A 129665-nucleotide genomic window follows, 5' to 3' on the forward strand; every position below is an offset into this window, starting at 1 on the left:
GGGAAGGGAAATATGCACAGATGAAGAATGCTTCTGGATATTGACATTAAAAGGGTAAGACAGGATGAAAGTGCATCTCCATACTTTCTACGGCAAGGTGGCGCACCTGTCTAGAACAGGAGATGTGTGACTGAGCAACCTTTTGGGAAGGACAGCTTATACAGATCTCCACTGGCCTGCACTTTAACAGCTTTCAATGTGTTTAATGTCAAATTAAAAAGCTATTGCATCATGTTGAAGGGCCATCCATTTTCAAGGTTTTGTGCTTATTCTTGTAGCTAGAGGAGGGGGATCTGGAAGACAGCCCTAGGAATGGCACATGAGGGGCAATTATCTGATTTTAAAGAAGCCCCACCGGCAAGCATAGCCAAGTGTATTCAGGTATAATACAGAGCAGGAGAAACACTTGGCACACAGGCACGGGGGATCAGCACAAGGCCACCTCCTGGCAGCAGCTGACAATTTACCGTACCTTTTAGTTCACATCTTATATTCCTGTTTTGGTCCTGAAGAGAAATTCAGAAAACACTAACTGACATCTCTGTCAGGAAATAGGAAATGTAAATAAAACCCAACAGCCTCTTGGGAAATCCAAATTCAAAGGCTTTCAGACTCAATCTCCACAGAGCTCTGAACTCCTCAAGATTGTGGGAGTCTGTTCTTGTATGAGAAATCCAGTATCAATTGTTTTACCATTGATGTTGTGTTGTAAGGGGAAAGATACCACAAGAAGGTGATGAAAACCTAAGTCAGGAAATAGGATGAAATCAATACTTGGGGGACAGAAAGGAAAGAAAGTGATATGATCCAGGATTCCAACATTGTCCAATGAAGGTCTGGTGAGCCATTATGGTAGGGACTCATTTTGATTGTTTCTAGTTACATTTATTGTAAGTAGAGAAAAAACTAGTGATTTAGGTATCACAGGAATGCAAATATATATTTTTATGTATATCAGTTGGGAGGGAAACCCAGTCATTGTATAGGAACCTGAGGAATTAAAGCCTTGGTAAAACTGGTAAAGTTAGCTCCATGAAGATAACCTCCCTTTTTATTTTTGGTTTGTTTATTTGTTTTTCCTACCTCCCTTCCATAATCTTTAGAACTTTTATTTGTTGAAGAAATTAAGATGAATTATGCCAGACTAAGTGAACCCAAGCTAGACAGTCAACCAAAGAAACTATTTTCTGTCCTGGCATTTTTCTACACCAGAAATCAATACCACCTGCCAAATGATATCTTGTAAAATACCTCTTCCCAGGGTGACACAGTGGAAGGTGGTGCTGGAGCACACAGCAGGTAAAAGGAAAGGGCCTGAACTGCAGCACCTGTACCTCCAAAGATTCATTATGGTCTTTGGTAAGACTCTTCACATCTCTTTCCACACCACCATTGTGGATTTAATTCAGACTCTTCCCTAGCTTTGTTAGGAGGACTATTTTAAAGACTAAAAGTATTACAGAAATATTATTACCAGTGCTGGAAAGGAATTTTTTTTCCTAGGCCGTCGTATCCCAAAACCTTATCCCAAAGCACAGCAAAACAGCTGGGGGTTTGGGATGGCTTTTGGTTTTTTTGCTTGTTTGTTTTTTGGGGTTTTTTTATATGCACATATCCATTTAGCCTTTCTTGCACACATCCTTCCCAGTTTTGGTTTGCGTTAATAACCATATCGAACATTAACAGAATAGTATCTTTTCCAGCAACTGTTTTCGAGAGTTATATAATTTAAAATTCTTTTTGTAATAGTTTCATATTGGCATTTTCAGGAAATAAAACCACTTCATAAAAATTACTTCCCAGACAGTGCTTACAAATTAATGCATACTTGCAACTACCAAAACCACCCCCACTTTTTCAGGATAATAAATAGCAGGGAACATTTTTAGAAGGGATTTTGTCCTTTAGAAATAATAGCATATGAAACTGGAAATTTACCACTTTGTTCTATGGGTGAAAATATGTTTGGTGATTTGTAAGGATAAGCCCAGTTTGAGCATTCTCTCAAGTGACAGCTTAAGCATACAGCCTGGATTCAATTGAGGGGGAATACGCCTTGGGGGAAGCTGGAGATCCTCTTCTGACTGCGGCACTGAATTAGGACCCAGTTGAGATAGGTGTAGTTCCTAGCTGGACCTCAGATACCCTGAGCCATTTTGAACAAATTGTTCCCCACCTCCTTCCTGTTTCTGTGATGGATGGGTAACAATGCATCTGTCTCTACTTTATCTTCTCTAATGGAATTAGGTCCTTAGAGATTCTTGGTCTCTGGGGTACATATGGTACTCGACATAAGAAGTTATGCTTAGATTAAACTTGGGGCAAGTCTGACAGGTAATGCTGCAGACTGAATGTGGGATCTGTAAATTCTGAAAGAAGTCAGAAGGACAGTGAGGTTTTTTTAACCTCAGCAATTTTGCCCCAGAAAGTGCGTTGCTCAAGTGTAGTTACAGCCTGAGCTGCTTCTGCAATGGCAGAATCAAATCAGTGGACTCTGAGGGAAGAACCTGTAGATCAAAATCTTCAGGTGACATGCAGCCACTGAGGGAACGGACAAGCCTGGTAGTGAGAATGCAATAAACCGCAGAGATTCACCTAGGTAAAATAGAACAGAGGCATATTTACAGCCAGACATGAGGTCTTCCCCCTTGTGGCTCTCCTTGTACTGTTTCAAGGACCTGAAAATCAACATCAGAGCCAAAGACAGCACTGAGATGCTCTCTGGCTCTGCAGCCTGGCAAACATGCAGGCAAGCCCCTTAGGGATGTTTAGATAATTTAATGGTGGAGGGTAATGCAAATGGTGTGTTCAGAGCATTTACAAAGTAAACTGATTCTCTCTTACTGTTTTGCTACTGGAAGGAGACTTTTTTCAGTTAGTTACAGTTCATTAACTGCTACCATTGAATGGTTCTTATTTTAATTTCTTTGATCTAATTCAGACAGGTTTTTTCTTTTTCAGCATTCATCCAGAGTGTAAGTTTTGGCTTAGTTAATTAAATATATAGCTGATTTACATTAATGACTACTACAGGACATCCAAAACATTCAGACAGACCAATCACTCAACAAGCTGAACATTTTAATCTCATCTCTTTGAAGAAAAATGCTGCCTCATGCAATGGGAAAGCTAACAGCCCACTTCTTTGGAAAGAGCTTTGAAACACCCGAATCAAAAACCACAAATACATGGTTTTGGAAGAGCAACTATGGGGACAATTAACAACCAGGCAGTGGTTCAGCAGAGCCATGTAAAGGGAGACTCTACAGTGGTCTGAGATAGGAAAGGCATTTCCAGTCTGGCCTCAGGTCCTGTGAGAGCTTCCAGTAGCCGGGACGTAAAGGCCCATATCTGGAAATCTCAGTGAAGGGACGCAAGTGTTTCCAAGTCTGAGATCTGTGGTACTTGAATCTATTAGGCTGAAGTGAAGACAACTTTGGAAAGAGACCAAGTCCTTCCCTAACTTAGATATAATTCAGTGTTTTATCACAAAGGTATTACCTATACAGTGTATGTTCTCACAGGATCCAGAGAGATCTTGTATCATTTTCCTGTCTTCTTCAGATTTGAACAGTCTGCAGGAAAAGTCAGCTGCATTACCAGAGAATGCAGACTCCAAAGTGGAATAAAATGTGCAAGCATTCAAGGAACAAATACATTAGTGATACTCATTCTCATACCACACTACATACCAAGTACGGCCCTACACGGAGCTGAATGATGGATGGAAGTCAGACTGTGACACTGATTATTGTGTAAGAAAGAGGTAGGAATCACAGCCATGCCCACATTTTTCTTCTTTATTACTTGAAGGGTCCAAATCTCTGAACCACACTTAGACCAGTGGTGCCATGAGTCAGATGTTAATAAACTGAGGGCTTCTATTAACTAAACAGAAGTTAGCTGCACAAGGAGTAACTAACAGCTCTTTTTATCTTTAGTGTCTCTTGATGTTTCCTCATGATTGAACGGCAACTTTAAAAACTTTGTATTAGAAAACATGGAGAAGGTAGTACTCGTAGTTCTCCTGATTCAGGAGGACGACTCAGGTTAGTACAGGGAAATGAACTCACAGAAAACCCCAGGAATCCCAAGGCAAACTTGTTGCTTTCCCACTGTTCATCGCAGGAGGGTCACAACAGAACAAAGCCAAAATAAACAAGCAAAACTGACCAGGGAAAAACACATGCCCTTGCAAAGACTGAAAAAAGCCAACATTCCTATTCAAGTTTGATGGCATAAACCTGACACTACTTTGGTTCAATTTCCTATAATAAAGGCAGAGGGTCTCTGAAAGGGCAACACTAATAAATATTGACAGACAAAATCTGTCCATTGAAACTTCTTCCTAACAAGATCTCAGATCTTGGCAGTAGGCACAATTCCAGGGTGAGGGATCATGCTGCAGGGTAGAGCATTATACCACATGCTGATACAGCCACAATAAAAAAAAAACTACCAGGAGTATGAAAAGCCTTTGGGGTCCAAATTTTTAGGGGGACAGTTTATTTATAAAGCCACAAATGCTTCCAGTCAAATTCCTGTTGGTTTATATATGAATAGGGGAAGTGAAATAATTGTGGGAAAGGTGGAGACTAACGCAGAACAATTGTTTTGATTATTTCAACTGCAACCACCCCAAACTAGTTTACTGCTAATTTCATTGCAACTAAGCACCCGGGATTTTACTGTCATCATTTTTAGTAGTCAAAACCTCTTTTTCTATCCCATTGAAGCTTCTCATCTGCCTCTTGATCTCCCAGAGCATTGTAAATATGGGACAATGTAACATAAGCCTCAAAATAGGCCATTACTTAAACAAACGGATGGGGTCATTTTCATTTATTTCATGGCAGCCATCCTCCACCCTTTGCTTTCCTTTGAGGTTGTTTTTTGATTGTCTTGTTTTGAAGCCAGGCAATTTGTCCCACACTCACTGCTGTTCATGGGCTAATTAGAATTTTAAAAGTAATTTAAACACCCTTTGCAGTGTGTTGTTAATTCCCTCCAGATTGCTAGGAACATTAGCTTCAGTGTTTGTTTTTTTTAACTGACTCTAAAGTATCAAACACATTAGAGGTTGTACCCGATTTAGGATAATTCACCTTTAACAATAAATTCATTACAAAAGTAAGCATCCTACTTAATTAGCATTGGCTTGTGCTCATGGAAAGCTCCACCTCCAAGAAGACTGTGTGGCTGAATCTCACGGTGGCAGATCTCAGTGCAGTAAGAGGCCAATTTGGGGAGGCATGGCCTCCGCACCCTATAGTGCCGAGGCAGCGTTGCAAAGGGCATCTGCAGAGTTCACCTCTTCATCACTAGCACAGGCTGGAGACCCAGCTTCTGGGACACCCCTGCTGCTGTCAACTGTGTTGGCTGGCATGCGTGGGCCACCTCAGACACCAGGCACACCTTGGTCTTTCTTCTTATTGCTTCAGACCCAAGCAGCTGGAACTAGGTGCTGGTTTTGTATGAGAACCTTCCCTGGCAGCAGTCAAACCCTGACCTGAGCCCACAGACAAGCCCAGAAGAACCACAGCCCCCAGCAGGTCAAGCCTAAGCTACATTTGTTCTTCTGCGCTGTGACTCGGTGGGGATTCCAGAAGGGCTGTTCCCTTCCCTGTGCCATCCCTCTGGGCTGCTGCGGTGCCAGCTCCTCCAGGCTCCAGTGAGGATGCTACTGAGCATCACCGCTCAGTCAGCCTCTGCCTGTCACAGCAGCACTAACAGGGACAGCATAAAATGGTACAGGAAACCCTGAATCAGATCAAACATGGAAATGTTCTACCCACCTTTATATTGATACGTTTAACTGAAAACTATGTGTGAGTTGTGCAAACAGAATTAATTGTATAAGAAATAATTACAACATGGCAGGAGCCAGCACCAGGAATTTGGGAAAGAATTAAGTGGAAAAAAATTAGCAGCAGTTTACAGAAAAGAATTAATACTATAATGCCTTCACAGTCTGCAGATTCATTTCATTTATCTCCTTCTACATATCTCTCTGAAAAGAGAAACAATTTTATGAAAAAGAAAAAAAAAATCACTACCACACTGTCCTGCACTTTGCAAATACCCTATTATTTGTGCAAACAAAAAGTTAGTGTCTAATTCCCAATAAAGATTTGACACCACTTTCCACAATGAGCATTACTATAAGCAATTAAAACTGAACTACACTTGTCAGAGAAGTGCCTACAGTATACAGCGGTGAGCAGTAACAACCACTTCTATTTGGCATGTTTGCTTATGCATTAATACTCTGATTAAGCCAGCTAAAAACAGGAAACCAGCTGTACCTGGGTTCATCCAGCTAAGTACCCTCTCCAACAAGGGCCCTAAGTTGACACCTAGAGATGAGCAAGAACTGTGCAAACACGTATGGCACTTCCCAAGTACTCTCACAGCCTCTGACCATTTTCAACTCAAGGAATTCTTTGAATCTAACACTATTTGTCTATGTAGTAACACTCATAGATGTCTTCTCCAAATGCTGTGCAGTCTCTCTGTCCCACCTACTCTTTTTGCAAATACAACAGTCTTTGGCAAGGAATTTCACAGACCGGTTTGTCTTGAACACAGTTGCTTCAATTTTTAATGATATAATTTTATTTTCCATCTATTGCTTTCCTAAAAAACTCTTTTTTGTTTGTTTATTATTTGCTTTTGCAGTAACTATAGAGTATTGAGCTGATATTTTCATGAAATTCAAGTGTGTTCTGAATTATGGCACACACTTTTTGTACAGCTATACCACTTCACAAATGAACAGTTTGATTTCCTAATGTTGTTACTGGTACACCATTGTAGCTTTAAAGAGACCAAAAACTTTTATACCAGTGTAACCATATCTGTACTTGAGGCTGCTCTAACTGAATCGCATGTTAATATACCAGTTTTAAACTGAAATACTTAGCAAGGCACAAGTCAGTACAGAGACCAGCTGAAACCAAACTATCATTTTACTGCCTAAGAAGCACTGACTTGGAGCAGCAGCGCGAGTCAATCAGCACTGCTTCATCACAGCCAGCACGTCCTGCTCTGCTGACATAAAAACCACTCCCTTACTTCTCCTCTATTATTAATAGTCTGTGCTTTTGTTTACCCCCAAAAGAGCTTGTATACAGTGCTCAGACTCTAACACATCAAAGTATTAATGAAGAGTTTTTAAACCATCAGGCTGGCATTGAAAGTTGAGAAACGGTTTCTCCTTTAGGTTTCCATGGTTACTGCATCTCCGAAGTGCAATTCAAGTCACTTATGTCATAATTTGCTCCAGGTAGCTTACCAAGCTGTGGCTGCAGTATTGTTCCCCTTTGGCTTAGTAACTGTACGGCAGGGACAGCCACTGTAACCCTGATTCTTCTCACTGGTGTTCCCAGGCAGCATCCCAGGGGTGGCTGAGAGGTGGACTGAGCATGTCTTACGGTGGGGTGAGCTGCCACCTTCTGGGGTACGGCCAGTGATGGCTCTAGCTCTTGAGTTCAACAAGACCCATGTAGGCTTTTGCACATTTTAGGTCAGGTGTTTAAACCTGGCCTGGTGGGAGGCAAAGAGATAGTGTCTGTGGCTCAATGAGCTTTTAACTAAGGCATATTTACTGATGGCTTTTATAAATCTGGCATTTTACAAGAGAAAGCACAAGGCAGTGGATAGCACTGCAGGCCTAGGTTGGTGACCTCCCAGGGCTGTATTTGACATGCTCAAAGTCATCATTGTACTTCTAAAAATCCAATGCTAAACCTCCAGAGAGCCTGACAGACTAAAGCCAATGAGAACCCACTTAAAACGCAGCATAAAGAAACATGAGAAACACACAGCAGCTTGTAAAATGCATGTTTGTAAGTGTAGCTGGCAGATAACAGAATAATTAGTGAAGACAACAATAAACATGTATAAAAAAAAGTCCTTAGAACAGCTGAGATTACAGGTCTAACGTATTTTCCAGCTACCCAGTCCCACAGATGATCCTGCAGTAATAGAAATCACCAAGGAGGCAATTCAGGACCACAGGATAGGAGCCTGTGTTGCAGAGATGCAGAAGGCAGTGCATTACAGACTAAAGCTTATAGGAACCAGTTAATTTAAATAACATGCAGGCAGCAGGGCACCACATGCAACACATCTGGGGCTCAACCATGAAATGTAAAGCAAGAGCTTCAGCAGATCAGTCTACAAGAAATAGATCTAAACACTGATGCTCAAGAAGGTGAAAATTCTGATACATATTCAGGGCTACAGCGTGCCATCCCATTCCTCCCAGAATAGGGTGCCCTGTCCCAGAAATGGAAGGCTACTATCCAAAGCAGATGATCTCCTTATGAAGAACAAACATGCACAATCAAGCCAGACATCCCTTAAGTGAGATGTAATTTCAACTTTCCTAGATTCAGGTATCTTGAAAGGCTAATTGCTAAGCTGCTGTCAGCTGAAAGCAGGCCCTGCTCAAGCATCTGAAAGTGTAGAGGCTGAGGCAGAATTTATTCATTTTTAAGGATCATGTCTTAAGGAATTAATTCAGACCAAAGAAGAAATACAGGGACATGAAAACCACCATGATTAATAAACACAGAAAATAATGTGAAATTTACTTCTTCCAAGTACTTTACTACACTCAGTTAAAAATGTTTTAATTTCTGATCAGTCTAACTATGTTTATCTACAAACATACAAAATGACATTATATGTCCCTTCTTGTGGATAAAATGGCAAATAGCTAACAGCATGCAAAAGTAATCAGGGCAGCAGGCGGAAAAAAAGCTCTTTTCTACTAGAATTTACACAGGGAACCTAGAAAGAGAGACTAATTGCTCCCTGGGACCCTCTGATTAGCTAAATCTGACTTGTAAACAGCTGCAAGATCATGATATCAAGGAGTGGGTACCTCTGTTTTCTGTCTCACTGGCTGCTTGTGACACATTTTTCCCCTGATTTGAGCTGATTGGGCCTCTCATTTACCAATTAGGGGATGAGACTGAACAGGGAGGAACGGAGGATGATTAAAAATCTGCTCTTTGCTATTTCTGCAACAACTGTGGACCATTCTCTTCCAAATTAAATCTGGCTTCTGGCTGGCAAGCTAACTGGCAAATGCAATCTCATTCCCCGAGTGCCAGAGTGCATCAGCTGTACATGTGCCATTTGTGGTCCATCTGCAGGAAACATGACAAGCCAATTGCTTTCGGGTGGGCTGGAGGGGGATGCAGCACTGTGAAGAAGCATATCACTGAGCCTTCCTACTCTTCCCACCCAAATGGATAAGGTTTCATTATCTTGTGAGACTGTGCTTTAAAACAACTTTGGCAATTCACGCTGTTTCCAATTACCTGCTTTCATCAACAGGTCTGGTTACTAAACTATCATTCTTTAAATGGCAAAAGAGTGGCAATGAAATCTTTTCATTGTTTAAAGATAATTATGATGTGATCTAGGAGTTCTGACAGGTGATGTTGTGGGAAGTGTTTGCTTTCTGTTTGTCCACTCTACCTCTTGAGGGTGCAAATGAGCTGAACGCACACTCAGGAAAAAAGTTCAAACATATCTATTTAAAATTCACTCTGAGCCAGATGAGAAGGAAAACACACATCCCTAGGAAACCCATATTCTCCATAAGGTAATTCGTGGACACAGGCCTCCCGCAGGAAGGCTTTAGGCCAGTTTCATAACCTTTATAATTTTATAAACTCTGTCTTGGGAGAGAAGCAACAATCTGAAGAGAGGTCTCTTCAGAATAACGCAGTGTTTTTTTTCTGAATAATGGTGTCTTTTTTTTTTTAAATTATTTTCCAGAGAGAGAAATGTCATATTATGCTTTGTGATGTCACAGATTTTTTCATCGTAAGAAAATACTTTACATGAATAACAATGCAGAGGTAGTAATGACAACCAGAATTACAGCTCACTTCTCCAGCTCCAATTCAGTGAACAGGTGAAGTGAGCTGAACAGCCTTACTGCAGTAACTGAGGCCCATTTGTCCCTCTCTAATTTGTCCTAAATAATTTGTTCCAACAACTGTCATAACTGGAAAATTCGGTTCAGGAGAGCTTTAGGAGGAAAGCTGTTCATAGTTACCAGTTCAGATTAAAGTGAGCTGCCAGAGTTGCAAGGGGAAGCTAACAAGGCACCTGACTGTATTATGCTTGGAGCAAGCCAGAGCTGTCAGTCTTCCACTCTTGAGTACTCTCATTTGAGAAAAGCACAAGATCTTGAGTGCCTCTTGTCCCCTGTGATTGCATCTGCACTCTGGTGCTGCCATCCTCTTGGAGTTTGACTAAGCCCCATGATCACTGAGAGCTTGTTTGCTGTTTCCTCAGCATACATGAGGTTGATCCATTTCTTTCTTTTTTTTTTTTAAGCCCTTGTTTGTCTTGCCACAGCTGAAAGCAGATGTACACAGAAACTGCCTGACATTGTCAACCGGGAAATTATGTCAAACACTGGTAGCCATAATGTTGACTGCAGCTTAAGCCAAAAACTGCAGCAAGCGGCCTGACTGCACAGCACTGAATTAAAATGTTGCGCTTATTCATAAGCTTCCTTGACATTAATATGAATAAAATGGCAATAAGCCTATATTTTATATTCTGTCATTTCACTCTGCATGACTAGTACTGTAACTTTGTATGCTCCCACTACACTCATATAGATTACACTTACAAATTGCCCCTCTGAATAAAGAGCACTGCGCAGGGATGACAAGTATTGATTTTCAATCTCCTTCCAAAATGACTCTATCATTGCAAGTAAGTCAGGCAATTTGCCTCACTTTACACTTCAGGCTGTAGGCCTCAGATCACATTGACAGGCCTGATCCTTCAGGAGATGTTTAATTAGAAAAGAAATGAAAGGAATTACTGTAAATCAGCACTTAGTCAGCAGTGCTACCGAATTTGTAAAGCTCCTTCCTCCTCCCTCTCCCGTACAAACTGACTAATTTATTCTCTTATCCTCACCAGGAAGTTTGAGGTGGTTGTTCCACATAATTAGAATCGCTGTTTTTTCCCTAGGAAAGGCCTCAGCAGGGCCTAGCCTGTGGTCTGCCATGAGGCAGGGGCACACCAGCACCCACCAGGGCCCACCTTCCCAACAGACAGACAGACTGCTCAGCTCTTTTGATTTCAGAGCTATCTTTGAACCTAATTATGACTAACATGCAGTAAAAGTACATCTTACCAGAGAGGAACCATAGCACCATGCACACTGAGAAAGCTGCTGCGTACTCCTGTGGTATCCACACCCCAAGGCCCCCACAGTGCTGCTGTGGGATGAAGGCTGCCTCCAGACCCAGGAACCAGCCATCGGTTGACTAAATTTCTCCCACAAACTGGAGGTTTTAACACTTTATATCATCGTGCTTTTGAGTTGCTGTGAGGTGGGAGCTTCTTTTTTTATCTTTTTTTAAGCAAACACAGGGTTTACCACTGTCCTTCCTCTGCCCCCTGCTCACTTCTTTCTCCGTTAAGCACAGACTGGCGGGTTTGCCCGCTGGGGAAGGCAGCGCTCCGGCTGCCCGCCGTTCTCCTCACGCCCCTCTCCGGGCCGCAGAGCGGGACGCCCGCCATTATCCTGATAGGACGCCGACCCGGCCCTTCCCGCCCGCCGCCGGCACGGACGATGCCCTGAGGACAGCAGGTTCCCACCCGAGCCCTCTCCGCAGCTGGCCTTGAGCGAGGACCCTCTTAGCGACCGAGGGAAGAAGGCGTTAAAGGCGCCGAATACCCACTGCGGGGGAAGGAGAGGGGAACGGCGAACTGCGGGTGCCTCTGAGGGAAGAGCGGAACGCGCCCGGGCTCCGCCGCGCTCCTGAGGGGAGAGCCCGGCCACGCAAGAGACGCGCTCACCTCCTGCCCTGGCCTTCCCGAGGCCCGGCGGCCGTCGAAGCCTTCCTGCGGTGGTGAGGGGATGGACGGACGGACGCGCTGCTGCCCTGCCCTGCCCGGCCCGGCCCCTGAGGAGAACGGTGAGGCGCCGTGCCCTCAGGCGGATGAGGGGAGCTGTGGGGCGGCTGGGTTCGGCGCCGGGTTAACCCGCTCTGGGAGGTCTTTAAGGCCCCTCTGCACAGGGAAAAGAGCGCTTTAACACAGCACACTTAACCCCTGAGTGGTACACACCTGTGTATATTGAGATAATAATTAATAATAATAAATATCTACTGAGATAATTTAATAGCGTGAACCGAGTTGTGGGGCTGCCTCACATCCTAACACTGCCCCGGTACAGGTGAATGCAATTTATATATTGATTTGAATATGTGAATATATAAATCAATATATGAATGAAGCGTAAATGACGAGTGGCATTCCTCAGGGGTTGGTACTAGGATCAGTGCTGTTTGACATTTTTGTTGGCAACATGGATGTTGGGATTCAGAGCACCCTCAGCAAGTTTTAACAATGGCACCAGGCTGTGTGGCACAGTTGACATGCTGGAGGGAAGGGATGCCATCCAGAGGGACCTGCACAGGTTGGAGAAGTGGGCCCATGTGAACCTCATGAAGTTCAATAACACCGAGTTCAATCCCAAGCACACATCCCAAGCTGCTTGGGATTGTTATTGCTGCAGCAGCTCTGGTAGCATCAAGCTTGCATCTGATGGAAGGAATGTTTCTAGCTGTTGTTTTAGCTGTTTTGGAAAAGTAGCTGCAGCCTAAAAAGCTTGGACAATCCCAAGCACAGCTCCAGGCTGGGCAGAGAATGGTTGGAGAGCAGCCCTGAGGAGAAGGACTTGGGGCGGTTCGTTGATGAGAAGCTCAACATGAGCTGGCAGCCCAGAAAGCCAACTGCATCCTGCGCCGCATCCCCAGTAGCGTGGCCAGCAGGGTGAGCGGGGGGGATTTCTCTGCTCCGCTCTGTGAGACCCCCCTGCAGTGCTGCCTCCAGCTCTGGGGCACCAACAGCAGAAGGACACAGAGCTGTTGGAGCGGGGCCAGAGGAGGCCCCAGAGATGCTGGGAGGGCTGGAGCCCCTCTGCTGTGAGGACAGGCTGAGAGAGCTGGGGGGGGTTCAGCGTGGAGAAGAGAAGGCTCCGGGGAGACCTTAGAGCCCTTTCCAGTCCCTAAAGGGGCTCCAGCAAAGCTGGGGAGGGACTCTTGATCAGGAGTGGAGCCATGGGACGAGGGGGAATGGTTTTAAACTGAAAGAGGGAAGATTTAGATGAGATATTAGGAAGAAAGTCTTTGCTGTGATGGTGGTGAGCCCCTGGCCCAGGTTGCCCAGAGAAGCTGTGGCTGCCCCATCCCTGGAGATATTCAAGGCCAGGTTGGACTGAGCTTTGAGCAACCTGGTCTGGTGGGTGGTGTCCCTGCCTATGGCAGGGGGGTTGGAATGAGATGATCCTTAAGGTCCCTTCCAACACAGATCATTCTACGTGTAGCTCTGGTTCCCCACAGCTAGAATTCCTTCCTGCACATCCATCCCAGGCAGCTCAGGCAAACGTGTGCAGATGCCCTGGTTGTGCATCCACCAGGGAGCAGGTACCTCCTGGAAACCATAATCCTCCCACACGGCAATGTGCAAGGTGTGCACTTGGTCCTGGGATTGCAGGGCTTGTGTCCGCCGCTCCACTGCAGTCCAGCTGCACATCAGGCTCTCACCAAAAAAAAAAGACAAAAAGGCAGCCTCAAGTCCAAAATTCCCCCAAAGCACAGTGCAAGTTCTTGAAACGTGCGCATGCAGATCTCTGCAGGGCAACAGATGGCACAGTATGGGAAATGCTGGATGTGTGGTAGGTTCTCTTATGTTTTTCATAGCAAGTCAGTTCGTAGTTGTGTGAATGACATTATCAACCTTACCATCTGAAAGGACTACAGGAATAACCTCTGTGCCTTTTAAGTACTTGTTAAAAAAGGAATATGTCTAAGCTAAAGAGAAGGATGTAATATCTGTGACTCTGAAAGAGCTTTTAAAAAATTACCTACTGTTGGAATGTGGTAGGGAGGAAAAACCCTCCTACAAATTTATTAAAACTTGTAACAAGTGGTGAGTGCAATCATCCATCACCTTGTATAGATTACTTTTTCTTCAGTGTGAGAAATGAAACTACTTGTTTACTGTAGCAGTAATACATGGAGAACTACTTTCAAAGCTCCCAGCTGTGCCCCGTCTACCACTCACTATGGAAGGGACCAAAAAAAATCGCCAAAAAAAATCCAGCCAACAGGTTCAGATGCCAGCGGTCTGATAGTGGGCTGTGCATGACTGGTCTTGCTTGTGCAGTATAGAAATACTTCAGTGAGGGGAGTTTTGTGTGAGCAGTTTTCAGCCTCGCTGACATGGGTTCGTCAGCTGTCTTGGGCTGGATGGGGCAGTGGAGGTCCATGGGGCTCCTCCCTGAGTAGTGTCAGAGAGTGTTGTGTGACATGAAGAACGCTTCTCTTTGAGTCAAGGACAGCAAAACCCTGCAAAACACTTCAGAATAATTTCTGTATTTTCTGCAAGAAGTCAGGAAAAGGTCATTTTATTTTTATAAAGGCATAGAAAAATTGAAACATCTGGAATCTTCAGTATTTCTTTGAACAGAGTGTCGTTAATGTAAACTCAGTTGAGCCTGTGAACTTTAACTAGTGCTTTGCTGTTAATTGGGGTCACCAAGGTCACACAGATGACTTGGACTTCTTCCTTTGGTGTTGTGAGGAATTCTGGCTGCAGAACAGCCTACTTGCTACTGATGGACATGGCTTACCAGCTGACTATGTACAAAGGCTTTTAATAAATAGACTGAGTCTCGTACTAAAGCATGTGCTAGTTCAGCCCTGACTTGTTGGAGTCAGCGGAGGAAATAATGGGTGGAATTTTTTTTTTCCTGAATGATTCAGGAGTTTAGAGAAGAGGAATCATTGTACTAAATAGTAATAAAAATACAACATTATGAACTACTTTAGAAATACTTCATGATTAAAATATACTTTTCTGCTCAGAATCATTAGAATAAGAACCAAACACACAGAGTAAACCTTCTGCGCTTTATTACTACCACCATTAAAGTTTTCAGAAATTTCCAACTGCTTCAACCATTTCTTCTGGCACCAAAAAGGAAAGCTTTGATTTCTAGTCATCTCAGCTAAAAACACCAAGTTGTTCTGTGAACAACAGAGCTAATGGAGTCAAGCTTCCTATGAAGTTGAGCTTTTTGTTCCTTTTTTTCTTTCTCTTTCCACACAGAGTAACTGCAGTCTCCTTATGTGTCCTTTGTGAGGGCCACAGTGTGCAAGACAGGCCAGACAGTGACCCCCAAGCAGAATAGCTAACAACTGAGATCCACTTGCCTTTTCCCTGGCAGAGGTGCTCAATTTGGGTCCCTACTCTATCTAGATACTAATTGCCATAAAATTTGTAGGAATGTAATTATCTTTGAATTGCCTATTCCAATGTAAAATTTTGTTAAAATAGGCTATCAGGTTCATAAGTTTCTGGGGGGTTGTTTTAGTTTAGTTTGGTTGTTTTGGAGGTAGAATGGGGTCACAAAGGCCTATTTTCTTCAGGAGATTAGGTCACTGGATTTACACGGCTCAAGTTTCTAGTCATTATCCTGGGAACTTCAATTATATTTTCAGGACATTCAGGAATGAATAATGCTTCCTCACTATCAAACAGCCACTTTACACATGGGGCTTAAAGAAGCGTAATGCACTGGAGGGAGCCCACAGTGTAGCATAACCGAATGATCAAGCATACGCAAGAATTTTACAGCCTGGGGTAAGAGGACAATGTACTTGATCTAAGTCTCTTTTCGCAGCTGTGGACGGCTGCTGAGGTAGCTAGTAGTGAACGCCTACTTCTGAAGGGATTTGAAGTCTCTAGGACTGCACTGTCTCTCCCACAGGTAGTCGTGACTTTGTGCTGGGTAGGCAGCCCCTGCACTCAGCGTCATCCTCAGCCCCAGCGTGCTGGGGATTGTTATTGCTGCAGAAGCTATGGTAGCATCAAGCTTGCATCTGATGGAAGGGATGTTTCTAGCTGTAGCTTCTGATGTTGTTTTAGCTGTTTTGGAAAAATAGCAGCGGCCTAAAAGTTCCTTCGTAAGTCCCCATAACCAAAACAGACTAGTATTCTATGGGTCTCTTTCACAGTATGCTGGCAGTTTGCTGTCTCTGACAGAAAAGCCATGCTAACCAGGTAATATAAACTTAGTTCTCCTGTCCAGACGTTCCCAAGCACCAGTGCAAATAGTATTTTAAAGTTGCAGAGAACATATAATTTCAATAAAAATATGACAAGCTTCTTTCATGCAGATGAGACCTGAGTAGTCGAGCCAAGTGCCGTTCCTCACTTGCACTCCATTCTTACTGGGCTGCTACCATGGGACGATTCTCCTCCCTATGCTCTGGCAAGTATCACAGAGCTCCCTGTTCCCTGAGCTCTTCTGCTCCCTGTTCTCAGGGCTTTGGCTTTCCAACATTACAAGAACATGCAAGGAATAAAAGAATAATAAAATCTTGGCACCTCCTTAGAATTGTTTTTCAACAGATCTCTGCGGCATTATGTGCAGCCTGCCATTGTAAAGTCATTTTGCACTTAAAATATTTTCTGTTAGGAAACAGAATACTTTAGCCACTCACTTATTTTCAAGTGTTCAGTAATTTTTTGATTTATTTTTTTTTAAAAACCTATTCATCTAAATATGCCAGAATACAAGGCTGAATTTTCAGTGCAGAAGTTATTTATATATACTGCAAAAGAGATTAGAATCATGCTTAATATAAATCCCTTTTTCCTTTTAAAGCTCTTATGATGTAGGTACAAGCTGTACTATACAAATGGGGAAAATGAGGACATGGGGAAAGTAAATTACTGAAGACTATGCAAAATTAGCAATGGTACTGATTATCACTAAGTATTCTGTTGCTGTTATCTTGGGAAGGAGGGGAAAATAGAAAGTATATATTCATTTCAAAAGCTTCAGATCACTGAAGAACAAAACTGCTTTCTCATTGCCTGGCAGGAATGACTGTTGGAGGGCATTGCTGCAACTCCTTTGTTATGCGACAGTTCTTAAATTCCATTACTCATGCTGCTATTTCGGTTGTTTCTTGCCTAAATGCGGGCCCTAGCCCTTGATTCACTTTGGTGGATCACTAATACATGGGGTGTTGTGGGGCACTGTCTGCCCAGGGGCGTCCTGACTACACAGTATGGCTTTTGGGGCAGAGCCACTTGGAGCAAGGACAGCCTATTTGATTTCCCTGCACAGTCTTGCACAGTCCTGCACCCATCAGCCAGCACCTTCGCTCTCTCAGCTCTGAGCTGGGAGGAATGAAAAAATGGCCCAACCTTCTTTTTTTTCCCCCTTATTCTCCATCTCTGTCCCTTCTGTACTGAAATGACTAATAATCCTCAGCCCCATTTCAAAGGGATATACACCTCCTTGTGCTACTGCCTTACTTACTGAGATAACTTCTGAAGGAAACCTTTTCATTAAACCAATTTCAGCATGCTCTATTTAGTTTTTCAGAGATTCTGTGAAAGAGAGGGAGATAAGTGACACAGGCTATTTATTCAACCAGTCCAAAATACTACACTTTACTTAGAATTAAGTACTGAAAATGTTAACTTAATTGAAAGGATTAATTAGGTCTTTGTAACTCTGCTCCTACTGAATAATGCACATGACGTGAGGGGAAAGAGGCAAGTATTTAGACGATGGAAGAATAGCTGGTTATAGTTGCTCACCATCTGGTCAGAGTAAGTGCTGACCTTGCTAGGACCAGCTCTCTTCCCCCAGAAAGACTCTTCTTCATATTTTCAGTTGTTTTCCTCCTTAATTTTGCAGTTTACCTTTACACTTCTTCGCCGTTTAGAGCAGTTTCAACTGATATTTTTCTCAAAGTACATCAGCTCTCTCCCACCATTCCAATATGTTTCTAAAGAGAAGGAGGAGGATAATTTTTCTTGAGGGGACTCTTCAGTCACAGGTTGTACTGGAGATCCCTTTTCCCTTCAGTAGCTTACTGCTCTGCTGCTTTGTCCCACATTCCTGCTCACCTTAGCCTGTATATTTGGGATTCTCCCTCCTGTCTGGAGAAAAGGCTTGCTATCGTTCCAGCTGCACTTGAGCCTGTATGGTCTGAAGCAATCATTTTGTTTAAGCTGCAGTTTAAAAATAAAATCCTCTCCACAATAATTATAGTGTTGCATTAGAAAATACTGGATGACTACATATTGCATACACGGACTGTACTCTCTGCACTGAGATAGCTGCACCATCTGCTCTCCTGCTCCCTGTTCTTACTCCTGCAGACATTAGATAAACATGTTGAGAGAGCAGCAGGCTGTTTTCAATCATGACATATCTGAGCTGTGTTTAAAGTCAAAAGCCTTTATTTACAGCTCAGTGAAGAGAGAGGACTCATAATCAAGGGCAATAAACTAGATCCATAGCAGTTTAATAGTTCAAAGGGATAGGAGCCACATATGTCAAACCTGTCACTTCTTTAAAATGGAGACGGCTCCAAAAAGAGAAGAGGGGATGCAATGCTTCCTAGTTACCATGAGATGGCCTTCAGTGCTGTGGGTTGGGTTTAGAGGTACAGCAGTGGGGCAAGTGTGCGCTGCTTCTCATGGATGTCATGTCCTGAACAGAAATTCACTGGCTTTTACCCAATGCATAGTGTGGAAGCAGCATGAGTTGTTGGCAGGAATACTTGAAGGAGAACATCCCTCCCTGGGATAAGTTGCCACAGGTGCTGTTAGTAGAAAAATGGATGTTAGGTCTTCCTCCATGCTTGGAGAGGAAGGAGAGCAATGAAAGGGAAGGAGTATTGGTGGGATGGCCCTGAAAAGTCAATCAGTCTGTCTCATGCCTCACTACAGAAACCCACAGAATTCAGCGTCCACCTGTGAACATGAAGCCAGTCTTTATCAACTGACTTAGTCAGTCCAGTACCAGCTCAGAATACTTACAATAACATTGACTACCAATCTAAACTAACAATCTAAATCCTATCTGAACCTGGGCACTCACTGGGCATCCACAACGTTAAGATGTAATGGTGTTCAGTTAACTCCTCAGTGCTGTGAATGCAGTTAACAGAAGTTCTAAATGTGTTGGATTGGTTCATTCGGCTTTGCAGGAATTGTAATGGCTCTGGGGTTCAGCCTCCTCGTTTAGAGCTAGTGCTTATACCAAGGTAATTGAGTGGCCAAACTGATCTAGGAAAGGAGTCCTACAGCACAGGCATGCAAAAAATCCTAAAGCCAGGTTTTTCAAGCTGAGGTTCTCTAGTAACGTGTGCGCATTTTCCCCCGCTCATTCCATCAACCTTTCTAATTTTACTTGTTTTCTCTCTGATCCTTGGAATTCAATTGTACTGATTTCCTGAGCATTAAACATACATGAATGTTCCCCTACTCTGCTTAATGGCCCTAGCAAAAAGTGTTTCGACTCATTGGCAATGCAATTGGAGCAATCACTGAACACAATCTACTCTTTCAGGATTGGATGTTGGAAACAGCTATTTTTTTTTACAGTGAGTGAGCGTGCAAAGTTATGATATTAGAAATGGCTCCTGAGAAGTGACAAATGGGCTTCAAAATGCAGCATAATGATCATTACATGATGGGGTTGTGCTTTGTTCTTGAACTGCTATACACATTTTATTGAGATGGGAGTAAAGATCCTAGAGTGTGAGGCTTCAGTAGCCAACCTGAACCTGGCTTGGGCTTTGGCAATGAGGCATTCATTAAGTCCCATATTTTTAGGATGGTGCTAAAAAACGATGGTGTGGCTGAGGTGGATTGGTGAAAAATGTTTTGGAAAAGCTAAAGATGCAGAAATCTCCAAGCCTGAAGCATATCCCAGCTACAGCCTTGCAGTTCCTTGTGGTCTAGTGGCTGTCATCTTGCAAAATCTCAGGAGTCTGAATTCAAGTTAATGTTGGGCTGACAGTCAATTTCTGCATTCTCTCTCAGTTTCTGCTGACCAAAGCTGTTCTTGCACCAAACACTATATACTATTTACACTTTTCTGCCGGAGATTAATAAAATGGTTCTAGTAACTGAATCACAACCTAAAGTGCCAAAGACATTGGTACGTTAGGTTGAACCGGTTATTCAGTCAAGCTGAGCAGAGTTTCTTTGCTCTGCTTCAGGAACATATCCAAAGCTATTCCCAGCTGATTCCTGCTCTCTGCAGGTCTACTGGCAGCTCTGTCTGTAGGAATTTTCTACTCTCTTGAGCTTCATCCAGGGAGCCTGTCTGCCACTAGCAGGTTCTCTGCAATCCCATAGTCCATATCTGATCATTAAAGCAGGCAGGGGGGAGGCTACAAAAAGCCTGTCATTGCAGTTTCAGAATGGCACAGGTATTTTTCTTCCTAAATTCAGTGTACTAGCTCTATTATTATATGGTGATGCTTTGCCTGCTCAGGCCAGGCAGTGTCAGGATCTGCCAGGAGGTCCTGCATCGTAGCACCATGTGGATGCAGACTCCTGCCCTGGGTTCATTTGTAGCCAATGCACAGAACGGAATAAAGGAAAACTTTCCCCTTCATCCATCAGTAGACTGATCATTCCCGCTCCTGGTGCAACTAGCTGAGAAGGTGGGACTCGCCCAAAGTCATGCTCATCTAATGCAGTCTGAGCTCTGGAGGGAGCTGTGGGTTAGATGGCACATTCATGACATGCACCATGCCCCCCCAGACTTAAAGGCTTGGTTGTCCGTATTAGTCCTCTGAGAGAGGAGAAATCATCTTCGCCTGCAGAGGAAGAAGTGTAATGCCCTGTGTCCAATTTTCTTTTCATTGCTGTTTTTATTATGGAAACAAAATGTTCACTGATTCTAAAATGAAAATGGAGAAAGCTAATTTTTGTAGTTCTTGCTAATAAAATTCTTAATGTGCTCTTCTCCCATTATCATAAAGATTGTTATCGTTTACTTTATCTCTGGAATCTTATTATTTTCCCCAGAATTCATGGGCATTCCTTGTCTTCAAAACTATTTTCAGCTATTGAGATATTCCTCCTTTATCTTATCTTTATCCTCATACTTAGTATGAACATATCTTTATTATGCTACTTCTGTTTTCATAAACAATAAGCGGCTATTGATCACAAAAGCTTCAGGGTCTTTAAGAAGATGAGGCAGCAAAACTGCTGAAAGCACTGGTAAGAGTCTAAAGAAGAAATTCTGGGTTTACAAGCAGCCAAATATCTGATAGATAGCAAGGTAATACAAAGCCATTTAAAAATGAGTAATTCCAGTAGGATTGAGAAGTGTCAGCTTAATTTTGCTGTATTGTAAATGCTGCGGATAATACACTGAGCTGAGGCCCTGTTCATACTGGTAAAATGCAGGTCAAGTGTGTACATCAAATGTTATATGGTTCAGGGACAGGTAAAGTATAATCTGGCTGTACTGGAACCAGTCTGCACTGCCTCATGCCTGAACATGCTTAAAAATGGGTTTCAGTGAGGGTTTAAAAGGCCTGCTCTCCATTCATAAGCTGCTTTTCTCTCTGGAAATATTTTGTACCTTGTAAGTACCTAAGCAAAACTAAAACGATGCAATTGCAAAGATTTGTTGGGAAAGCACCCCTGAGCTGGTCTGCACAAACATCCGCGGTTTACAAGCACAAGAATTGTTCTGAGGGCAGGAAAGGTGAGTGTGGCCTACAGCTCAGCTCCTGGTAAAGGGCAATGCCGCACAGTGGTGGGACACAAAGCCACTGATATTCTGAAAATGGGAGAGTAGGGCCTCTTGGCTTTACGATTATTTTCATCCCCAGAAAAACAAGAAAGAACAGGAATCCAGAATGATTTTTACCTTGTATTGCACTTCCAGAATGCAAGAAGACTGAAGCATGTGGGCCAACCCTTGCACATGTACAGTGGTCCCACTAACCACCTGCAGAGCCAAGGTGTGCACAGAAACTGTTAAACTCGTCACAAGGCATACCACCACTCGGTCACACCTTCATTCATGGGTTTCTGCCACTGCCTTTGTTTGAGCTGGTCTAATATTCCTGGCTGGTAACTAAAGGAGACAATAGATTTCATCTTAAGGCACTGAAGCCTCTTTGACTGTATCTAGGTAGCAATTTAAAAATAGGAGACAATCAGAATTGTCAAGAAATTCTGTGAAATTTGACTTTTGAAATCCTAAAACTTTTACCTGTCCTTTCCTGGGATGGCAGCAGGAGTCTAGTAGTAAGCACGTCATGAAGAAAGCCTGAAGCACCTCTAAGCTGTGCACCCCTACACCAGAATTTACCGTGTGTTTCTTTTTGACATCGGCCAAATTAGTTGCCTTCTCCTGGAATAACCTGAAAGCTGGTGGCTAGGTGGGAGCCAAAGCAGTGATGGATTGCCCAGGCAGCCACAGCGACTCCAGTGTCAGCAGGTAACGAGGCAGCTGGAATCCTTTGTTTTCAAAATGTCCCCTCCATCTCCTCTGAGCCATCAGGACACGCAAAGCGCATGAAGTACAGCATGAATCAGGCCAGCTTTGCTGACAGCACATGCTGACAGCAGGCTCTCTGGTTCAGACCCTCACTCCTGCCGTTAATCCTTCCTGCACTGAGCCAAATGCTCACAGTGGCTTTTCCTCACCCTCTCTCTGTTGAAGCAAACTGTTAACAACTGCTGCGGAGGTGCGGAGGAGAGGACAGGGCAGCCTGTGCATCAGAGGATCAATCGCCACCAGAAGGGAGAAAATGCAGCCCCTGTCCTGCTTGAGCAAGGCTGGCCTCCGTGCACATTGCTATGGCAACCCTCAAGCTCTTGGGTGACTTGATACCACCATTGAAACCTGTAGGTTGTACTGGCTGTGAGGAAAGTGTTTGGAGGTCCTCGTCACAATTGCTTTTCCCCACACCACTGAACTCAGACAACCATTGAACTTGCCAGCTGCTGGGGAGCACAGGCTGCAAGATTCCTGGAGACATAAGCTTTTCTGTTTGGTTTTTTTTTCATTATAGGAGTTTCTACTATAATGTCCACACATTGCTAGTACAAAAAAGACAACAGAAGGATAAAAGCTAATTATAGTTGTTGGCAAAAAATGGTGGAGGCTCTCTCCATGCTGGCAGTAGCTCACTTGACATGTGATTAATGGTGGTTAGTCTGGGCACAGCCAAAGCTTGTACAACCCTAGATAAATAATAATGAAGTTTAAAAAGATACATGCTCCTTGAGTTAATAATTTTAACAGGCTATGAGAAATGTTGCTGTTCTCATGGAAACAGGAAAGCTGTAATTTTATCTCTAATTTGAGAATGCTTGTATAACGTTGTGCAGATAGCTTTCTGATGGGAACTTTCTTCTCTCTTCTTTAATTGAAGCCTTCTTAATGAAGTGATATTATTGTGTAGTTTGGGCAAACAATTCAAAATGGACTAATTAGCACTAAATACACCATTAAAAAGTGTAGTCAGAATTATTTGGAACTAAACTGGTATTGCTGCTTGCAACCCCTGGTTTCTATATGGATAGGTGCCTGATACTGATATGTATGGGCATCTCTCAGGGCTTTTCAGGAGATACTGAATGCATTTGCATCTCACTGGAGGTTGCATTTGTACAGTTATATTCATTAGACAAGAAAGAAATGCATCCACTGGTCGTCATCTCTCTACTACAAACACATGTGGTCACTATTTGAATAAATACCTCAAGAACAAAGACTCTGATAATCCAAGGATTTGGACAATCAGTTTTTTCTGTCATGGCTTTGACCCAGACATCGAGATACACAAAGATACCGAAAGTCTCATCCATTCCATAGTAATCCTGAAAAAATAGGAATAAGGCACCAAAGTATGTGCCACAAGTGCAAGACTGAGAATAAGACTTTCTTGGAAAACGAGCAAGAATTAGGCCTGTGATTCTTTAGCACTTTTGAAAGTATTATCCATGGTCCTTTTCAGTTTATTACAATGGCTTAGTCATGGAAACCAAATGACAGCATATATAATGAAAGCATTTCTGCTACCTGTACAAAAGCGTCTCCATTGACTACTAATCTTAAACCACCTCCACTCCTCATTTTTCCTATTAAAGCTCTACATTCAGGTTTATTATTCTGTATCTGTTCAAGAACATCTAACTGCCTCGTACGGGGACAGTTCCAAAGCAGATTTAGAGTACTTAGAAATATGAATTAGTGCTTTGCTTATAGGAAAACAAAATGGGACCTTGCCCCTGAATGGATGCATCTGGGGACTGAGCTGGGACCTCCGATGCCCAGGGGGTAGGAGTGTGCATAGGTGGATTGATGAGCCTCACTCACCAGAGGGAGCTGGAGCTGAGCATGGAGGAGGAAATGGCCATTTTCAGCTTCTTGTTTTTATCTTTCAGCACAGACAGATTGACATGTGATGAAACATACGCATTTCACAGTTAGCTTTTCAAAGGCTGTGTTACTTCAGAATCATTAACCTGGCTGAGATCTTTGCATTCTTATCTGCTTTGTTGAATATTTTCATAGCAGCAATTGGTGGTGGCTTGCATATCCTTAAAGCTGCAAAGCTAGCATTTTAATTTATCCTAATTCAGAACCTAATTGTCTTGCACTGTTGGCTAATTAAATGTTCAAAGAAGTGATAAATTAAGCAGGTTGATCATTACAACACAAGTAATTAGTCAGTCCTGCTGAATCTGAGCCTTGAAATCCACATTCCCTGAGATGACAAGAATTTTGGGGGAGTGCAAGAAAGCAAAGTCTGTCAAGGTTCAGGAGGAAAAAAACTTCCTTGAATATTTCACATCAGTTTGGGGATTTTCAGGCTGTTTATTTTGTGCACAAGGAATTCTTTTTCTGTTACCACTAAGAGAAGATAAAGTTCCAAGATAGCACCTTGAGATGCTGAAATTTGCAACTGGTTTCCTACAGCATCTGACATATTCCTGTGTTAAACACACTGAGTGTATGTACTTTGTGAAAATGTGTATGTGTGGTTGTTTTTTTAAAAAAACAAACAGAAAAAAGCACAAAAACTCCAACCCTCTCAACATTAGTTAAATACCTAACTAGGCAGTTATAAGTGCAATATTCCCTGGTAGGGAGCTTCCATTCACAAAGGTTTTCATACAGCGTTTTACTAAAAATTCTCCCTGGGGTCAAATTAGTAAGATCTAAAGACCAAAATAGATGTTCTGAAAATCTCAGTCTATCTGTGCATCTGCTCAAATTCTCAAGACAACTTTCTGCCAGAAAAAAAATAATCTGTACAATGCATCATCGTAGCAGCTCGATACTCTTCCTGCTAACATATCCAAGTGCTGTTTAGTCCTCCCATACGGCGCACCCCGTCTGAAGGTGTGTGTCCTGGGCAGGGGCACATTGGTCCAGTGGCACCACATCACTGGGACTAGCTGGAAGGAGAACCTGGGGGTAGCATGCCTGGGACGGGATATCCCATCTTGCAGCTGAAAACAGGGATGAAAAATAGTCAGCAGAGGTGCTGAGATTGTTTAATTAAAGCATGTGGGGGATCCTATCTGGGAGTCTGTCTCATTAGTTAGGCAAGCGTGGTGGAATTACTGGCTGCAAGAGAGAGGGATGCCTCAGAAGCAAGCCTTGGTGTGATCCTGTGGAGTGCTGCAGCCTTCCCAGCCCCTCTCCACCCTACATCGCATCTGGCTGTCACAAGTCAAACTCCTCCACCCTGCCTTGCTTCCATACTGCTCATCCTCTCTGTGGGTTCAAGTCTCAGTATGTTTTTTACCAAAACCAAATTAAGCAACTGTTTGCACCATCTCCACACACAGCTGTCTCACTTTATTTGCAGTCATATCACTCACTATTTGGTTCATTAGTAGAGTTTTCTTCTCCCTTCCTTTGCATTTAGGACAGTGAGATTTGAGATTTTCAGTCTTCTGTGGTGGAAATAACAAATAATAAATGCTAGCAGTGTTTCTCAAGGGTAAATTTCAAGCGCAGGCTTCCCACAGGCGGTGTTTTTCTCACCTATCCACAGTGCCTGTGGTGTGGGACCAGCATTTAGATCATTCTCTCGGTAATGCTGCAACAGCTAGACTACCCTGGCTGCTTCTGCCTGCCTCTTCTAGAGGTGATAATAAGTTTGAAAGGTTTTCTGCTTGTCTTCTCACTGCCACGAAGAAAATGTCTTGTCATGGCTTTTCTGTTTATCTACTATTTCCTTGTGTAGTGGGTTATAACTTATTTCCTAAACTCCTGCTTCCTTTGCTGAATCAGCTCGTATTTCATATTGCAAATGGTACTCTTAAAATTAAAGCTCCTAAAATGTTCTAATTTTTTTTTCTGTGCTCTAATTGGTCTAGCTGGATTATGTTAATTATTTCTGATCAAAACTGCTTAATTAGCATGTCAGGTCCATTAGTGAGGGCCTTTGGGGTTTAAGACAGTTATTTTATTTTTATTTTTAGTTATAGTGTAGGCAATCCATTGTTACACGTTTCTAGAACTATCCCTGAATTAATGAAAAGTTAACAGACTGGGATATAAGAAAATGCTTCATAAGCATCCACAAATATCTCGCACTGGGGATCCCTGGTACCTAAAATGCTTCTTTAATGCTTCATCACTGAAATCAGTCTTGAAAGCAGAGTTCACGGCCTCGCAGCTGGCCCACAAGGGGACAGGCACCAGGAGAGCCATGTACTACCCTGAGCCTGAGGGACAAGCGTTAGAACGAGGAAAGCTGCAACCACAAGTGTTCTCCCTTCCTGTCCATAAAATGCAGGGATAACAGTAATTTCCCATCTGTGGAATCCATTTGAGGAGCTCCTTGTAAAATACTGAAAGGCTGCTAAATGTTGTTATGTGTATTTCTTGCAGATGACTTCTTGTAGTACCCATTCATAATCAGAGAAGCCTTTAGATTGCATTGGCATAGAGGATGTCAAAGAAAAGCTGTCCGTAGATTTAAGTCTCCCTTTTAAAAAAAAGATATTCTAAATACGTGATTTATTTCTGTGAGTGTAGGTTTCCATCAAGCCATCTTTCTCCTTAATTGAGCTAATAACTTTACTCCTGTCCTCCTCTTTGTTCAGTCTGGCAAGCAATTTCCCAGCCTCATCTCCCATCTCATATATCCACTTTTGATCTGATTATTAGCATTTAATCTTCTACAACATTCAGTGTGTGATATTCAAACCCAGCCTTATTTAAGGAAGTAATACCTTTTGGTGTGCTGGGTGTCACACGTTTCCTTTGTAAGGTAACAATTTTATCTTGCATTATTGCAAGTTATTTGCTCTCCATTTTAATTTCCCCCCTCCCCTTTTTTAACTGGCATATGACTTCTCATAAGAAGATATAAATGGCAATGCAACTGCAGGATGAAAACTGAGGTAGGCATAGATTTATGTATGAAAAATGCTCAGTGAGCAAGCATTGGAGGATTTAACTCAGAAATAGCCAATTTACCTGCTTCTGAGGAAGCTTTTAACCTCTAGGTAGCTAGTGGATCCTTCTAGAAAGACTGGATACCAACCCACCCCCAAGACTTTCCTTACTCCATGTGCAATTCACTGAAATGATTCCCAGAGGCCAACTGTTCAAACCGAGATCTGGACGGAAATTGTGTGATGCCGTTGCTGTGTGTCTGGATTCATCCGTCAGACAGACCAGTCTTCATGCTTATCAGTCCAGATCACCTTGCGTACCTAACCTGCTAGTTATGCTAGTTACTCAGGTGGGTGATCAACTGTCTGGGTAAGCCATATGCATGCACGAAAGTCAGGTGGGGGTAGTTAAGCAGCTTCTGTGCTAATTGCTTTTTATTCTGTTCCATGGCTGGCCCTTCAGCTTGAAGCACAGCGCATGCGCTCAGCAGGAGAGGAGAGCTGGAGAGCAGAGGTATTGCTGTCAGAAGCAATCAGAGCAAACTGCAAATATGTGATTTCTGGGCCAGCACAGACGAAACCTTTGGTGCACGTGTACATGTACAAATCACGTTTTGCTCAGAAGCCTAACTGGGAGTACAGATCACTGAGGTAGACCATTCAGAGTTCAAGAACATTTAAAAGTGGAAAAAAATACAATCAAGAAATGGCAAGTGATCTTACAGCTAAAAAGCTGTCTCTAGTGGAGGAGTACAGTGTGCGCTGTTAGCGGTGGGCTGGTCTACTGATCAAGTACGGTTACCACAGCATGCTCACCGTAGTGCTGCTCCTTCGCTTATGCATGTCTTTCCTTTAGCTATTTCCAGCTAAATTCCTAGGGATCTGTTCTAAGCTTTTTCCCAGATGAATATGGCATTATATTTGCTTGCAGCTATAAAAAAACATGAGAAATGGTGATGAACAATACGTGCACAGTCATATTGTAATGGCTGCTGCACTACTCACCCTTTCTCAGGCAATGGCCTTCCTGCTGTCACGCTTGCACATCTGCAGCTATCAGAAGAGATCAAAGAACTTTTTAGCAAAAAAAAAAAAAAAAGAAAATATTTGGTACAAATACAGAACAAAAAGCAGTAAAATAAATGGCCTTCCTGCACCTCTAATTTAGTTGCCTTTCCGTAGGTCTTCTCAGCAGTCTGCCTCCCAGCCTTCATCCAAGACATATCCATTCCCCACTTCAGGAATCAAGGAACCAGAGTATCAGGAACACCACCCCCTTATAAACAGTTAACAGCCTGGAGTGAGCATTCCTCATTTTGATAAATCAAAGTTTAAAACTTGCTAGAAAACAATTCTCAAAGTTAATGATTTGCTGCTGTGCCTTTCAAACACATGCCAAGTGTCCTTATCTGTGAAGTCACTGAATGGTCTTTCTTTTTGTTTCTAACTACAATCCTATCCCTATCCTATGTTGACACAGTCTGTTTCAAATACTGAATTATTTATCATTAATCCTAGCTGCTTCATGTATGTCACATAATTAACCTCCCAAATTAATAGGGAAGAGGAACTGGAAAAAACATGACATTCTGAGCTCAAAGTCTTCTCTAAATAGCATGAAAATGGAACACGATTGAATTTACCATTTAGGTCATCTTAGTTCAAACCTTTCCTGCATTAAATTACATTAAGAAAAGATGGTTCCTTTGGGTCTCATTTATGACAATATTTTAAATACAAGATTTTTTTTTTGTTCTATGCAGATATATTTAAGGGACATCATTGATCAAACTCTGAAACACAGAGTACTGTTATGTGCTTCAGGGACCAGTTTAGCATGGCTAGAAATTCAATAATTATGCAACAAATTACAACTTCTTTTGTTGTTTTTTTTTTTCATTTGTTAAATTCATTCGTATTACAGTCCTCTCCTAATATGCAAAGACATACAACAATAAAAATCGGCCATTCACCAACAATGATCTACACATCAGACAAGCCACTGGCATTCCTTAGAAAACTGTAGCAACAAGCACTGCTGCTCTACTTACTATTTTCACTCTGGATGAGTTGGGAGAGCATGCTGCAGGGTGATTTTGTTAGTTTTCTGGCAAGTAGTGTTTTTAGTCTTGCTTCTGAAGGATGGGATTTGGGGGAGTTGTTTAATTTCAGAACTGATTAAGATTGTGAATTGGTAATTTTGGGACTTGACTGCCAACAGTTGAGACATTGTGGGACATTCTGCACTGGAACATTTGAAATGGCTGAGGGAAAACTAAACCTAGTGATTAATAACACCTTTGCTCTACACTTCCTCCAGGCAACAGGCTCTGAAAATAGTGTGTGGGAGACTTGGGCTAGGCAACCAGGCTCAGCTGAGAGCAAGGGGTTTGTGTGCTTTTCACACACCTACAGAATAAGGAGGAAATTCTTTGCCAAAGGTGCAGGAGATGCATGTTTCTTTTCTAACCAGGAAGGACCATGTGAATGACGGTTCTGGTTTGTTCTAGTAACTGTAACATAAATGCTTCCACTCTGGCTGTCTAATCACACTGTAAGATGCTCAAGGCATAGCCTCTTACTCCAGAAATGAGCAATCAACATAGTAAGGTTGCGGCTTTACATCTTGCATACCACTGTAGCACTTATTCTTGCACTCGCAAATTCCAATCATTCAGTTGCAAGTGGCCTCCCCTGGGTGACCAGCTCCACAGCAGAACTTAGAGATGACCACGTACATGTGAGTACTTTTTAATTATTTTTTTTACATGCAAGGAACTAAACTAGGTCTTTTTCCAACATAGCTCCAGTGTTTACTCCTTCAGTTATTCTGAGGGAAATGCAGGTGAATGCGTTCAGAAAGCTGGATGCATTTGGTTCTTACACCTGGTAATGCAGGTGTGGCGGCTGGGCTTTCTCTTATTTAAGATGCTGACAGATCACAGTGTCACAGTGTGTGTTTCAGTGTGATTCCAGCACCCTGTGGACGGTGATGAAAGAAAGGTAGCTCGTCTTTATCCTCTAGCAAATCCTGGTGCTATACTTCCCCACCACATATCAATGCAGCCCAGACAGCGATTTAGTTTATCATCAGTCTACCTACATGCATATGCACAAAAGTGTCCTGAAAATGCTTTTGAAGTTTCTTTCTAATGGTCCTCGCACTCTAGTCTGACTACAAGCAGCTGTATCAAAAATAGCAGACTTATTCCAGAAATAAGTGAATCTGTAACTGATAAGAGAACTGCCAGTATTAATTACTCACTGTGAAAATATCCTGCCGCTGTGCTGGTCTCCTTGTGATCCCACACTGCTGATACACACTGGAAACAGGCTCTTTCCACATAAAAACGTACCCTTCAACTAGCAGGAAGTCCAGACCTGCTTGTGTGAGGGATGAGAGCTTTAATGGCATGCACATGTTGTTGTTGTTGTCCTATGTTCATTAGTGTTAATTGCAAGGAATTGGTGAAGCACAAGTGATGGCAACCAGTGAGGAAATCACCAAACGATCCTAGAAAGGCTAGTTCTGTCCTCAGTTAAAATGATGTAGACCAAAGCCCAGCCCTTCCTACTAGCAAGGAAGAATTTTCTGTAGTCAAAAACTTAAACAGAACCAGGACCAACACATACCTGGACATGTGGACCAGCAAAAGTCTAGGCAATTCATTAGGAAATGGAGATCCTTCTAATTACAGAACTCAGTATAACCATCTGCTTAGTACAGCAGGGAGGGAATAGTTCAAAAAGGCAAAAGTATTAAGCTCCAAAAATTTAAGAATCTGACAGGCATGAGATGGCTCACCACTTCTAGGTTTTTGCACACTAACAAAGCTGTATTCAAGCATAATGAAAACGTCTTTTTTCTTCTTCTTGAAAAAACCTAATGAGAACGCAGCACTGTGGATTTTTGTTTGGGGTTTTATTTTGGTTTTGGTGGTTTTTTTCCTCTAAGTGTGTTTGTATAAAGTTTCAGGCACAGATCTCTAACTTTTTATTGAAGTCTTCACAAGTACTCTCTCTTCAACAATGTATCTAAAGACATTTTGATGTATAAAAGCTCATGAAGAGTGGTTAATGTGATAAAAGCAGAAGCTTGAAGCAATGACATCTAAAGAGAGTCTGTCTGAAGATCTTGAAATCAGATAGAATAAAGAGAAGGCTAAAATGACAAACATGTTTGATCTTATGTACTTAAACAGAAAATCATTTCTGAGCCCTGTCTTATCCTATAAAAGAGCTGATGAATGTCTTGGATTTAGATACATGTAGCTATATTTGCTACTGAGAAAATTACATACTTACCCCTTTGCACTAGTACGGTATTTTGGGAGTTGAGTTTATTGATTTAAAAACCCAAATCAACCACTTCATTCCTCCTCCCTTCTCTGCCTAAAAAAGTATTCAAGTGGAAAACAGAAGTCGGCTTTCTTGTACAAGGAAGGAATTAATTTCTTTAAGGAAAAGCAATGAAATGCCTCCAAAAATGAAGTACTGAGATGATTTGGGGGTCAAGTAGGGGAGAGCAATGCACACAGAAGTAGCTGTTGAGTCAAGTACAGTCCCTGCAACACAACTACGCCATTTACAGGGGGAAAGCAGGTAATTAGGGTGAGAGGAGAAAATTTCTATGGCATTAAACCTGTAAATGAAGGGAGAATATGAAGGAAATAATATGTCTTGAGCCCTAAACTTGTCATTTCTGTATTCGAGTCTGGAGCTCACAGGTCAAGACCAGCAGAGTGCTTGGTAACAAGGAGGTAATGATGATCATCCAACTGGCCTTAAATTTATCAATGGACTTGTACAGGCACGGACAAGCTTAGACCTAGAGCCTTTCCTTTAAAAACATAGGCTCTGTGCTTGCAGAAATAAACAAAACTTGCTTGTATTTTGAAATTTGCTGGTATTTTAAAATACTCTTCCCCCAAGCCTATAAAGCACGTAAAGCCTTTAAAAATGATTTTTACACAAGAAAACTAATATTTCTTGTCTGCATTCAGAAGTTGCTAGTTCAACTCTTCCAACTACAGAAAGCTTTTAGTATAGCATGGCCCTGATTCAGTAAAGTATTTAAGTACTTGCTTTATTGTAAGTGCAGCATTACACATACAACTCTGAGCTCCACATTCAGGGGCAAGAAGGCCTTGAAACTAAATAATGGTGCACTAGAAAAATTAATCAATGTTAAATGCTGCCCTGTTCCTTTATCTTGCCACTAGGTGCAAAGAGAAACACAGATGACTGAGACTGCAATTTCTAGTTACAGATCTGCCTGGCCAAAAAAGCAGCCTCACTTGTGCTTGCTAGCACACTCCCTTTTCTCACAGATCTGCTTTTCTTCCCCCCGCTGCTCTCTAAAGGACCAAGATGTTATCTTTGGTTAGTTACTGCTGTTTCTGTCCAAAGCCAAGACGTGTCAACCTCCTCGTGTTCTTGTGAGCAAATCACTGTCCCAAATGCCAAGTATCTGCATAAACAAAACCTCTAATTTCATGCAATAAAAACTGCTAAAGACAAGTAAGGCTCTAGATCAGTGGAGGCTGGGGCCACCTAAGCCACTGTGCATGGGCTCCAGTGAGCAGAGAGCAGCAGGTTTAGTATTACTTTAGAGACTCTCCAATTCCTTATGCACCCACATCTCTGGTATTACGCTGACGTTACACTTGAGTGTACAGTATTTGCATTCGACTTGCTAATTCATGTTGCATGTTCTCTCTAATCTCAACATCACAGCACAAATCCTTTTCATGCTCTATTTCCTACGCAGTGCAGCTTCCTGGTTTTCTAAGCAACATTATTCTTCCCATTGAAGTTATTTTCTATAGTAGACTACAGTCGGGCTCTAACTTTCTCTCACCTTCCCCACTTTTCATGAGAAGATATACGCAAACAAAAGTCAAAGGAACTTTTTCTATTACCTTTTTAATCACCTTACAGGCTACTGAAAAGGTGCTGTTAACTTCTGTTCTTCCTCTTCTAAGGCCCATTTCAAAACCAATGAGAGCTGTTACATTCACAGGGTTGTGGATAAAACTACTTCTGACCAGTAGACAATCAAAGCAGACATAAGGCATCACTGTGAACATATCAAGGAGTCAGGTGAGGAAGACGAGAGAGAGAGTCTGCTGAAGGCAGCCTTACACCTTCATGGATACAATCAATGCAGAGGAGGTAAACGTGAATCCTGAGGGTGGCAGGGGAAAAGGGGAGAAAGGTCCATGTGAAAACAGAATGAATCTGTGGAAGGCCAGGAAGGGTGGCACAGATTTTGCAAGGTACTTTTCAATATATATGTTGTCCCAAAAAAAAGCCTTTCAACTCCTTGGCTTTGCTGGCTAGGTGACACTTTCTGCAGCTGCCATGCAGGCCCATTTTTTCCAAAACAAAGCCACAGCTAAATGTACCTAACCTAAATCAGCACATCTGTCTATGTAAGAAGTTGTCAGCTGACCCTGATGGACACGGACTAAAATATCCATTCATTCCATTTTTATTTGTTTTCTGTGATGTCTGCAATGTCACATCAGAACTGGTAGATCTCATCCTGTCCTGGTTTAAGGTCTGATTTGGCACCCGGAGAAAGTCATGTTGAGTCAAGGCTCATTTATTAGTTTTATATCTGCTGACTTTACACTAAGAAATGATTTCAGGATCCATTTCCTAGTTCTATAGCAGGGAATATAGGATTTCTTACATACACAACCTGCAAAATGCTGTATGAGAAAACACAGTCGGTGCTGTGCAGTATAATTTAGACCATCTGTAATGACAAATCTTTCCAAGTTGTATTTTTGCTGGAGCTCTGTGACATTTCTCTGTGCTGGAGTATGAGCTATATAACAGCGATTCTCAACAGACGTCAACAAAAGTGTCCCCGGCTTCAGCAACACCACAGCTCTTTAAATTATGCCTTGTCCATGTGCATGGTCACACGCAATGCAAGTTCTGATATATCCACTTTTATTTCCTCAATGTTTGCTTTCCACTCATACCGGGAACGCTATGGTTTTTCCTTTTGGCTGTGGGGCAACAAGTTTTATTTCTCTTTCATTTCCATATGAAGGTATCCTTCCTAAGTACATCAGCAGACAGCAGCAACACATTTTTGCGTGGCTCATAATTAAAAACTCTTCACGAACTTTTTGTGGCATGCAGGGACAAGGGAATATCCAGTGTAACTGTTCAAGTCCACTTTATACTGTACGCTTAATAGTAGCTGCGTGGGTGAAGCGGAGTCAGTGAGCATTGACAGCAGCACATGCTTTAACCGGCTGCTCATTTATTCTGCCTTCTCTCCTGCGTGCTCAGAAATGACTCAAACTATGGCACAATAGAAACCAGCTCTGTTTCATGCCTAGACTCCTGCGGATTTTTGCTGCATTCAGTGAAGGTGCAGAACAATTGTATTAGTCCTCCAGGAGCAGAGTTTGCATCTGTAACTTGTCAACACGTGAAGTCGGTTTTGAAAGTATCGCCCTGTCGCTGTCCATCTGTCAAGGGAAAAGTAAAAGGCCAAGATGAAAGGCTGGCACCCAGCTCACAAGTGTCACTCTAGATGCACCTCCAGTTGCCACTTCAGATCAGCGTAGTTCTTTTGCAAGTCCTGTGCTGCATCCACTCGCCTGTTCTGGATGTCTCTGGTTTATAGGCAATTGAAGTCCAAATTTTAGGCTTTTAGATTTGAGTTTCTCATTCTGCAACAAGTTCATCTCAGACTTAAAGCAAATCTCTTGATTCCTCTACAAGACACAGATAACGATCCTTTCTATTTAAACAGTAGGAGGCTCAGAGAAGAACAGTAGTTACGACATGTATGTGTAGATCCTAACACAGCAGGACCTCAATCTTTGCTGATCCTCCCGCATTAGACGACTGATATTTGTTTCATCTCTCTCTCCAAGCTGTTGGCATACTCTGGACAAGAGAACAGCCTAGAGGCATTTCAGGCTGGATATTTTAAAATGTTATTTCTGCTTTAGGGTAAGAAACTTAACCGTTCTGGGAGAAGTTATTTGCTGCTACTGTGCTGCGATCATTGCCATTCCATGGCAGGAAGGCTGGATTCATTCATTGCTTATACAGATGTTGTACTTGAAATTGCTGACCCTTCCACTTGTTCATCACCTGTTCTCTCAAGTACCACCATCTGCATACTAAGTGGTATATAGCACAGAGCCATATTTTTATTCTCTTCTGGAAAAAAAAAAAAAAGAAAGATGGGCTTAATTGTTCTGTCCCTTAGACTAAAATGTTTTCTACACAACGATGTGCCGCATGTGTTTTTGCCTTACCTGAATATTAACACAATACCTGTTTCTGCCTCTAAATTAAAAGCTAGGTCAAATCTCATCAGTGCCCTTAAAAGAAAACTATAGTAATTTTCCCTTTTTACCTTTCTGTCACTAATTCAGAATTATAAAATACATCATTATACTGCACAAATTTTCATTCTCTCTTGTACAGCATTTAAAATGTTTTGTTCACTTACCGAATGTTTTGTTTCAATATTTAAGGTCTGGATGCTTTTCATGTGTCTTGAACTACTGTAGATTCTCCAAAAACTCCTTTCAAAAGTCCTTATTTCTGAAACCACCTTCGTATGTTTTTTCTTTTCAAACTGCTCTCCAGAGTACATCTTCACAAAGTCACCTGCATTCTTTTTTTGTTTTTGTTTTTCAAATAAACAACCATGCTTGGAGTTTAAAAATAACGGATTATATTTTACTTACGAGCACATACTATGAGCTTCAACTAAACCATTAGAACAGTTTGGACAAACTGCCTTTTCTTTGACAGACATTTTTCCAGACTTCTTGGGTGGGGAGGAGAATGAGGACAACGCAAGCGTGTAGAGCTGGGGCAAGGAGGGCACTCTGGGGGCTGAGCCTGCAGGACGTGGAATTTTGTGCTTCACAAATTGTTGAGCTGTCGCCAACGCAGGACAGGAGATCTTTGCTGCAGCCTGATCTTTTAGGGAGCACTCCATTTAAAACCTGAACTGCAAAAATATGGTCTACTCTAAGGTTAAACTGTTCTATTGAAAATGGACAAACCAAACCTCATTGGCCAGGTTTGGCTGGCAATAGTGAGCAGTATGCCAGGGATGCGAATGCCTTTTCTACACGCAAAAAAGACAGTTTAACGCATGGAGGCTTTTAGTGTTGTAATGGTTGAGCAGAGAAAAACAGAGGGTTATTCTCTACTGCTCTTTCCTGACAAAAAAAAACAACCAAGGTGGGAGAGGAATCTTCTCCTTAATCTCGTTGCCATGGACAAATTCCAGTTCAGGAAACCAGTCTCTTCCCTCAGAGAGGAGGAGGTTGCTGGGCTGCTCCTACCAGCCTGGCTGTGAGCTGTGGTTCTCCCATGGAGGATGAAGAACCAGACTGTGGTTTAGTGCTATACAAACGCGATTGCTTGGTTGATCAGCAAGAAAGATGACGTGTCATTCACAAGTGGCATGCTGGAAAAGAGACTTTTTCATGGGATCATTTATAGTTTACAATTTAACATGAAACTGTTAAAGCACAAAAGCAGTCTGTTATAGTCCAGAAACACTGTGCACAGCAACTTTTGGTGTTTATTTATGAAAACAATACAGTGTGGTTCCAGTGGGAACTGATCAAGTTACAGAAAAGATTTAAGAGTCCACTCTGTAGCTGTAATAATGCTTTTAGCACTTTCTCAGATCCTTCTCTCTATTCCAGCATAGTGGCTTGTGCTAGTTTATCTTTTGGACCATAAACCATTTTATGCCTTCAGTATTTTGGAAGTGGTATCATGATAAAACAGATTTAAGCCACAAAATAATACACACATTTTCTTCTTGGAAATGTGTTAAATTTGTTTTTGAGAAACTAACTGCATGTGAAACTATTAGTACAGTATTTGTAATACCCTAGAATATCACTCTAAAAGGGATGGCAGGTTCTTGTTAACGAGTAATCCTGTTTTAATACAACTCTGTTGAAAAATTCATCACTGAAACATCACGTTCAAGAAAAAAAAAGGTTCCTCTCTGAGACCTTCAGCAATTTATTTTGTTTTTAATAATTTAATCAAAAGAGTTCTTGAAGCTTTTTATGAAACAAAAACTAAGGGGTTTGGGGTGAGGTTTTTTTAGTTTGTCTTTAAAACTATAACAGATTTTTGAGCCATACCCAGGGCTTTTTCAAGTGTTCAGCAGGTAAATATGCTAAAATTAACAATTCTGATTCAACATTTAAAGTAATAACAATGCAGGCAGGGTGATACTGTCCTGAGTGAACGTTAGCAGTTTGCATCACAAGGGAGCACGGCCTCAGACAGGGCAATTTTGATGTATTATTCCCGTGAAGAGAATTCAGGTATTGTACCCGGAGTGAAGCATTAGCATCGATAGCCGTGCTTTAATAGGTACATGAGAAATAACTCCCTCTGCAGTGCTTAGGAGAAAGTAATTCCATTTAGGACTACATAAATTTTCAGTTTGTTAATTAGGTTAAGAGAGGAAAAATAACATTAGGAACTTTCACTGGAATTGTATTAGCTTCAAAATTGCAAAGAAATTGAAAGAGAATTTATGTTATCCAGTAACTTTGGCAATCAGCTCTACTTCCAAACCAGAGCCCCAAAACACTAAAATCATCACTTAGACGTGTGTTCCCATTTCATTTCAGCACCATTAACCTCTTTCTTTTTTCTCATTTTTTTCATCATTTGCTTTTCATTATCATTTCTTAAAGACAAACAGTTTGTGAAGTAGTTATCCAAATATATAACACAGAATTATTCTGAAATCTGTCACTTTAGGAAGCATTAACCGGAGTAGATGTACTCAGCCCAGGTATGCCAAGTCACACATAGGAATTACCCCAGAGAAATGGCAAGTAGCTAAAGTGTCTTTTGAAAATGTCAGGTCCCCCTTCAAAAATGATTTGTCACACTGAGATCATGACCTGTCATCACGTTGGGACCCTGGGAACTGCTGTTAACAGGATCACCAATTGCCAATAACCGGTGAGATTCACTGAATCTCACTGAAAGGCTTAAGGAACGTGGAGGAATGGTCAGGAATATTTTTCATAATGCAGACGGGAGTTGAGTCTGAATCAGAAATCAGCTTTCTATCAGAAAAGTTTTGTGAGGTTCAATAGAGGGAGATTCATCCGCTCCAAAAACTCAAACTGGTGCTTTAGACAGACAGGTGAGAGGAAAGCCTTGAAAAGTGCCCAAAGTGCCCCTGGCATTCTCAGCTGAGGATCCTGATGAAGAGAGAGTGTGAGTGTATGTGTGTGCAGCTGAAGGGCCACCTTTTAGCCTCTAACTGCTCACAGGTGAAAACACTTCTGTTCATCTGTTCCTACACGGGATATGATGGACTTGGATCACTTCTGAAAGTAGCCATGAATTTCTAGCTCAATATCTATGTTGGGGAAAAAAGGACCCTACTCTTTAATTCTAATCCGCTGAAGTAACACAGCTGGCAAGTGGCTCAGACTATCCCTTGCTTATGAATAGTTACGCTGGCTCGTAAAAATGTTACTTTCAGACCTAGGTAGTTGAGCTTGTCCAATGTATTCAGCACATGCCAGTTAGATAGAAGTCTGGATGAGGCACCAATGGCCTCATACATGACTCTGATCAGTCCTAGAGACAACAGCTAGATTTCATCTCTCAGCATGTTTCTGTAAGCACTGGCCCGCTTTCTGAGGTTTCTGCTTCCAGAAACCCAACTTTAGGGGTTTAAGTGTTTGCAGTAGATGAACAAAGCAATAGTTTGTCTCAGGTGTAGGCCAATACATGAGAAATAACATCAGTTGTGGTGTAATCCCTGTCCAGTCTCCCTTTGCTGGCAGCTTTTAGATTTGCTACTGATCACAGGCAGGTCTCGGAGCTTTTGAACAAAGCCCAGTGTAATACGGACAATCTCAAACCAGAGCAAGTAGGATTTATTTGGGGGCAGGCCTGAGCAGTAGTCCCCTTCAGGAGGGCCTCCATCAGGCTCTTTGTGGCCAAGGGTCCTTGTGGGCTGGGCATGATAACCCATAAGGACCATCATGCAGAAAAGTGGTCCTGGTGCAATTGTACTTGCCACCTTCCTTAGGGGAGCAGAAGGCAGAAGAGGAGGAAATTCGGGGAAAACTTTAAGAACTGCTGCTCTAATCTCAGGATACGACATCCTTTTCTGCAGCTTGTCAGAGCGGGTGCTGAGCCATATAACGGGGGTTCACTGGTGCAAAGAGTATCCTGGCAGGAATAAACAGCCTCCCATAGAAGGCAGTCCCAATTGCAGGATGTGCAAGATAAGTGCAAGGTACATTCCTCAGCACACTGCAGGAGTCAGCGCAATGGTGGGCACAATAGCCTCCAGCTACACTTAGGTTTTCCTTTTGGTTTTTGGTCCCTGCTTGTCATCTGCAGCATACAGAAGGGAACAGCGTGCGCCTCATTATTTAGATTTACCGTTCTGTTTGTAGCACGTCTGAGCAAAGCAGAAGGGTTTAATAATCCTTCCCCCACCAGCTAAGGGCTGGGGAAATCAGTGGGAAGCCACAGCCCCACTGTTTGCTTCCCCTGGCGGCAGGGGCTTGTTTTAGCTGCTGCCTGCCTGATACCGCTTTGTGTTCTGAGAGATGTTTGCTGCAGTCACTTGACGATTTTGCATGTAGAGCAGGCATCTGATCAAACTTTTAACCTGGGGGAGGGAAGCAAAGCAAAATTCTGGTGAGTTAAATTACCTTCTGCTGCATACAATCATCCAGCATAACACAGCTCGGCAATAACGTTCATGTTGCCATTAATAGAAAACACTTTGCATTGCACTCCAGAGATTTATATTTTTTTTCTTTTGGTATGGAAGTGATCCGTTCAGATTGAAGCTGCCTGAACAAAGCCTAGGGGCTCAGACATCACCAGCAGCATCTCTCTAAATATCTCTGTCTTATTGTGTAATCTCTACATTGACTTGAAGGAAATGTGCCAATTGCTGCAGCTATAGGGCTCTGTGTATATAAAACACACACTTAGCTGAGTAGCCCTATGGGGCAACAAGAGTTATTTGCTGATTTACCTCAAGTAAATCATGATAATACTTCAACAGAATTGTCTTGGCTTCAACAAAATGTGTCAAAGTGTTTTTAAAACGAACACTTAACTGTGCCTCATTCCCTCGTGTCATGAAGTGAAGATGAAAAAAATGTGACTATGCACTATGCTGGTAAAAGCCTGAAAATTCTCATGAAACACCTGCAGGAGGAGGAGGAAAGTGGGGCATTTTCACACATGCTTAAAGATATCTTAAGTTTTCTAAATAGAGAAATAAAAACTTTTCTTGGAAACTTTTGGTCATCTTGAAAAATAAATATAAATAATGATGATAATAATGACATCAGAAGACCAGAATCAACACTTCATCCTATATCTATATATGAATTGCTTCCATCAAGCTGACAGGTGCCCCCGAATACCTCAGAGGTGAAGATGGCCGAAGTGCTGACAGCAGAATAGTGAGACCCGACTGAAAGACAACCGAGTTGTCAGGCAGCCTGGATCCGGCTGGAGAAGTGAGCGGGGCTCACAGAGGCTGGAGACTGGTGGATGTGGAATTACATTACCTGAGGTGTTCCACTATTTTATGTCCTTGGTCCCTAAAATGTTCAAGAGAGAGTTATACTCCTGGCTAAAGCACACAACCCCTCGAGTCATTTTATTAATGATTCTTTGTTGTTTAATCATGGCTTGCATAGCTTAAGGCTGTCTACTCTGTTAAAATTAGCAACCATGCTTTATATTAGAAAAAAATCATCCTGTTTTTTCATTCACAAACTAAGAAGGGATGCTGCAGCCAGCCCTTAATTGAATTTTGTGGCATTCTGAATGATAATGCATGAGTCTCCTCTCCAAATCAGGAATGAGGAATTATTACACAGAAGGATAAACAGGATAAAAATGAAAATTAATGCTCCTAGAAAACAAATCAAATATTTCTGCAAATCTGTTTACTGGCATTTCTGCTCGTAGACTCGTAAGTTAAAAGTCTCTGTTACTGAACCCAGACCCATCAAAGATGATCGTTCCCCAATTCCATGCCTTTTTACTCCTGGTAAAAGACCATGAAGTTGCATAGAGCATTAAAAACATTACTTTAAGTAGTACAGTAAATAGACTGAGCTTATTAACCTCTATATAAACAAGTAAGATAGGAGTTGGATTATGGAGGGGAAGGCTCATGTTGACACACATTTATCTAACATAATTAGACATCCGGGGTGGGGTGTAAACCACAAATACAGGAGAAGAAAATTGATTTATCCCCTGAAATTGTCTGCCTTTTACAGTAAGATCTAAAAGCAGATCCTATCAAGTAATAATTTGCTATGTCATTTACGTTTGAAAATGGAAGTGGCAATTACCAGCCCTCTTTATATGTCAAAGGTTTCTGGACAAGGTTGGCTCAGCATTTTCACAGCAAAGAGCATTCAGGTCTTTCAAATTCAGATCTCAGTCTTAATTTGGCATCGGAGGAGTCCATTGTAAAATAAGTAGAAACAACACAGGCCACCTAGTTTATGGACAGCTCTTTTTGTGGCAACATTATGCAAGATTAAGGCTAGGAGACTTGATATTTCTCATTGCAGAAATCTTTCCTAAGGTTGTTATCAATTTGGAAAGCTTACTCCATTTTGGTTTTACTGGGAAGAGAAATAAAGAAATAACTTTAATGCAGAAAAATTCTCATGTAGGTCTACTCCACTACATGCTTAACATTCTCTATGTTACGATGAGTTAATATTAGCTCACTAGCACTACTGAAGAGATTGCATGAGATACCACAAGCTATTCAGGATTTAATTTAGTCCATTTTTCAGAATATCTTGTTCTTAAAAATAGAATTTTTTTTTTTGTTGAGTAGTTGTCTACTCTACTAAGATCAGGAAATGTATTATTTTTTTAAATATAATTCACAGGGTTTGTGCTACGGAAGGAGTAGGGCAGGGAGTTCCAGGTGATCTGAGGTAGTATTCTCTTTTTGCTTAGTCTCACTGTCTCTTGCCACATCAACTCTCCTCTCTGAGGTTGAGCTAACAAACCAATAACTTGAAAACTGAAGCTTGTAGTCTCTTGTAAAAGTAAATTTTACCTGGGTTTAGCAGACTTCCCAAGTACTTTTTCTCCTATCTGGAAACAAACACAAGCAAAACTACAATTAACACTAAAAAAAAAGGACAATAAGAAGGCAATTTAATGTCTGTAAATTTAAAAAAAAAAAATCACCTCAATAAAACACATTACAAAATAGTTGAAGCATAGAGGATTACCCTGGCTAGGAGGGTACATATGTCTGTGAAACAAAAAAAAAAAAAAAAAAAAAAGGTTGGCAAGGCTTTTGCTTTTCCTGTGAAAGATATTTTTTGCACACATCTGAGCCTTTGGGAACCTGTTTGTGGGAACGCAGGGGCAGCTGATTCCTTCCGGGGTGCCAAAGATCATGTCTGTGGGGTGATGGTTTTTTTAATCATTTCCAGTCCTTCAAATGTGTCTAGCTTCATCATGTCTGACACCGCTTATATAGAAGTGTTGTTTTACCTTACTCCATAGTCTACTTTACATATGAGAGCCTGGCATGTTTGCATAACTGAAGGCGATGTCAAAATATGAGTTTCTCCCATGCAACGTAGAATTTGAAGCCAAATAGTTAGGTAGATAGCAACAGTACAATTTCATCTAATAGGAGACTTCTCCTGACTGGGGTTTAGGTCTTTCCGGGCGTTTGTTAACCATCTGTGTGTTTTTTCATTAGCAAACCACACCACTTAAAACCTTGTATTTTGTCCAAGGTTATTAGGAATTAATTCAAGACACTGTTCATAGTGGTAAGCATCTTCTGTAATAAGCATATCTGAAAACCAGGCTGTGAACTAAATTGAATAACCTTAAAAGTGCTGGGACTGGTGAGTGCCTCCTGCTCTAAGAAACGAGACCACTTTCATTGAAGAGGGTCCATGAGGCCACAGAAATCCAAGCCTGCCGGTCTTTACTGCAGCAGTGGGGAGGTCCCTTCCCTTTATACTGGGGAATGTGGGGGATTGCTTCTAGTCTGGTTCGAGGATGAAGGAACTGGTTTGAAGGCTAAGCAGTCAGCCTGAATCTCTCATCATGACTCTTGACATTCAGGAAGTTCAGAGCACTTTCCTTCCCATTCTTATCATCATGTACAGCTCTAACCTATAGGATAAAGCAGGGTCAGAAAAAGGATTTCTGAATTCCCAAGAACTTACAAGAAATCCTCTTGTCAGGTTCCTCTTTGATGTAGATTTCTCTTCCCTTCATCTACACAGATTCCTGCTGAATTTCACCTTTTCAAGATTAATAAGCCAAAGTTTGTTCAGACCCTAAGAAGGGCAACTACCATTTGCTCACCACTTGCTGTCTCTATGTTCTTGAGAATCAGTAATGATTGTGGGTAAAAGGCCTTTCTTAGGTATGGTCCAGTGGCCAGATGATTTGCTGCATCAGTCCTTTTTACTTGAGAGCTTTTAAAATTGAGACCTGAATCCGAGTCTTCAATATCCCTACTTCATGCCTAGTCTGCCAGACTGCCGCCTGCGTGACGGGAGCGATTTCAGCATAGCTGGGGATCAGGGCAGCTCCTCTGTAAATAGCGTGTGAGGGTTTCCCAGGTTGGTCACCAACTCGTGTGTCAGAAAGGTCCATAAACCAGCGTCAGGGACTGTTTGTAACGGTGCTTCCCCTGCGTGAGCATGTACAGGAAACCTCTGGTTCAGGACATGTTTGCGCCTATTTCATAGATATTTTTTTTCCTCCCTCTGTTGTCAGCTTATTCTTAGGCATGATAAAATGAGGATGAGAGTGGTGGTATAATTAATTTCATTATAAAAACATTTGAAAGTTCACTAGAGAGTTTACCTTTCTTTTTCCTCTTTTAAAAAAACACTACCAAGAGCTCACTCCACATAAAGATGTTTGACCCTCTTCAGGCAAATAGGGAAAAATCACTTTTGCCAATCAGCAGAGTATCAGCTTTGCATTAGCAAGTTGGTTGAACACAAAATGACCTTTCGTATGTATCTGTCTCTCTAAAATAAATCATCCATTCAGCTGGTAGTTTATTTAAACATAAACACACAAAAAAGGTGCAGTAAGAGTGTTTTCAGAATCCAAATATTTGCTTGCTACTTCTTTAACCACCTACCCACCACAAGGGTGAAAGCTGCCAAGTGGCAGCTGAAAACAACATTTTGTCTTCGATTAGTCATATTTGAATTTCTTTTTTTTTTTTTTTTTGCCTGTGAAATAGTGCCGCGGGGACAAATGTATAACAACAGAGGGCAAACTAGGTCACTTGAAAACCAACTCCTGGGGCATGTCTGGATTGTGAATGAGTTCATGACTTTTGTTAGGAGCTCCCATTCTCCCATTGAGATTATATTTCCTGCCTTAGACAGATCACGTTCACTGAGCCAACAACTGCCTCTAGGCAACAAGGATATAACGCTGTGCCCTGAGCACCACAGCACTTAACCTTGTGGGATATTGTACACAGGGTTTGTGTATGTGTGTGGGGAGGAGGGGGAGTCCTCTTACTATTACTTACTAACACTGACGCCACAGAGCGCTTTTGCAGTAGCGCGTGCTCTCAGTTGTCTCCTCCAAGGGAAAGGATTGTGTGAAATGTTTCATCTCCCTCACGGCATGAGAAATGTATTTTACGGCTATTAATGTTAATCGCTTGTGTTGGGGCTGGGCCAAGGATGCCCAGTGATAGACCAGGATCACATTAGGTAGTGTACAGACACCAAAAGAAAAGATTGCTCATTGAGATAGAGGCCAATTTATTCACTAAGTATTTATGCTACAGCTCTCTGTAAGCTCCAGGAGCGGGTAACGGTCCAATATGGGAACTGCCAAAGAAACATGCAGACATGTGCCAATCCTGTTTTGGGAGCTGGGGGCTGGTGGGTTTACGTGTGGCAGAGCATGAGGCTCGTTCCCAGCTGGGCCTGCTGAGCCTTCATTTCACATTTGTCTTCATGAATTCTGGAAAGCTTACCTGGAAAGATTCCCAGTGAGAGGAGCTGGAGGTGACCAAGTTCCCCAGCTTATTTTTCAAGGTGGCAAGTTCTCATGGGGCTATGTTATAAAAATGGCCTGACCAAGGGAGGAGAGCACATACCCTCCACAGGCATGCTTAAAATTAACAAGAACTTTGAGTGTTAGAGTTGTGATTGATTCTCCTAGCACTCAGGTGATTTCTATAACTAAATAAAAACATTTCTAAATTAGGGGCTTTTTCTGAAAGCAGGAAAACAAGATGAAGTGTCCTCAAATGCCTGCTTTAGGTCTGCTTTCTGTGTTATAGCAGTGGCTTACATTTGATGTAGGATTAAACAACTAGAAGGCTTTATACTGTGCTGTGGCTGGTGTTTCAGTGTGGCCTTTTTTTTAAGCCCAGAATGACTTAGAAGTGTAGCAGATTAACTAATTTATAACTAACACATTATTTGGAAAGCTTCCTTGAACGCTCAGAACCGAATCTGAAAGGTAAGAGTTGCTCAGAATTACTTAGCATAGGCCTGCCCAGATTTGTGAACCATTTATTGTCACTTCATCTGACAACAAAGTAAAAGTGGTCACAAACCCAACTTTCTTTATGTCCTCAGAGTTAAAACAAGTCAATCGGCACAAAATCCACAGGTATTTCTGCTGGGGTTACTTTCAGGACTATCCTGAAAGCCTGCAATGCTATTCATATTCTTTGGCAAATGAAAAAGGACTATTGCCCTAAAACGGAAGGCTTTACTACTGGGTACAAGAGCTTCCTATTCGTGGTCACAGGCCAGGACAGCGAGGAGGAGGCGAGTTAGACACAACTGGCCACTGGCAGATAAGCCATGGACACACAAAAGCTGTAGGTTAGACATCACAGCTTAATTAGCACCCTAATTAACACCATTAGCACAATTAGAAATGGTTATCATAGAAATTTATTTATCTTTGGGCCCAAATCTGCCAAATCTAAGTCTACTCAAAGCCAAGTTTTCTTTTCTTGAGGTCTTTGCATAAGCTTGTGTTAGACTGATGTGTGCATAACTGACAATTCTAGAAAATGTTGCAAACTCCTAAAACAGTACTACTGTACAAAAAGAAAACAGAGTAGAATAGAATAGAATTAAAAGAGAATACTATAGTTCCAGTCGGAAGAGACCTACAATGATCATGTAGTCCAAATGCCCGACTGCTTCAGGGCTGACCAAAGCTAAAGCATATTGACCAAAAGTTAAAGCATATAGAAGACAAACCTCTTGCCTTTCCATGGCCTGCACACCCGAGAGCTCCCACTCTCTGCAGCACCGGCTCCTGTCCCTTCTCAAGGGGCTGCAGGGGTAACCTCAGGCCTGTGGGGGCCGCCTGGGTGACCTCCTCCGAGAACTTGGCTGCCCCAAGCTGGCTCATCTCAATAGCAGCAGCAGAGGTACAGCAGCTTCTGTAGGAGAAATGGAATTAATTTTAATTCCTCTTTCCAGGCCTCCCCTCCACCCTCAGTTTTGAGAGCTCAAACAATGAGATATATTCAGCTTTTAGTTCTCAGTTCATGCACACTACTAAATACTCAGATAGTTTCTCTGATGAAAGCTTAAGAAAGCTCTAGAACAACTCAAATAGTCTTATTCATTGCGGAGTCCCCAAAGGATGTCAAATTTAAACTGAAGTCCTGCTTGGAGAGGAAATGAAAACAGAGAGGAAGGGGTTTGGGAGAATCAGAGGTTTTTTAATTAGTTTGTGGTTGAGGCAGTGGAATTATGTGCTGTAATACCCCAGTGCCTGTACGCACATCGTTCTCTCCAGGGTCAGCTCCGTGAATTTGCTGAGTGACAAAAGGAAAAGGTAACCTTATTACTTCCTCCTCCCACATTCTAGTCTCAAATCAGCAGAGCGCTGTTAAATTCTGCTTTTACCTCTACCTCTCCTTGGCTTTACAAGAGTTATCCCAATGCAGAAGTGAAGAGAAATGACAGTTAGGTCATGTACATATCTCACTTCTGGACCCTTCAGTCAGTATTGCGGCTGCAAGGCCAGGTTGCTTTGTTTTGTTAAGTATTTAATTCAGCGATGACCTACTCTATCTGATGTATAAGAGAAGCCACCTAGATCATAACGTATTTTTTGTATTATGCCCCTGACAGGCAGCTGAACGTCACTCACGCAGCACTGGCTACATGGATGAACAAAGCAGCTGCTGATGCTCTAATTTTCCCCAAAATGAAATACGCCATAAATAGTTCTCAGCACTTGCTCTCCAGACACTGCTCTTTCATAGAGAATGGGCCAAAGAAACATATAGTGATGGCAAACTTTCCATCAGCATAATGCCAGGCATTTAGACAACTGACTTGACCTACTTTTTGATTTGTAGAACCAAGAGACATGCCGTTCATGTGCAAAAAAAAAAAAAAAAAAAAAACCCACAAACCAAAAGACAACCACACTTAATAATAAAAATTACGTAGCACACATACTCCTTCCTTGCAATCTAACATTTCTATCTTGCTGTGCATGCTGCTAATTCAAAAGGCTGATATGGTCACAGACAGCCCAGCTTCTAGGATTTACCATTCAAACATACTTGAACTGGCATGAAAAATGCAATAAAATAATTCTTTCAGACAAGTTTAGAGAGAGGTATTCCCAAAAGACAGAATTCTGGCTTCCAGTCACATAAAGCTTACACTTTGTCAATAACACAGTGAAGGAAGGCATGAATGAATTTTATTTCATTGGACAAGTGACTTGGAATACAGATAAGGCAGGGTGAGCATATAAACCTTTAAATAAATGTTTTAGCACTATCTGGAAGGGAGGAATGCAATTGATTCCAATCTTTTCTGACAGAAAATCAGTTCCTCTAAAGCTCTTGGGGCAACGAACACTAACTAAAAGCGTCTGTTACTAATAAAATCTTTAAGTACAACAAAACAAAATGTTGTCATTTGCAACTAATAGGCTACAATTAATGCAAATTATTACTCTGTAGTTTAATTGAAATATTAAACTGTGATATGAAGTCTTTGTTTTACTATGACTTTAAGAGCCATGTAACTTTGAAGAGGGATCTTAAAGAGATCAAGAAAAACCCAGCAGAGAAATAGCTGACAAAGCCCCAGACAAAATAGAGTCTAAACAGCAGCATTAGGAATACGAAATACTCTGTCGCTCAAATGCCAGGGTTTTCTCTAATGAGCATAGCTGTGGGACCTTGAATTGCTACAAACAGTTAATAGAAAACACAGATCTATGACTACGCCCAACAATATTCTTTGTTCTGCTTTGTGGGTATTACTTTATACAAAGTTGTTTTGTGGGAAATCTTGACCTTTTCTTCCCTCTCTGCCTGTTTAACATGAGACTTGTGTTACTCTCTGCAGTGATACTACACGCTGGAGCAGTAAAAACTGCTATTGGAATTCTGGTTTTGGTTCCCAAACACACGGTATGCTTCAGAATGAAGGGGCGCATTTAGTGTTTTAGGAGAGCCATGTTTGGAACTTCTACAAGAGAAATCCACTGAAAGTGGCAATTCCGTTTACATTATAAATCTAACTCAAACCAGTATATTGAGTTGCAGTTTTATTTGCAAAACCACAGGTTGTTAAAATTTGCAAATCAAAGTCAACATTATTATCTTGGGGGCCCGAGGATGAATGGTATTGCTAGAAAAAGGGACTGCGCTCAGTCACAACCTGAATTTCAAATAAAATGGTACTTCATTCACACTGTCTCTCTCACACCAGTTCAAAGGAGTCACTATTTTTTTAGTATTAAGTGCTTTTATCCAAATGCCTTCCATAATGGAAGCAAAAATTGTGGAACAGAAAAAAAATAGCCTGGTGTTTGCACACAGTACATTAAGTGGTTGCATTAATGCTTTTAGCCTAAAATATGTAGTATTAGTAGTACTGCTACAGTAGTAATCTGTTTATTAGTTGGTAGAAAACACTGTGGATTGGATTTGCTTTCAGGTTACTACTTATTGAAATGGACACTTTCAGATTAAGTTAGGTATTATAGCTAACATGTTTATAAAAGAAAAAAAAAAATCACACAACTTTCAGGTACAGGTACTTGCAATTGTCATTACCTAAAAAAGAGCACTCATGGTCTGTTTCTACACCTCTCCAGTCCATAAAAATCACAGAATTTCAGGATCCTATCTTCTGCCTTCCCACCTTAATTGTTCTCTTTATTTTTACAGATAACTATTCAACCCCTAGACTTCAGTGTGAACAGGCTTTGGCACCATACAAATGAAAAATACAAGTGGTAAGCTCGATACTTAGAAACAGAAAAGGGTATTTCTATTTTCATATTTCTGCAGTGAGAGAGGCAACAGAATCTATTTCACTATCTTGTTACAAAACCAAACTTCCAGCACACCGGGTAGCTATTTCTTAAGGGGCTGTTTTTCAGTTTTGCCAAAGAAAGCATTCAGCAACTGCACAGAAAAAAAAAAAATAATCGAGTATTAAACAATGGCCAACATTTTACTTACAGCTTATGGATGAGTCTATATGGTAATCTATACTTCTGCACTGTTGAACCCAAAATAATTGCGTAAAATCTCCAGGGCTCAAGACTCATCTCAGAAACCTCAAAGAAATACATCCTAGAACTCTTAACACCAGGAAGGGGTGGAATAAGACCCTTCTGCAATCTCCTCTCTGAATTGCTCATTTCTGGCAACAGGCACCACATGTAGATATGTTTTAAATAAATTCCTGGGTTTGAATGACAATAAAAAGTGCAAGTTTACATTCTGCAGTGAGATGCCCTGATAGTTAAATCTATGAAAGAAACAATTTTGTACTTAGGGAGCATTTTTAATCATTAATTTTAACATTCCATCAACATGAACAGAATTTCCTGCCCTGTGACAGAGTACTTCAAATTTGAAGTTTTGAGAATGTTTCTAGAGAACTTCTTTCCTGGTTTCTGCTTTTATGGAAACCTTTCAAAAGATCCTCTTGATTTCAGATAGAGAAAGGTGTACCAAACTTTGGTAACTCTAGTTTTCATCCAGCTCTAATGACTACAAATCTTGTCAGCGAGGGGTGGGGGGGAGCTCTTTGTTTTATACAAAAGCTGCTCAACTAACTAATGATTCTATAGGGAGTGCTGACACTGTACATCTTGAAAATCTCTTACCTTCTAGTAAATTGCTTAATTAATGAGAACTTACTGAAGCTGACTGACATGCCATGGAAAACATTCAATGGAGTAATTTGCCAAATATTTCCATCTTCGGCTGAAGGATACTTTTCTTTCATTAAATATATTTTTTAAATAAAGTTTTCCTTAACGCTGGAGAGAGCTAGTTGTGCTTCTGTAAAGGGCTGGCTATGGCAAATAATTGGATGAAGCAGTAATCTAAAAGATGACTTGGATAAAAGCTTAATTAAATAAATAAGGTAAGAAATACTGTAGATTACAAAACCAGAAAACTGGTCTGACTTTATCCATATTTCAGACCATATAACTCTACATAAACCTCTTTTAAAGCACCCCCTGTTCAGGAGGAAAACATGCAACTTGGAACTCCAAGCGAGGGGAGGCATGTTTGGAAATTTAAATCAGCTCCTGTGTACTGCCCTTCCCAGCTGCGCCGGGGAGAAAACATGGGCCCCACATCTAAATGGCCCAGAACAGCCTTAGAAAAGGCTGGCCACATCCCCACTGCACAGCATTTGGCCTTTGTGCTAAGGTCCTTATAGCCATGAAACTTGCCTTTCCTTTTTGCTTTTGGTTCAAAATAATGGTGACTACCAGCACGGTATGTTTACAGCATGACAAGAGGGCCCACACTCGTGACAGCATGTGGTGACATTGCAGTGCTCAACTGCAGAGTGAACAACTACCCGGTGGTACTATCAACAAACTCTCCTGGGTGGAGGAGCCGGATTAGTGTTGGGTATGTCCATAATGTCTGGGCACAGTCCATAACGAACTAACCTTACAAACAGGTTTATGTTTTCCTCCCAGACTAGCTGGGGCTCACTCCAGAAGGCAGTATGGAAGTGAACTCGTGCGCTCGCATATGGAAAACTGCCCTACAGCAAAGCAGGGAGATAAGGAAGACTTTGCCTTCTGTTCTTCTGCTGGAAGCATCTTCCTTAACTAGCTGTACCGTCTCTTTCATTTCACAGCCCTGCAGTGTTTCCCCTGATTCCCTGTCCTCCTCCTGTTCTGCTGAGCTCCTTTACCAGCAAGGAAGCTTGTGATAATGGTATTTCCAAATATAGCTAGTTGAAAATATTAAATGAATGCAAATCAATCATTTGTGTATACACAGTGGGAAGAATCTGGTTTTGATCAACTAAAGCTTTTTTCAGGATGTTAGGTCTAAAGATATTTCTGCTGACTTCATAAAATAATTAAAGCTTGTGGTGAGGAGTTTTTATTGTTTGGGATTTTTTTACTAGCTGTATCAAATAGTAAAGAGAAGCACCATTAAGATTTCAACATATCCAATTGTGCATGCTCTCCTAACAACTAACCCAAACTGTTAAATTTCTTGTCAACAGCAGGCAATGATTTACGTGGATGACCCTGACTTCCTGCACCTGTAAGTCTTTAAATGGTTACACTTTCAGCTGCAACAGCTTCCAGAAGTAAGTAATCAATCTTGAACATGCTGTTTCACAAAAATAACTAGGTGATTTTAAAGCTGCGTTTTCCCCATAGTGAAAATACCAGGCTACTGCCAAATCACACTAGCTGTCATTCCCATCTGCCTTCATGAAGCCAGTGGGATGCACAACTCAAGTCAGCAAGGAAATCACTTCGTGTCCCTGTAAGTTGGGGACCTGCGCTGAATCAGAAGGCCCAGTGGCACTAGAAGGAAGGATTCCCAGAACATAAGCCTGAAAACAATACTGTTACCAGGGAGATCAGTGGTGATGGTTTTGCTGTGTAATCCACACTGACATCCCTCTAGTGCGTAAAATACCAGGCTCATACCAGCGTCACACAGAGCACTAGCAGCACACTTTGCTCCTGCTGCTCTCACTCCCCGCAGAGCAGGTGAGGCTCAGGCTGAACTCCCCCCTCTTTAGGAGGGCAGCAGCACTCTGAATTCATTCTTCTTCAATTTACTCCAACACAGAGAGTGAAGGAAAATCCACGTGCGATTTCACCACGTACAGAACTACACTTTGTGTCCCTCTAACACAGCCTTGGCAGATAAATGGTGTTATACAAACTGTAGTGTTCCCAGCACGGTGTAAATCAGTTGTACCTTGGAGGGACAGTTCTCTTCCTCCTAGGTCCACAGAGCAGCCATGGCTGGCACACACATCTAGTCTGCCTGTGCTGGCCTCTTCTGTCTGCTGCCAAGGATCTTCCATTCCTGCTCTCCAAGGCAGGTGGACCCATTTACTGTGATTCTGCACATTCAAAAAAGAAAAAGGCAAACTGACATGAAATAAAGATGGAAAAGCAAGGAAAAGAAAGTTTGCTGAGTGATCTTAAGAAAACTGGTTGCTGTGCTGTCCACTCTCTTCCTTCTCTGCAGCACCGCTAGGAGTGGGTGCTTGCCTCTGGTGTGGTTCATCTCGAAGGATGCTGGGGGAGGCTGTCACCCTAGAAAAATACTACCCACTCCGTGGCTGGATATGAGTCAGGGGTTTTAGCATCTGGAATGAGCAAGGGAAGCCAATTTCTATTCCTGACTCTGGCACTGACCCACTGTTTGACGACTCAGCTCATTTTTCTGTGTTCCCAAAGTATAATAACAGAAGTTCCTACACATCCTATTTCTTAACAGTATCAGCTCTTAGTAGGTAGCAGTTACTGTAATTGTATTCTCCATTTGAAATGTTGTTAATAGTATGAAAAACAAGGTATGAAACATACAGCATTACATTATGGGCCAAATACAGCTTTAGTTAAAATATTTGTTGTAATTTGCTTGGCTTGGCTTTTCTTTCACATATAAGAAATTGAAACAATCCACCAGAACCAAAGCAATGAATACAGCATAACTTTAAATCCTGATTAGATTTTCTTTTATGGAGGGTGTGTGTGAGGACAGAAACACATAAATCACACTAACTGGTTAACACATTTGAGGCACTATATGCTAAACCAGCGAGGCCTCATTTAGTTCTAGGCTTAATTCCAGCATCCGCCCAAGCACCAAATAAATGTAAAACCTGGCTTTGCCGCAGTAACTTATCCTACTTGTTGCAAATTCTTACACCAGAGTTCAGTGGGATTCTGAATTTCCCATTACTGATACTGAAAAAGAAAACTAATTATATACATTAAGAATGAAAATTTCCCGTGCCTTGGAGGCGTTTCTTTTTGACTTGTATTTGTCTTCTCACAAGTAACTCTAACAACTGAGGGAGGAGCTTAAATTGATATTAAATATAGCTTCATGTATAGCAAGGGCAGCATGTCAAATCCATTTAAAAAAACCCCAAAACTGACAAAAGCCTATCAGCAGATTGAACCAGGGGTTGAGCCATCCCAAGTGAAAGCAAAACATTAATAAAAGGCATTACTGACTAACAGAAATTCATCTAAAGAAATGAGGATACAGACAAGAAATTTGTGATGGTTTCCACACCGTGGGGGTTTTTTTATTTTTTTTCTGGTCAGCCGAACTATTTGAATAGGCTACCGATTTTAACCCCTCACCACCTCAATAACATAAACTAAGAAATACAATGAGATCTTGTTTTCAAAGCCTTGCTCACTGGCTGATACTAGAATATTTTATTTTTTAGAAGTAATAGTTTTACAGTAAAGACTAAGCTATTAGCATACAGCTACTTTCATTTGGAGAAGAAACTTGAAAGGATGCTGGCACAACATTTGACAGGGCTTTCGGGACATCACTCTGCATCTGCAACGCTGCTGTGGCCAAGGACGGGATACGGTGTGATTAAAATTAAAGCCTCAAAACACAGAACCCGTATCTGTTACCACAGGAACAAAATGCTAGCAAGTTGAGGGTGTTTTGTAAGAAGTCATAATTTTTGTTTACTGTATCTGTTAAATTATTTAGGAAACCTCTGCATAATTTATTTCTCTCAACAAGATATTTCCATGCCTTGATGTTGTTATTCTTTTGCAAAACAACCTGTATTCAAAGCTAAAATCTGAGCATCGGTAGCTTTAAATATGAGTGTGTGGATTTGGGGATTTTGTTTGTTTGTTTGTTTTTTTAAAAGAAAAACTTCCAATATTTTTGAACAGGTAATTTTGCAGAAACCAATACTAAGCAGTAACAATACTCTAAGCAAAGAAAGTTGCTTGTTTTTCAAAAGGGTTTTTTCAGAACCTGAATATTGTTATTGTAACTACTTGCCTTTTAACAATCAGATCTGGTAGCTCCCAAGTCTTCAGAGTCCTTTGTGACAGACAGCAGAGAGCATACACAATTTCCCCAAATCCACTTCTGCATTTTTTTCTAGGTAGCATTAATGTACAGGTATTAGACACAGGCATCAGTCCTAGAATCAAACTGCTGACCAGGCCTGAGCTCAGGTGAACAGAGTTTTTCTCCTTCCCTGATTTCATCATAGAAACCCACGCAATTACTTTAAAATAGAATCTATTCCTTGTTACCTCAAATTAAGGATGGTAATATGTTCTTCATCATAAATCGACGGCTTTACCACATAGCCAACAATTAGAGTTGGTTATAACTCACCATCAGTTTACCTAGAATGAAATGAAATTCTCATTAAACTGCAAGACGAAGGCAACCAGCCAACTTCTGAGTGGATTTTTTAAACTGAGCAGATCTAATTTCAGATTTCTTCGAAGTTCAATCCTTAATATTCTCTCCACAGGAGTAAACTATTGTCCCTCCTAAAGACACTCTTCTCCTTCATAACTCCTGTATTAAGCGACTTCTCTGTCCCTATTACTTGCCACTGACACAGTGATCAGAGTTTAAAACTGAATTCTACTCATTGGAGTAAAGTGCAGCCCTTATTCCTGGTTCCCATTTGGGCATCACTATCACATACACAAATACTCCCTAAGCCAGTTCCGGGACCTAATTCAGCTGAAACTGAATATAGCAGAAACTGTTTTAACTTCAGCCATGCAGAGCAGCGCCAGAGCATGCAGGAAGGTACAGCAGGACAACAGCAGCCTGGATTTAAATCAGCTTAACCGGTAACAGGATTATATCCTAGAGTCAAAAGGCACAAACTGGTAGGACTTAAAAGAGGATGACACTTATTGTGTGCAATTCTGGGAATGACTTTACCTTGCCCCTTTTCTTTTTTGCATGAGGGGACTCTCATCTGTGTCATTCCTTGTCAGGGCTTGGAAATCAATGCCTTATGGAGAAGCAAGTCAGTGGCAATCAGCTAAATCAGCACACCCTACTCTAATTCAGGTGCAGGGCACCAGCCCTGTGTCTTACTGTTAATGTGCAGAAAAACAAATGCCTGAGGATTGTGGGCTAGAGCCTGACCCTCCTTTCTCCATCCCTTAGTTGATATAGTGCCATCTTTTTACCTAATAACCTGGGCTCTCCGTATCTTCCAGCTCTGCCTAGATAACCTCACTGACAGCCATGCTCAGGAAACACCTCCCCAGTTCAAATTACTTTGCTATTGTACCTGCGTGACAGGAGATCCTCTGAGCCGTTTGGATCAATCAAGACAAGAATATTTTTGGTTGCGGTTGGACTTGAAAGTTGCTAGAGAACTTTGTCCAAAGAAGTGAAGAAATGTATCTGAAAGGCAAACGCACCCAAGTTAGGCAGCAGCTGGGAGGGGCTGAAGATGTCAGTTCTGAACGAGCCATGCATATAGGTCCCAGCCTCAGCTCAGTTCTGATTTGGATCTAGCCCGAGCGCTTTAGCTGATATACCTCTGTTTGAACAAGCAAGTATCAGAAGAGACGGGATTCAACACAAGTTCACATCCTTTCAACTCAATCAGACTCATGTCTGTGTGACACATCATCAACTGCACACGCAAGGAAATAAGATCCACAGAGCAGGGCAGATGTAATGAGAATTAAGCGTGAGCAGCTATAACCAAAGATCAATGAAGTTCCAAACACTGACCACAACCCTTCAAGAGAAAATACTTAAACCATGCAGCAATTTACGGCTAAACACATGCAGTTTTAAAGCTGTATTTTCATTGTCAAATTACTTCAGATCTCCCATTTTCGTTAGTTACTGATCTTTCCTCTTTATGTATAAAACTTGGACAAATGACAGTAGAATAAAATGAGTTCTCTTTAAAAAGAGCAATTTTGAGCGCTGAATTTGCAATTGCCTTTTCCCAAGTTGCCACTAAAACTTTTTAATCCTCTGCCACCGTAGCTTACCCTCTTCTGTGAGCAGAGCTGATGGAAGGAAAGGCAACACCCCTTCTCTGGCGATGTGCTGCTCCAGTCAGCTACTGAAAATTCATTAACGCACAGGTTACACAACATCCCTCTCCCACTCGCAGGTACGCTCAGCGCTCTCATTTATGAAGTTAATTTAGTGAGGTTAAATGATACAGTATATTTGACTGCATTTTCTCACCTCCCGCTCGAGCCCTGTCAGGCTTCCTAGGTAAGAAAAGAAGCGCTCTCCCTGCCTTGTTTTCATACACACTACAAAAGGGATTGCGTTACCCTCCCCCCAACCCCAATTACCAGGCTGTGGAAAGAACTCCAATTAAGTGGTTAGCCATAATAGCATGGCAGCCCTTTAGGAAACTGCTTATCTAAATAGAGATGTACAGAAGGCACTTTTCTCTCTAATAGTGATGCATTTTCAATTTATGCAATACAAAGTGCATTGGTCTGCAGTGTCCCTGGCTACTGATGATTAATAGCCCATACACTGCAAGGGTCTACAAAGAAAAGTGCCAAGGGAAGCAGATGCAGCGGGTTTTATATTATCATGACTGCAACAAACTCATTCAGTGGTGTCAGCTCTGACTGCAGGATTCTGATTATGAAATATGATGCGTGTTGAATTTAATGGCTTTCTCTGCCCTTCTGGTGAGTTCACTGCTTTCCAATGTCATTTTGTGTTCTCATCTGAGTGGTAATAAAAGGAATATCATTGACTGTGCTAGCTCTGTAACCACTGTGTGTTTTACAATAAATTGTGTTTCAGGACCTTTCTACCCAGGAGAGTGTGCAGGGCCAGAAAGCAATATTCCCCAGTTTTCCAATATGAAGGCTTTCTGTGAGAGGACAGGAAATTATGCAGGACTGCCCTTCTCTTGAGGCAGTCCTTATGTGAGCAGGACATCTCTCTTTCAAGTGGTTATGTAGTAAAAAGGTCAGTTTAGATTGCAAATAATAAATTTTAAAAAAAAAGATAAAACATCAAAATAAACAGCTACTGCTACAGAGCAGAAATTATGATACCCCAATAACAGGAGGATAAAAGTTGTTCAAAATAGAATTTAAATAAGGAACCTGGGCATATATGGTGTTACCCATGGAGGAATGTAAAATCAGGGGAGACTTCTAAAGTTTCTTTATCCAGCAAATTGTTATTTCATCCAACCTGTCAGTGACCTGTGGCCTGCGCTACTGAGTTAAGATCTCGCCTTCGGGAGAGCTGGTTTGCCAGATAGCTACAGGTGTTCTCCCAAATCCCTCTAATGCCCGCAAAGTCATTGTATTGCTTTCTCAGACAAAATAAGCCTCACTACAAATGCATTGTGCCAGTACCAGTGTTGAAGAGAGCACACATGAGAATTCTTCACGCTGCTAACCAACACTGCCCCAGGCTGGGGTGGTTCTACCCTTGGAGGGACTCGGCAGATCTGCGCAGACAGACAAGACAGACTCAAAGCTGAGATATTTTGCATTACCTGAAGGGATTCCAGTATTTTCATCCCCTTTACGCACATGCATCTCCTGCCTGCGTTAGTGACGACTTCAGGCACTCAGTCGCTCGCACAGCTGGATCGATCGGGGGAAAGCAATGTAATAGATAGAGAAACATTTTTTGAGATTCTCTGATAAATCACCCTGTCTGAACTTTCCCCTTGGCTTCTGCTGCAGGCTACAGCCAACGTGAAGCACTGCAGGCACAGCTACACTAGGGACTGTGTGAGCTACGCTGCAACACCCTTTATGCAGAGAGGGCGAGACACAAGCAGATTCTTCCTCATCTACCCAGGAAAAGGCACAAATCAAAGTATTACCCACTTTTGCACTTCACAGTTTCACAACTGGCCAAATCTAGAGGGCAGCAGTGGAACAGCAAAAGGAGCTTCTCACTCAGAGCAAAACCATATCCACAGAGGCAGGAAGTACCTGAAGCACAAATGTTTTTCTCTTTGTAGTTGCGCATTCCAAAGTTCACCTGTGCTGTTTTCTTAACCACAGCCCCCTCTGATGGAGTGTTGCTGCTTCTAGAAACATAGGAAATATTTTTCCAAGCAGGAGGACAGAAAATCATACAGTTACATTTCAGTTCACTACAATCTGAAACCAGGGCTGGTGCTTTATTTTTTCTGTGATGAAACCAAAATGCAAAGGCTGTCCTAAGAATTTACAGTTGAGGTGGAAGCTCGCCTGATAAGTAAATCTGTACATTCGTTTGTTTTTCAGAAGATAAAGACCACCAACAAACCAGGACACGGTTCCATTAACGCCCCAGAGAGATGTATGTTTCATAGCCAGTGCAGCCCTAATTGAATTCGCTCTTCAACTGAGTAAGTTTGCATTCAGCAGTTCAATTTTTCCTGCACCACCTTGTAAGGTTTTCACAAAGAACCTAGGAATGAAACTTCTACTTTTAGGATAATCCAGAACATTTTTAACCTTGTTTTTGTCTCTAGTTGAAATGCCACTGGTATTCTCAATCATATTTTATGTATGAACGCTTAAAAAGCTTTGCCTAAAGGACAAATGAGAATTTTCTTTTGTCCTTTCAGACTATACTTCATATATTTTCACATAAAAATGTATTGAAACAAGATTTAAAACTGTTACACATTTTATTGAGATCTACCTCCAGAGGGAGAACAAAAGCACATTAACATTTAACATGGTGGCTTTGTCTTTTTCCCTTTCCTTCACTGTTTGCTGAAAAACTTGCAACAGTTGAAAGGTAGAAATGTCAGACAGAAACCTGTGATCTGCCTCAAAATTAAGTTATGTATTGCCATAATAAAACAGAGCATTTGTCCTCTCTGGGATTCTCACTCTCAGTAAAGAACCATCAAAGGGGCTATGAATATTCCCAGACGAAGAGATCATAGAGATGGAGGGTCCTAAGTGTATTACGATTAGCTCGACAATCCAATGGCAGTGTTTCCTTCTGCACTGTGTGACCTTGTCTTTGGATTTATTCTGGTCTGTGGGTACAAGAAGGTGCAGGTCTGGGCACACGTCTGTGCGGACAGTGCAGCAACACAGGAACCAGCCACTGCGAAGCTTGCTCTGGGGCTGGAACCAGCAGAGGCATCAGCTACTGAATTCTGCCTGCCACTAACTGAGAAACAAAAGCAAAGTCTCACAGGAGATGCGGGCCATCTTACCTCCTGTCTTACCTCCTGTTGTTTTCAGGGTGCTGGTGTCTGCTGTTTGCAAGCAGAGAAGTTGCAGGCTTCTTGGAACCGATACAGAAATAGCTAGCACTGAAACATCAGCCCTGAAAGAAACTGCATCCTTGAGTCTCCTCTGCGTAACAGCCCGTGAAGCACTCTTCTTAAGTTTAGATGTCTTCATCAACAGTTAGACTGATTCAGCACTGAGAGGGCCAGAGGATGCCAAATGCGGCCTCGATGTTCGTCCCAGGCCAGCAGAGGCTCTGCAGAGTGAAAATGAGCTCAGGAGGCCAAGGCATGAGAGTTTCACACAGGTAAAGAAAGCTTTAGAATGACTAAGTATTTCTTAGGTTTGAAGTTGCAAATCTGGTCCTCAAGTTCCACAAAGCCTTTAAGCACCTGCCATTGTTGTACTGACGTCAGCCGGGCCTCAGAGCAGCCTGTCCATCTGAAACAGAGCAAACCGACACGTTTAAAGCCAACTTGCTGGCCACTCATCCCAACATACCCACAGGCCACACTCCAGGTTTACACCAGTCCCTAAAATTCTCTCTGTGGAAGCCCTGGTGTTCCTGCATAGTACACCCCTCAATTTGTAAACCTTTTGTTTCAGAGGAATACAATTAGCCAGGTTGCTTAACAAGCTCTGCATTTCGGGAACTCCTGCACTTTCCCATTAGAAGCCAGAAGCAAGGCTTGATTTCCCATAGAACAGCTGATTGTCAACAAGTGCTCATTAGTAACATCCAAAGCCTCCACAGTCTTGCTGTTTAATTTATGAGAGCCTTGTGATTATGATAAACACGAGATGGTGGATCACTAGGGACGGTTTTGTTAGTTTGGGCCGGGCACAATTTTGTACCAGTTATGCCTATACAAGTGCATATGCCAAGAATTGTTATTTTGTTATTTTTTCCCTAAAGGTCATACCTGAAGCATCCTGATAGGGAAGCAGGGAAATCCGTCAACTTTCCTGTAATTCTTTAAAGCAAACAAGCAACAAAACTAACAAAGTTTCTTCCCTTTTTCTTTGTTAACATTAGATTTTCTCCTAGAATTTTGTTACAATACTGTTTAGTAAAACAGAGCTATGAAACCTGGCATGCTTTAAGAGCCACTATGTAATTTGCTCCCTACTGCATTCTGACATATTTAAATCTACCAGTAGACTCTTTATAAAATACCCAGAGAACACAGGGTCAATTTAACAGTGGGGCAAAGGAGCCCCATATTCAAGGAATCCCCCCAAGATCTTTCACTGTGTCCCCGGGAGAGAAGGGAACAGAGCGGGGGTTTCCTTCCGATTTCACCTCCACCCAATCATGGCTGTTTTAAAACAGTCGGGCACCTCCGTCCTTCGAAAACCTAGCAGGGCAGTGCAGGGCTGTTCAGCCGTAAGAGAATAGATGTACAGGACAGGGAGGATTAATATTCTTGGAGGTTTTCCTTAGCACGCAGGAAGCCAGCACAAAGGCACTAATAACCTCTTCAAGCAGAGTACATTTTCTCATGGGGATAATAGCTCAAGGATAGAGAGCGCAAGAGCTTTTATACTATAAAGGAACATTATCTTTCCTGTACGAAAACTAACCATTTTTGGCTCTTTAGTGCAGAACTAAGCTACCTCAATTTTACCTGTGCATTTGCACCTGGTGTAAGGACAATTTTGAAATGTCAACAAAATACATCTTGAGGAGTCTATCTTATGCCTCCCCGTTCACACTTAATTTGTTTCATCACATAGAGATAGGAATTAAAGGCCTTCACTACAGTTTAGGCAGCTTGCCAATACCTATTTTATAGCAATAAAATATGTACAAATTAAGGAATCTCATGTGGAAAATTCATTCAACAGCCTCAAAAGCCAAATGAATGGTAATTACTTCAAACACAATGTGGTGGCAATCAGGCAAGATTGGATCATGCTTTTAAATGTATGTCTGAATTTTTAAGAACCAAGATAATTATGAATTATGAAAATAACTCAGACAATGCCACAGCAAAGACAGTGTTTGTGGAATAAGAAAGAGATCTTTACGGAACAGAGAAGACTTAATTCCAACACCTGCGTGGAAATAATCAGAGAGCAAATGTGGGGCTGGTATTTTATTTCCTTACTTCCAGACATCATTTTATACTTTAGGATGGCTCGAGGTACAGAGCAAGTGGAAGCATATAAAATAAAATACAAGTTAAAGGATTTATCCTGCTTACTAAAAGCAATGGAAGTTCTTTCCAGTTCACATTCACATATATTGCAATGTAAAAATAAATTTGCCATCTTCGTTCTCCGTGCGAGTTTTCTTCAATCTGGAAAACAAGCTTAATATTCATCCACTTATGGAATGCCAACTGAATAAACACAAAGTGGGCTTGTTTCTCATGGGTAAAGCTGAACAGATTTAGATCAATACATACATTACTTTTAAAAGACAACTGGCAAACACAACCATACCTTTGTTGTCTTCTTGAGAAGTCTCTAGGAAACCTTTCCCTTCAGCAGAAAGTGCAACAGAACAGGTCTAGATTATAATTATATAATTCCATTAGCAAGTAATGAAAATACAGGTGTAACCAAAATATATACAAAATATCAGATTTATTTTTTCCATTGAAAAAATTGCCAGGACACTGGACTGGCTTTCTTATAGATCTAGAATCTTGTAAATCAGTGGTATCACAGAATAATTTCAAGTTGGCATGGACCTCTGGATGTCTCTTGGCCAACCCCCTGCTCAAAACCAGACAACTTTAAAGAGTTCACTCAGGGCCTTGTACCGTCGGATACTGTGCTTCATCTCTTCCTTCACAGTCTGGCGTCAGGGCTTAACTCTTCTTCAGAAAGAGTTAGGAAACTACTGGATGAAGCACACATTTTCTTCTGCTGTCACAGGAGCACTGCATCCTGTTAAGGAAGGGGCAAAGCAAGGGACAGCAACACTCCCTGAACACAAGGCAAAACCCTCCCACTGCTGAGGACCTGCATCAGTCCTGCCTCCGGTGGCTGTACTGGCACTGAAGTGTGACATACCCTGAAGGAACCTCAATCTACTCAGCTTACCAAAAAGAGCAATAGGAGATCATTTCATCAATGGCTGGAATATGCTATGTAGGGAGAGGCAAAAAGTTTAATATGATCCAATGCCTGGGAGCTGAAACTAGGCACACTTGAATGGAAAATAAGACATACACTTTGGGGATAATTCACCACCAGAACAGTGTACCTAAGGGTAAAGTTGAAATTCCATCTGTGAAATCTTTAGGAGTATATTTTTTGCTAAGAATATGCCAAACCACAGCCAGCTCAGAGGGACTAGAAAACCTCTTGGACAACGCAGAGTGTCAAACTGGTTGACAACAGTTATTTGTAGGTGAGCATCAAATCAAGCACAGTAAGTACTTAGGGAAGAAGGGGTGGAAGAGGGATGTTTTCAGAGGACAGCTGGACATCTGTCTCCCTTGGAAGACAAATTAGGGCCGAGACTGAAAATATCTCTATAAGCATCCAGGACACAACCCAAATGTGTATTCATTACATGCTGAAGAATTCAAGCTACATTTTGTTAGGGATTATGTAGGAACAGGTTTGCCTTACTTCTGTTTGCTTTGACAAAAGACATGCTCAAGCGCTGAAGAGAGACTCTGCTACACTGGAAGCCTCTGAAATTATGAACAGCCCAAAAAAGCGAGTAAGGAAGAAAAAACTCTATTTTCATACTGCAAGAGCTCTGGAACACCAGTGACATTTTTTGGCAGAACAACTCAAATTTTGGAACTCATTGCCACAAGATGCTGTGGCTGTAAAAAAAATAGATTCAAAGAGGGATTGGACACACATCACGGAGAATAAATTGCTATGAAACATAACAGTGCAGATGTAGCTTCTGGCTCAGGAAAGCTGTACTCCCCTCCTCGCTGGGAGCTGTGGGGGCATTTCTGGGGAAAGCTCACTCAGTTCCGGCTCTCAGCCGGTGCCTGCACACACATTTTCTGCGGTGTCAGCACTGCAGGTCAAGTCATTTCTAAGGTAACTCCAATCAAGTCAGTTCACTCCAGGGAGGGATTCGTCCCATGAAATCATCTCCATCTGCAAGAACTCTAAGCCAGCACTCGATTAATTTATCCGTCTGCTGTACGCTGTAACTCAATTCTAGTGGACGCAACCTGTAGTGCACAAGGTTGCAAATACAACTCAGCCAAGGGAGCAGCAGAGTCTCTAGAAACCACTTGTTAAGGAAAAAATAAAACCTCTTTAAAAGCTTTTTTAAAAAAAGCAGAATATCAAGAGAGACTCCCTCTTTCAAAGTTAGATGAGGCAAGAAAAAGGTCTTTAACATTAACCACCAGGGTAGGAATTCCATACCTTTTGTTTATTCCTTATTTCTATCAGAAATTGAAATGGACTCCATAAAAAGGTCAAACGAATTTTGAGTGCTGTATTTTCCTGAGATTATTTGGTTTCACCAAAAAGCAGCAGCTGAAAAAAAATTAACTTCAGACTACCCAATGTTAGCAAAAATAGATGTTTTCTTAAAAATGTACAAAATAAAAACAATTTATGACTTACTAGCTCAGCTGTCAGCATTACAGTTCTGGACTGCAAAGCATTTTCCTGCCTGCCCGGCATGCAGCCACAGAGTCCAGTGCCGGTGGCAGGCCAGGCAGGTCACACAATGCACACAACCAACCACAACCAAGTGGCTGAAGAGAATAAACTTCCCACTGTCACGTTTGGGATCTTTTTTTAAAAACACAATTTTTAAGACATGTTTAAATCATAGATGTGATGCAACAACCAATGCTGATGGTTTAATTCTAATTCTCCGCGTATTTCCGAACTGGTCCTGAAATTTGCTCCCCAGAGCGACCTCCCCGTCCGCAGTGCAGCACACAGGATCAGGCTCCTGACCACGGGCAGCAGAGGTGAAGTGTGAGCCCCTGTGGCTGATGCAGTGGGTTAGGACACGACATGGGCAGCCCTTCTGGGTGACCCTAAGCTCATTCCAGCAGAGCGGCAGCTCAGTGGTGTTGCTGCCTTCGCACCATTAGCTTTAGACTCTTCTCGCTGTGAATTTCTTGTGCAACATCAAATCCACAGTGGGATTTGCACTGCAGGTGCGCTGATGAGCACTGGGAGAACACCATTTCCTACCACCTCTGTACAGTGCACCAACATCCAAAGCTGCTTTGAAAACTATAGTGAAAAAATGACCTGTTAAGGTGAGGAACTGCTTAACTGTCTTTATCCTGTCTGTAACAAAAGACCAGCCCAACCACTTCACAGGCAGCACTGCTGCGGGTTTTGTCATGCTACAAGTTAAACAGGATAACGCAATTGCTGACTGTAACTTGAGAGTGAATCATTGTTTTCTGGGGAGTTATTATAATTATTTCCCAGGGAACCGTTGTTAACACCAGCAACAGCACGGCAAGGTCTGACATCAATTAGAAAAAGATAACACTCGGAACTCTCATTGATCCCTAAAACCTCCCTATCTTCTGTTGCTGTAAACCAGCCGACGTTATCTGGGCTGGCTGTGTCACAAACCACAGTGGCCTCCACACACTGCCCTGGGGGGGCACACAGCCTTGGGCTATAAGGGGGACACTTAGAGAGGGTGAGCAGCATCACCTGGCACCAGAGGGAAGAGGGGGAAGATACAGCTTCCCACCCTCCAACCACCTCCCAGGGAAGCGTCGACCAGCTACTGCTTCCTATGCATATGTACAAGCTGGTCTTTAATTAAAGCTATCTAAATTAGTCATATTTGAGAAGCCTCTCCCCATGGGAAGGACTAGTACTGTCAGATTCACAGTGGATGACTGTGCCAGCTTAATGCACGAGTGACTGTAACCACCATCCTGGCTGACAAGTGCAGATGGATTGCCACCGGCTGGGGTGAGAGGTGACAATGATTGACATCGGAACAATCGCCCAGTGACAAACCTACCCTGCTTAATGCACCTTGGGTTCTCTGAAGAGTGAATTTGATCTTACAGGCAGTTCAGCAGGTGCAGTACCAAGGTGCCCAACTTGTGGGATTTTTTTTTTTTCTAAGCTCACTGAAGTTTTTCATCTAGAATCTTTTCATTTCAAACGCTCTTCCCTCTCTCTAGGCTATGCTGTGCAATGAACATGTCTTGTCTTTTTTTTTCTTGAAGTTATAAGTGAAAAACAAGCATTTTAAAATTATTTGAATACTTGAGGAAGGAATTACGTGTTGATATTTTTTAATTACAGTTCCCTGCCTTTAAAACTGTTAATAGAAGATCAGTTAAGGTCAGGTGTGGGAACTCTGACTCCCACACACCCCCTCCATGCCTGCCTTTACTCTTTGCTGACTCTTCAGCCTCTAGCAAAGATACCCATTGCGAAACAGGAAAGAAATTACAGCTCTGGCAGTTCATAAATTTCAAAACTAAAAAAAAATAGTATTAGAAAGCATAGTAGCAAAAGAGTATGACAGAAAGGTAGCACTGAGGAAGTACTGGACATATGGAATGTATTCCTTTTTCATTTTAAGTAAAAAAGGAAATCCAAGAATATTTCACAGAGTATTTAAAAAGAGTGGAAAATTAGTCTGTCTCAGTAATGTAAATGTGAGAATATGATTACGTGATGTTTTGCAGCTGCAAACTTGCAACATACATTTTTTGTTTCTCACCTACCACATTTTTGTCTTCTCTTCATACCAGGGCTATGCACAGCTTCTACCTGCATCCTGTATCTCCTCCTATTGAAAAATAAAAATAATGCATTTCTATCCTTGAAATCCTAATAATTTGTAACAAGAAACTTAAACCAACCCTTTTTTTGGAAAAAGTTCTAAGCCTATCGTATCCCTCCAATATTCAATCACCCCTTGAATTCTTTTGCAGAACTGGCAAGAGCAAACTCAACGCGATGTCTCCTTGCTTAAGGATTTCCATTACATATACAGTTCTTGCTGAACCTTAGTTTCTGAAGCTGCCAAGTAAGTGTTCTGTAAAGTTCCGAAAAGACAAACATAACGCTCAAGACATAATCTGAAAATGACCACAAAATACCTCTTTGTGGATATTGGAAGTGGCAGACGATGTCTTGACTGTGGAGGCACAAAACCAAGGAGCTTGCAAGGGTAATTCTTGTTTCATTGCTAATAGATGAAGATCCAATACAAGTCCTGATTTTCTAGGGGGTTGTGCATAAGTGTGGGGGGTTTAATTTAAACAGCTCGGCATTTCACAAAATAGATACCAAAATTGATTCTGCCTACTTCAGGCTAAACATGTGAAAATGCTGACTGACAGAATCACCTAAGGGTAATAAATCTGCCAAGTGTTTTGTTAAACAGCTATTCAGTTTGAAATAGATCCCAGCATTCTAGAATAACAATGGACTACTGTAATGTATGGTGCATTAATTATACAGTTGACAAGAAAATTACCCTTCAAGCCAAGATTACTAAAAACTTTACTAGGCTTTTTTTTACCCTCTCCTGTTAAATATGGTATTCAATGTAGCCCTCCCAGAGGTTCTGCCCACCTCCTCCTGCAGAGTTAACCAGCATGGCAATAAAGTTCCAGGGAGATTTGCACTGATGTTTCACCGGGAACACTGGCTGCTTCCCCAAATTTTATTATACTGCTAAATGACGAATATCAACACAAAAACCAGCCTTGACTTTCCTCAGTATACGTTTTTCTGATAACCATAATAAAATGTTGCTTCAATTTGTGACTGTATTTACACCCTACAGTGGGTACGCTGGCAGATCTCTGACAATCTGGAAAAAAACCCCACATCAAGCTTTCACTCACTCACCCACTGGTGAAAGAGCAGGAACTCCGGTCTTGGAGGCCACGCAAAGATCTTGTAAATTAGACTAATTTAGAATAGCATCATAGAACCAACCCAAACTATTCTATTCTAAATTAGTATAAGAATACAACAGAAATGTATATACACTGTTATGAATGGAACGTAATCTATGTGTTTTCCAGGCAAATACTCCTCTCCGCTTCCTCTGCCAGTTCTTGAAACTTTTGCAGTTCAGGGCTAAACCTGGACGCCTCAGTAAAGCAGTGCAATGGTGCTGCTGCAGATGGGTCCCTCCCCTGAGGGCTGACACAGGTACCTACATGCAAATAAGCCATTTTAGAAACTACACTTTAAACCCGGTAAATTCTTCCCTAATAGCATCCTGTCAATCGGATGTAGAAACAGAAACAGATTCAAAGGTCGTGAGAGTGCTTTAAGTGTCATGGGAGGACTCTGCTCCGTAATCATTTATTCTAGTATGGACTCTTATTCACAAAATAGGGCATGTGAAAAATTCTGTGTATCTTAAATTCTGTATCAAAGATGACTTATTCTTAATTTTACTATAGTAACCTTCTAAATACAATCACCAGTTACGCATTTGCTTTTTTGAGTTAGAATCTCTCTCGACACACAGCACAATTCTCTAGTGAGTTTTCAGCATTCACGCACTGTTGCCGATATGGAAAAGCACTTCTAGTACTGCCAAGACAGAAGTGCTTACTAGCAAAGAAACGTTTCAAAATTGTACTGAAATATACTCCATAGAGTTGACAACGACGTGTTAGGACTAAAGAAAATATTACACATGCTGTAAGTTGAATTAAAATTCAAAAGATCTCTTGTAAGCATAAACCCGAACACTCCATTTCCTATAATTTGAGGTACAAGCATGACTTATAATCAAACACACCTGAAAAATGACACCACTGCGATTTGCCACCCTGAGGTACAGTCTGTAAGGATATATGTTTTTCGTATAATGCCATGCTTCCTATTAAATGGGTACAGAAAAATTCTTCGGTTTTAAAGCATAATTTAAGTAAGTTACATCCCTTTACAGTCTGCTTTACTGTAGGTTTTGTAAACTCACTATTAAAACAAATGAACAGGCATCATGGATTAAAAGAACACTCCAGTTTCAACTGTTATAAACCCCACTTTACCAAATCACATTACCTTGTAATTTATTCTAATGTAGTACGTATTTCCCTTCAAAGCCAATTTCTATTCCTTAGGCATACGTCTAAGCGCCTTCCTGATTAACCTCTCTGATCGAAAGCCCACATAGCTCAAGCGAAATCTTTCCATTTACCTCAACGAGCTGTTTATTATTCTCCTCTCCAGAAGCTGTGATGAGCTTGGTACTGTAATAGGGTTTTCTTTCAAGGAAAGCTTCAGGTGAAACAATAGCATGGACTAGATGCTAAAAAGAAAGCAATTCAAAATTACATGTTGTGCTCTCATGACCAAGAGGGGCTGCAGCACCAAAGGAGAGATGCCTGAATAGTAAGGTCAGTTACTTAATATTGACAGATGTATCCTTTCAGAATTGCTGTTAATAATCAGATGTCGGCCCAAGTTATAGGTTAGTTCTAAATGTCTCTGACCTCGAGGAGATCACAGCCTAGGCGTTACAGCTCAAGCCCTATTTCTCCTTGTTCCAGCAGAAGTCTGCTGGTTTCAGTCACAAGTGGCAAACAGCTTCAGAGTCTTGTGTATACCTGCCCACTTACAGAAGGAAAATTAACAAAACATCCCAAAGGAAAGTGTACTGAGAGAGAACTGACGCTGGGTGAGGTCTGGTAGATGGGAAGGAAGTTTAAGAAAAGACAGAAAGCAAAGGACGCATTATGGTAACAAAAAAGGCACAGAGAGAAAGGAGCCTTTGTCCAGGTTAAATTAGTACCTGCCAAACATTGAAATATGGAATTTGAATTCCAACGTTTCAAACCCTCTCCGTGTCCCCCCTCACCCCCCACTGTCAATAGTGTCTACACACAGGCTGCAACAGAGCTTCCCCAGGTAGCCCGATCTCATCAGCACTCTTAGGTACAACTTGACATCAGAGAGTTCTAACTCAAGGGGTTTGTGCTGGTTTAAATGGATTTCCATCATCCACAGACCTCTTTCTGCCCAGATAGGTATTACACACTTTAGAGAAGGGATCATGCTTCTTTTAATCTCTGTAACATCACCCCAACATTTAATAATAGAGAATCAACAGAGAATGGACCAAAAAAACAGGCCTAAAGCCTTCCTCACAATTTTAGCTTGCCAATTCCTGTTTTATTGCCATCATCTTGATGACTGATTATCTTCCACAGGTATCAGAGGCAGTCACATCACCCAGCTACATTCCCAAACTTGTCTAATTTCATCTGTAAATCGGGTACCCTGTTTTTGCCATTGCCCCACTATGATTATCTGATTTGTCTAACACGAACCGGAGCACTTCTTTTGCAGCTTCGTCAGACCCGCAGCTTTGAGGATTCAATCTTGAGCACAGACGTCAAGCAGCAGACGATGCCCAACGCTCTGAAGCTGCTCAAGTGTTCAATTATGCCCAGAGTCAAAACTGCAGCTTCACCATGTCTAGCTTTGACTGCCCAGCATTGCTCTAGTGCTTTCTAACTTTAGATTAAAGTAATCATTATCACAGATCTCTTCCTCAAGTAATCTTTTATTCTTCTTTTCAAACAAGATAAAGAGATTAAGAGTTTAAGTCTCTCTTTAGATGGCACGATTTTCAAATCTTTCCTGTAACCCTTTCCCAAATCCTTTCCAATTTGCCAACATCCTTTTTGAAGTTCACACATCAAAATTGGACACACATTTCTACTACTCAAAGAAGAGCACTCGGAAGCTAATTAGTGCACTTCTATTCAGCAGTTTTCCATTTTACAGCTATGCTTTCACCACTCATTGCCTTTGGGCTGCACACGTGCTGTTTGCCAATGCTTCATTTGAACCGGGCTTTCTTTTGGAGGGAAGGAAAAAGAAATGTAAATGCTTGCTTTCTTTCAAACACAGATTAATTTGTGCTTGTAGTAGGTCCTATACAATTCCATGCCAATTTCATTCCAAAATGAGGTTACTTAAGATTTTTGTACTGGAGGGCAGCGGGTGCATGGGATGACACCAACATTAAAAAAAAAATAAATTTAAAAAAAAATATTATCTAACATGAGAAAAGAAATTAATTCCATGTGGCCCATTGCAACCCAGACCACTGATGACATAACTTTGCAACTGGCAAAACTCTCTGTGCACTCCATGCTCGGGAGCAGAGGATGCTGCATACATAGAAGAGAAATCTTGGCTGTGACGACTTCGAAGACATCAGGTTACAAAACGGAAAATCCCTTATAATCATAGAATCACAGCATCTTCATGGTTGGAAAGGACCTTTGAGATCATCGAGTCCAACCACACACACACAAAAACCCCTACAATCTCTGGCACCAGAGCATGCCCTGAAGTGCCACATCTAGACATTTCTTAAATCCCTCTAGAGGTGGTGGCTCAACCACCTCCCTGGGCAGGCTGTTCCAGTGCCTGACCACTCTTTCAGGAAAGTCATTCTTCCTAATATCTAATCTAAACCTCCCCTGCCACAACTTCAGACCATTTCCTCTGGTCCTGTCATTATTCGCTTGGGAGAAGAGGCCAACACCCACCTCTCTACACCCTCCTTTCAGGGAGTTGTAGAGGGCAATGAGGTCTCCCCTCAGCCTCCTCTTCCCCAAGCTAAACATGCCCAGCTCCCTCAGCCTCTCCCAACAGACAGAACAATTCCAGTTGGCCATTACATTGCACAACTTCCAGGGATTACTGGCAACTTTTGCAGGCAACTGTGCAGCTATAAAACACCCGGCCATGTTTAGCGGGGTGATCATGTACTTCCTAGGCCCCACTTCATAGTTCTGCAAGAGCAGCACTGGTTCCTGACGAATATTGCTGAGCCTCCAGGAACCACATCATGCGTGGTTTTGTTTCCCACAAAGTACATTTTCTCAATATCTTTCATGGGAATGGCCCCTGCAACATCACTGCCAGAAACAACCAGACTCACCATGACTGAGCACCACACAGGCCAGTCTTGCAGGCCATATTTTCACGAGCTTGAAATGCTTTAATTGCATTAAATACTTAACTCCACTCACTATGATGTTAAAAAGGCTGCCAAAAATGCAAAGCTTGCAGAAGAAGAGAAAGCACAAGAGGAGGTTAAAACCAAGCAATAACTTTAAAGAGATGTAGCAATTGGTGACAGCAAGAGATTCCAGGTACCCATGTGGCAGGCATTAAAATCTCCAGCCTCCCCTGAATCAGACACAGTCGTTTCCCTACTCTCCCACTGAAGACAGTAAAACTGCATTAAAAGAAAAAAAGAATCAACAACTTTTCTATATTTACATGAGTGCAACAGTAAAAAACAATGAAAGCAGCTTGGCATTTTTATAAGACAGTTCAAATAAAAATTAATGGCACATGTAATAATAATTCCAAGCGTATTTTCGTTCCATTTATATCCAACTAAGAGACAATTTTTGGTGCGTTTGGTTTTATAGCTCTGTGTATATGCAGCAAAGTAAAAATTCTGCACATGGGAAAATAAATAAGTGGCTATATGACTGGTTGACAGCAAGATTTGTAGAGCTAATTAGTTCAATGAATAGGAAAGGCACTCAAAACTAACAGCTCATCAAATAGTTCTTCATACAAGAGATATCTGTCACCCTGCCTATGCTGAATAAATATTTTTACTGTCTTCTGGAGATCAATGCCAACAGAAGCAAATAAAACCAGAACAAAACAACAATAGAAAACCCCAAACTCCCCAAAACCCCAGCCCCAAAGCCTGGGCAGTGCCCCAGGCTGCCCTCCCCAGCTGCAGCTCAGTGCTGTAAGAGGCTGCTGGAGATACCAAGCCAGGAGCCATCTCTGCCCTAGCCAAGAAGGGTCAGTCAAAGCTACTGATACACCTTACATTCCGTAATAAAAATACATACTCTTCTTAACTTCAGTCTGGGGCCAAAGGCCATCATGTCGGCTAGTCAGACAGTGTCCCGTGTGGATTGTAGCACACTGTGTTATTGCAGCCCTGAACAAAACAACTGGTAGGAAAGGGAAAAATTAGCTCAGCTCCTGGTCTGTCCTGAAGGACTCAAGCCTATTGGATTTCTGTAACTAAAGTCGTCTCTGTAGGAGGCCCTGGATGCACTTCAGCATAAGACGCATTTAAATACAAAAGCATCTATTTTTCAACTTGCTTATCCATGTGCGTGCAGCTGTGACTGCAGGAGAAAGAAGAATTCAGTGCAATTCAGCCCCCCTCCCAGCCATCCCAGCATCACCGACAGCCCAGAGGGCTGCGTGGAGCTGAACAGAGCGAACATCTCGGCACCAGGAACTTGGGGACACCTGCAGGGTCTCCTGGGGACCCATGTGCAAGACCTGTTTCAAGACTAAAGACCTCAAAACCAAGCACAGCCCCTCAGCAGCAGATCTGTCATGTGATGCATCAGGCCACATTTCCCAGTGCTGCTCCCACCGCCACTGCCAGAGGCGGCGGCTCCTTAAAGGGGTTGGAAAAGCTTCTCCCCTGCTTCTATGGTAAAATCTGTACGCCCACCACCTGAGCAGCTGCCACTGAAATAAAACTGCAAACACACAATGCAAAAAATACTTGAAAAGGGTTCACACTGAACCTCCTGCACTGTTCCAAGGGGCCTGCAGCCACAGTATATCCTCAGAACACTGTCCCTATTCCGAGCGCCAACCTCCTTCCCTGCATGCGAAGCCCAATCCATATACCTCAATCTACTTCAGATTCCTCTGGAGGAGGAAAAGACAATACTTATTTATCTGTTTGTAAAATTTCTCATGTAAACATGTAAATTGAGCCCATCCTTATAGCTATTAAAGAGCCAGTACGCTATAGCTCAAAACGGCCACAAACCAGTTGCCAGCCAGTCTGCAAATGAGAGGGTTTCCCATGTCCCTAAAACCTGTCCCTGTCATGCGGGGTAAGAACTGCTTGTACTCCTCTTGGGCATTAAGTCCTTTCTTGTGTGGTTCTCTGCTATTGATGTATTGTGTTGAAAATGATGGTTAATTAGGAAGAGAGAATACACTCCCAAAGGGCACGCATGGCCTGGTAGAAATGGCAACACCTTGTGTAGACATCTCAGGGCAACTCATTTCCGAGAGAGTTACCCACAGAAGTGCTGCTTCAGCAAATGGAAACAGGTTTCAGCAGGTGCTTTTGTGTTGGAGGGACCCCATTGAGTAATGTACTGCAGATTAAGGAAACAATCACGTTTCAACCTAATAACAGATTGAATGATAAAAATCAACAGTGTTCTGGGAAGGATACTGATAACACTGTATTTCACCTGGGTTTTCAAACGCACATGTATCACCTTATGCAATCCCCTTCTCTCAAAAATTGGATTCTGAGGGATAGTTTTACTCCCTCAGGAGAACTTGTATGAAATACATAATTATGAGAGGCAAACCAAGCTACAAGAAATTGTTCTGGGCAGAACAGTTAGTTAGCAAAATAAAATAAAGTACTCCTCTCTCCATATCTCGTACTTCTTGATGCAGAAGGGAAAATAACATACCAAGTTAATAACAAATACCAAAAAAAAAGAGGAAGAATAAAGAAGCAATGGGCATGTACTGCAAGCGGCTTATTGAAGCCAAAAGCAAGGACCCTACATCTGTCCTCCCTCTAGCAATAGTGCTGAGCAGGACAGAGAGGAGGACAAGGATAAAGTTTAGAAGCGCCTGACGGGAGGGAATCGCACACACGGGCACCAAGAGTCAAAGCAACTCCCTCAGAAGGTCCCCGAGAGCTACTTTCTATCTGGGCAGAAATGAGCCTGCCCCATCTCCAGCAGCTCCTGCCAGCTAATATCAGCAGAACTGTTCCTGTTACAGAGAAATGTAATAATGTTAAATAGTCCAAAGTAATTCATGGCTTATACAGTTTTATTATTGACATTCAAGTAAACCATCAGCTCCTCTGGCGAGCGATATTTCTAATTGATTTGAAATTGTGATATACCTATTATTCAATCAACTCAGTTTTGCAAACTAAATGGTATCTGAAACCATTCCAAGAGATATAATGAGAATGCAGTAGCTACATGTTTAAAAGAAGAGAAAAAGTAAACCATCTGTTTGCTTTTGCATAGTAATATAAAACATATCCTTGCCATCTCTTTTGATTTTACCACTGTACTCCTCTGAAGAATGACACAGAAGAAAAATGCTTAGGCTATAGCTGGCTTTCATCGTACTCCCCAAATCTTAGTCCTCTTTTATACAGCAAATCATTACAATTCTATTCATCTTTTTATGCCTATAATCCAGGGTTTCAAGCACACTCTTGGATATAAAGGCCATTTGGGACAAACATAAATTGATGAAACATTGGCCTTATCTTCTAAGCATTTCAAAAAGATGACGTATTTTTTCAGTATTCAACTTCTAGAACTGAGGCACAGTGGTGAATGAGAGCAGAACTGAGTAAACTCACATCTGAGCATACATTTGCGATTTCACTTTTTAACATCACTTTATCAAATCTTCCCAAGCTTCCTTAATAACAAGCAGGACAACAGGTGTGTTTCCACCGAGATATTGAGCCTGACTCTTGAAAATACAGTACTAAAAAGGTTACACATGTTTCTGTTTTACTCTCCTAGTGCTCCCACTGCCCCCAGGGAGTTCAATAGCTTTTTTCAGGTAGCCTGAGACAGGTGGCCAGCATGAACAAAGTCCACATTCACTACTAATATCATTCATGACAAATTGTTTCTACCATGCTCACCTTCTCGTACTGAATTCTTCTTGTGTGTGAACAGGTAAGCCACGGCCAGTGCTGCAACTGTAATTAAGCTTCACTGAGTTGCTACTTCCATTATCAAGCCCAATTCCCAAGGTTTAGTAAGTCAGCAGTTCCAACTGCACAGGGCTGAAGTCTGACATTCAAGTTATCAGCAGAGACACAGCTCGTGCTTATCTGTTTATCAAAAGCACAGTTTAAATCCCCTCAGCTGTTGCTGAATCAGAGATCTTAAAAGCATGGCCTGCATCTTCCTCTTCATCTGCTTAGGACTTACATGCAGCACAGGCGTGTTTCAGTGAAGGCATTAGAAATGCCTCCTGTCCAACAAACTTAGTGCTTATTCCCTTTGCTCCCTGTTTATTCACACAGTCTCCAGGGAACTGAATAAGTTGATCACTTAGTTCTGACAAAAGCATGGCAAGATTAAGCAACCTGGTAATTCAGGGTGCACAACCTTCATGACTTGATCGTATCAACAGCTTAAACCACGGAAGACTTATAAGCCGTACTGTACCCCTTTCTAGGGAGCTCGTGGGGTAAGCTGGGAGAGAAGGTCCCTGTGTGTGGGATGGACACAACCGGGTGGCATGGGTTGTGGCCTGAGCTGGGCTGAAGGCTGGGTCGCAGAGCAAGAGGCAGCAGCCTCTGCCCACTCCTCTCCCCCTGCACCAGGGGATTTGGCTCAGCATCAGCTCAGCCCTGCTGCCCATCGCCCAGCACAGCCTGGCACAAGGGAGGCACGTGGAGCTTGTGCCAAAGCCAGATGCTCACACTGGAGACCTCTGAGTTGGTACAACCTGACAGAACAAGCCCCAGGTAGGTGGGAAATCTGGGTACTGCTCTCCCCAACATTAGTCATCCTCTTGTGAACTCTGCCATCTCCTCTGTGGTGCAAACACCAAGTTTGCATCTGGTGCTCCAGGGGTCAATGTATTTAGGATGAACATAGCCAGCTTTCTATTGCTTTCCCCCTTCATCATTGAATTAGGAGACAATTACATTATGAAGAGGAAAAGGTGTAACTTGTAAGTCTGGCAAGTTAGAGGCACAAGTAACTGAAGTGAAACACTGAGGGAAATGTCTCCTAATCTTTTTCACCAAAACTATTCATATAGAATATAGAGAAAAAATAAAAGAACACCTAACATGCTTTTTGCATCATAAAGCAACACTGAATTCGACCTTAGTTCCTAAGAACTGGAATTTTCAAAGCTGTGTATGTAGGTCAGGTACGCAAACCCCACAGAAATGCAACAACTTTGCCGGGTTATTTCTGAAACACCTACTCGGAAAGAACACAGATATGGACAAATTCTTTGAGAGTCAAAGTCAACACAGGCCTTTCTTTCCACTTGGGATGAAACACCAGCCGAGAGCTGACAACTTTCATCTTTTTCAGGTGTCAGAGTTTTGGCCTCTGCAAAAAGGTGATGTACAGAATCCTCCTGCACAAAACAGAAAATGAATTCAGCCTTAAGTCACGATAATGAAACCTCTAGCCCTGAAAATGCGACTTTCTTTGCTTCTCCAAACACTCAGTGACTCTATCTTGTCTCAACAGGGTCTCGGTGGCAGAAGAGGCAGGCGCTCACAAGATGGCCCATGTCTGGCTCCAGAAGTGGGCCAGCTCAGGGTATCTTGATAGAACATCCAGTGGTTGCTTTACACAGTTTTGTGTATGTTGCTTTATAGAAAAAGGGCAGCACAAGAGCCCAACCATGTAACTGTAACAACCTTTCTGCTCTGGAGCAGCTGGATATCAATCAGGAGTAAAGTTAAGCCTGTGTAAATGAGAAGTGTGTGTAAAAGGCAGCAGTGTGGCTCGTACAAGAGTGCAATGGAGGCCAGTCCGGTGTGCACATTTCAGAGCTATGAGCAAGGCAGTCGCAGCAATTACTCTGCATTTTTGTCAGGAAGTCACCCTCGAAAGCGCTCAATGCTGTATGCTAACGTTGCTTAGATTTTGTTTCATACGTGAGAGTGGAAGAAAAAAAACATGATCAAAATATTGCGCCCTGTATCTTTCTATAGCTTACTTACAGAGGCAGAACTTACTATTTCAGAGTAAGTTCCTTCATCTAACACTATTCTGGTTTTAAGATTATTTTAGTCTGGAGTAATTCCCCTGAACTGTTGTAACCCAAAGGGATTGAGGAAAAACTTCCGCAATATGAAAAAGAGTGAAAAATGATTAGTGAAACATTTCAAGAAGAAAAAAGTCCAGCCTTGGTAATAACAATCTTAATATAATAACAACAATAATACTGCTGGTATAAGCAATGTATACGTCCATCATCTACTTACAATGTGACTTTCGATCTTCAATTTTTCTTCCATCCTAGTGAGAATTCAGAGCGTCTTCTCTCAAGCCAATCTAATTATAACAGTAAAAAAAAAAAGAGAATAAGATTCTCAAATTCACAGATTTGGTTCTCCCCCCTGCATTATGACCCCTTCTTTTGGTTTAGTGATGATTGTGAAAGCTAACAATGATGAAGCACGTCAGAATGGAGAAGACGAGCGCACAGAACTTGTTAAACTGCCTTCAATGTGTTATGCAATGTTCAATATTGATTTTGATTTCACTCAACTTCTATTAGAATTATCTGTTCGCGCCAGCTGCCAAATATACCTGCTCAGTAATGTGTCCAAATTCATTAACAGTTTTGTTTTAATAATATTTCATTTTAAAGTTTAATTTTATCCACACATTAGCTTCATATTACTTATGCAAATAAAAGCTTTATGGCTATATTAGCAATAATTCATTATCATTCCCTACTGGCTTAGTGAAGGAATTTGTAACTTTGGAGTACATCCAGAGCTTTTAATTGAAGAAACTAAGGGAAGCCTACATTTAGTTAGAATCATTTGCACATACAAATTAAATATGATTAGCATAAGTCTCTAAAACTCTTCCCAGACTCAAAGATAGATTGTGACTTTTCCTGGAGTCCTGGCTGAAGGATGGAGTATTAAGGAGGAGTCCAGCGAGCATCCTTGGGAAGGAGGCCGTGACTCACCGCTGCCATCCCAGGTAGGAAGGTGATCTCTTTATTGAATGTTACTTCCCATTCTGCTCCATCGTCACCCTTACGGCAGAGGTGACACCTGTCCCCTCCTCACCTGTCTACCCCATAGCATCTCTGAACAGAGGGGGAGAGGAAAGCTGTGGCTCTGCCCAGGGTGATTTTCCTTCCAGGGGCTCAGACCAGGCAATGAGTGGTGGCAGGGAAGGAAGGAAGTGTCTAGATTGTATGGGCAGGTTGCAAAACCAGGTATGTTCTAGTTGCTGGGACAGAGGGAATGTGTTTTGGTGCAACTTTACTCTTCTGTTGTTTTACATCTTAACAACTAGCCCCATGTAGGGAACTTACAATGACTAAATATATAAAATACTACAAATATATGGAACTGATAACAGTTGACTACTTTTTAGGTATCACCACAAAAGTCCTACAGGGCTGGGTCTTTAAGTTCCAGTGCTTCTATCTCCACTTCGAAGGTGGAGGACTGGACCCTAAATTATCTCAAAAACGTATTAAGAAAATTGTATTGAGGATACTCCTTTCTTTGTGCTCTAAATGAGCTCTTGATGGATTAGGAACTGACTCATGTTTACTTTATTATATCCCAAGTCGCATAAGGACTGTGGGTATCTTCCCCATCTCCTACAGAAGATGTTTTAATTAGCCAATTATATTAGTAAAAAGCAATCTAATTTCTAGGCCAAACAATAGCATGGCACAGATATTAAAATCAAATTAGCAAGACATACCAGTGTTTTCCTTTAGCATGCAAAAACGACCTCCTGCACAGATAATTAGCATTATGTCTACGTGGTGATCTGTCGCAGTGAAAAACCACAAACGGTGGTGAGTAATGAAGATGGTAACAGGTATCAGAATCTCCCCCTACTGTCTATCCCCAGCTTTTGCCCTTTTAATTTAGTTTATTAGTAATCATGGTCTGTCCTTTAAATATATGCTTTAGAAAACAAACAGTGGTATTTGCAAATAAGTAGCAGCGCCGCTTCCAGGAGACAAGAGCTACACGTGATTCCAGGAGATTCCGTTCCCTGCTCAACGCAGACTTCCCGCATGACGCTGGCAAAGCCACACAATTTCCCTGCACCTCTGCTGCAGGAGGACAAACATTTTCCCAACTCTTTCCTCCATTTCAAGTGATCGTTAGGAGACAGAAGATGCCTCACCATGTACAAGGCAGAGCAGTTCCCCCCCAGGCACTCGCAGCTTGCTATGGTGAGGCACAAAAATCTCCATTAATGTAACCTTCAACTCTGATGGGAGAAATGAAGCTTTCCTAATAAAACACACATATTAAAAAAAAGAAAGGGGAGGGGAAAAAAAAAAAAAAAGAAACAGATCTTACAGCCTCGACTCCATACAGACTTTTTCTTTTTTCACAACTATGAGTTTAAGTCGAAGCAGAGAATTAAGTTTTTTGATCCAGGATGATGGGTGCTTTGGATTGCCAACTACTGAAAGCTGAAAGGAATCTTTTAAATTGCGCCTAGAATCCACCTTCTGAGATGGAAACCATGTTTATTTGGGAATTAAAAACAGAAATTTACAAAACAACTAGCTGCTTTGAGAAGGTGTGTTTCCACCTTCCCCCCAACGGAAAGCAGCAGCCTGTCCCTGGCCATCGCTGCAGCAGCCACGCTCCGGCAGCAGCCAGGCGCAAACGGAGTCTCTCTGAAAAGCAGCGGGGATTTGTCTGAGTAAGACATTTATCCTTCAAAGGCCAGGGCACTGGAGCGCCCGTCTTGGCAAAGCTAACAGATCAATTCTGCTTAACCCCTGAACTCTGAATCCTTATTACAACCTTTCGCAAGTTCCGAGGTGTAAAACCATCCCTAAACAAAGCAAGGTCTGCCATACAGTGAAAGGCTGAAGTGGAAGAAACCCGTCAAGGGAGCAGCTGTGCGGGGCTGTCGCCTGCCCTCCCGGGATGCAGAGCCCCCTCTGCTGCAGTGCCACGAGCTGCGTTAGCCTCGGCCCCCGAGCAGGGTCTGACCCGGGAGTCGTTGCTCCCCGAAGAGTGTGTGACAGCCCAGAGACACCCCGCGTCTGGACAGACACATCTCTAATCCGCTCTAACCTGTACAAGTGAATAATTTTCCTACATAAAATGGTAGCACTTAAAGGTGCAGTACATCCACATATCTGAACCCACATTTAATCTGTTATAAATTAGCGTAAGAGAGGGATTAGAGGACTGCAGGGATAATTGCTGCTTCCCTGGCTGGTGGTGGAGCGCCTGTTTCCAGCTGTATTTACTGTACCACTGAATGGAAATTCTGAGAGGATCCACAATCAAGAAGAAAGGCAAATGAAATACAAAGTATTTCAGCGCTGTTCTGATGCAACTGCTCTCATCATTGCTAGTTACTCTTCTGAAGTTAATATTCTATTTTGTCTGAAGAAGGAAAGGTCCTTTTGCAATTTTTTGATCCAGAATTACCTCACCTGGTGTGCTGCTTACCTGCTACCCCCGAAGAAACAGGAGGATCATGCACTGGATGAGACCACACGTTCCATCAGCTAAACAAAAGGGTCCATTAAAAACTGAATTCTCAACATGCTTTCTGAAAAAAACGCATACAGGAGTATCCACATTATGTTTGGAACCACCAATACTCAAACCTATGACCCCAGGGCTTGTTACACTGGCTCCTGCTAAACAGTTAGCATCAATATTTCCTTAACTGGCTGTGTCCGAAGTGGGATTAACATCAGTCCCTTACTAAGACCGTGGCATTTTTTTGTATCTACTGGAAAGCACTTAGGCATGTCATTTCTTTTCCCATTTTCTAACTACGGTAGATAAAATGTTCTGAAATTAAACCTCAGTAATTGTGCAGAATTTCATGCATGGGGCCTGCTTGTCACTTTCCCTTCAACTGTGTGATGTTATTTCTTCAATCACTCACCCAGGATCCTCCTCTGTTCCACAAGGTGACCCTGCATTTTCCTGCATTTTTATTCTTGTCATCTTTGCTCCTCCCTCAAGACACAGACATCAAGACTGGGCTTTACAATCACCTAAATGAACGCTTACACCCAGGACGTGCTGAGAGAAGCCCACAGGAGAGGTAACAATTCCCAATTGTGTTAGTGACCTGATTCTGATGTAATGGCACAGCTTTCGATGGCATTACAGATGACTATTTCCAACATTCTGATATAGGCAGATTTCCCAGCCCAGCAGCTGGATGGCATTCACTCAGGGATCCTCACGCACATCCCCCTAGGAGGGCTGTGACCACCACCATTGCAAATCACTTTGCACCACCCACTCTGACCCCTTCACTGCAAACCCCTGCTGCACCTCCAGCCCCTGGCAGACAGGCTGGCTGGGGCCATAGCACGCCGTTACCACAACCAACACCAGATGGACCACAGGCAGCACCGCTGAGCTCTGAGGAAGAGCCACCCAACCAGACAAGATCCGAACACCACACTTCTGCTGCACTTGGCAGCATCTCTGCAGCAAACGGGAACATCCCTGTCACCTCGGGCTAACAAACCTGGGTGATTATCACAGTGAAGGCTCTAATACAGGTTGCAAAAGTATGCCCACAGCACTGGGAAATTACTTGGGTACTTGCAGCTCATGTTTGTGTTTAGCAATGGCACAGCTCACTGCAGTGTTACCAGGCCTCGCCAGTAGCAAAGAGGCAAGGAAGAAATTTGTTGGGTAATCTTGGGCTTCTGCACCACAGCGTGGGACTGGGATGGGAACACAGAGACAAACAGCGCACTGAGAGCACACCACGCAGGATCCAGTTGGGAATGCTCCATAATCTAACTTCTAGTGCCATGATTTCGGAATGAACTTCCCTCCCCCAGTGTTTAGCTACAAAGTGTTTGAGTAAAGAATGCTAAATTACATGCAAGTCACATTAAGAACAATCAGTCTCATGTAATAAGGAACCTAATAGTTCATAAATGAGATGCAAATTCATTTTTACGGGTGCACTATAATAAGCCAATTATTTCAGAGCTCTTCAATTATGCAGTTTCAAAAAGCTGAATTGCTTTAAAAAAATTTTTTTTAAGAAGCTTTAGGTTTTTCCGTAGCTTACAAGGAAAAGAAAATATATCTGCCTTGCAAGCAACATAAAAAAAAAAAAAACCCAAAACCAAAAAAACCCCAAACAAATCAAAACCCAATCCCCCAAAACATTGTGCCAAGAGGTGAGCAGGAGCAATACAAACATAAAAGAATACAGCAGCTGGCAAACCACAAACGCAGCAGACATGCAGATAACGGACCTCTGGGTTCCCACCAGCTACAGACAGCCAGGAGCCCATCCTTCCGCACGCTGGGGTGAGAACTACAGACAGAAATAGCACCGCCGCTTAATGACAACGTCTTACCACCATCAAAACTGCTCTTTGTGACTTTTGGCATTCATATCCTTAAAAAGAGATGTTTTTCCTTTGGAAAAAGAAACAATGCTGAGATGTTCTTCCTGAACCCTCCAGCACTGTTTTTCTTCCACGAAACTGGGGACAGGAGAATGTAGATACCAAATTTGGTTTTAAAAAAAAATAAAAAAGATAATTGAAAAGATTATGCAAAGGCAGAACCATTCTCATTTCTGCATTGTGTGCAAACAAGCAAACTATGGCAAGAACCCAGCCAGATTCTCTCTGGTCTGGGTGGTAACATAAAATGCAACCTGCACCAATTCAAACATAAGTTTGACTTAATGTTTTTTCAAAAATCAAGCCCCATTTGGAGAAATTTTGCAAAATGAAAGCAAACCCACTGCCTTCTAATGGAGACACTATTTCACCGAAATCTTCATTTCCTCCATTTTATTGTTGATGACCACTTACAGGGAAACAGAAGCAAAACCAGTCCTGAAACAAAGATCGCATGAAGGAGCAAACCTTTCTTTATGGTTTATGCCTTTTTAAGGCTTTTGCTGCACTGATTGCTTGTTGTTCTCCAGGGCACTCACTACTTAGCCTTGGCAGCTGGTGAGACACGGCCTGCCTTTGGTGTATGATTTTTAACTGGGACAACACAGTTAGAATACCATGTGGGTAATTCCTACCTCTAATACAACCCTTTCTCGTTCACAGAGCTGCTACACACTTTACAGGGGCCTATCACAAAGAAATTGAAAAATCACAGCTGTTTAGGTCTTGGCCACACAATAATAATGAACTGAGTCTTAATAAGATTGTAATGCACAGTGCCGGCCTCCATTTCTGCTACTCGCCATCCTTCTTTATGCTGTTATTATTACTCATATTGTGGCCTCAAGAACAAGGAATTTCAACAAACTGTTAATACAGAACTCAGGCACTGTCCCAGTGAGACTATAAAGTGCTGGACTCCTGCCCGATCTTTCTCGTTACCATTTAACCTTTTTCCACCCAGCAAATGCACACACTTTAACTGAGGAAAGGACTTCCCTTTCTGGATAATGAATAGTTGTATTTTTCAGCCTTTGCTTGCAAAATGTTTGGACTGAATGAAATGTGCAGACAAAAGTAAAAGAGCTATGAGAAATGGTAATTGCAATGTAATGTAATCCGGCCTGCTCCCCCGAAGGCTGCCAGCCACTGCTGCGTGGGCTGCGAGGCCAGCTGGCTCTCAAGTGCTCGGTGCTGTCTGTGTGGCCTGGGCTCCCTGAGGCTCACCTTCCTGAGGCTCACCTTCCTGAGGCTCACCTTCCTGAGGCTCACCTTCCTGAGGCTCACCTTCCTGTAGCAAGTGCGATACTAGTATCCACTGGCCTGAGTCGCCTGGTCCCTCGGAAACACTTTCTTCTGCACCACAGGTATGCAGAGCTTCTAGTGTAGCCTCTCTCAGGGATGCCACAACAGGAAAGCAAGAAATACAGAAAAGTTAAGCCAGGATTCATGTACAGAAGCCATATCCTAGACTAAACCAATTCTTAATGCTGGAAAACCTACACAAGCTTTTAGGTACATAGGCAAGTCTTTTCAGCTCTGGAACAGAAGCAGCAGTCTTGAAATCTGCACTGTGTGACTGCTCTCCAGTTGTATTTATTTTTGAAGCCTGCTACTTCCACGTGAGAACTGAAGCTGGCTTACGTGTCTTACGTGTATCAGCCAGTCCAGTAAAAGATACAGCCTCTGCTTCGGTATCTTGTCGTAGTGCACCTTTACCACTAAAACTGTTTCATGAGTTTTCTACCGTCACAGAGCTCTCTGCTTAAAGCTCTACAGAGTTACAGGATGCTGAAAAGCAGGAAAATTTCTAACATTTGCCCCCTGCACTCCATGCCCACTCTGAGCCTTTGCCAGGTTTGCTCCAGGCCCGGCTGAGCAAGGCTCAGTCCGGCAGCTCGGCCAAATCTTCCTGGGCACAACATCCCGACAGATCAAGTTTCTGAGTCACAGCAAAAGAGGCAATAAAGATAAATTGTAACATAGCCTTCTACACACTGTTTAAATTTTCTAGGGGTAACACAACACTGACATCCAGATTTAGAATTAACTGTTTAGTTTTGAAAGTGCTTTTTGATCAAGGCTTAGAACAACGTACATCAGAGTCTGAACACATTCCTATCTAAATGCACAAGCACTGTTTGCAATGGGAAAACGATCCTTGTTTTAGCAAAGGCCATATTTAAAAAACAGAAATACGAAAAAATGTTGTGAAGCGTCTAACATCTGGATCAGGACTTTGTGACTGGAGACTGCGGAAGCCTCAGAAGTGGCTTTTGAGAAGGCCATCACTCAGCAGAGCTGTCTTGAAAGCAGGGTCTGAATCTGCAGCCAGTTGACCTTCTGGGACAGAGCAACTTTAATAGTATTCTGGCCTTATAATGCTGTAAACTATATTGTGAATACATACATCAGTCTTGGGTAAGATGCTTAATAATAAATTAGTTAATTTTTTTCCTTTAGCCAAAAGGCAGCGCAAGCCATAGCTTTATTTACAAAAGGTTAAACATTCCTTTAATTGGATTGCTGGCATTTAAGCCTGCAGCAGAATATCCTTCAGCAGTGTCCCTTTTATTTGTGACTGGAGAAGTGCCTAGAGAAATGCCAAGGGAAGATTTCATTTTAATAAAAAAGAGAAGCTTAAGATCCCTTTGGAGGCTTATGTTACATCTCAAAACTACCATGAACTAATGAATTTAATCTAAAAGGTCCCCAACCACAGGACTGAAGAGAAACCGCAATACTGGTGTAGCTTGACCACGCTGACTTTCTATGCGTGTCAGCAGTTGGATCTTTGTGCTTACATTCCATTACGAATACAAACACACACATCTGAAGTTTTTAGTCATTTAAAAGACATTTTAGAATGAGAAATATGGTTGCCCTACAGCATCCTAAAGACACTTCAAAGAACAATTTGTGTCAGAGACTTGCATGTAAATAGAGCAAAGGAAAACCCACAGCCCCTTCTCCCCTGAGTCAGTGCCTTGGAAAAAAATTACACGCCAAAAATTGTGCTGCCTGGAAGAAAAATCGCCCCTTGTTGGCTCATATTGGGGTCAAGCTGAGGACCCAATTCTGTATGGTGCTGGAAGCTGAGCGCACGCAGCACTACCCGGCTGAGTTATTATCTCACAGTTATTATATGCACAGTATGGAAGTCTCCTGGGAGAGTGGCTAATGTACACTTTGCCTCCCTAGAAAGTATGGTGGGAATTTATGAGGAAAGAAAATAGGGTCTATAAATTACACAAAGGACCTTTAAATAGAGGTATAGGTTTCATTACTGGAGCATGTTACTGGATGGTCAAAATTAAAAACAGCTTCTAGAAAGTGGATTGCATTTAACTTTCCATTTGGGGGAAAAGAAAAAGAGAAACAATTTCAAACACAGCCTTAATTATCCGGGCAAGTTGAAGTATGATGCCAAGTTTGCATTGACACAGTAAGTGACCAACATGTAAGTTATCATCCTTCAGGTACCTCTATTTTAACATCTCATTTTGCTTTCTAAAATGTGATAATTAGAACCTTGCCTTAATGCTACAATGGATCTGAGAGCGGAATCTACCTATTTTACTAATCCCTTACAGAGTATGAGTCTCTACTGCTTGCGCAATGGTTGAGCTCCAACATGCTGCAGCTGAAGAGCCTGTAAGAGAGAAGAGGGACCGCTGGAGAACGTGGGCAAGGAAAATCCTTCCCCAAGACTTTCTTAACTCTGCTGGGATAAAGCGCAGCAACCAGCCTTGCCCACCTACAGACCATCCCAAAGCCTTGCACTTATCAAACCTCTCATCCCATCACGCCCACCTTGCGAGGGAGAACTCTCCAGAGATGAAGTTTGCCCCTTACTCTACCTACAGTCTGAAGGATTTCAACATCAAGAACCGCAAGAGTTTGGGGCATGCTGGCTCTTTTCTCACCAGATAGCCATGTTCCCAAGAAGCACCAAACAATCCAGGAGAAACTTCCTTATCTTAGAGATTTCTACTGTTGCTTTACTGTTTAAAGTCACAGCTCCTGGTGCTTAGCTGTGATGCTCCCATTTAATGAAAAATGGAGTATTATGCCTTTGTGGTGGTCCAGAAAAGATAAGAGAAATAACTAAGAATACTCTACCAATCCAGAAACCAGAAGGCACATCAAAGGAATCCACAACTGCATTAAGGCAATAGTTGATTATATTCAAGTCACTAAGACACTTTTTAGAAATTTGCATTTGGCAACCCTGAACTTTCCAATTCTATCATCGTACTTGAAGAGAGGAAATCTCACCAGTTCCAAAAATCAAGACACAGGTTTCTTTCCACCACAGACCTTCAAATAGAGCTGGTGGCACTCAAACCTTCTTGGAGTGGAAGAATCCAAATCTGAACAGAACACTTCACATTCTTGTGCCTAATTCCATCACACTGCTGCTTGAAAAGATAGCCAGAGAAAGGAAAAAAATATTTCCATTTTTAAAAATTTGGAATGTCGATTCACTCCAAAATGTCAATTGTTTTTAATCACGGATACTAATATTGAGGAACTACTCAAGACAAAAATAAAGTGTCTCATTTGAGGTTAGGCAAAGCATTCATTCAGCCTCAGAAATAATTTTTTTCCTTAATTATTTTGTTTTCTTGGGCATTCTAAATTAATCCTTCTGGTTTGACCTGGGAAAAAACCAAATCTTTAATGAGACACTTGTTTGTGCAGGGTTTATCCTCCCGCCCAGCTTTAATGGCATGTCCAGCTCATGGAAGTGGCAGCTTCCTTCTTGTGGGACAAAGTCGGTGAGGAAAAAAAACCCTGGAAATATCAGCTTCAGTTTCTTCTGTTCTGTAGCCACATATTTGTCCTTTGAGTCACAATTATTTGACTCTAGTCAGCACACCACACGTTTTTACATTTAATGAGGTTGCAGGCTGCTGCTTTTCACTATTATCCTTAATCAAGTTTTATTGATTACTGGGATGCAGCTTCAATGGGGAGAACATTACAAACAAATGGAAAAGCTGCCCAGAAGCTACTGGGTAAAGCTTTTTGTGTTCTAGAAAAAAACCCACCCAATATTAAAAAAATAATGTCGTTGCCTCTCCCATTCAATCCTGCGCACTCCCTGCAGGAGACTCTGATGATCCCGCACTATAGTGTAACCCCGCGATCCTGACGCTCCTGTGTTGAAGCGTGCTTGAGGCAGGGAGCCTGACTGTGTGTGGATGCAGGTGCTGAGCCAAGAGCTAGAGGCAGGAGCATCGCTCAGTCTCAGCTTGACGCGGGCAGGTATAAAACATGTTCTCTTATACAGCCTCTCTGCCCCTCAGACAGAAGGAAACCCGCAGAAGGCTGAATGGGAGGCTGGTGAAACACAAGGGTTATTTATCTTGCGGTTATCTGTAACCAACTCAATCACCCAGGTGTTAATGGCAAAGAAATCACCTGGCCAGGTACTATCATGGGTAACATGCTTGCAGAAAATTAACAAATCAGAAAAAGTGACTAGTTATTCTCATTATAGGGGGTTAAATGAAAACATATTTATTACTCTAAATTAAAATCCATTGTTAGAAATTAAATCAGCTAAGTTATAAACCGCTCATGAATGGCAGCATACGTACTATCAAGGCAATGCTAGAACAGAAAATAAGAGAATTGGGGAATTTAAGATACACAAAATAGTTGTGCCTGAGGGACTGAGCTAATTAAAGCAATCTCTACTAGTTCTTAAGTGTTCATTATTATTTAGAATGGATGTTTGAATGAAAGCAGGGTGACAGCAGTGACCCATACTGACACACGCATCTCCATGAACAGTGTTGTGAAAGGAAATGAGTTTGTTTGCAAGCCGGGCTCCCGTTAAACACCGCAACCTGTCAAGATACAGGCTCCATCTCTTATTATCACACCATTCGTCAAACTCTTCCCATTCTTTTGTAGGTATAAGTTGCCGTTTCCCAAGACAGTTCAAAGTAATGGAAGAGCTACTGCTACTCCACCTCTACCACTTTCAACTCTTCTCTTTATTGTTAAGGATTACTTTTGCCATGGGATATTCTGTGCCTTGTAAAAACATCCTTCAAAGAAAGCATGGTTGAGCTCTTGATTTCTTGATCATAAAATTCCCCACTGTACTGCATAAGATTAATGACTAACTGTTTTCTATGAAGAACAAACACATAACAAAGGGTTTTCTGCACTGAGTGGGAAAAAAGCTTCCTTAATTTCATGTAATTTATGTCTCTCATGCCATGAAGGAAATGGATCTATCCCTGTTCACCTCAGTAGAGCTAGACAATTAATAGTCAAGAAAAGGAAAACATAACACTAAATTTCTGCTTCATACAATTAGAGTGACCTAAAAAGGGTAATCATATCTATGCAGTCCAGAATGACCAGTCATTACAGGAGATAAAGTAGCCAGGTTGAAACAAATAAACCATCTCTACCACAAACTTAAACGCATATTGAATGTACCAAAATTTGTATCATTATCTTCATTATTTCATCCACCTCTACTCACTTTCTTAAGCTTCTGGCTGTTGTTCTGAAGAAAATGAAACAGTTTTGTTCTGTATTGATTGTAGATACTCTGTGTTCCTTCCTATGAGGGTGTTGGGAGGTGACAATGGTACCCAAAAAGGGACACAGGTGAAGAGAAACTGGCTGGCACTGGTGATATTCCCATACTTTAGACAGCAGCTTACATGGATGTGCTCAGCCTAGGTTTAAACTGCAGCAAGAAGGACTTGCGGAAGACAGAGGGACACAGAGCTCTGTACCACGACAGAGCTGGCACTGAGTGAACCGCCATGGCTGAGGCCCGTGTGCGTGGTGCATCCCCGTGTGGTACCCAGCCCAGCTCCACCAGTGCAAGCCCCCAGCCACGCTTTGCCTGGGTACGCAGACGGGCTTGGAAATCAGAGAAGGCAGCAGATCAGTGTGTGGTTCAGAGACCACTGCAGTCTTCAAAGGCCTTGCCCTGTATTTGTATGTCTTATAATTAGGACAAACCAGCACTGCAAGCAAAGAGCACCTTGCCCGCAGTTCCGCATTACCTGGTAATACAGGTCCCGATCCTTTCTTGGAGCTCCGTGGTGGAAGTCATATGTCTGAGTTTCATTTAACGGGGGACATTTTTTAGCTGTCCTCATTATGAGAGATAGCAAGGCAGAGCTTAATCAGGCATGGACTGTGCATGTTTGCCAGCTGGTACCACTCATGCTCAGCACTAGATTATTTTGTTACATTTCTCTGCCCTTTGTTACTCTTTGTTCCGAGATGGTAGAATGGAATTTACCATATCTTTAAACAGTCATTTAGTGACACAGCTGCAAAGCTCATGTGCTTATCTTCTGGTTTGCAGCTTTTTTTTTTTCTGCTTTGTTTTTCCTACAATGTACATGTATTAGTAGCTTTCTCTTGAACTTGCTTTTTTTTGTGTGTGCATTAATTCCTAAATTACAATGTGTCATATCCTTTCAACTGCTCATTAATGTCTTTGTAACTATGATATTTTATGGCAATTTAACTGTGGAGATTACAAATAAAATTATCAGCTAAAACCAGAATGATTAGTAAACCAAGATAAATGCTGTAAATTAATCATCATTTCATACATCGTACCAAGGTTTTAAATTTTCGTGTTAATATAGCAGATGCAAATTGTTGAGGTGAAAATAGTTGTAGCAATTTTAACTATACAAAATATCAGTCCTTAAAAACAAACAAAACAGAGATTGGAAATTTTTAACTAACCTTTCAGTCACACGTACCTTCCTGGAACAACATCCATTTTTTAGCAGATCCTTGCCAAATTGCCACACAACATTTATTCTGTCAGTTCCTATTCTTTGACTTTTTGGTCGATGTGTCACGGAGTTACTGATGACACAGGACACACTGCAGCCACCGCTTCCTTTGCTTGGATTTGAGAGAATAAAACTCACTTGTCTGCAAGCCCTGTTGGGGCAGGACACGCTGTCCCTGCTGAGTTTACGCAGCATTTCACACAAGGGACAGGTCCTCGTTTAGGAAAAAGGCCTTAAATGCGAAGAGAACATTTTCTTCTGCAAAATAACAGAGGGAAGTCTTTTAATATTAAAAGAAACAGATGTGTACCCTGACACCCTCTAACACGAAACACACACACAAACATTCCTCCCGTATCCAAATACGGAAGCAAACACACACACTGCCCCCACATTTTAAATTACACAGCATTGTCTCAGCTAGACAGAAAATGTGCAGGGTTACTCCCAGACAAAGATTAATCTTTCTTTGATATATTCAATACTTCGCATGCTCCACATTATCTGGTGAGTATATATGCCTTGCCTTCAAGAATGTGATGTACTATGCCATACATCATCGTCTAATTTATTGAGTGCACCTCTGCAGCATGCACTCTGCATCCCTGCCCAGGGTCAGCATCACATGCCAATCCTCAGTTGTGCTTTTCCCAGCCCCAGGCTCCTCCGAGCGTGGATGCTGCCACAGTCTGTACGGCCAGCTCTGTTCACACAGCTCACATCCACACTCCAACGCTGCTTTTTGCAGAGCGGGTGTAGAAGCAACATAAGGCTGAACCTGAAACAATCCATGACACCCTTTAAAAACAAGATCCTGGGAAAACGGATAAGTAATAGGAAAGATGGCATCCCAGCAGGAGCCACCGGAACAAGCAAAGCACCTGGATCCACACACTGAGACGCTGGCACCCAAACACAGGCTCTCCTGGCTTTGTTTTACAGAATGAAAACCCATCTGGGGCAGCTGAGTTTTCTGTTTGCCATGCTCACATACTTGTATGACAGCTGTCTTTTAAAGGCGAGGAGGTTGAGAGAAATAAAGACGACCCTGACTCACCCAGATTAGCCTCATCTTCAGAGAGATTTCCATGGAAATAGAGCAGAAGGCGCTTCTCGTTCCTACACGAGTTCCTCTCAAGACACCTGCTGTGCCCACCAGTATCGGAGTAGCAGGCCCAGAGGTGCCAAACAGCCTACCTGGTCAGAAATGGGAGGAGGGGAAAATGAACAGATATCAGTACAAATTTATTTTGAGTGCAGTTCAGTTTGTTATACTGAAGACCTGGGGCTTCTGCAGAGAAGCAGACTGGAGTAACGTCTTGCAGTTCTTTGCTATAAGCACAGGAAAAACTTGCCTAGTGTCATGTAATGGACATAACACATAATGGTGTGATTAAAAAGACTAACCCTTTGTATGCCTCTCTCTTTGGTGTACATACGAGCATTGTTGACTACAGCTGCACTTAAATGGGAGCATACTGCATAAATATTGATACTTGCTGTGATTAATATTGCTATTTATATTAGCAATGAATTGGGTTCACATAAAAATAATTAGCACAGCATGCCTGGGTATTATTTGCTCCTAATTATATCACAGTTCATTTCACCAACAGCAATGTGTCACCAAGTCAATAACAACCAATGATTAATATACAGAATGCATTACCTTAAAATAGTACCCTGTGTAACTCCCCGTGTTATGATGGAATACTATTAGGAAGTCCCTGGATAATTGCTTCAGGTGAGTTCCTGACTGGAGTTACTAATACTAACCTAAACTGCAAATGCAAGGACAAAAAAGGTGTTACTCAGTGCTTTTGTTTGTTCGTTTTCTTGCTTTTATTCTTTTTCCCATTATTTCCTTTCACACCTCAAGAGTCAAGGCTGACTAGGTGCGGTAAAGCATCAGCACTACCATTCTGCAAGTTGTCACCCCCAGCAGTCCCGGCCCTACCACTCGCTCTGGGAGCAGGTCGATGTCATTCAAATAACCCATTATGGAGCAACCAAATCCCCCCCATCCTCACCCTGGCGAGCTCTACATATACTCTTAGAAAACACCTTGCAGAACAGACGGACTCAGGCAATTACGTCCCAATCACACCACCCAGGCAGCAGCATAAATATAACAAACATGTAATAAACCCAGCCAACAAAATCCTCCCCAGAGTCCGCCTCCTACATCTGCCCAGCCTCACTCATCTCCCAACTCCCCTGAGCAAGTCATTTAACCACTCTCTTTGCCATCTGGAAGCTGGGACATTGCCGCTGCTACAGTACTCACAGGCTATCAGGAGACTTTGTTTACTGGAGTTTGTGAAGAAAACTGAGATTTTGGGATGAAATGAGTTGTCATGGGCTCTATTCTGCAAGATGCTGGCTCTGGCCAGCATCCAGCAAAGCACTTAAGCACTTGGTTACCCCTTAAAAAAGCAGAGCAACTTTTCCACTAACTGTAGGGGAGAAAATATATTCAAAGGAGCTTAAGAAATACCTTAGACGAAATAGGGCAATTTAGTACTAGTGCTGATTCCAAGGCACAAGAAGAATGGTTTCACGTTGTTCTCAAGAGCAGCCTTTTCACTTTTGGTGTCTGATGGCACCTGCAACATTTAATCAGTGGAAAGTGGCCATGTATGGAAGTTGGAATAAAAAAAAAAACAACTTTGAAGGATAAAGATTCACAGATCGTTTTAAGACAGCAAATACAAACTTCTCTTTGCTCATCACTTATTAGTTAAGACAAACTTGGATGTAAGTTAATACTTCTTGCCAATATCTGTCAAACATCCAGCCAGCTAACAAATACTAAATATCCCACTGTATACTGCACACCCATAAATCAACTCAGGCAGTATTAACATACAGCATCTTTATGGTGTGCTACTGCCCCCATGTGTAATAAACATTCCTAACAGGAATCCAAGAACTGAAAAATGCTGTCTTGGTTCGCATTATCGCAGAGCTAGTGGAGCGTCATAGATAAAATATCCTGGTTCCCTGCAGCTCCGAAACCAAATGAAAAATCAGGTGAGTATCTGAGCGCAGGGACATCTGGCTTTTGCTTAACCTATTAATGACAGGACCACACTGTCCCTCCTCAATTATTCTAGAATATCTTCATACATCTCAGACAAACATTTGTAACAGTTTGTTGCAGCGTAGAAAACAACAGATCTTGAGACACTTGGGATGAGGTTTTTCTGAACAGTTCAACTCTTATTTAAGTACAAAAATAATCAAAATTTGGAAGTTTTCAATCCATTAACCGAAGTGCTTTTGAAAAATTTATCTGAGAGTGTTACTCTTAATGCTTTACGAAAAGCAGGGCTCTGAAAAAAATGAGCTTTTAAACATGATGCTGAGCATCATGCAGAGCCCGACAGAGCTCTAGAAATGCCTCAGTCATGGGTACAAATACCCAATAAGAGAGGAAAAAAGTCCAACTCATCAGAGAAGCGGCAGAAGCTCTCAGCTGTGATCCATCTCTATGTAGCAAAGGGTCCTCCCCAAGCAGAAACCGACACCAGTTTCCTGCCCTGTCAGACTTAGCAGCTGCTGCTCACCCAGCGATCTCCATCTGCAGACACGGCTAAAAGTCAAAACCCTGACAAGTCAAAGAATCAAAACAACTCCATGGGAAACAATAACCAGGTCAGTCATTTCATTTTTATTTCAACCAAAACCAATACTTTTAGCCTTAAATGTTGATAACAAAGTCAAATAACAACAAAGCAGCCCACTCGGTCATTTTGAAAATGTTAAAATAGGGCACATTGAAATTAATCAAAAAAGGAAATTACTGCAAAAAAATCCACTACCTTCTTTTGCCTACAAATCCAGTTTTATAATCAGCATTTTTTGATTAAAAACAACATAATGGCAAAAATTCTCGACGCCCGTACTTGGTACCTTGAGAAATGAGCTACTCCGCAAGTACTTCCTTTAATTTATGAGAAGAAAGATGAAGTGGCTAAAATGTGCTTCTCTTATTTTCTGAACACCTATTTCTCCCATCTAATGTGAATGACCACAGAGCCCACGCTCCCACACTGCCACGTGCCAAACATGGTTTGTGCCAGTCTCCCAGGTGAAGTCCCATTTTCAACATATTTTTAATGAGCTGGGAAGCAGGAGGGCAGAGAACGGCAGGGTTTCAGAGCAGGAACTGCCATCACCAGGGCTGGAGGTTTGCTGGCCGGGTAATCACTCTGGCTGACTGCACACACCTGACTGGCCATGGCAGCCAGGGCAAGTGTTTCACAAGTCCCTGTGTCCCTGATTTTTCTCTGGACATGGGGTGAGCCATCTCTTATTCCCAAATCATAGGACCTTGCCTTTTTCCCGAGCAAAAGATGGGGACTGAGGAATCCCGTTTGCACGTGCAAGCCTTTTCAGAAAGGAATGGGACCACTGGCCTTATCTTGGCAGTTGAGTCCACAGAGGCATCTATGGGCTCATTCTAAGGGAGTCACCAAATAACTACGAAAATGAAAGTTTATTTACCCAGAGCCTGTAGAGTAACTTGCACCTACACAGGAAAGCTTTTAGAGGTTATACTGGAAAAGAATGAAGAGCATTGCTCTACCAAAACAGTCTCCTGTCCTCAGTTCAGGCCATGGGGGGAGGACTTTAACAGTCACTAATAAGGGAGTGCTTCAGTGTCAGTAATCCAAGAGCGAGCTGCCTAGGCTGGGCCTCTGGAAATACTGAAATAACTATTATATTTGGAGTTAATACTATACAAATTTATGTTGTGGCTACTCTGCAGGAGAATACAGAACGCAAGCCCCAGACAGGTTTCACCACTACCAGACCGATGTGACTTGCAACAGACCAAAGCAGAGGCTGATCCCAGCCTCACACCTCCCACCGCTTACACCAAAGGCATAAAAGACACGGAAAACAGGTGCGTATTGAAGCTCCAAACTAGAAACACATCTTCTGGCCAGCTCTAACCTTAGCTCTGTACTATCTTAGATGGCAATGGGCTTCTCTGCACCCTTTCCAACTAGCAGGAATATCCCTCTATATTCCCATTTCATAGACTGTCTTTCAAGATGAATTAACCCTTTGATTGCAAGATTAATTTCCCAATGACAAGTGCACACCTAGAGGGAGTCAAAGTGATAACGAAGATTACCACATCTGCCAGAGAGAAGACGCTGCACAACGAAGCCCAATGGACCGCTGCAGAACATTTCAGGGTATTCAGTCCACTGCCTCCATCGATCAGACACACGTATAGCAGGAAAGACAGATGATGTATGGTTACCCACAGAACTTTATTAACACATTCAGCTTTATGAAAATATGCAGGCTAAGCTTTTTCAGTTTTCCTCTTTTTTTTTTTTTTAAATAAGATATTTTCCACTAACAAAACTGATTTTTAAGTATGGAACAGTCATTTGCCAGGTTTTCAAAGCCATCTGTTTTCAAAGCCTACCTTCCTTGTTGTTTACCACAGGCTGTCTATCTGTTTTAACAACCTCCACTGGGATTTCACATTCCTCATTATGCAAAATCACTACTTATGCATTCACTCCAGCACTTGTCTAACTAATCTGCACTCATAACACCTTCCGTAGAAGATGCAGCATCCCTCTTCAGAGCCTGCAGATCAAAAACAACAGTAGCTGGTGTCATAGCAAGACAAAACATAGCCTCCTGTGTATTCCTGTTGTGATACAGGCCTAATCCAAGACTCCTTGGAGCTGCTAAAGTATAATAAAAAAATACCATATCACAAGAGATTTTGTATCATATGCAAGATAAAAAGCATCTATTTTTAATGTTGAGACTTAGGCTTTTCTTCGTCAAGAGGATTCTAAGTATTTTGGTCTCTCAGTTCTCATCCTTGGCAATGCGATGAGCACCCTCAACCTCCTCTGACGTTCCTCATGACCTACTGTTGGTTCATCCCAGGCACCACATGCTTTTCTTGCCAGGTTTCCATTTCTAGCAGCAGTCCCAACACCTGACATGGCTTAAAGTTGCTTTTTCCAGCCTCCCTCCAGACACACTCATAGAATCAGCGGATCATTGACAGCAATAGACCTTCCGAACCGCTCTGGTCTATTGTGTCAAGGCCTGCTCGGGGACCCTTTAACCACACATCATTGATACCATCCATCACATTAACAGCTTGCTGGGGGATGCTTTAATTCACGGATTATTAACACAATAGACTATAACGGCTGGTACCATTATGGCTGGCTGTGTCACAGAACATCCTCAGGTAGGTTAAAAACCAAAGAGAAGAGAAAACCAGAGGAAAATAAATACTCTCTATTGGCGTATTAGATCCACCGTATATAGAATTCTCCAAATAATTTTTTTTTTAAAAAATCAGAATTTATTAACATTAGTTTCTTAAAAATAATGCAATAGCTCGTCTTCCTCGGAAAATACGGTTACTACCTCTATTTGTCTGTATTTTGCAAAATTTGAGAGCTAAATGTAAATGTAAAACTTGCCATTCTTACATCTTTAAAACATCACAGCTGCAATGACACTGCTACGGTAAGATTTAACTCTAAAATTCAAAAACGACAAAGTGACTTTAAATGATGTTTATTTTACATGGAGAAGCAAGGGGAACTCCTGTTGAGCAAAGCACCAGTGATTGAAGCTAGCAACAGAAAAAAGTGAAATTTCATGGTTGAGTTATGATTTCCCAGAAAAAATAAAATACATCAGTCCTATAAAAGACTCTTCATCTACGAAACTGAAAGCATTTTCTGAGGAAGGTAAGCATCACATCACCATCCCATTTCGCACATGACAAAACAAGAGACTGGAAATAAAATGAGGGGGTGGACCCTTCCAAAATGTGGGCGTCCAGTTCCGGCTGCACCTGACGCACATGCAAACGTCACAGCCCTCCACCCTGCTACCCTTAGCTCTGTTTCCTACCTGGGATGCCATCATCACATCAGAATCTCAAAGCACTTCTTGGGGTCAATCCTTTTGCATGAGGCAGCAGCAACAACACATTCCAGGATCAGGGACTTCCAGGCCGGAACCTCAGTGCACCGGGTGGACAAAGTTGATGTGAAGAGAAGCTGCCTGCTTGGAACAACATTGGCAGCAGGACAGAGGCAGAGAACAAAAACTCGCTGGAGGTGGTTTTAACAGCCAGTTTGGTAACTGCCTGTGATATTACCTGAAAGTGCATCCAGCAGGGCCCAGACAGCATTGCCACAAATCTGCCAACAACTTGGAGCAGCCTTCGTCCCCCTGAAATCAAAATGGGCTTTGGTGGAGCGATTGCTCATGGAGTGAGACGCCACAAGAGAACTACTGTAATGTCCATGCTCATATCTTGTAGCATGACAGAAACAAACCCAGGATAACTATCACAGAACTACAGAAAAGTTTGGGTTGGAAGGGACCTTAAAGATGATCTCGTTCCACCCCCCTACCCTGGGCAGGGACACCTCCCACTAGACCAGGTTGCTCCAAGCCCCGTCCGACCCGGCCTTGAACACCTCCAGGGATGTATGTGTATTTCTTCAAGTCTTTGTTTTCCTCAGACACAAAATGGAAGTCATCCTAGTCACTCAGCTTTGCAAAACATTTTATGGTTAAATATGCTTTTATTTAAAACACCCTTTATATTGTGAAAGATTGAGTTTATATAGCTGCATTAGGATTTTTAGATTCTATGTAAGAGAAAAAAATTCACTTAAATCTATTATTTGGAAACACTAATTAAGTTTGCATACACCTGTATTATACAACTCCATTATAGCTGAAATTACTGTTTCTTTTCTCTGCATATCTTTACTTGGCTGGTTTAGTGTTCTCCGCAGAGCAAGTTCAACAAGTACTTGCCATTTTTCCTAGGAGAACACTTCTTTTACTGTTGGTTGATACAACTCTGCCAGCACAGATGTTCAGGGTAACAGCTCTAAATGCTTGATCTGCCTCATACACTTATGAAACGTGTCAGGCCCATCATTAGGATTAAACATTGTCAGGCACTAACATCAGGAAACGTCAGGTATGGATCAGGATTGTGTTGGGGTAGGCACTGGATAAACACAGAATAAAGAGCAGGCCTTGCACAAAGTTGTCCGAATGATTTATATGAATGCCAGCTACAAATAGGATCAGATTAACTTTCAGCTTCGGTAAATACTAGTTTCACTGGAACCAAATCCTCTGCTTCTACAGACTCTGCTAGAAATAGCAGGCAGCTATCCAAGATGCGTTACAATTACAACACTTAAGAATAGTGGTTGGGTGGCCCTAGGGCAATACCCCATCAGTTTAGATTACAGGTCAGATAGCTAGCACAGACATGTTAAATGTTTGTATTTAAACTCAAACACTCTCATCGGGAACAGTTCTATTCTTCGCTGCACAGCTGGTTTTCCAAACAGCACAGAGCAGCGGAAACCATCTTAGCGCTGTTCTTAAATATTCCTTTTTAGCTCACTCATGATGTAATTTAGAAAACTGCTACAACAGGAACCAGAACTGCATTAAACATAAACACAACAGAAGTCAAGCTGCGGGAGACAAACATTACATAAAACAAAGATCCTATAAAAAACATGCAATATGTGGTGTCAGAAGCCTCAGCCCAGTCTGTCAGAGGTGTTAAGCAGCACCCTGTGACACTGTGGGAGGAGGAGCACACAGCTGGGACCCCTGGCGTCCCAAACACAGAGGCCACAGCAGCTCTTAGGGCTCCGATGGAGCTGTGCACTCTGTGCTGAACAAACTCTCCGAGGTGGATTTGTCCAAGAGGCAGCAACTCTTCTTCAGTCTGCTGGTTCAGCTGTAGAGAGAAGCTTTGCCATGTGTGCTGCCCCGCACGTCCCATTGCTCCCTTTCGCACCGCGCCAGATCCCGCTTCTCCCCTCCGCACCGCGCCAGATCCCGCTTCTCCCCTCGTCCAAACACACTCATGCTTAAGGCAGGAGCAGGAACAACCAAGGTGCCAGTCAGCAGAACAGGCCTGCCAGAACCTACCCTTTTTGATCACAAAGTGGCCAGAGGAGGGAAGAGCATCCCTCAAATGTACTGTTGGCACTACAGCAATAGGAACTTTTTTTTTTTTAAAGTCTAATGTGAGATTCCTGTCAACATTTATTTAACAAGCACTCACTCCCCATTTCCTCTCTGACCTCTAAAGCACTCCTCATTCCAATATTTAAGCACCACACTAAAACAAAACATCAAAGGTCCCAACTATAGCAGAGAAGATGGATATAAATATCTGTCCTTTTGCTTCTAATGGAGCTTGAAATTAACACCACTTTTCTGTTTCATCACCATTTTTCAGAGAGTTGAAATTCTTTAGGACAAGGACCGCTTCCTCTTCCTCCTGGGTCTGCACGGCGTGAGTCTCAGAAGATGGGTCTTGGCTACTGCAGAGGTGATCAGAGGGGACAAAGACTGCTTACAAAATACTGCCAGAGCAGGAAGCACGTGAGAGGAGATATTTAATATATACTTATAAATGGAAAGAGTTCTGTGCCGTTTTTAACCATATCCAAGCAGGGTAATCTTCAGTACACGACTTTAAAAATCTTCATTAAATAATCAAGTGGTAAAGATTAAGCTATAAAATGCAGTTACTGAACAAACTCCAAGAGTTAGGATTACAGATGAGCCTTAGCATTAAGTCTGACAGCAACTGTTGGGGAGAAACCAGATAAACATTTTGCTCATCTATGGGCTTATCTTTGGGGATCTTTTGGCCTAACAGGCTCCCAAACCTATTCTGAACAGCCTCATGTGCAGCTAGAAGAGCTCCTACTACCATTTTGCAAATGGAAAAACACGTAAAATTCTAATCTGCTACACAGATCCAACCTACAGTAATGCTACAACCTCTCCTACAGGCACCTGCAAAGCACAGGAGACGGGGGTTCGCAAAGCCCCTAAAGCATATAGGGATGTCCCACTGAACATCAGGATTTGTGCTCTCAAGTCAGATAACTTGTGTTAGCTACAGCCCTGAAGGGGCTCCTCTGCCCCAAAAAAGGTTGCCAAAGCCTCCTCTGCTCCTAAACTTCTCTCACAGCAAACCCTGGCAATGTGATAAGAGCTAGAGAAGACCTTCTCTGCGTCTTTGGGGCTTGCTTTTCCAAAACTCAAGGACCTACAGCCAAAAGCTTAGAATCCAATCAAAATCTCAGAAGTCAGTATGCTTAAATAAACTAATTAAAAAAAAAAATAATTAGTATTCAGCCAATGTTTCTTCCCTGGAAAGGTCTAAAACCAGGGAAAGTGCTCCCTGATTTCTCTTTGCAAACCACGATCAACCAAATCTACAACTCCTGGGTAGGGGGGTGTAGGTCACTTCACAGAGACAAGATGCCAGCACTAGTAGGAAGCATTGGTGAGTCACTGGAGCACACCTGATGTGCTCATTTTTAATACCAATAAACACCGTAGTTTCCCAACAGCCCTTCCAAGTCTTACGGAGTAAGAAACCTGGCAACAAAACTAAACCTGTGATGTGTTCAGCTTTGAATCTTGACATCATAGGAATTTATTCATTAACGTGGGTTTGGATTAATGTTTTTGCCCCACTTTGGTTCCAGAAATGAGTGGTCTGAAACTGCCAGCATTTATATGATTGCTATATTGTGTAGTTTAAATTTGGATTTTGCAGCAAAGCTGCAGAGAATTTAATTGACTCCTTTTACAGCTTAACTCTCCGCTACAACATCAATATTAGAAAAGGAAATGTCATTTCTAATTTAACTTAATTTTTAAAAAACATGTTTCTGTAACCTTTGGTATGTAATATCTTTTTAGTTTAACTGAAAAACACCTCTTTTAAGTGATAAAGTAGGCTAATATGAAATCTGATATTCAGTTAACCCATATTTTCAAAGTAAACAAGCCCTTTTTGCATAAATGGAGGCCATCAGTCAGCTTTGGTCTAACTCCTCTGAACTCAAAAATATTACTCCACAAAGGAAGTAACCAGAAAACATTCTATGCAGATTTGAATTGGGGCCTTTGTGTAGGCAAAGACAGTTGCTGTCACCACAAACCACACTACCAGTGCAGGGAGTTCTCTCCATTTCAGAGACTGTGGGCACGTTCATGATTTTTAAAAAGCCAACACACTACCCTGAGATTGGAGGCTATATGTTAGCTGACTGCAATTAAAATGTTTAAGCTTGGGTTTTAAATTATGCTAGCAGCTCAAGCTCAAATTCCTTGCTTCTAAGGTTCTGGTCCCATGTGAATATGTAATGCACCAGGATAAAGAACAGGGAAGCAAAGTCAGAACGTATTTGATTTAAAAGGCACATTGCAACCATTTTAAAACCAATTGTCTCTTCTCAAAACACTAAAGAAGGGGGAAAACCTCCCACTCGAAAGCTTAACTGGACTCCATCCAAAGCCCTTGGCCCAGGAATTCAAAACATGAATGCTGTCCTCTTTTGAAACCTAAACTTCTTGTTAAGTTTGGTTTCTCCTAGCTATATCCTTTGAGTTAAGAGGGCATCCTTAAAATGGATATTTAATGAACATAATATGAAGTAAGTTCACATCAACTTTTGAGGAAAAAGACTAGTCTAACCTTTTCTATGCTTTTGCAATTACTGCCTCTCTCCGTTCCAATCTTCTCTCCTTTATTAACAATTGCCTTTAAATAAGGTAACCATAGCAATGCTTTTCAACCTTAATGTCTTTTGTTTAGTTTGCTTGAAGACAAAGTCACAACATCATTTTCATCAACAACTCTTATGACAAACTTAACTTCAAGACTAAGACATTACTTCAAGTAAGGTATGAGAGGGAGGGGGGTTCCGCAGAAAATAATAATTTACCTATAGCTTTAAAGTAATAGAACGTACAGTGTCTGTTAGTACAATGTAGTTACCTCAATACTGGAGCTGATTTGAATTCTCCTAAACTTTTTTCAGTCTGCTGACATAGTGCATCAGAGTGAGAATTTGTGTTCTGTTTTCCATTAGCAGTTCCTTAATGTCCGTGACAGGACGTTGCTCATAGAGTCACAGAACACACTATGCCCAGGTACTTCCCACGTTCTGATGGCAACAAGTCAGCAAAACCAAGCTTGGAAGACCAGTACCCCCTGTCCACACAGACTAGAGGGGTCAAAGGATTTTATTAGCCATTTCACTGGCGTTGAGAAAAACAAAAAGACCTCTAGCAGTAATGACATTAAATAAAAAAAAAAATCAATTCAGCTGAATTTTTTCAGGAGGGGCACAAGGCAGACCACATATTAACTTTCCTTCCCTGTGGCTCCCTGTGCCACACAGAATCTGAGAGGTTTGAGAGAGTCTTGCTTTGACCTGGTCCTGGCTACACATACCTACTTTTTACAAACCCATTGTGCAACATTCGGTATCTATAATGGCAATCTTACTTAAAAATTGCCTTCCCAACATACATTTTGACCAAAAATATGCTTAACATTCTACAGAGTACATGGCAAAGCTCAAGTGTACTGGATATTTCCACCAGGAATATTTTGGATTAAACTGTAAGAGTGGAAATGCCACCGGGGGGGGGGGGGGGGGGGGGGGAGAATTGTAACAATATAGAAATCCTTGTTTTATTTGAAAACACCTTACTGGTAATTGCCAAACTAAAGGTTACCATAGGAATGTGTAAATATTCTTCAGCCTTCTTTTTATTTCCTTGAGGCTATACCAGTCCTGAAGGACCACACAGTTCTCCTGGTTCTCAGACATCGTCCTACACAAACAGAACCATCATTTCAGTCCTGTATCAATTCATGAATCAGAGGACAGCCTACTTCTACTGGTCATAATGCAGAAATGCCTCGTCTTCGACAAAAGCAGGAATGTTGCTTTAAACTCTTCCTCTCCTCCAGCTGGTATGTTGTTAGGTCATACAAACACCTGCACTCAGATCTAACTTAAGCCATCATCTTTGTGAACTGCTCCTGTACATAACTTAAGTTGTGATTAGATGCATGCAGACCAGGACCTGAGAATCATTTACAGTATTAGTTGTGCCCAAGAAAAATTAAATTTAAGTTAAAGAGGCACTACTTCCAGCATTAATGTTGGAAAGATGGACTGTCTACATGTTTTAGTACCCACTTCACCTGAAGTTATCAATACTATCACATCATTCATATCTCATCTTTCTACAAAGACACTTTACTGACCTCTAGAAGATCCCTATTCAGCTGTACTCTTATCCTTCTGACCAGTCACTTCCTTCAGCTGCAGCTTCTACACACTTAGAGGCCTCCTCTTTACAGCCTCTAATCTATGGTGATTACTCATCACCATAATCTAAAATCCACTGAAAGTCCTAGGCTTCGCGCAGGCTGTTCACAGGCTTTGGATCAGACCACCACACTGGCAGCAAAACCTGTATGACATATCTGACAGTCTGGACAAAATTTTCTTGTAATTTTTCCAAGGGAAGAGAGATCCAACAGCTCTTTCCAAAAGGATTTGTTTCTCACTCCTCCTAGTAAGATGCTTACTACTGTGTAGGCTGCACAAAATATTTTGCTCAGGCAACTTGCTCTTGCCAGTCCAGACCTCAGTGTTTAATCATAATACACAACCATCCACAATACACATGGGCTGTACTGCGTTTTGGAATTGCATGCAAAACAGAGAACCCGACAACTGCAACATTTGTATTTATTTTGCCTTTTCCCTGCAATGTCCCTACTTTTTTCTCTTGTATGTCACATTCTTCCCTCCAAGCAAAAGTGCTAAGTACGTTTAATACTGGCAGTTCCACAGCATTATATTTTCTTAAAATAAACCAGATATTCCGCTCTTATAGCCCATTCCTCTCATCTCCCTCCCTCAGTCAACAGCAATCGCAAGTGGGAAGCTGAGACACCAAAGCTGCTTTCCTGCGGCAAAGCTGGGTGCCAGCCATTGTTCTGGCAGCACGTACCTGCTCCACACCGCCCACATTCAGTGCCCCTGAATGATTTCCTTCCCTCCAGGGTGACAGCTCTGAACAACCACCCTCTTACCAGACTCAAACCCCCAAACGCTTTCTGCTACTGCCACAGTAATCTAAACAGCAACTCAGAGATACCAGCACTCAACAAACAACTGAATCTACATACCACAGCCTCCCCGCTGTGAAGCAGCTGCCCACCATCTCTTTTTACCTTTATCTTCTGTCTAAAAATCCTGAGAATCTTTCTTGTGCCGTGGGGATGTTTGTATCTTCCCCCTCTCTCACTAGTCAAAATCTGGTTTCCTATAAAGAGCTGTAAGGATGAAAGGAAAATAAAACAGTCAGACTGGGGAACTGAGCTCTGTTCCTTCCCTGCCTCTCCGGAGAACCTCAGTAGCATTGATCCTTCCATGGTGGTGGATGATTAGCACCTGCCTGAATCCTCTAGGTTTTTGTACAGAGGGGAAAATGTTCATTTTGGATCTCTTGCAAGACTCATTGCTAAATCATGGCCTGTACGCTTGCTTCAGACTGGGGGAAAACAGAACAAAGTGAAAAACCATGCCTTGTCCCTGAGAATAATGTGGATAGCACAGAGTGCCTGCAAAAGGCACCACCAACTGAGCTGAGATGGCCTGAGGCCACCATCTGACACTGGATTTTGGCCTTTGCCAGTGCTGCCGCAAAGAGGATTGAACACTTCGCCTTTGACTGAAGACAGTGGGACAGAAACTTCTTGGGTTGCCAATTTTTACAATACCTGCCATTTCTCTCAAACCACCTGCACTTGAAAGTTCAGAAACCAAGCAATGGAAAAGAATAGCCTACTTTGCAGTATCCATCACAGCAAACAGTCTCAGGATTAAAAGTTTTTAAAAGCACCCCCAGATTCCCATACAACCTTTGTGGATTAAGCCCGGGTCGAAGGGAAGGACATGGACATGACTCGCAAGCCCAGACTCACACCTCTGATCAAAAAGAAGACAAAATATGATGCTCAATGCTCACAGGACCACCAGAAGAAACTCAGAACAGTGTTTTGCGCGAGGATTTGCAGGGTGTTTTGCGCGAGGATTTGCAGGGTGTTTTGCTCATGGCTCTCACTAAACAAGGCTGTGGGAGAAACAAAAGGCACCTGCCGTCATATACACGCCACCCACAGGGCACAGACCACTGACCATCTCATCGATGTACCCCTAAACCAAGGCATCTTTTTCACCTGAAACTCAGGGCATTTCACCTAATGCCAGACTGAAAACCTTTTATTATTCTTGTGTTTCAAATGATTCTATAAAATTTTCTCTAGTTTATCCAAATTAGGGGAAAAAATCATGCTTTTCATATATGGTATATATAAGGTATATGGCATACAAGGTATATATGTATTCATATATTTTAATAGGACAACAATCAAAATATTAACGAAGACCAAACTTTGAACAATTTAGACTTTCATCTGTGTAGGTCATTACCTGTCTTACTTGTAAGTTCCTGTTTTTATTATGTCTTTCTTCTTCCCTACAGCAGATGAACCAAATATTTCCTAGCGATTAAAAAAAGATATAGACTAGTCACCAGACATGGTGACTAACTGAACAGTGAGACCAAAATTCAAACATGCATATCTGGATCAACATTTTTACTTCTTACTTTAGCTCACCTTAATTAGTGTGCAACAAGCAGCATGTCTTATACTACAGGGATTTAAAACAGTAGAGACTCGTGTCTCAAGTTGATTTACATATAAGTCATATTTTATTTACTTTAGAAAATGAGTATTTTACTCTATCTAACACTGGAAGGGGTAATACAGTTTTTAATTAATTTACTGTTTTGGCTTTTTTAATGTCAAGAAAACAAATGAAGAAATATAAAAATAACAGCAAAACAGCTAACATGGGGGTCTATAATGTAACCATGAAAGAAGCACTTTCAAAGCACTTGCAAAGTTCCAGCCACATGATTCCCACTAACTGTAATAAGCACTGGACAGATAAATTCACACATGTTGCTTTGAAGATTTATACTAAATTGGCCTCATCTTTGTTAGCACTGAAGGAATACTGATGCTATACAATATAAAAGAGAAATCTTTCAATTTGCCCCCTGCAATTTTCTTCATTATCAACAGAATTCTCCAGTAGCCAGTCATACTACAGACTCATAACCTTTCCAATTTTACAGACAGTTATTAACTATAGCACAACAGTCAATCTCTGCAGAATATACTGCTAAAACATTCCTTTGTTTAAAACACAGGCCCAGCCAGTTGTGCTCTGAAGCACATCAAAGGCCTGAACCAGTGGAACAGCACCGGGAGAAAGCTGCTGCTGTAGAAGCCAATCCATATTACCTTGCCAAATCTTTAATTGCTATGCATGTACATTTGGCTTGATCTTGTGCTGCTTTGAAGTAAAGATATTAGCTTCAATTAATCCCAAAATGACCTCAAGTTGTGGGCTTTGGAATAAAAATAAAAAAAAAAAAGAAAACCAGAAAATGGCACAGGAACAATGTGAGCTGTTTACCCCTTTATTTCCTTTTTTTTCACCCTTTCTCCTCTTGTCTGTTTACAGATAGGATTTAGTATTCATGGACGGTGCTAAACAGACCCTGGAAATAAAGCCCCTTCTCTATGCAGGGAGAAAGAGGAGCCTGAAGGTGAGGGAGCAGGTACCTCCCCGCAGCATTCCTCGGCCACGCGCTGCACTCTGCTGCCATACGAGCTGTTGGCCTGTAGCTTAGGCCCTGGCAAGTGCATCACCAACACCCTTAAGCTGATGCAAACAACCCAAGGTAAACTACTGCAAACCATGAAGACAAAACCCCAGAACCCACGGATCCAAAACTATTGCTTCAACCGAAGGACTTTCTAAATGTTACACAAGCGAGCCAGCTAGCAAAGGGCAGCAGAGGGCTGTACTGACACTAGTGCTGACAAAAGCCCTTGTCACCATCTTCCTACCTACCATTTTCATCCCAACAAGTTCAATGCTTCTGAAGTAATTCATTTCAGGGTTTTACAGAGAGGACACATCAATACTGTTAGTACCCAGATACTCATACTGAAAAATCTATATATTAATTTGCATAACACTGGGGGAAAAACCTTCTAATCCACCAGAAATTCTGAGGTCTCAAACAACATTCCTGTACCAAATTGAGTCACAAATCAAAACTGCAGGCACGTACTCTGATAATGTGTAAAGGTTACATCCTTCAAGAGATAAGAAAAAAAAACAAACCACCCTGCAACCCAGAACACTACAAATAAGCAGTTCTTGAATTCCTTTTGTTTCTGCTATTGCTATATGCCCAGCTCAAACTACTGGTTCTGCCCCTCAGTTTAACAAATCCTGTATTGGGGAGCGCCTTCAGAGAACAGCAGGTGCTCTTTTTCCTCAGGATGGCATCTTCACAAAAAAAAAAAAAGTTTTGTATTTTGAAACAAGTAGTAAAATGGAACGTGTCTGATACTCGTTATATTCTGTATCCAGCCACGTGAAAGGCGCTCGCCCGGTGCCTGCAAACCCCGCTGTCCTCCTGCGCCACAGCTCTGCTGCAGCAGCAACAATAACTGCCTGCTTACGCTTTCTGCTGCTTTTCCTGCATTCATTTTCCATAGTTGGAATTTTTTTGTTTTCTAACGTGATGACATTTTTGTGCTATTCCTTCTGACACATCAGATGTAAACGTTACTGAACCAGACTCATACTTCATAGCTTCCTCCAAATCAAAAGACTGCTGAACTACTTAGAGTTATCTCTGTGTCAGCACATTCCCTCGAGGGCAATATTGTCTTTTTCCCTTGTCAGTTAACTTGTTCATTGCAACACAAGTTTATTGAAAGCACTCTGAGTCTTAATTAGTGCTCTTTAGTTGCTGTTTCCCATAGCTGCTGTGTCTCAGTATCAAATGCCATGGAGCAGAATTAAGAAGCAATTTCATTATAGCCATGGCTTAAACATGAAATATTCTAAGTACCTGTAGCAACATACTTCACAAGTAACTTCAAGCCCTGAAATTGAAATATTTACACCTGGGAAAAAAAAAAAATCCTTCAAATTGTACATGCACAGACATACCCATTCTCAAAAAGCCTCCACAAGGCCAGGCACATTTCAATTTATTAACACAGAAGGAGGAAGAATCTTATCTTGGGCCACTGACATCTGTCAATCATTAAAGCAGACAACTGTGTCTTACAGACAGTTTCCTAAACAACACACATGATGTTAAAAGTACAAACCTACGTTGCCAATGACTCTTCCAATAGCGAACTGTTCCAAAACTTCTCTAAACTGCCCTAAATGCCAGAAACCTTTTCCTAGAAGAATCTATGTTTGTCAATTTATGTGCCCTTACACTCGCATCACTGTTGTCTATGGCATTTCATAATTTTCCTCCTTCTTCAGCCTTCTCCCCCTGACATGATACAGCCAGGGGTCCTGTCTCAGTGCCCATCCTGCAGGGCAGAATAAGCCCATTCTTCCAGCTGCCTCTCCCAAGTCCAGCTCCCTGATCCTCCTGCTGGTATTCTCCGTAGCTGTTCCATTAATTTGTTTTTCCTGACTACAGGTGCCCAGAGCTGAGCACAGTATTGCAGACACGGCCTCACCCGCGCCTCATCCACCAACAGCATAAACACTATGGCTGTGCTGCCAATGATTTGCTGCATGGGCTGTAGAATTGCTCTGGGTTTCCTCTTCACATACTTCCAAATTACAAGACCCACCTCATAAATGAAATCCTTATTACTAGCCCCTAATGATTCACTTGAATTTTATACTAATAAATTTCATAGTGTGTTATTTCAGTCCCTAAGACCACCCTTTGCTTCCAGTGTGATGTTCTGGTCTTTTGCCCGATTTGACAAAGCTCCCCAACATCACATCGTCAGTAAATAACATTAGTAATTTCTAAATCATTCCTACTGTAATTACAGTACAATACACATTGTTTCGGGGGGCATTCCAGCTTAATCTCCCCCCAGCCCAATATCTCCCTTACCGTCACAAAATGGGGCTTGTTTTCTAACTGATTCTTTGTACTAATTTCCAGCTTAAGTAATAATTTCCCACGCAGCTCTGTAGCTAATGCCGTACTGAAATCCAAACAGATTAGATCTTGGAGACTCTAAAATCCCTTCATGGCTTTGAAAATGACACCAGCAAGACCTTATGGTTAATGCTATTTTTTTTTTTAATTTTAATTATGTGCTTTGTTGCATATTAGAAGAGAGCAGTCTTTCATGTTTCTCTGCTCTTGTGATAAGACCGAGAGCTCTCTCCCTAATGAATCTTGGGGCTGCAGGTGAGGGAGCTGGAGCATAAGGCAGAGGTAAATCATGCACTTTTTCCTCTATAAAAAGAACCTTCTACTTTCTGAGCTCTGCTGCTCTTGGTCAAAAGCTCCAAAGTTGCAATAACTGCCAATGAAAGGTTTTAGATGAACAGGGCAATTTTTAATCCCGAAGAAATACAACAGATGGAGAGAGCGGGAGTTACTGTTCCCCACTCTCTCAAACACTGGCAGCTGCAGCGGCCCTTGGAGCTGCCAGCAAAAAGCCTCTCCTGGATCAAAGTAATTGATGGGATTAATCAATTGAGCACTCAAAAACTTGACCCTGACCATTCCTGTCTCCTTCCTCCTACTCACATACACTGAATTTCTAAATATCTTCATCCATGAAAGAGAAATACCCAATTATTTGGGCTTGCATGAAGCACTGGTCTAACTTGCCCGCCTTAGGACAGACAAACGACGACAGAAGAGCACAGACTTTGCACTGCAGGCTGGTCAAGCATACTGTAGATTTACAGTAGCATGGTATGATGTGGATTTTTTGCATGTCCCACACACTAGTTTGCATCACACAGAGCAGCAATGCTGCCACATCCATGCCAGCTGAATGCTATGAGGCAGACATGATCCACACAGACAAAGAGGCTAAAAAGAAATAGACAAGCTCGTGGCCCAAGACTCTGCAGCGCAGGAACTTGCACGTCACCGACTCTCACGTCTCTACATCCACGGGAGTTAGCAATAACTGTATTATGTCTCCTTTCAAACCTTGTCATCACGTGTTGCTTGTATGCAACAGTATCTTGAAGCCCAAAACACGGCTACAGATCCCACTACGCCAAACTCACACAACAAAGAACAAGAAGATATTACAAGTATAATTTCAAGCAATTTGCAAAAAAAATTAAAAGAAATTTTAATTAGCCTAAAAAAAAATACATAACCCTTGAAAAAATGCTTTCAAATGGTTCTACATTTCAATACTTTAAAACAATCATATGAAAAAAATCAAATAAAGGAGCTGATGTGAGACCTCCTCTGATTAGATCTTTTTCAACAGCAGAAGAAACTTCAGTCTGAGAAGAGCGAGGGCTGGCTTTACACTCCCCTTGGGTTTACTTTACTAAAGGCGTTATAGACACAAAATGCAGAATTCTGGTTATGCGGCTTAGTTTAACAGACAACGTATTTCCTGAGATTCATGAAGTATTTTGCATGTATGGTTATGCTATTCCCATTAATTTTAATATGTTGCTGAGAAAATGTGTAGTTTACCAATCACATCATCATCAAAATCCTTCTTTCCCCAAGCACAAATTTAGCAAATCATACCTGTAATTTAATTCTTAATCAAGAGGCCCTTGAGCCTGACTCCCGAGACTCACTTTATGGATTTTGTTATGCATAGTATGAAAATGAAGCAGAAATTCTAGACTGATCTGCTCTGGGTTCATGCCCCTGTTTTCTGCCTTTCCACCATTAGGACTCTTGATCCAAAACTATATTGCAGTGAAAAAACATACATGTGCATTTACTTATGCTTAGAGCGTGAAGTGGGAAATCAGCTGAAAATATTTACTTCCCCCAAAGATTTCTTTCAGCAATTTTTTTGAGGGGAAAAAAACCCACCCAAAAGCTAACTAAAAACTCTGAGGGTTGAAATTAAGCAGCTTTCATTTCACACTGCTGCAGCTGCCCACCTTCGCTCCCCCGTCCCAGCAGCTGCCCCAGCAGCCAGCACACACTGCTGCGACTGAAGCCAGAGAGTGATGCCAACCTACCTGGCCGGGGCTCGATGCCACCCCACCTGCACCCAGTAAGTAAAAAAGAGCTCCGCGAGCCTTTACTTCTGCCCTATCAGGCCTTCAGATTAGTGGAAAATGATTAGTAGCTCACTGTAGAAACCTCTCAAGAACTGTAAAGGCTCAACTTTATGGTACTTTTATCACCAGAGAGCATTTCCTAACCTGAGGTGTCCCCCCACCGTCTACCAGAACAGGTGGGGAGAAGCATGTGCCAAACTGGTTCTCTATGGAAAGTGTCCAGAGCAAAATCCTAGTAAGTCCTGTTTGATGAAAGACCTTGGGGTGAAGGAAGACGACTCCAAGTATTAATGCCAAATCTTTCTGCAAAGCGATACAACAGAATGCTCCTAGGTCTGATACTGCAGTTCAAAAATCAAAATTCTGATGACATAATTATATAGTAAGGCCCATATTTTGATAATGGTCCAGAAAGGGAACAATCAGCATGGTAGAGGAACTTGTTTCCATGATTTGAAGACACAGAAGGAAAATTTAAGCAATAAGCATGAAAGTGTGTGTGGTTTGTATACATAAAATGATATCCACGCATACATATGTGACAGCACAACACTGCAAGCACATTTACTATGGCTAAAAAACGTTCCCCCACAAACCTAGACTGTGTGATCTCTTTCATTAGGAACACAAGACTTTGCATAACTAACCAAGGATGAAACCTATTTAGGTTTGATATTTCCTCAATTTGAAGGTGATGCACCAAAATAAATGAAGTAAATCAAGAGGGCAACATGTCCCCTTGAATAAGTATTTTATCTCAGTAAGCAACTTATTTTGTATAAAGATTTTCAACAAATAATTGAAGATACACATTCTGTTTTCCAGATTGGCACAGATGTTGGAAATGGTCCCACATAAATAACCTTTCCAAGTGGCAACATGAATAAAAGTGTAATCAGTACCCTAGCTGTGTGGAGTACAAAGTGAACATTTTAATACAATCAATAATCCCAAGGTAAAGAGATGATGGCTACACAGCAAGACTCGGTGGGATATAGATTTCAGGTTACAAGTCAACAAAGATGTAATAACTCACCCCAGCTGCAGCATATTCCTTGGAGGCCTACGTGCAAGCTCATTCACCACCCAGGGATATTCTCAGGAGCAGATCAAAACCACTGAAGGATGATTCTTGGTGTGACTGTGCTCTGGATGTGCCATAGGATACAGAGCAGAAAACAGTCACCAGAGACTAAGCCACGTGGACTCCTGGGCACCAGAGCCTTATAAATCTGAGCAAGTAAAGTGATACATTCCAGCGCTGACTGCAGGATCTGACCCTGAGTAAGTCACCTACTGCAGCGGCGAGCTCTACTATTCTCACTCAATAATCACCTTCATTAATCAGTGACTAAAGTAACATGACAAGTCCACACGTTATCCTCCTTGTGCACCCATCACCAATGAATGGTACCTATAGATTCAACCGGGACCTGACGCATACCTTGCGTGTGAAATTCAACCGGCATCTGAAATCAAACTTCGTGAAGTGTGGGTCTGGCACATTTGATTTCACACAGTACTGTTCCTTCAAGTGATACAGCAACCAAATCTCCTAAAACATTTGCCAAAATTCGTGAAAAACTTCCAGAGCTTTATGGAAAATTCAGTTCACACTGCACAGGTACAAAGCTTTTGCATTTAAGACTGCAGGGCTGGCTGTCTACACCAGAACGACGAGTAACTACCCCTGAAGACATGTAAAAAACCTCCTGACTGAACACATCTGAGCACAGTGGATATTCAGCAACACACCTCTATTTTTATGGTAAAAAATTTTATTGCATTTTATTGTATGTTAAGTCTCTCTAGAGTCTAGACAGAGCTGTAATCTTGTCTGGTCTGTACAGCATCGGTCAAATTGTTAAGTGAGTTTTGCAGGGCAAAATTCTTTCAACTCTGCACACCTGCGTGTTTTGCTTTCCATTTTCTCCCCAGGCCACATTTTCTGCAGCTGCTACTGCTGACTCAGAGCCATTTTAGACTCCATTCCTGCAGAGCCCATTCCCAGCAGCTTTGACCAAAGTATCTGCCTAGGCATGAATCCAAGGACCTCCATTATTCGTCCTGTGCCAATAGACTTTTATAGACATGGTAAGCCCTCGCGAGGCAGTTAGCCACTGTTCATATCTGGAGCAGAGCTGTATCTCCCTCTTCCCCACATCCCTTCCAATAATCTTTCTCTCCCCAAGACGAGCACAACTGGTGGGCATCACTTAAATTGCACATGGAGTACATCAGTCAGTCATTCTGTACCAGCAAGCAAGAAAAAATATGGGTATTTATAAGAAGCCCAGGAGGAATGGCAAACATTTTTTTTTCATATCATTTTCCTGTCTGTTAACGGCAAACCAGAAATAATACTAGGGCAAGAATGACCTTCGTTGTATAAAAGTTTCATGAACACATGAATTTGTACAGATTTTTGTAATCTCCTTACATTGATGAACTTAACAAAAATTCAACACTAAATAAATCACTTGCATATATGCCACAGGGTAAAACAGCTTACAGTATGTTCTTCTGATTTGCAGTAACTATATTATAGATTTTTAAAAAAGATTTTCCTCTTGTGACTGAAGATAGCAGTCAGGATGTTTGCGTTATCCAGATCATCTCAAGCAAATAAACTGAAACAACCAGCAACCACCACTGGAGCTGTAATAAGATGCACAGGGCCTTGTGGCCATTCAGAAACCTTCCAACAGAACATTTTCCACCAGAAAAAAGAAAAAAAAAAAATCAACTACATCAACACATCTTAGTTGATTAATTTGGCTAAAATTCTGATGAAAACCAGGCAGGTTTCCATTGGAAAATTACTTCATTTCCTCATAGCTCTGCTGCAATCATCCCAGCAGGCTGATGGAAACCTGTGGATAAAGAAACCCTGAGTCCTAACCTCAGACTAGCAAATTCACAAGCCAAGTTTGCAAGGCTCCCTGTCAGCTTGGTAAATCACCAGGCCAACTGCCTTGAATTTATGGTAACCCCACTGCTTCTGAAGCCTCAGCTCCTTAGAAGCCTTTTAGCAATAGGCAAGCCTGACTCCAGGACGCTCAGCCTTCTGGGTTTTAAGCACTTCAGGAATTTGGTGAAAACCTGGATACATTTAAAAGAATCCATGTATTTGCAGAAGTAAGTTTCAGCATTTCCATTCTGCATGAAATTTCAATGCTTCATGTTTCCATGCCAAACTTACAATTGAAACATCTGGAAAACATGACTTATGCTTTCCAAGGAGTTAGTGGTTATCTGTTGTCCAGAATGGAAAAACGGGTTACACTCCCCTTTTTCCTTTATTCAGAAGGCAACAAACTCTGTGTGCAGATGAAAGTCAAAGTTTCAGTTGCTGCTGACTCATTCTGAAAGGGTTGAACATAACTAGATTAGGAACTAACCGTTTTGTAGCAAGTCTAGTGGTCACTGTGCATCCAAACACTCAGGGATGTGCCAGTCTCCCTGGACTGTGTAACAGGCACACAAACCTCACAGGCATCACCAGCGCCTTAAAGACCGCTGCCAAAACCTGACAGCTCTGAGTTTCTTCTATTCCAAACAAAATTGGAACCAAAGGAGGTAAGAGTTTTATCACCCTTATTTCAGAAACTGGAAAAGCAGAGCTTCTTTGTTATTCTTTTAATTCACAACTCTCCTTCCCCAAGCCTTTGACAGTACGTAAGCCTGAACTGGCAGAGCTTGTAGTGTGTATTCCCATGGAGAAGAACATTCCCAGCACATGATTAGAGAGCCTCTAAGAGCAAATCATAACCAGACACAGAAAGGTGGACTGAACCAACCTTTGTTCACATGCAAGCTCATTTCAGACAACCGGGATTTTAGTATGAAAAACAAAGAAAATCTAGGCAACCACTTTTCTTTCAGAAAAGAAAAAGATGCACTTAAATTATTAACTTCAATGCACTTCAATGAAATGGAGTATTTTTCCATGGAAAATCAATTTCATGGAAAATTTAACTGATTGGAATACATCTGTCTCTTATCGTGTCAATATTTTTGAAGATACTTATAATCAACAATTTCACACAAGCATAGCAATGCAATGAGTCCAGCCCTGGAACATGCCTGTCATTGCACAACACAGTGCTTTGGAGAGATCCCAGAGCCAGCGCAAAAGAAGCCAGCTCCTGAGCCAGAGAAGTAGTAGGAGGAACCCAGTGTTATGTCTCACCTGGGCTGATTAGCACTGGTCATCGCATGAACATGCTGCTCCGGGGATCCAGATTGGCCTTTGCATCCAGCACTCCTGCGATACACAGGTGGCCCTGTGCTCACACTGAACACCTGGGTGGAGACAAATAATTTTATTCATAGTCTACCGACGGTTTTTGCCATGCTTTACTGTAAAAGCTGACCCAGACAGGATGAGACAAAACCAAACCTCAGGAGAAAAGAGTAAGTTTACAACTCTAGAACTGACTGACTGCGAGTTATTTAACCATGGAGTAGCACTGAGGAAGGGTTTATCCCAGGCCTAGTAAAAGGACAAAGGACATCTAGGTTTGAATCCTAAAATGCGCATTGACTATCCATCAGCATGGTCATCTTTCTATTAACTCTTACAATTTCATACATTAGGGCTTGCAAAGTAATCAATATTTATTGAACACTGACTCATTTGCTAACATCTTCTGCTCTGTACTATCCCCATACAGATATTACATACCTACTATACAGATGCTACATATAAACTCACTGTATTTCCGTTCTCCAGACTTATACATCTCTGACTCATAAAGGCATTAATTTATCAGTGTTTGGGCAATACTCCAACCAGGGGACTCCAGAAGTGCAGAGACTCAGAAGACCATTCAAAAGTGGAATATGCAGAGACTTGCAGCATCTAATTTCATAGCTGGAGTTGTTCAAATGTTTTTTCTAGCCCTGTGGTCCAGATCTGCCAGCTGCAAACTATTTCCTATATAGTAAGTAATGAAAAGAAAAGATCAATGCTTATAATCAACTCATCTGCCTAGGTTTGTGAGATTCTAGAGAACAGCTCTGTGGAAAAATAGCCTGGAGCTGCTGAAGAAATAATATCTGTTGTAGCTGTCACCAAGGAAATGTTAAGGTAACGTTATCACATCACATACCTTATAGAATGACCCAAACAAATATGCAGCAAGGTATCGTGCTGGTCCACGGAGCTGTGTCTAATGGGCAACTAAAATACAGTGAGGTGACAATGGCAAAGAAGTCCCCTTTCTAGCTGTTGGCATGCATTAAGGTTACATGAAGCAACAGGCACTGAACTGAAAGAAGGCATTTGGCCTTGATGAGAAGCGCCCGCTCCTGCTCTTGAGCGTGTCCATGCATCATCTTTGGGCCTTGGACACAGAGCTCCAAAGTTCCATACCCTTTGTGGGTCCTGAACCTCTCTGCAAACATCTTTTTCCCAGGTACACCCAGGCAATATGTTATTTAAAATGTTTTACTTCCAACTGAGGGCAGAAACACGTGTAAACCTTAGCACACTCAAGAATTTGATGTGCATTGCAGAGACACTAAGATATAGAGCTTGTCTACCTAGGGGAGGTAGCTCAGAGTGAGTTGTGAGATGTTTTACCAGGGAAAAGGCATCTGGGGAGGTCACAGGCTGCCTCCATTCACCCCTCTGTGAAGCAAATCCTCCTGGTCTCTCAGTGAGAGAGTCGCTAGATAACCGTAGAGCCCATGCTTACCCCTTTGTCCTGATCACAGCCGGATTCAGTGCCTATAAGTTTTATTTGAAGAAATCCTTGTATCTTGTCCCCAGAGCATCCGCACAGAGATCCAAGCATAGTATAGATAAAACACCAGGAATTCATACCCTGCTCCGAATCTCCCCTACATAAACGAGTCTACAACAGTACAATAAATCAAAGTAACCAAGAATCACTCAAACCACTGACAAACTACCAAAGCAACTCTGCATATTTACTTAAAGCCTATAAAGCCCTTTTCTTACTTGCCAGAGAACCCCACAACCCTAACTTACTGACTGTGTGGGATACTGCTTCTAAGATTATCCAAAAAAATTAATAAAATCACAGCTTCCCCATTGGTTTAATATCTGGATACAACCTGTCATTAGCTAAAAGGGACAAAATACCTGAGTTGATTGAATCAATCTGATTATCCTGTGCTCCAGCTGATGAATATAAGCCATTTTAAAAAATTAAAAAGCTATTAGACTATTGAAAATAGTTTTGAACAATAATCTTTGGATGCATTATTTCCATGTTTAAAGACCCACCGGTAGAAGCATGACTGGCTAATACAGGCTGCCTGAAAATCCAATAACTAGAGATAATGGTCAATTTCTCCAGTGTTACTGTCTAATTACAGAATTCTGCTTCAGTTGAAATCCATTTAAGTGAGCAACATCTGCATATTGTAAAGACAGATTAAGAATACATTAGGTCAGGCCAAGAATCCTTATGATATAAGTAGGCAATTACAAAAGCCATCTCTGATTTACCACCTCCACCTCTTTTATTGTATTTTCTGCTCTGTCAATACAAAACAGCGGCAAGAATTAAAATCAATAATAATTCCCCTCCCCACTTTTTCTTTTTTTTTTTTAAACTGTCCTAGTAGAAAAAAAAATAGACAGCTACCAAAAAACCCCAGTCTTGCAAGACAGCACAATAAAACAGGGTGGGAAAGAAAAAAAATATTAGTATTCCCTCTCCATAAAACTAGTGGCAAAATGTTCTGGAATGCTGTACCCAGAGGAAAGGGTGTTTTGCTGTAGTTTATGGACAGCCAGTCTGCAAAGACTGAAGGTTGAATTCTCAAAAAAACCAGCGCCACACATACATGTTCATGAATAAGAACAAGTGTCCGAGGTTCAAACAATGCCCTTTTCTAAAAACCCTTACCTGATTGCCGAGCACTGCAACAGTACCACCAAATAAAGTAAAACATAATTATCTCCAGCAAAATTTATGAAATGGGCCTGCTGCCTAGTGCTCTGGGTAAAAGGGTTTGTTTAGAACAAAGGGCAGCCACCCCAGCAACACCAGCAGAGAAGGAAAATGTTCAAAAGTTGGCCAGAAAACTGAAGACTGATACAACAAAGCCCATAGGAAACAGTTATTGAACGATCAGCTCTATGGGGCACAAGGCTACACTTCTACATCCCTATAATCACCTTACCTTCAAATCAATAGGAAGCAGCATGGGATTTGTAAAATCCTAATGATCCGGCAGTGGTAGGAAACTATTTTCCATGAGACACAATTGGATCATTTCATCTTGAGCCAGAAATACAAGCTCATATGTAATTAATATTGGGAAAATATACAAAGTTTTCTTGTGCTTTCAGGAGTACGTTATTCCTTTTAGTTCGATGTATCAAAGGAAAACATTTTAAAAGTTCAATGAATTTACTGACTACTGATGAACTTTTGCACCTGCCCACAGTTAAGACAGGGTCATGGTTATATCCCTTGCAATGGCAAAGCCTCTTAACAATTTTCCTTTCTTCCTTAACTATGACATAGTTAACAAGAGCAAAGTAAAAGTTACAATTTCAGGTATTTGTAAAGTTTCCTCAATAGTCTTTCATTTCTATTTGGGCTAAAACTTCATGTATTCCGAATAATGGAAACAAAGTTCAAAGCACATTTTCCCCCCAGCATTATACTCGCTTAATGGTCCTTTACTTGTGATTTTGTGCATTAATTCCATATAAAGGTCTCCTTTAGGTTGAAAAAAGGAAATGTGTTTTAACATTTAAAGCAAAGCTAAATAATACTGTACTGCTGAGCAATTTTCAAAGCCACATTAAAAGAGGATCATAGGGAAAAGAGGCATCCGTTACAAAAACACTACATGGCTCCTTCTCTGTGCTTTACGATTTTGTTAAGACACTCTTTTAATCCAGCCATTTACAGTCACTCTCTCAGTAATATGAAATCAGGCTTAATAATGTGGATTAAATGTTATTTCCTCCTCTAATTGACAGATCAGGTTTAGTGAATCCTGACCCTTACATCAGTTCCACAGAAGCCGTATTATACTGTTACGAAAGAGTTAAGAATATTGGGGAAACCATATCACGGAATCACGGAATCTTCAGAGTTGGAAGGGACCTCTAGAGATCATCTAGTCCAACTCCCCTGCTAAAGCAGGATTGCCTAAAGCACATCCCTCAGGGCTGCATCCAGGCGGGTCTTGAAAGTCTCCAGAGAAGGGGACTCCACAACCTCCCTGGGCAGCCTGTTCCAGTGCTCCGTCACCCTCACCGTAAAGAAGTTTTTCCGTGTATTTGAACAGAACTTCCTATGTTCCAGCTTGTGCCCATTGCCCCTTGTCCTGTCACTGGGAACCATTGAAAAGAGCCTGGCTCCGTCCTCCTTAAACCCACCCTTTAGATACTTGTAAACATTAATCAGGTCCCCCCTCAACCTTCTCTTCTCCAGGCTAAAGAGTCCCAGCTCTTTCAGCCTTTCCTCATAAGGGAGGTGCTCCAGTCCCATAATCATCTTGGTTGCCCTACGCTGGACTCGCTCCAGTAGTTCCCTGTCCCTCTTGAACTGGGGAGCCCAAAACTGGACACAGTACTCCAGTTGTGGCCTCACCAGTGCAGAGTAGAGGGGGAGAATGACCTCCCTCGACCTACTGGCCACAGTCTTCCCTATGCAGCCCAGGATGCCATTGGCCTTCTTGGCGACAAGGGCACACTGCTGGCTCATGGATAATTTGCTGTCTACCAGGACCCCCAGATCCTTCTCCTCAGAACTACTTCCCAGCATGTCCGCCCCTAACATATACTGGTGTTTGGCATTCTTCCTTCCCAGGTGCAGGACCCTACACTTGCTTTTGTTGAACCTCATTAGGTTCTTCTCTGCCCAGCTCTACAGCCTGCCTAGGTCAAGCTGGATGGCAGCACGGCCCTCTGGAGTGTCGGCCACCCCTCCCAGCTTGGTATCATCAGCAAACTTGCTGAGGATACACTCTGTCCCCTCATCTAGGTCATTAATGAATATATTGAACAAAATTGGTCCAAGTATTGACCCCTGGGGGACACTACTCGTTACAGGCCTCCAACTGGACTCTGTGCCGCTGATCACAACCCTCTGAGTTCTGTCACTCAGCCAGCTCTCGATCCACCTCACTGTCACCTTGTCTAGCCCATACTTCCTCAGCTTCCTAATGAGGATGTTATGGGAGACAGTGTCAAAAGCCTTGCTAAGGTCAAGGTAGATGACATCTACGGCTCTCCCCTCATCCAGCCAACCCATTATAACATCATAGAAAGCTATCAGATTGGTCAGGCATGATTTGCCCTTGGTAAATCCATGCTGACCACTTCCAATAACTTCCTGTTCCTCTATGTGTTTGGAGACGACATCCAGAACGAGTCGCTCCATTACCTTCCCAGAGACAGAGGTGAGACTAACTGGCCTGTAGTTCCCTGGGTCCTCCTTCTTGCCTTTTTTGAAGATTGGAGTGATGTCAGCCTTCCTCCAGTCCTCAGGCACCTCTCCTGTTCCCCATGACCTTGCAAAGACAATGGAGAGTGGTCTAGCGATAACATCTGCCAGCTCTCTCAGCACTTGCGGGTGCATCCCGTCAGGGCCCATGGATTTATGAATGTCCAGCTTGGCCAAGTGGCCTCTGACCCGGTCCTCCTCAACTAAGGGAAAATCTTCCTCTCTCCAGACCTTCCCCCTTGCCTCCAGGGTATGGGATGCGTGAGGGACGGCTTTATCAGTGAAGACCGAAGAAAAGAAGGCATTCAGTAACTCTGCCTTCTCTGTGTCTTCCAAATATCAAAAATGTCTATTTCCCTGGTGGACTGGAATTGCAACAGGATGTGTGTCTATGGCATATACGGGGCAGAGCGATACATGTGTTCAGGAAATGCTGACTAAAAGCAATGCAAGACATCATAGGCTAGAATTCAATGCTGTTAACACTTAAATGCCTGTGAAACCTTACTCATGCAAATAAGCCCTAGGGATGCATTTGAAAGAGGGTGCCTCAGCCTCCAGGTGCGCCTCATCTGAGCATTTCCAGTATTAGGTCTGTCACGACAGTCATATCACACAGGAATCTCCCTCCACTCACCACCCAAGAAAGAACCTACAAACCAAAGAGCTACCTTTAGGCTCAACACCACAAGAGAGATTCTTTCTCTGACATTTCAGTGTCCTCCTGGGGAGAACACTGGGAGGAATCCAGCTCTATTTTCATACTACCTGATTGTTTCTCAAGGGCTATAAAAAATAAACTTATTAAATAGTGCTCAAGCAAAGTTCTTCCCCAAAAGTTGTCGCAAAACAAATCTTGGGGCACCCCTGCTGCAAGTACTCTGAAATAAGAAAAATAAAATCATGACATTTTAGAAAAGCATCCAATCTCAGCTGCTGATCACTTGTCAAAGTTTATCTAACAGTTACTGGTCCTGCTCGCCCTTCTTTTTAGTGCAAGGTCTTTTATGGGTCACATAAGACCACAGCAAGGTGCAATTACTGACATGTTATTTCAGGCTCCCTGGAGCACAGGGGTGACATGCAGCAAGGTCTGCACCACCACCGTGTTCTTCGCTGGTGCTGCAGCTTCACCACCTCTTGGGTCACAGAGACCAGGAAAAGTTGTCTGAGAAGCCCAGAACCAGGTAAGTTATGGTACTAGATCCATCAAACATCTGAGGAAGAGCCTCGCACAAACCATGAGACTTAGCAATTTTGCAGAGGTTCTGTTCAAATTGCTTGAATTTCTGTGATTCTGTCTCCTCTGGGAATGTTTAAATGCAGTATCCCATACCACGGTATCCTTGGTAAAAGTTATCAAGGAAAGAAAAAAAGGATGAAAAATAAATTGCTGGCTTACCTTATCTCAATTTGCCATAAAACGCTAAACAAATTCATTCAAAAAGCATAAATAAAGAAGGGCAAGTCGACTTCCTTGAAAATCCTCATCCCTTTCTTCAGCCAGCCTGTCAGCATCAGCTGGTCTTTAGATAACAATCTCTTTGCTGCGTCCAGGATCTATTTTTCAGGTCACTTGGCTGGGTTAGCTTGTATGTTCCATCACTTCCCCCCTACTCATTCATCTCTGTCTCAGACATAAAGGAGAAGAGATAAAAGCAACATTTCCTTAAGCTTCAGGCAAAGGAGGGGAGGAAATATGTGACTGCTATCATTTCCTTGAGTTGTGCAGCAGCTTCAGTACCTGAAATCTGGCCTGGTCCGTGAACACGTAAGACATACAGAAGACAGAACAAGTTGATAGCTTAGCAGCACAGGAAAAAGAACTACGTTATGGTTACTCTAGACATAGCCCTGAGCAAGCAATATTGGCCTAATTTGCACTGCACCAAAGTACCATGCTTCAGGCACAACCCAGCTACAGCTCCATCCCTGCTCCCCTCTGGCCCTGAGGCAGGGAGGTTGTCCCAGCAGCCCCCAGACACCAGGCAGGGACAGGCAGCAGAGTCCAGGCCAGTTTCTTGGTCATCTAACTCTATAAAGAACTACAGAGCTCTATGGATTGGTGAACATTTGGTTCCTAATGCTGGATAAAGTGGCCCAACATTTAAGAAGAGGCTCCTTACAGGACCACACACATCAAGTCAGAAGACAACACTAAAAGTCTCTAAATGCTTTTTAGGTTTGCTATCCTGAAGTGAGTTAGAGGTGGGTCTGCTCCTTTAAAACCTAAAGATCAGGCCATCCAAAATCGTTTTCCACATACTGTGCTGCAGAGCCTGGAAAATTCTAGGTTATCTGAACTCAGAATTTATTCCACTGGCTTCTCCGTGTGTGCATGCACGTGTACGCATGTGTTTAATACACATATTAAATTTTAAATAGATTGCTTTTAACTAATCACATCAAGTGGCATTTGTGCAATGTAAATATTTGCTTTGTTCCTTCAACACTCTTTCAATTACACTGAAAATTTCAGAGAAATAAAATTACAGCAGGCTGAATATTAAAAGGTGGGGAGGGAGAAGAACTAGAAAGTAAGCTTCAAAGGGAATGCTACACTTTGATTTTAGTTTGCATATTCCAAACGCTCATATTTTGCTACACAGATGTCAAACCAGGAGGTAGGTAATCAAGCAGGTTCCTTTAAGATTAAAAAAAAAAAAAAGACAAACATATTTTAAATGATCAAATCAAACTATATTCCAAGTGTGACAGAAGTAAATGACGTATTATTAGCTCTTCCCTGAACCTCATTGAACCATCTCTTTCCAGCGTTGCAGGGGTCTGTCAGCCACACAGGTCCTTGCCAAAAATAAAGAAAGAATGGCAGCATTCCCCATCTGCTGATGAGTCCAATCTAAGGAAAGACAAAACAGTGATTTTATTTAACTCTGTTCCAATTATTGTCAGGCGATACAAACAGTCATCATGACACACAGCCAGGTTTATTCATGTGCCCAGCAAGCCAGGCCAGGCATAATAAAGAGATTACACACTCCGTTTGGAATACAGGCAACTTGGAATGGCTTTTATTAAAACTTAAAGCATGGGAAATATTGGGTAGTAGATTTAGGTATCACAGAATCAGAAATATGTTTTGGCTCCAAAACACAACACATGGCATCCTTAGTGAATGAGGGCAACTATTATTACAGCATAACAGGCCTGCCTTTCTCTCCTTGCCAAAAGAAAATCTTGGAATAGCACTCAGCACATGGCACTTTAAACTTAGAAGAGAGAGACTGGCAAGAGCTTTACAAAGTATGAAAAGAAAAATAAAAAAAAAGCAGCTTTGTAAAATATCTGTCCCCTTGAAAGACACCTCCTCGTAAAACACCACCACTCTCTGTACTGATGTGACCTTGGAAGAGAACGGGCTCTTAACATCACAAAATGGGACAGAAGGGGCAGCAGTAGGGCTCTGCTTGGTTTCTGGGGTTCTCCTGCTTCTTGCTGGCATTGACTTCTCTACCAGGCACAACCAAAGACCTAGGGAGCCCACTCAGGGCAAAGGGGTTGCTGATGTGCTGAGAGCATGCACTACCGCATCGACCAGTTCTGCTTCAGCGTTTCCCTCTGCTAATCCATCTCCATTTGTGTCCATCTGTTATATTCTTCCTGCTAAATACATTGGGCTGGACCATCTGCCCACCCTGAGGCTGCACAGGTGCCATACAATGTGGCCCTGATTCACAGGTAGGACCCCAAGGCACAACCTACATAACAGACTCACATACAGAGGATGTAGGCACAACCTACATACAGAACTCACATGACTCAGTCAGTCATCTCAGGTGTTTACAATTTACAATTTACTCTAATCTGACCAGTCCCAGCAGAACATTTCCTCGCATAAATGGTGTTTTTGCTTGTTTATATAAAAAGCCTTCAGATACACCTAGATGTTCCAGCTTCTGTAGGAAAAAAATGTCAGTTTAAAAAAAGACCTGCAAACTAAAGGTTTGAGGGTTTTTTGACCCAGGTCAGTGAGAGCTCAGACTTGTTTTGACATGATGGTAATCTGCTATGGATGCTGGAACAAACAGGGACAGGAGGCTCTCAGTCGCTAGAAAAATAAAATGGATCTCTGCTTGATGTGAAGCTGACTGAGTCTACTTCAAAGGAACCTCATGTGGCATAGGAGGACGAGATGCCTAGGAATCACACCATGAGGAAGACAGTAAGATTCTCTTTGGGGTCCAATCAACTGGATTAATAAAATGCTGATATACAGACAACTACTACTCCCATTTCCTCTAATGTTCCTAACTTGCACTTCTTGTACTTTCCTCAGTAGCATATCAGTCTGTTCATTCTTCTAATTTACAACCCTCTGTCCTGTGTCTGTGTATCGAGGTGTGCAACAACAACCTTTTTACAGTCAGCAGTTGAATAGCAAATTTGCTCTGAATAACAATATAGGTGAAGTGTCTAGACAGATTTTATCCAGGCAATAAGTATTCCATAAGGCAACGGGATGAGACTTTAACAGGGCTGCAGCTGGAGCACAAAGGTCAGAGTGAGCTACACACTGATTAAATTTCCTTAACCCAACCAGGTGTTCAGCCTGCACCCAGTCTCTCATGGACTATGACCACTCAAGGAGTCTGCCACTTTTTTGTCACCAACAGTTAAAGGAAGAGCAGTGTTTTCAGCTGTAGACCTCAGTGAGCATTACAAAGGTGGGCATGCAACCTAGACAAAAATGGTACAGAGGTTGGACAAGTGGCCTGAGGTCAAAGATGAAGCTGAGAGGCTCAGTGAGGCTTACAAGAAAGGCTCGGAGCTCCATGACTACAGGAACAGCCTTTCTGCTCACACACACATGCCTGCAGCCCCATCAAGACAGCAAGCGATGGCAACATCGCCTTTGAGACGTTAACATAGCAGCAGCTCTTTGCTGATTTTCTCAGCCTGCTATAGCAGTCAGGATGTGAGATGGGTCTGAGCTGTGGAATATGTGGTTGGTGAAACAACTGAGGCACTATAATGGTTTCAAAATTTAAAATCCGGTTTAAGTCAGAACAGTAAGGAAGTTACAGCAGGTATTACAAATAGGAAAGGCCTGGAGGGATGATTTAGATTACCATATTCTTGAGATACAGTATTTAAAAAAAAAAAAAAAGGCAAATGAGATGTTTGTATCACAGAATGATAGAATCATAGAACGGTTTGGGTTGGAAGGGATCTTAAAGATCATCTCGTTCCAACCCCCCTGCCCTGGGCAGGGACACCTCCCACCAGCCCAGGTTGCTCCAAGCCCCGTCCAACCTGGCCTTCAACACCTCCAGGGATGGGGCAGCCACAGCTTCTCTGGGCAACCTGGGCCAGGGGCTCACCACCCTCACCGCAAAGAATTTCTTCCTAATATCTCATCTAAATCTCCCCTCTTTCAGTGTAATACTGTTCCCCCTCATCCTGTCACTCCACTCCTTGATCAAATGTGCACTGGAACAAGCTGTGAAACATCCTGAAAAATCTCATAGGTTTAAGACCTCTAAATTTCCAGAAGAAAGAATTTCACCCTAATTTCTCATTCTTAGGAATCATCTTTCCAAGCAGGTAAGTAATGACTCTATCTGATTACAATTCAATTTAATAAAAACCCTGCAGAATACCCACACGTACTTGTAACAGGAAAGGGAAATGCAGTTATCTGAAATTCTCCATTCATTCAGAGCACAAGGCTGCTGAAACCTGGGCATAAATGTCTCTCACCAGTGCTCACAAGATGGTGTTGTAATCGATGCCAAAAATTCAGCAGCTTTATCATATGCAATTTTTTCCTACTGACAAAGTATTCCATGGAGCTGTATTTCAATTCTGATTCCATATGTCACTTCAATTTCTGATCAGAGCTTGAACATAAAAAAATTATAGCCCGCCTCGATGGACCAATAAAAAAGGATCATTTCTTTTTACATATCAACATTTATTAGTCTCAATCATTTCAGAAATATAATCATTATAGTCCCTTTTACTGAGAATAGTTACTCCCCACACACATTCATCCTGGGGGCTCCTCTGTACAGATGCTCTTTTTCCTTTTATTTCTGAGGGTGGCATGTTGTTCTACAGCAAAATCTGCCATCATGCATAACCAACAGAAAAATTAATTTAAAAGGGTTGGATTTTGGTTTTGGGGGTTTTTTTTGTTGGTTTTTTCCCCCCCCCCTATTCCCAATATCCCGGCTTTTCAATATTATTAAATTATTTCATTCTCTCTCACCCCAAATAAAATAAACTTTGACCAAAAAGTCAAAGGCAGGTTAAGTTTCAAGTCAGAAGGCACGACTGGGTTGACCATCCTGAACTCTGTATTTCACAGGCCTTTCAGTTTCAGTTGGGGCCAACTGTGTTTTACCAGAGCACAGCTCACAGCTGGCTACGGCACATATTCCAGAGGTATACAAGACCCTGTTTGGAAACCATCGATATTTAGGTTAATCTTGGTTTTCAAAATCACTGCTTATATCTGTTTGGTTTATTCTCTTTCAAAAATCTTCCCCAAGAAATTGATCCATCCTTCCTACTGAAAACCCAAGATAGATAGGATGCTGTTTTCAAAAAGACTTTTACAAATCCCATCAATACTGGAATAAAACCAGAAAAAACAAGGCAGCTTTATTGATTTACACATTAAAATAACATCTGCTTTTTGTGCATGTGCAGCTTCCCATGAGCGATAATTGGACTTTTAAAGAGAATCTAATATCAAACCTGTAAGTATTATCCATCAGTTCTCCCCCCTTTTTTCATAACAGCCACAAAAGATTAGAGATAACATGCCTAATTAGTGTAGAATGATGTAAAAATCACTGCTTGGACTGAAACACGTGGTGCAAACAATAACTGAGCGTCTTGTTAACCAGAGGTCATTTAAGTCAAACCTGGGATCTTTGTGTGTCTGGACACAGAACTGGAAGGTGAGCATTTGTACAATTTCTGCACAATGTAAAACTTCTTATTGAAAATCATATTCTCAGTGAAGTCATTTGGACCAATTTTATTACCTCCATTAAAACATTTGATCGTTTCACTCAAAACTCATGTCCTTGTAATTCAAGCCACCTCAGCTCAAAAGAATTTTATCTCAGCAGAGACTAATACAATATCGCATAAGATGGAACAGAAACAAAACAAAACGTTTTTCCCATTTTCCAAGGATAACTTTCCAGCTTTATGAGTGAGAGCAGAAATGTTTAAGGATCATACTTAAGCTACAACTAGGTTTCCATGAAAAGTAAAGCTAAGATAACTAACTGCATAGTTTTGCTTCAAACATTGCTGTTACCTCCAAAATTCACATCCTCTGCAGGAAGTATTTGCTAAAAAGTACAGCAACACATCATCCTCGGATGTGGAGTATATGCTGAGGACTGGAATAAACTGTACTATATACATCACTCCAATCAACATCACTCATAGCCAGAAAACACTTCATTTCAGGATAAAATAATCCAAGGATTTTTATAGATTTTTTTAAAATACAGGATCAGTGCAGGTTCCTGAGCGCTTGTGTTCAAGGCAGGCTGAACAATAAGAATCAACTGATAACCAGCTGCCAGCTGAAGTATCAGAATGTGAAAAAATTCCTCCTTAGTGGTCCTACAGGCATAGCTCATAGCAGGAAACCAGCAGCACCCAGGACTGCCTCCAACCACGGGTCACCCACCTTGGGCTCCCACCCCGGTTCGAAGGAAAGGCCCCACGATCTTACTCTGCACAGTTTTGTCTGTGCTGGAGCCACAAACTCACGCACTTCCTCACTTGTGGCAGGTACGACATGAGGCCTGACCTGCCACACACACGAAGATGCATCATCCGTTTTGCACCGTGGCGGGGAGCCCCACGCCAACAGCATGAAGCCAGTGGCTGTCAGGTTTCTGAACCCCAAGCATTTCACTTTACATACCACAGGTCCTGGCTTATTTTAGTTTACGCTGCCTTTATTTAGTAGGAGATACAGCACAACTACTCCAACGCATAGCAGACTACTCAGATATGCAAATCTTAATTATGAATTCTGACAGCAATCTTGTCAATCTCCTGTCAGCCACCTTGCCAAATACCCTCCTGCACATAACTCCTGAAGAGCTGCCTGCTCTGCGAAGGCCACGCATGCGCAGGCAGCTCCCTTCTCTGCTTGCAGCAGGCTTTGCGCTGGTTTGCATCTCAGCTTAAGCAGAGCAGCATTTTGTTTTTCCTGCAGTCCTTGCACTGTCGGCACACAGCGGGTGCTTCCACATCACTACACAAGCAGAGCCGGAGCCATCGCAAAACCAGGAAAGCTGCTGCCCCAGCAGATGACTGGAATGGTTTGTGATGTGTCTCAGCAAACAGTACAATGAAATTGTGGCATTTGCATTTCCTTGCAGGTTCACGAGCAGGCCTATGACCACAATTTAATTTAAAAAAATCCACAAGCTAAAGACCCTTGCTTGGTGACT

The 129665-nt window shown here is 42.0% G+C and overlaps 3 long non-coding RNA genes across 6 annotated transcripts; 1 reads left to right on the plus strand and 2 right to left on the minus strand.

Annotated features, from left to right (window-relative positions):
- Positions 1 to 24856: 24856 nt before the first annotated feature.
- Positions 24857 to 28503, minus strand: LOC134518342 (uncharacterized). Its single transcript, XR_010071938.1, has 3 exons — positions 28425 to 28503; positions 28273 to 28320; positions 24857 to 25365 (listed from the first exon to the last, which is right to left on the minus strand). It is a non-coding gene; the product is annotated as an uncharacterized LOC134518342 (long non-coding RNA).
- An 860-nt stretch (positions 28504 to 29363) lies between these two features.
- On the plus strand, positions 29364 to 59931 carry LOC134518341 (uncharacterized). 2 transcript variants are annotated; one of them, XR_010071937.1, is made up of 6 exons: positions 29364 to 30007; positions 49523 to 49590; positions 51849 to 51935; positions 56627 to 56756; positions 58870 to 58973; positions 59830 to 59931. It is a non-coding gene; the product is annotated as an uncharacterized LOC134518341 (long non-coding RNA). The 2 variants fall into 2 exon arrangements; XR_010071936.1 differs by lacking the exon at positions 56627 to 56756.
- Positions 32460 to 120158, minus strand: LOC134518340 (uncharacterized). Of its 3 annotated transcripts, XR_010071935.1 has the most exons (24): positions 97897 to 97973; positions 97647 to 97799; positions 95875 to 95950; positions 93226 to 93334; positions 91786 to 91925; positions 90693 to 90986; positions 80984 to 81086; positions 77780 to 77849; positions 76762 to 76920; positions 66480 to 66544; positions 62266 to 62332; positions 62025 to 62120; positions 59802 to 60258; positions 58573 to 58670; positions 58125 to 58215; positions 56632 to 56705; positions 55911 to 56026; positions 54901 to 54996; positions 52562 to 52709; positions 46572 to 46756; positions 42392 to 42429; positions 40719 to 40898; positions 35759 to 39946; positions 32460 to 35463 (listed from the first exon to the last, which is right to left on the minus strand). It is a non-coding gene; the product is annotated as an uncharacterized LOC134518340 (long non-coding RNA). The 3 variants fall into 3 exon arrangements; XR_010071934.1 differs by lacking the exons at positions 93226 to 93334; positions 95875 to 95950; positions 97647 to 97799; positions 97897 to 97973 and adding exons at positions 115962 to 116074; positions 116487 to 116708; positions 117472 to 120158; XR_010071933.1 differs by lacking the exons at positions 93226 to 93334; positions 95875 to 95950; positions 97647 to 97799; positions 97897 to 97973 and adding exons at positions 115962 to 116074; positions 116487 to 120158 and having other exon boundaries at positions 32461 to 35463.
- Positions 120159 to 129665: the final 9507 nt, after the last annotated feature.

Source organism: Chroicocephalus ridibundus, chromosome 7 (genome assembly GCF_963924245.1).
Source record: "Chroicocephalus ridibundus chromosome 7, bChrRid1.1, whole genome shotgun sequence".
In the NCBI taxonomy this organism is placed as follows: domain Eukaryota; kingdom Metazoa; phylum Chordata; class Aves; order Charadriiformes; family Laridae; genus Chroicocephalus; species Chroicocephalus ridibundus.